General features: G+C 36.3%; 1 long non-coding RNA gene across 1 annotated transcript; it reads left to right on the top strand.

Annotated features, from left to right (window-relative positions):
• The first annotated feature begins 62,956 nt into the window (after window positions 1-62,956).
• LOC128198651 (uncharacterized) lies at window positions 62,957-135,476 on the top strand. The gene is made up of 3 exons (XR_008251376.1): window positions 62,957-63,047; window positions 132,344-132,468; window positions 135,133-135,476. It is a non-coding gene; the product is annotated as an uncharacterized LOC128198651 (long non-coding RNA).
• Window positions 135,477-144,179: the final 8,703 nt, after the last annotated feature.

Genomic DNA, 144,179 nt, shown 5'->3' with positions numbered 1-144,179 from the left:
TTCCTACTTTCCAAAAAACATTTTGTTCTAGCAGTCATTAACGGTTGCTTGAATGTGATGCCCCATGTATTACTAAAATAAACAATTTACACTAATTTCCTTAACACAACAATAACGCCAACAAACGTTCCCCAATATAGCCGGCGACTAATAAATAAGTCAATAGGATATTTGCATGGTTGGTAGCACAAAGAAGTCGATATCGGCAATTATGGAGGCCGAGTCACGACAATCAATTTATCTCAGATTATACGTTTATGAATCTAGGTCTGTTGGATATTAAGTATTCGATACCATTGCCGTAATTATTTACATAAATAGAATCTTTATTTTGATTTCTGAAGTGTTTATTGTTCCTAAATGTTTCAAAATCCTTCGGTGGTAATATATTTCATCAATAGCAATTACAGAGGCAGCAGGCTTTAGCTTGGCAAATTCGTTCGTAACACTGAAATGAATGAAAAACCCACGACTGATGATGCACGTCACTTCCCCGCACGCACGACTTCACATCCGCGCAGTCTTTCCCCCTGTCGCCCGCATATCATGGGAGTGTTAACAACGAACTTGCAAGACTATAATTCACTATTTTTGTCGTGTGATAGTTGAAATATACTAAATTGAATGTAAAAATGTCATCCGGTGCTTAATGGTGGATATCACATAGTAGGTAAAGGACATTTTGTTTGTTGATTGATAATGACGATCCCAATGGTGAATAGGCCACCAGGCTTCTGTCCTTATAGGATAGGGAATACGGAGCTTAGCCCCCACCACTTGCTTTATTACGTGCTAGTGCGATTTCGGTGATAATATTAAATTTTAGTGGCCACTCTTCTATTGAAGATTGTCAACCATTGTCTCCTGAGAAAGCTTTGGTTTCGTAGTGAAACACTGCGGAATTTGATTAAATGGATTCATATATTTTTAAATTGAAATCGATGTTATATTATACTCGTACATCTAATATTTGTATGTTTCCTCCTCCTTGCATCCTATTCCTCATTACTGAGGGTCGTGACCTAACACAAGATTGCTTCTTGACGATGTCGCGCCATGTAGCTCAGCTTTTCGCGACTTGCAGAGCCTCGTGTTCTTTGGTGTCGAGAGTATTTGTATGTTTAGTACGCCTGATTTTACGCCTCTGGGCATTAACCTGTTGTTTCATATTTTGTTTTGTTACTTTGTGTATCTATCTTTTTATCTCAAACTTTTACGTAATCTCTTATTGTTGTTGTCTTAAAAGGACAAATAACTAAACGGGTCGTTTTATAAGACAGTCCCGCACCATTATTACAACATCAAAACGTGTAATGCCATAATATCGCAGAGCAATGATCATACGCGCACGGCTGCATTACAAAACGCAATTTAGTTTACAACAGTGATTTATTCAGCCGAGATGCAATGAAAATAAAGCGAATAAGCCCTCACGCAGACCGCGGATTATCGTCAGTTTTCTTTGGTACGTTGATCGATTTATTATCATTGTCTTTAAAGTTCGTTCGTTCGTGTTTTGGAACGCTGTAACTTAAACAAAATTACTTCATTGTAAAATTTGTTATTAAATAAATATTAAGTCAATCACGTTTGCATTTTTCGACCTCCTAACTGCCCCAAAACGTCACTTGAAATTATATCTGGTTTAGTTTTTTTGTTATTCTCTTCCGCTTGTATGATGTCAGAGAGATATTTAATTACGAGATTCATTTAAGCGTAAACGTAAAGTAGTTCGTTTAATGTACACTGTATGAATTTAAGTTGGTTTTGCTATTAAAATAAAGATGTATGTATTTGATATGACTTAAAAAACTTCATATTCGTAATGCAAATTCTAAAACATTTTATACTACAAGCTCATCATCATATTAACATAATTTGAACATAGATTATAATTAATAGTAAAATCTATTCCAGTGTTTATTTATTTACGCAACTTTTTTTTTTTTTAATAAATTTAAAGGATGTCCCGAATTTCTAAAATGCACTTAACTGAAAAGTTGCATGCCCTGGACCGAATTCGAACCTATACGCCCTCCGATAGGCATAGGTCATAACTGGGCTACAATTAGCACGGTTGCCGTGTCTTGCACACATTGCACGGTGGTCTGTAAATAGGAATGTAGTCATCCGTTTGCGTTGGAGCTTAATATCAAAAATTATAGAGACGAACGCCTAAATAAAAGAAAATATGATTGCATTCGCGGTGGCGCAGGATAATTGAAAAAATGTCTCCAGGATTGTTGGCCGTAATAAGACGGGATTACCGGGCGGTTATTGCTTGCAACTGAGTCGCATAATTTTATCTGTATCCAATCCGCCATTTGCTTTTCAGTTTAGTGAAAATACCTTGTGCTTTGAATTGAGTAAATTTTATTTTAATATTTAACGGAAGACTGGAACGAGCAATATCGTTTGGTGCAGTGAATAATGATGGTACAAGAGCTGGCATAGATCATTCAAGCTTATAGAAAAGAAAATACCTAGTAGTATTTACATAGATAGATATTTTTCTCTTGAAAATGAATGAATGGCTGAAGTTGGAAACAAAGATAGCCTGGATTATACTACTAATATTATAAACGCGAAAGTGTGCATGGATGTTTGTTTGGATATTTTTTACTACAACGCAACTACTAAACCGATTTGGCTGCAATTTGAAACGAAGATAGAGAATACCTATACGAGTAGCCTATGTGTTAATCCAGGGGTATTAACACATAGGCTACTCGTCATTCCCAAAAAATCCATAGTTCCCGCGGGATTTGTAAAAAACTGAATTCCACGCGGATGAAGTCGAGGGCGTTCGCTAGTACGCTATACTTTATCCCCGTATTCTCACAGGAACGGGAACTACGCGGGACATCGCCTAGTTTAACATAAAGTAAGAAACTGACGACATGTTTTGGACTATCCAGAAGGTGGAGAAATATCCCTTAGAATCGTATTTTAAAAACTTGAATTTTTATTTACAATTAGCAGACGCCCGCAACTTCGTCCGCCCTTAGACCCCTTTAATCGAGCCCTTACAGTAGTATCGCTGTAAAAATGGAGTCACTTCTCCCGTTTCCCCAACATTTCCCTTCACTGCTCTGATCCTATTGATCGTAGCTTGTTTAATAAAATACTCTAACCTGCTCAGGAGTATGGAGAATAATTGTACCAAGTTTCGTTAAAATTCGACGAGTATTTTCTGTTTCTATAACGAACATACAGACAGACAGACAAAAAATTTATTGCATTGCATTTTTGGCATCAGTATCGATCACTCGCTCGATCGAAAACTCGCTGATAGTTTTTTTTGGAAATATTTCATTTACAGAATTGACCTCTCTACAGATTTATTATAAGTATAGAAAACCATCTTTTTAAAAGCTTACGTCACGCAGGATGCTTAAACCAAATTGATGGTTAAAGTATTTTTTCCCCCCAAAATTGGAAATTCTTGTTACAGTCGCGAACAAATAAAGCACAAGACGCCGATATGTTCATCAACGTAGTTCGAATTCCCTTTGGTCCATTAGCCAGAAATTTTAATTGTTTGTTGGCGTCCCTTCTGAAAGTTCGCAGCTGGGCGCGCCTACCGCCGCGCGCTATTTCGAGACAAATTACTTCGCAGTTGACGGCTGTTTCCAAAGCTTCCGAAGTTTCTTCTTCATAATGAAATATAGATGAATATTTAAACTATTGTGAGAGTTTTGCTACTATATTTGCTATAAAAACGGCTAAAAATCTATTAAATTTTGCGTTTCATGAACAAGCTTACGGTTTTTAAAGTGAAACTTCTTTAGACGCATGAGGGTAAAAACTTTAAAGATGTAACGTCACGCCGGTATGCAACGGAAGTGTCGAAAAAAAGAGATAGAGAGAGATCGAGACCGATTGAGAGAGAGTAAGACATGGCGAACGTTGCATGAAGCAAGTGAGAAAGATTGAGAAAAAAAGTGAGACAGAGCGAACGTGGGAGGAGGTGGGAGAGAGCTATAGTGAGAAAGATTGAACGAGAGAGAGAAATCGCGCAATGTAAAAATTTAAAGTAATAAATTGACAAAATTAAATTTTTAATTTACATTAATTTTCAACACTTTTTATATTTTAATGACAATTAAATTCCTAACCTATCTTCCTTTTTCCTTTCCTCTTAGTCTCGGAAATCTAAAGTTTTAGATTTGTATAGATATAAACAAGATTTATAAATTAGTTCGCCAAAGAAGTTTCACTTCTGACATGTGTACTTTGTACGCACGCATTATTTTTTTTATTCTGTACAAGTTAGCCCTTGACTACAATCTCACCTGATGGTAAGTGATGATGCAATCTAAGATGGAAGCGAGCTAACTTGTTAGGAGTAGGATAACAATCCACACCCCTTTCGGTTAATAACTATCGGTCTTCTTCGGTTAATAACTATGCCACAATAGCTCAGTAGTAAAGTGGCTGGACTCATCACAGAGAGGTTATGGTCCGATCCCCGCTCGCTGGACTATTAACGTACCTACACCTAATATAGTCTTTTCCGATTAATTTGAAGAGAATGGAAATATTGGTTACAAAAAAAAGATGTGGCAAATATTCTTTTTTTTAACTACGGGTTCAAACTATAGCCGTACTTAGTAACAGCTAGTTATAATATAAAACTTAACTAAATATTTAGAAGTGGAAGTTCACTCATCACAAAATTTATCGAAAAATATGACGTAAAAGTTTGTAACTTGGCATGATAGATTTAGTAATTAGTAGACTCCGCTAAGAAGGGATTTTGCGGCATGGCCGGATTAAAGAAGTGTAAGGACGGGCAAATTCGCGAGCGTCTGTTAATCTATTTTATTTGGGTAACTATAAAAGATTTCACTTATTAGCTTTATTTACTAACAAACATAAACGTGCAGAGCAAAATACTAGAACAATATCTTTTATTACTCATTTCACCTACACTGCACTTAAGTGTTATAACAGAAACTTACTTAAGAGCGCGCAGCGCGTCGGTACGATATGGATAAAATTCGAAGCGCAAACGAGATGCCGAATTATGACTTTCACGTGAGTGAAAAGCACGGAGCAATTGACGCGCGACGCAAATTTTATGACATGAGCGCCAAAACCATCTTTACCTAATTGCAAGGAAATTAAACATCTTAACGAAAAACAAAATGGCCATGTTCAAGATATTTACCTAATTTTCTATACAAATCAAAAATTTAAGAAAATAAGTTTGCTTTTCCTGAGATTGAAAGCAAAATGTGAGCAAAACATGTATTTTTCAAAAAAATAAACTATCGAGAAAAGTTTTACAAATTGTGTATTTTGAATAGTCATAACGAAGCTAACACTTTGAAATATCATTTACCTAAATATTAGGCTCCTAACTTTTCCATAATCTGAGATCCAGAACCATTTGTAACCACCAAATTACATATTGCACACTCTTAAGTACGCACTTTCTTTAGTCGTTTACGTTAAACATTCTTACTGGTGAATCAGATTAATGATGCCCCAGTTAAAAGCGTACCCTACAAAACCATTATCCAGAGTTCAAGTATCACAAGGAAGCCGAATATCAAATTTCGTGGTAATATTTTATGTATAATCAGACAAACCCTCAAAATTTCACAGCAATTGTCCGCGCCCCGGCTCTAGCTATCGCTTCGTATATCAAATTGGAATGTTAATTCAATAAGCACAACTTACGACCCTGTAGCGGGTCGAGATAAAAGAATATAATCCGAATGAGCATAAAATTATGACTGCACGACTCACTTGGGACAGCTTATTTGAGCTAGATAATTTATGCTTTCATAGATATGAGTATGAGTATCCGCAAACTTGCATTATGTCGCTCGACAAAATGTTGGTGAAGATTTGATTTTTCTGTTTTGTTTTCTATGTCAACTAGTAATTAATGAATCGGTAGAGTACTATCTAGCGAAGAATGTACAGGGAGTTATAATATGAAACACAACAAATGTTTTTACCTTATGTCTATTATAATGTGCCCCAAAAAGTTTTTATTAGAAAGGTAGGTAAAAATATGAAGGTTGTAAGAAAAAGAACAGAATCTTCCACGAACGGAGTTGTGGGGTGTGCTAATAGTTATGCAATAAAGATAAATTTTATAATAATATTAAAATTAATACATTTCATTTATCGTTTGTTTATTAAGATTTATTTAAAAATCTACTCGATATATTTAAAAAAAATCATCATTAGAAACAATGAAATTAAATCAACTAAATTTTATTCTCAAATTACCATGAGAAATGGGCACAGCGTGGTTGAAAAACGAGGTATCTGCTAGTGTAATAATGTATTTAATGGCAAACTAACCTTAATATTTAAACAGGTGTAGCAACTAAACAAAAGCATCGCAACAAAAAGTCGCCACAGTGTAACGACAAGACCAGAATGTCTTAACCAAGTGTCGGTACTGTGCAGAATTTCTGTAGCTTATATTTTATACTTTCCTAGATAACTTGCGTATGGAGATTAGCAAGCTGGGAAACTAAATAGATAAAATTTATGAGCGGACGCTTATCTTTGTTGCTACTGGTCGCGTGGCGGTTTATTCAATTGAAACTATTCAAATTTGATTAAGAAACATTAGAAACTTATTCAATTGACGCATTATCCCCCCCTACCAACATTAAAACAGCAGTTAAATATTATAATGAATAGTTAGATAAAATATTAATTTATCCTCGTGGGTGGAAAATGGTCTTTGTTATGGTTGCGCTTGAAGATTAATTAAATTATTCTTGCATGATTGAAAACACAGTACCAAAAAGTACTATTATCTTGAGCTGTACTGTAAATTGGCATATATATATAGAAAACGACCATACAATTTCACCTTTAAGTTAGTATGCGGTAAAAAAAAATACCTTTTTAAAGACAACAGCTAACTTACTGACGAGCTTAATTGATTGTTTACCCGACAATGGCGAAAATAAAAGGTATTGTGATTGACCGCCTCCTAGGCGCATGCGTGGTGGTTTTACAAAACGGAGGTCCTGGGTTCGATCCACGGCTAAGTCGATTGAGATTTTTTTAATTGGTCCAGGTCTGGCTGGTGGGAGGCTTTGAACGTAGCTAGTTACCCCTCTACCGGCAAAGATATACCGCCAAAGCGATTTAGTGTTCCGGTACGATGTCGTGTAGAAAACTAAAGGGGTGTGGATTATCAATTTCCTCCTAACAAGTTAGCCTGGTTACATCTTAGACTGCTTCATCTCTTACCATCAGGTGAGATTTTAGTCAAGGGCTAACTTGTAAAGATTAAAAAATAAAAAAAAAAAATCAAATCAAATCAAAAATCATTTATTTCAAGTAGGCTCAGTTTACAAGCACTTTTGACACATCAGTTGACTATTTGTAAAGATTCGACCACCGGTTCGGAAGGCTGATTCTGCTGAGAAGGTAACCGGCAAGAAACTCAACAGTTGGTCTTTTTTATAAAAAATCATACAATATTATAATTTACAATTGATGTAAATTACTAAAAATGATAAAAAACATTACAATTTCTTATAGTTTTACTTCCTGTGTGAAGGTGGAATCCAATGGCCTCCAAGCGCCTTTATCTTTAAGGGACTCATCGATGGTGTAGTAACCTCGGCTAAGTATGAAAAGACGTAAGAAAAGAAAAAACGGATCAACGTGGGAGTTAGAAAAAATAAAATTAAAACAGAACAACAAACAAAAAGATATCTGATTGCAAGGCTAATGATGCGTGCTAAAAGTATAAAATGAATATGACAGCAAATGCAGAATCTACCACAGTATTTGTAGAAGCTGCGCAAATAGTACGGTAGTCGGGACAAAGTATTGCAGAGCTTCTGGTCGCTATATTGGGTTACAAAGTCAACCGCCCACAAACCGCTTCGTGTTCTCGGGTGACGGTTAAGTGACTTGTCGACCACCGCGGTATATTCCATTAAATCGGCTTCTTATCTGACCGGGAACAGAACTGAGTCGTTAAGTTTTCCTTGTTTGTTTTCGACGTGAATACATCTTTAGAGGACATTGGCGAGATTTAGTTTCTTCCGTTTTTGTTTTTCATCATTATTTTCATTATCAACCCATATTCGGCTCCTAGTCTCTTCTAAGAATGTGAGGGGTTAGGCCAATTGTCCACCACGCTGGCCCAATGCGGATTGGCAGACTTCACACACGCAGAGAATTAAGAAAAGTCTCTGGTATGCAGGTTTACTCACGATGTTTTTCCTTCATCGTTTGAGACACGTCATATTTAATTCCTTAAAATGCACACAACTGAAATGTTGGAGTTGCGTGCATCGGACCGTATTCGAAACCATACCGTCCGGAGTCCGGAGGCAGAGGTCATATTCACTGGGCTATCACGGCTCTCAATAGGCCTCGCTTTTGTTTATTTTCTTTAAATTATGAATTTTTCTTTATATTATTGGTATTCAGGGTATATTTGAATTGTTATATTGGTAAGTTAAGTTATACCTACATATAAATAGTCTATATATTATAATACTTATTCATAAAAATGTATCCTCGTCGTTGATTACGCGACTGCAATAATAACTCGATGTTGTAATACGTATTGTGTATTTCTTGGATCCAATTTTCCTTCAAAGAATTTACTTATTTCCAAGAAATTCAATCTTTGGTTGGGATTTTAATATGGTGTTACACCCTCGTGGCTTGGAAAGTTGAGCAATCGGTTTTGGTCAAGAATACCAATTCGCATTGGACATCATAAAGAAACTAAACTTCAAATCTTTATCTCTTATAGAGACAGGCCTACCCTACAGCGCACTAACAAAATAATGATGATCAAGTAAGTATCAGTACGTACGTATAGATTCGTCTATAAAATAAATGAAATTTTTTAAAACCTTTTTTTTTAATAATGCAGTGACATTTTTTTCTTACATAGCGCTAGCTTTGGCGTTTTTGATGTTGTGTTATTGACAGACATATACTCTTGTTAAGCTTCATTACGATTGACACATACACAGATCCGCGGAAAACTTTAGTAAATTAACAGCCCTTCATTCGAAATAGGTCAGGCCTCTAGCGTATGAACCTTAGTGTACAAAAATTAGGTCAGCCGTAATAACCCTAAAATTGTTTGTTGGATCAAAAAACGCTACGTAAACCAATTTTCCAGGTTTGTTTGGTTTAAAATATTTCAATGAATATCCAGACTCATTTCTCAGTTTAATAATTTCAGTAATAAAATAAATAATTTACGGTTCACCACAGGTGCGTAAAGCGTGAAAATATATCATTTAAATACGGCTACTTATTATTGACACATTTATTTATTTATTTGTAATGTCTTATGTTAAGATTCAAAAAGTAGCTTCAAATCTCAAGTCACATATCTATTCACAATACCCGTAGTCATAAGAATTCAGAGAAAACTTTTAAGTTACTAATAAACTTGAACATTACAATGAAAATGTAAGTCTTGCGAGTTGTTGGACTTATTTGAAAACTATAGCGTGGCAAGAATTTATTTTTCAGTAATTTTCGTTTGGAAACGAAATCTTAAAACATGATGAAACTTTTTAAATTATTTAGTATTTCAAGATTTTAGGTACAATGTGAATAAATAATTATCATGAAAAAGATATGCCTGATAAAGAAGATAAATCTGTAAGATTACTTTTAACTATAATCATCTATAGTTAAAAGTAACGGCGCTCTTTACTAGGTATTACTGTTGTTTGGCATCAAGATAATCTAGGTAATATCAGTTTATAGCTAATTAGCAATTATGTGCATTTAATATATTAATCCTTTAATCCATATCATCAGTATTACAATAATTATTATCGTTAACGTAATAGTTATGTGCCATGGATATTGGTAATATTCTGCATTACTACCAATTATCTCCTATTAATAACTACTTAGTATTTAATGTATCTACCTCTATTGTTTTATGTCCGGTGAGATGGTTATGACATAAATTATATATCAATGATGATGAATACAATTTAGTATGTAAAGCAAAGTCAAAATAGACCAAAAGCTTCCGAATGCCTGATATGCCTGATTTTATGATGACTGAATTCTCAGAATATGCACCAACCAATAAGTAAGTGTTGGCTTTGGAAGTTAGCAGGTTTCTAGGGTCCGGACCCTCAACGTTTAAGTATAAAGCGTTTTTGGTGTAATTTCTACAGAATATCATGAGTAATTATGTCTGTTTCCAGTCGCACAAACTTTCGTGACAATATCTCGATACCTTTAAAAATTAATTTTTATCAGTGTTTTCTGAAGGGTTACCTTAGATATAGAAATAATTGTGCTGTTTTTTTCTTATGAATGTGCGCTTAATGAACTTTACAGTCCAAGTTTTTCCAAGAAATATTTGAAATTTGTAGTTTTCAGTAGTTTTCTACTCATCGTTAAGGGTTTTTAGGTAACTCTTTATTGAATTCAGAAGTAAGACAAATATAAAGTGATATTATTCCACAGTCTAGCAGATTATAATCCGTAAACAATTCTTCTATTAACTGAAATAGGTTAACGATCAATATCATTAAATTAATACCACGCTGAGAACGTAAGTCCAACCACTCTCGCACATTTACTGCGAGCTATAAATAGGGATGACAATGATGCTGCGACATAAACATTATAGATAATAAGAATTAGATTAACCAAATGTATCTTATTATTATATTCTACTAACGACGCGTTTTATATGGGAAGTAAAATGAGCGCCAAATGCAATGAATAATCTGAATTGTTTTTGTAAATTTAAAAATATGCGTATTAAAAATGCCTCAATTGAGGGTCTTTAATTTGTTAATACTCTTAGTAGTTTACCTACCTAATATATAATACATCTAATTTTAGAGCGTAAACGAAATAATAAAAACGAAAAACTACTGTAATTTAAGCAAGATATTATTTTTTTTAACTTATAAATTAGACCACTATCATTGTTCTTAATTTTTCTAATTGGCTGAAGATAATTAAAAAAACTTTACACTACAAGATAAGTACTTATAATACGTCATCATCATTATTATTATCTACCCATATTCACACTCGCAGAGAATTAAGAAAATTCTCTGGTATGCAAGTTTCTTCACAATGTTTTTCCTTCACCATTTGAGACACGTGCTATTATTTAATTTCCTAAAAATGCACACAACTGAAAAGTTGGAGGTGCATGCCCCGGACCGGATTTGAACCCACACCCTCCGGAATCGGAGGTAGAGGTCATATGGTTTGTGCAAATATATTTAATTTTTCCCATCACTGGTTACAAGTTGAGCCGATAATGTTGCCTTTATTGTTTCTTACTTGTTACAGATTCTAAAGAGACTCCGTCTTCAATATTAGTTCTTTTCTATAACAATGTTAATAAAACTGAAGAATTTCCAATAAAGTCTTTGTTGTTGTGTATCCTGCCGTAGTATCGGAACTAATTATTATTGACGGAATAAAATATACAATGGAGGAGATAACGCGACCCGATAGTCTGAAGATAAACAAGTCGCCCGTGGTGAAGGAACTAGGGAATATAATTGGTTCGTTAAACGTGCCAACTACGGTTAATTGTTGCAAATGACCGTCAGATAGCTATAAAAGGCGTCGTGATCATTCTGGATGTAAAAGTTTGTTCCCATTTCGGTGGTACAGCCGTTTTGACTCCCACTCCTTGTTTTTTGCTTTTTTCTCATCTTATTTATTTTGGTTTAGCTAAATTGGAATTGGAAATATTTAAAATACATTTTTTCATCTATCTTGAGCTGAGCCACCATATTTTAATTCAAATATTTTTACAGAACGCTTTAGGTTTACTGAATTGTTGGTAGTTTTAATAATTATTACTTTGTCCTTAAAATACAGCAGCTTTCTGTTTTAAATACACATTATCAGTTGGCCTATTTACTTTTTGTTCTTTAAAATAAACACGAAATCAATTGACAAAATATGATCTACATACTGTATATAACATTTTGATGGTAGATGATATCCACCAGTAAGCACCAGATAACATATTCGTTACATATAATCACAATTTCGTATATGTCAACTAGCTTATGTCAAATATAGTGAATAAGCCTGCAGGTTATCGTTACAATTAATATTGGCTTTATAAACTCTGAAAAAGCTCTGGCAAAAATCATTACTACTACAATTATCTCAGGAAATATTTAGATATTCAAAGTCTTATTTAATGTTAACCTAATTACATTTATTCACTGGTCAAAAAGCCTTTCGCATTCTAATAATGACATCATTTTTGACGTCAAGGAAACGTCTGATTATAACGCAAACGGTCTCCGAGTGCACTTCTATATCTGGGGCATCTACTATTCAAGATGCATCCGTTGATTATTTGATCGTCTCTAATTGCGACTGAAAGTAGGAAACATGGCATGCTCAATTGTTCATTCAATAGGAACGCTTAGTATTCATGTTTAAGTTTCTATATTGTTCGATCAACCGTCTAACCTGTTTCTAATGTCACAAAATTTATTTGTATGTGAATTATTTGTAAAGATAGATGTGTTAAAATAGTTAAGTACTATTAGTACCCAAGTTTTTACTTAGTTTATAGGATATTCCATAACTTTATTTATTGACTTTTGATTTTTTTTTGACATCATACATCATCTAAATCTGATGCATTTTCCAATTGAATCTTGTGATTACAAGTGCGCCAATTGAACCAAAACTCTGACGTCGATCGAGTCCACGTCAATATAAAATGTATGAGTACAAATTACTTCAAAATCTTTTTTCATAATCACGTTTTTTGCGATTTAGGTTTATGAGGTTAACTTAGAAAGAAATGATGGTAATATGATTAAAGGTTTAGGATTAGGGTAAAGAAAGCGTTTTATGTAATTTTATTAAAGGTATATGTATTGTAGGTAACGGATACTCGATTTTTATTTTAGCTATTTCTTATTGTTTCTTCTATATTAGTTTAAGAGACAAAGCTGACTGTAACAGAGTTTTGCCCAAATGTTTTGGAGTATTTATAGAAAACAATTCAAAAGATGATCAACAATGCTCGTTTTTTGTATATAAAATATTCCCCACAAAATATTACAAAGGTCTAAAGCCATTTTAATCCATGATCTAGGGTTATGTTTGAAATTTGTAAGGGCCCTAAAAATTTAATGGCCGCCATTTTTCATTTTTAGATTAAGGTTACCATAAGCAAGGGCAAGAGTGGCATGTCTTTTGTTTTTGATTGATTAACGAATTTGCGCAAGTAATTCTATCCATATTAAAATAATGTGCAAGATAAACTTCTTGTAAACTTAGGAAACTTTTAACGATCTTAGATCTCGGTGATATGATGACGTTGGTGTCGTGAAACTTCAAATGCAATTCACTTATATAAACTTCGTGTACAGTGTGCGTTTTTCTGTGACTCCCTTATGAAATACTGAATATAATCAGGTATTCATTTGCAGAATTTCATAAGGGATCGCAATGAATAACTTTTTTCATGATGTAAGCTACATCGAGTCGACAATGTCTGCAAGATATGCGAGATGATTTTTCTATTAAAACACAATTTCTAAGAAAACTTTAGAGTGAAACATTACAAACAGAGGAGTTGGTTTTGGCAATGACATACCTACGTGTCATTTCGCTAAAACAAACCTCTGTTTCAGTACTAGACGTATACCACCATGGTTATAAGGTTTGTAACTGAACTGTTTTAAATTTACGTAAATTTAAATCAGGGAAGCCTGGAATGCTTAACAGGGAAGTCTGGAATGATAGGTACTCAACAACGTTCCCTTATGTTCGTCAAGTAACTTCAAAAATCCCCTCTTCGTCTCCCATACTATGAGGCACGTATGTGAAACATCAAAATACATGTAAGATCAATACAAAGTAGATACCTATAAATAATACAAGCTCCTACTTATTTATTCTCTTTCCAGTACTCAGCCAATTATTCCATCATTGCCAATTTCAAAAAGATACAAGTAATTCGAAAAACAAGTGTTCAGGAGAGGTTTTGATGAATAAAACCAGATATTAATTGGTTCCGAACTTTCGGGTTCGGGTAGAACTGTTTCCATTTCATAGTTATAAAAGCTGCACATGAAAATTGACTTTAGGATCAGACAATTAAGGTTTAAATTTCTGTGAAAGTTCTTCGATGATTAAAAGTGGTCTTTTTTAACTTATTTACTTTGCAAATATTTTTATTTATCGACGTATAAAATTGAATTCACTTATTTATATTGCTGTATGCATGCAATCTTTATTTTGAAATTACTTAATTTGTTTACAAAAGAGAAATTACACACTGGAGGCTTTATGAAATTTCTAGCGATTCGACAATTTAAACTCTACCTACTTATAGTAGTGTATATATTTAGTATATACACTACTATAAGTACCTTAATTTTAGATAAGTCAAAATATTTTTGACAACAAGTCATTGAATGATTTTTATTTTTAAATATCTAGACTTGTGGACCATTGTTCCATCGTTGTCTTTTCCTTTGTTTGAATAATAATGGAGTGTGGAATACAAATTATAGTGCTAGAGGATAGTAAATATTTATGTTAATTTTATCTCTATTCTGACCAATATGTACTTGTACAGAGAAAACCAACTAATTATAAGGTTTTAACAAAACAATCCCTTAATAATATTTCAAATCAACCCATAAATATTTCATAAAATATTCAAACTTTGCATAATTTAATGCCGTATTAGAGCTTCATTCGACAACTCGTGTTGATTTTTGAAACATTAGGACCAAGTTGGGGCCGACACAATAATAGAAATATGCAAATGTACGTAACAAAGAGATGATGTCCAAACAAGATTATGAAGGGACACGGTCCGACACATTATTTCATAAACGAATCCCGTCGTATTATAAACTCTGTCCTAAAGACAACAAATTTTAGTCCCATTACGAAATAAATTATATTATTTGGTTGATAAAAATGTGTAGTAAAAAAACCCATGACCAGAAACTTCACACAACAGAAATGCGTATGTTGCTATGGTCAGGAGGAGTGACACTCAAGGAAAAGGTGCGCTATGAACTCATAAGAGGGAGCTTCAAGGTCCCAGAAATAGCTGAAAAAGCAAAAGAGTCCAGGCTGAGATGGTACGGTCATGTGATGCGAAGACCAGATGACCATGTCGTAAAAAAGTGTCTTTCCATGGATACTAAGAAGCGGGGGAAGGGGAAACCACCAACAACGTGGTTAACGAAGGTCCGTAAGGACCTGAAAAATAAGGGCATGACAGACGATGCCGCAAAGAGCGTACAAAATGGCGCCACATCATGATTGGGAAAGCCGACCCCGTATAAACGGGACAAGGCGAGGCCGAAGAAGAAGTAGATAAAAATGTATGGTAGCTTAGCAAACTTTCAAACAATTCTAGAAGCCAAAGCCAAAATGATACACTTTGATGTATGTGATAGCTCAGTTACACTCTCGCGCGTGCGGCGAGACGAGCCGCAAGGCGAAGTACGGGGCGAGTGTGTAAACAGTGCACTCGTAGTGCTTCTTGTTCCTCGTCTTGCCACTCGTGGCGCTCGCGGTTAGAGCGGTTACTATAGGCACGCGAGGCCAGGACACCTCGAGGTACGAGATGATGATGAGGCGCGAGTGTAATAGCTCAGTAAAACATTGAATGCAATTTCATTCAATGCTATAGATCCTTTATGTGAACACAGCCTAACCATGACAGGCTAATTCACTAACTTACTTGGGTTGTCATCCGTTGCCTACTGACAACCCTTCGTGGATATCATACAGTAGGTGTTTTGACGTGTGAGTTTTTGACAGCCTCCGTGGCGCAGTGGTATGAGCAGTGGAGTAGACTTATAAGACGGAGGTCCTGGGTTCGATCCCCGGCTGGACCGATTGAGGTTTTCTTAATGGGTCCAGGTCTGGCTGGTGGGAGGCTTTGGCCGTGGCTAGTTACCACCCTACCGACCAAGACGTACCGTCAAGCGATTTCCTCCTATCAAGTTAGCCCGATTCCATCTTACATCATCACTTGCCATCAAGTGAGATTATAGTCAAGGGCTAACTTGTAAAGAATAAAAAAGGTAGGTACATGACATTTCTCAGTTGATTTGATGTTTATTTTAATAGGTTTTTAATGAAGACTATATTAGGGAATAGGCTAGTAGTTATGTTACCGAGAACTCTACTACAACTATTTAAATATTTATCGAACGGTATTTTTAATTGGTCTAAAAATATCATTGAGGTGCGAGAATTTATAATTCCTAAGTAAAGTATCACCACTCTACCACCTCAATTATCGCAGTATTCACGTTATAATAGCTTCCTGCGTGTAATAAATTTAATCCCTTTATTGTTTCTGAGTGGCTTAAAATAAAATTAATTTAATTTAATTTGCCCTTTTTAAAACGTACGTTATATAGTGGAGTCACGCGAACTATTAGCAGGAGGAAATAATTTATCGCCAAGTTGTGAATGGCTTAAGGCTGTATGAGTTATCGCATTGCCGTAGTTGTTTGCAATGGAAATTGGAATATGTTTTTTTTTTTTTTGGAAATCTAATTTTAACCTTTATTATGATTCAACTTGGGATTTTAATTATTTCCAGTAAAGGTGTGCCATATCAATTGGTGTTATATTTGGTTGAGCAAGAAAGCAAATGATTTTTACCGCGTTGAATTCGTTGAATAATAATCGTAGCGAAGCCCGTTTAATTGCTCAAATTGAGTTCAATCTACTTGTGAAAATGGCTAGAAAATCCATTAAGTGGTTCTAAAGACTAGCGTGAACAATCAGAAAAATGTAAGGGAAACAGAATATATGCGATAATCTAGACAATATTGCTAATAAGCTTCGAAATTACTGGACCGATTTTATAGGTTATTGCACCAATGGAAAGCTACATTATTAACGAGTAACATAAGCTTTATTTTGTTCCCTGTAACTAAACTGTATGTCCATGGTGACAGGCTGACAGGACCTGTCAATACATGGCGCGTCTACTATTTATTATTTCGGAGGAGTATTCGCTAATAACTTTATAACATTACTTTAGATTATTGAATAAGCATCATCAACAATAACACCTTTAAAGCTAGTGAGTTACACCATAGTCATTACTATCAATAGTGATTTTAGTCAACAAATTATAAAGGCAAACCTGAACATAACCGTAAACGCATGGCTACAGCTTTCCTTTTTCTATGAAAATGAGCTTGAATCTACGCAAGAACTAATATAAATAAACTATTCAGGAGGGAATAATAAATCGTATAAAATACAGCTATAAATAAAGGAGTCCCACAACACGTCACTTAGAGAATTAATTGAATCCTACCGTCTGGACCGCAGACGATGAAAACTGATTTCAAGTTAATCAAGAATTTTTAATACCAGCGATGCAGGGGCCAAATATTGAAACGAAAATAATTAATTAAATAATTTTATTTATTTCACGTTTAAAGTTTTATTTTTATTAAAAAATCAATCCTATTTAAAGCCTATTAAATCTTTATACCTACGTTTGTCAATGATATCATCATCATCATCATATCAACCAGGACGTCCACTGCAGGACATAAGCTTTTTGTAGGGGACTTCTAAACATCACGATACTGAGCCACCTGCATCTGCACCCTGCGACTCGTTTGATGTCGTCAGTCCACCTGGTGGGGGGTCGACCAACACTGCGCTTATTATTGGGGGGTCGCCATTCCAGCACTTTGGGACCCCAACGTTCATCGGCTCTTGAAACTATGATTGGTGTGATTTATTATCATCGGTCTCATGTCATTGGTGGCTACATGACCATCTTTAAGCTGGAAATGTAGAGACTACAATGCTGTTTGTGTTTGTTTGTTTGAAATGAGACGTGATAGCCCAGTGGATATGACCTCTGCCTTCGATTCCGAAGGCGTAGGTTCAAATCCGGGCCATGCACCTCCAACATAACAGTTATGTGCACTTTAAGAAATTAAATATCGCGTGTTAAAAACATCGTGAGGAAACCTGCATACCTAACAATTTTCGTCATTCTCTAGGTGCCAGCTTGGTGGACTAAGGCCTAAACGCTTTCATTCTGAGAGGAGACTCGTGCTCAGCAGTGAGCCGAACATGGGTTGTTAATGATGAAACTGTTTTCTGCATTAATAATATTAACATTGAATTTTTTTTTATTAATTGAACCCACTTAGACCTACCCTATCACATAGGATACGGCCCTTTCAAGAGCCCCTATAAAGTTGTAATTTTTTTATTATTTTTTTTTATGCCTTTTTATAACTCTATGATGTTATTAAATTAGACAAAAATACTTATTTTACTTTGACTTATTTCAGGTCTAAATGGGTTATTAATGTGTGAGTTTTTATTAAATTCATTAGAAGTCTCGTCATTAACCGCTAACCTGTTAATCTATTTTAGTATTATCACAATTATAATCTTCTGCCAGGTATCGAACCTTTGACTTTCTGATCCTTTTCATCACGCGTCCCTAGTGGGCGGCTATCCTAAGCCCGGACAAATACTTGCCTCATACGGGTTTTAGCAAATGTATCCGTGAGCCCGAATCTCTTAATTTACGCCCCAAAGGGATTTGCTAAAGCCAAACATTGTTCGCTAATTATAACGGGACACATATGCCGCTTCCCACGAGGATTGCCAACTTAACGAAAGACGTGTTTGTTCGCGAAATGTCGCGAAATTTTTAATACGTGCTAAGGATTTGATTGAAAAGTTACATCTCTTTGAGATAATGTAGTCAGTCACTCAGTGGCTTAGAGAAAAGTTTGTACGGTTTAGTGTGGTGACGACTTCATCACACAGAACATTGATAAAGCGCTACAGTTAATTAAGATTATTTGACAAATACAAACCTTCATCTACACCGAGTATGAGGGACTAGCTGACGCCGCGCGGTTTCACACGCGTGGTTCCCGTTCCCGTAGGAATACGGGGATAATATATTACAGCCTTCCTCGATAAATGGGTTATCTAAATCTGAAAGAATTTTTCAAATCGGACCAGTAGTTCCTGAGATTAGCACAATCAAACAAACAAACAAACTCTTCAGCTTTATAATATTAGTATATAGTAGTAGTATAGTATATTTCCACGGGAATGGTCACATAAAATGCTTCAAGATACATTGTTTATTTATTACATTTTTAAGTGTTAATAATTGACTTAATTATGACGTGTAGTAGGTAATCTATTATCTATTCTATTTATGTTATTATATTCTAGTTATGTTATGATGTGTGCATATCCTCTTCGTACTAATGTGAAGTCTGCCAATCAGACCGGCGTGGTGGCCTATTAGCCTAACCCCTCTCATTCTAAGAGGAGACTCGTGGTGAACACTACGTTTGTATAATTGTAGGTATCTTAGATAGTTGCTATTGGATCAGATTTTATACAAAAAACATTTGCCTTACCTTGTATGTACATCTTTACAGTGTTCTTCCATTGTTTTACACACTTAAATTCATTTGCAGGTGAATGTGGAGGCTCCTCTGTTCAGTAACTCTGCTGAGAAAAGGTAGCAAACCCCTCACTGGAAAGTGCAGTGTCGGTCTACTCCCTACTAGGACATAAAGCGAGTAACGGGGAATTGTTGGTTGCAGATGGTTCAAGTTCACGGTGTACGGAAGTCCTTTCAAGAGGAATGTGTCCTACAGTACACTCAATCAGCTGAAAATTAATGATGATGATGTAGGTAAATAAAGGTTATATTCACGCACTTACTCGTAAATTGTTTCAATAGGACGTTGATGTCAGCAAAGCACTGCTGAAACTGTAAAGAAGATTTATTTAGGTTACTTATTTGGTGCAACTATTCATTAACGTAGTTAACATAAGTATTTAATATTACACAATTCTTTGAAAGACTATTCATTAACAACCCTAAAAAAATTAATGTAAAAATAGGTACACCTTTCACTTGCACTTTAGTTGCGTTGCAATGGAATAGCTTCATTATTTTCTAGTGTATTCTTTAACGTTTTTAAATTTCAATAAAAACTCTCTATATTCTTAGAAAATACATTAAGTCATTCCAGTTTCATCTTATTATACTTTGAGACACCACTAAAAGAAACATTTTATTATTTTCACCAGTTTGTCGATTTAAAATACGGCTTCAATATTTAATGCCCAACATCTCTCTTATTTCGATTGGTATCGTGAATTTAAAATTTAAAAATTTGTTAAAGAGCGAATCTGAAACGAGATTATTATCCGTTCAAATTAGTTTCATGTAAATCGTATCAAGTCTAGACATTTTTTTCTGTACAAAATCAGTGTAACTTTTCAATGAAATGTTCACCCCACATTAACAACGTCCCATCATACCCCTTTGTCTCGTCAAAAACACTACACACCTATACTTAGTCTATGGATAATTTAAACAAAAAGTTACTCTAACTCTTTGTAATAAGGTACAAAATGCAAATGCTAAAATGATAAAGGGCCAGCTAATCTGTCAGCTGATCCTCTGAAAATCGTTTAAAAGCTGTCGCTTTGTTATTGTTTATTTAGGATGATTCTGTTGGAAGGTGCTTTTTGAGGCGAACCCTAATGCGATTGTCCGTATGCCAAGCGCTGGTTGAGGGTAGTTGCAATCATTGCTGACATTAGCCAAATGTATCTGAGGATTATATCAATATAGTATCTAAAGTTACACCAACTTAAGTTAGCTTGTTAAAATAAATATTTAAATTAACTACCAATAACTTTAGTTTTGTGTCAAACAATTTTATATTGGACGTCTATTTTACAGTTTTATAACAAGAACAATATTTTTTTTCTACTAAATTAAATATTTAGTTTAGTAGATAGACCTATATCTTCATGTTTTTCTCTAAACTTACTTATATGAGTGTATTTCTGCAAATGTACTCTTCTGGTTCAGATGCTTCATTTGTTTGCTCCACTGTTATACATTTATTATCAACTTAAGGCAACAATAATTTAAGCCTCTTTCGTCATATTCATCATATTTGTGTGTAGGGTAGTAGTAAGGTAGGGGTAGATTGAGGGTAGGGTAGGGTAGGGAGTTTCACGCGGACAAAGTCGCGGGCATCCACTAGTAAATAATAAAATTCCTCCGACAAATTAATCTTATTCCAGTAAGCCCGTGAAAAATTTGTGGTATCGCCATAAATTCTGATTTTAACATAATGGACACTAACTCTTCATTACATGGAGCCTTTAAGCTTAACATTATTATAGGGAGCGATTAATTATAATATCAACGTTAGAATATATCGTTGTTCTAAAAACTATAGATATATATTCTATAAAAGACTAAACTGATTTATTAATTTTTTTTACTTATTTCAAATCAAAGTTAGTTTATAATGCAATGACCCCGTAAATATCGTACAACCTTCAAATTAATTTTTTTCTTTCTTTCGGTTTCTTTAATTGGGTTTTTCGCAAGATACATCGCATTATGTAACATTTAAATATTAGCTACCGTACTAAAATTTCGATGTTAAGGTCACAGTATATCATTTAGTTCTTTAAGTTAGTTTTTTAAAAGTTTAGACGTCCAACGTTAAAGAGCAATAGTTGACAATAATTTAAACTACTTTCTAATAATAGCTAGTGATATAAAATCTAGATACGATAAATACAATTATTTCAATTATTTCTGTTATGTTATAGCAAAGCTGGACCAATCGCACGGCGGACCGCAAGGGTGGACAAAAGCACAATTAAGTACAGAACGACCGTTAACAAAGGCGGGAGCTCAATTTGTTGCAGCCACCTTTATCTCACCCACTATTGACCCCTTTACCCTATTTAACTATCTAACCCTCCGAAAATACCGTAAGGGTCACGCAGACCCCGTGCAAAAAACTTTCTACTTTACCCTGATTTTATACATACACTTAGTTACTCAGTGTTAGAATTAGTTGGGGTAATAAAACTATTATTCGATGTGAACAAAACACGTGGTTGAATTATCTACGCTTTAGTGACATTTCAAGAGTGATTTGCAATTTTATATCGCCCCTCGTGTGATGATAGAGATGCTATTGATTACTTTAATGCACACGTGCATTTGAGGATTACTAACGCTGTGAACGTGAGGTACTCATATTATAATGACTAGAATTATTATGAGTATACAATAGGTTTTTTTTTTTATTCTTTACAAGTTAGCCCTTGACTACAATCTCACCTGATGGTAAGTGATGATGCAGTCTAAGATGGAAGCGGGCTAACTTGTTAGGAGGAGGATGAAAATCCACACCACTTTTGGTTTCTACACGGCATCGTACCGGAACGCTAAATCGCTTGTCGGTACGTCTTTGCCGGTAGGGTGGTAACTAGCCACGGCCGAAGCCTCATACCAGACAAAATGATGACATTTCACATGAATAAATTATTATTCATGTGAAATGACTTTCATAGCTTACCTAATAAAAAGCTATATTATTCTTGACTGATGTAATAATTTACCAAGGAAAGTCACGAATATCATGGAAATATTTTCTTGTACGTTATTGAACTTCGCAATACTATCCGTGTCCATTTATAAAAATATAGGTGGTTTTGTACAACAACATAATAGATACCTTTAACCATCACTACGTGTCGTGTAGTCTGTTTTTTTTGTCACAGCGCTTGATTACAATCACGTAATAAGATGGTAAGCGAAGGTGCAGCACGGTTACGGTACTGTACCGGTTGTTTACCGTACGGTTATCTATATTGATTTTATTTCAATCTTGAAAATATATTGAAATTGATTCATAATTCAATATTTTTCGCCACATACTGTTATAAAATAGAAAAAATTATTCTCTTAAAATAGTAAAATTTCTATTAGTCGACTTACATTTCTAACAGATGCAACACTGTTACACTTTTATATCATACAAGATTAGTCTATATAATTGTTTTACGGTTTACTGAAATTTTGAGTGACGTTCTGTCATGTACAAATATTTCCGCTCCGAAAAGTTCCGTGTACCAAAAACCGGCATGACGTTTCACTCGCCACCTTTGCATTCGTTCCTTCGTCGCCCATTCCGCGTCAACGCATGCACTAATTAGTTGAAACCAGACACCGACACATTCCTAGTTCCCGTAGCTAACCCAGGAAGGGGGCGAGCCAGGTGTGAAATTGTCAACATGCAATTTTACTCTAATTTTCATTCTAACGACTTTAGGATTTATGGACTAAAATTGTCTAAAATAAAGATAATAATATTTTCCAATTAATGTGTAAAAACATGTACAAAATAATATAAAACCAGCCCTTAAAAAGGTTATATGTAAATATGCTTTTTTCAAAATATGTAATTATTTCGAAATCATAATGTTATCCTTAGTCGGATTTCAAAACAGTAAAACTTGACCGCAAAATGACAACAATGCTTTGCCTACTTGTTTTTGTGTAGCTATTGCAAAACTTTCCTATTTTGTGGGAATCGGAGCTACCAAATGTTGCTAATTAGTATCCTTGTCCCGTCAGAGTGCAATAGAAAGTTTTTATTTATAAAAACTAATATGTTATGAATTTTAGTGCTTTATTTAATTAATAACAATGAACATGTATGTAATCAAATTTACAGTGCCTTGAAAAGTTGTTCATTTAACTGTTTACTTATCCAAAATTTTCAAAATTAATGAATGAATTCACCAACGCATTTATTTACTTGGAAAATTATTTGTGAATACCTTAATTTTTATTTTGGTCCAAACGTGTAATGTATTTTATTAAAAAAAATATGAAATTAGCATAATTATACAAATCTAAATTACAACTAAATCCCACTAATCAGACTTATTTTAATAAACCATTGTATCACTTAACAACATCGACAAACGCCAAATTGCGCTATCCGCAATTAAATAGCAAAAAAGCAACGGTTAGCAGTCATTGTTAAACTCACCGGGTTTGAAACTGAATGAAACCCAACCGCAGACGACGACAAAGCTTTACTCGCTATAGTGTCGCTATCGCAAACTTTGCTCTTTTGTGGCACTTGGGGCGAGCGAATGTACTAATTAGTGTCCGTGCCTCGACTTATTTGCAGGGTGCAGCATAAAGTTTCACGGTCGGTCTGTTAGACCCCGCGCGCTGTGACAGTATTAATTTGTTCCCTCACCTTGATTATTATTAAGACCGCGTCTTACTTTGTTCTTTTCTAATTTGATTTGAATCGAAGTCCAACTTTACAAATAAAACAACTTGTTTCTGCAAGATAATTGCAAAAAAATATGTTTTACTCATAGATAATGTTTTAATGATATTTATGTTTTAAAACTTCTTGATTTTTTTTGTTTCACGATGGCTTCGCATACACAGTTTAGCCAGTCATAAAGTAATAATTTTTGTCAAATAATTTGCCTTAACGGGGCGTGCGTCATATGTATCGTTGACAGTCAATCAGTCCTTGTCAAATCTGTGTATAAGCTGTAGACTGGCGAAAACAACCCCTCATCATCATAATATTAGCCGATGGACGTCCACTACTGGGCATAGGCCTTTTGTAAAGACTTCCAAACATCACAATCCTGAGCCGCAGGCATTTAGCGAATCCCTGCGACTCGGCTAATGTCGTCAGCCTACCTACCAAGGGGTCGACTGCGCTATATAAAGTCATTGCTTCAGTCCGTATACAGGACCAGTTGCAGTGAGTAGTGAATCAGGGAGATGTGAACTCTCCGAAGGCATTTACCACCACCACATTGGAAGACGTATGTACCTACTGGGACGGACTTGGCATCAACATCCATCGAGTACATCACTTAACTGCGGTTCGCCGATGTAATAATCATGGCAGAGACTCTGTGTGACCCCAGTACCATGCTCAATAACCTCAGCAAAGTTTCTGGGCCTGAAAATGAACATGGTCAAAACAAAAATATTGTCTAATGCTCATGTACCTATCGCTCCACCCAGTTATACAGGATGTTTGGGAGTATTTTCTATAACTTCAAGATGTTGACGAGTCCATTTAACCAAACTGCATAGCTAACTAATATTTTTAATCTTATTTTCAATCTTTTTTCGGTAAAGAATATAACCCCAGCGTTATGGAAAATACTCACCAACACCCTCGCATGTCTAGCAATAAAGTTTTGTCCGTCAAATAAAAACATACCACAGTTAGCTGCAAGTCGCAAACAGCAGCATTCAGCGGCAGCTGAATCTAGGTCGCCATTCCTACCTACTTCCTAATTAATGGATGTCATTTATGTCGCTTGTGTAGTTCTCAGCGACGGCGTTGTTAGTAAATGAGACTTTTTTTATGAAATAGTAAATTAGTTAATAGATTGGCTATCAAACGTATATATTATGTATTAGCCTCGGAGTTTCACCCGCGTAGTTTCTGTTCTCGTGACAATTTGGGGATAAATTGACATCTATGACACTTGTAAATAAAGTGGCTATCTAGTGGTAAAAGAATTTTCAAAATCCGTTCAAAGATCAAGAGATTACCCCTAAAACCAAACAAACTTTACCTATTTGTAATTTCACTATAGGTTAAGAGAATTAAATTGATTTAATAATTTATAATATTGTCCCCAACCATAGACGAAAAACTGTTATAAAATTACAAAAATCAATAATACGAATCTTCTGCCGCGTGGAAACCTGCTTTTCTCATGCGGTGTCTTTGCGATGAAGCATGATCATAACGGCTCGGTAAAAGGCCTGACCTTATTGGAGAGAAGATAATTATGAAACTTACACCCACCATGCTGCAAATTCAGGCTTTAAAATATTAACGATTTAAGGCTTGTGCTTTAACGTGCGTTTCATAGAACTTTAACCCACGATCTCATGAAACTAAGCTATATAAATTTTCCACTGGATTTACGAGTTTTTAAATGAATCTTAATTTGTTGAAATTCTACATTGCTACAGCTTATAATCTTTTTGCATGCTTATCTGATTTTACCTGTAAAAACATAACGAAAATCTATAAAGTACACATAAACACAAAAATAAATAGCAATATTTGGTAAATATGTATAAACACGCAATGTACATTCGAAGAGAAAGAACCGTAATAATCATACCCGAAAATGCGGATGTTGTGTTAAAAAACATAAAAAAGAAACAAAAGTGGTGACTGGTATGAAAAGATTGAGTAACACATGTGTGTAAATCTGTATAAAATTAATAAACCATTATTTAGTTGATTACATTTCAACGAAATTAGGTAACTCAAATTAATTGTTCTCAGTTTTTTTTCTCATGACTTATCTGAAATATAATAAATGAATCCCCGTGACTGCGATACAAGTCGTCGTACTGCAAATAAAATAAAAATAATTCCACAGCAAAACAATCCGTATTTCTATTTACATAAAGTTTGTTTCTCATAAATTTAATTTCTCTACAAAATGCATTTGTCTAGGCGTCATTTGTGTAATTGTTCTTAAGTACTTTTTAATTGGTGATTCAGCGACACGCAACAATTGAAGTAAATATAGGTCACTTCCTTGAGTTAATTGAATTAATGATCTTCTTCCTACCGTAAAATGCAAAATGTATTATTTAAGTAAATTGCATTGAAACTTTATCTTAAACTTACATTAAAACAGTTGAAAGCGAGTTACATTAAATTTTAATTAAAAAAGCGATTAACCATTGAAAGGAATTAATTACTTTTTCAATTCTTCGTACTGACTGTATGTTTATCTTTCTTCAAAGTGAACATATTTCCAATCGGATGTCGCAGGCAGAACAATTTGTCTGTCCGTGTGTGTCTTAAGCTGATTCTATTTTAGACGACGATTATTCAATTTAAATCATTTAGACCAACTTTTTGTTCCGTTAACGTATAATAAAAAAAATAATAACTCACTATTACTACCTTATCAGCCGATAGACGTCCACAGCTGGACATAGGCCTCTTGCATGGACCTCCAACTTTCCGGTGCGGGATCGCCATTCCAGCACCTTGTGACCCCAACGTCCATCGGCTCTTCGAACTATGTGGCCCGCCCATTGCCACTTCAGCTTCGCGACTCGCTGAGCTATGTCAGTGACTTTGGTTCGTCTGCGGATCTCCTTATTCCTGATTCGATCACGCAGAGAAACTCCAACTATTACTACTTTCGGATTAAAATATAATACGACATAAAAAATAACCAATGAAGTAGATTATTATCAACTTAGACAACAAAGTATACTAAAACAATGCAATATTAAAGCTTACAGTCCAAAAGGAAAAGCAATTCTAAAACAGCTGCAGGATAGGGCATAAAAATGATAAAACGCACATAGCTTTAGGCAACTGCAGCAATATTCTCTGACGAATGAAATATTGCATAAAAATACTATACTCACTGTACACAACACTAGCGTAGGGGCTGCGTGCATACGCTTTTGCGAGAATATTAATGTTACGCAGGCACTAATTTGTCTGGATGTTGTATGGTGAGTCTAGACGGCAAAGAAAATCATCCCTACTTGTAAGTACATATACCTATAGTAAAAAAATCTATAGTAATAGTTGAGACAGACAAAACAGACTAATTGGATGAGCATGAGTATCTCTGCGTGATCGAATTAGGTATAAAGATTTGCAGAAGAACTAAAGTCATCGACATAGCTTAATGAGTTGCGAAGCTGAAGTGGCAATGGATGGGACATAGTGTTCGAAGAGCGAGAGAAAGGATAATGTGATAGAATGTCGATCTTGGAGCGCAAAAGCGCAGTGTTGGTCCCTTTCACTAGGTGAATCGACGACTTTAAGCAAATTACAGGGATATGCTGGCGGTTCATATACCAAGGTGTTTGGAAGTAAGTAACTAAGTTCTGGAGTGGACTTTCAACGGCTAACAATGGTAAATGATTAACGAATAAACTGGGCCGTGATAACCCAGTGGATATGACCTCTGCCTCCGATTCCGGAGGGTGTAGGTTCGAATCTGGTCCGGAGCATGCATATCCAACTTTTTAGTTGCATTTTAAGAAATTTAATAGCACGTGTCCCAAATGGTGAAGGAAAAACGTCGGGAAGAAATCTTCGTACCTGTGAATTGAATTTTCTAAATTCTCTGCGTGTGTGAAGTCTGCCAATCCGTAATGGGCCAGCGTGGTGGACTATTTAGTCAAACCTCTCGCATTCTGAGAAGAGACTCGAGCTCTGCAGTGAGCCGAATTGGGGTGGACAATGGTAATGACAGGTAATGATGATGACCACCCAATAACTAATATCCAAATGGTAACCTCAATTCCTCCATCCCCTAGGTTACGCGAACACACTTTGGAAATCGTTAAGTTGGTTCATATAGCTAATACAAATACGTTTTAATTTCTCAAATTGGTGCCATGAATAGCAAATAAGCAAGTAAGCTTAATTTTGCGAAGCAATCAATTCAGACCGAAACAATACGATACGTATAGCAGTATTGAAACAAAATAAAATCAGCTTAGCAAGAAAGACCACACAATAAATTGACGCCGTAGACTATTTCAGCTGAATCTTGCGGGCAGCCAGACAATTGACGAGTCTAGACAATAGAGCTTTGCACGATCAGAGGAGAATAAAATATCTGATGACTGAGCACTATTTTGGTTCCATTGGAATCCATTGGACTTTTATTAACATTTTAACAGTGATTTTAAAGTCTGTACGTCCTCAAGTCCCTGTTCTGTAATTTTATTACGTAACTATCCTTTAAATTAGAATTGGTGAAAGGAGAACGCAATATCCTGACCCAGCAATTTTTTCAAAGGCAAATTGCAGAAAATGTAAATTGACTAAAAATACTCAATCTTTGGAATAAACCATATTTATTGTTAAAGTCTGATAAAAACTTTGACATTTGGGCCTTGTGATCTGAAGTTACAAAGGCTAACTGGAACTTTTTTTACTGGAACAAAGTCTGGAAACTGGAACTGGAACAAAGGCACTACAAAATATATGAAACCAGTTTTACGAGTATCCCGTTTATCTAATTTCAAACCTTTCATATATTAAACCCAGCATTTTGCAATTTTTACGACGCGCGCCCCTTTATTGGACGTAACGATATATGAAGCCCCTTTGTGATAAAAGCTATACTTCAATATTACAGGTTATAGTTCAAACAGGACCGACGTAAAGAATGGATAAGTATTGGATGATTTAAAGTGGTCATATAATCTGGATAATCGGCGGTTAGCACTTAAAGTCTCGCTATTAAACGCTGCTGGTTGCGGTGAGGTATGTTATAGGTAACTTTTTTTATTGACAATGGATTTTTTTTCTCATGACCTCATGACATGACCTCTGCCTCCAATTCCGGAGGGTGTGGGTTCGAATCTGGTCAGGGACATGCACTTCCAAATTTTTCAGTTATGTGCAAGAAATTAAATATCACGCGTCTCAAAACGGTGAAGGAAAAACATCGTGAGGAAACCTGCACACCAGAGAATTTTCATAATTCTCTGCGTGTGTGCCAATCCGCATTGGGCCAGCGTGGTGGACTATTGGCCTAATTATTGGCCTAACCCCTCTTATTCTGAGAGGAGACTCGAGCTCAGCAGTGAGCCGAATATCGGTTGATAATGATAGCTAATGGACGTTCATTGCTGGACCTAATAAGCCTTTTGTAACTTTCAAACATTACGGTCTTGTGCCGCTTGCATTCAGTGGACGCAGCAAACACTATATTCGGTCTACTTAATAAAGGGTCGACCTACCTAACGCTTTCGTGCGGAGTCCCCATTCCCCCTCACGTCCATCTGCTTTTCTTACTGTTAAAAGGTATACTTGTTGGTGTTTTATAATGCTTCTGTATACAAGCGAATGATGGTCATACTCATTAATTATCCGGACGAGTGGACTACTATAATTCGCCAAATAAACCGCCATTGAAATGTGATCGATTTTATATTACTTACCTCAACGCTACCGCGCTTTCATTGAATGTACGGAATATTTATGAGCAGAGCGAGTTGTCTCAAAGCATTCCATTTGCTATCCATTTTTTATATTATATTCAACTTAACCTAAATATATTAAATGAACTAGTAAAAGTCAAAGAGACACAATACACAAAAAACCCAAAAACTAAAATATGTTTAACTTTGACTTACATTTGACATATAAATAATAGATTGGTAAAATGACAATTTAAAATAAATATAATCTATACTAATATTATAAAGCTGAATAGTTTGTTTGTTTGATTGAACGCACTAATCTAAGGAATTACTGCTTCGATTTGAAAAATTCTTATTTATTTATTTAATATCAAGCAATACCATACATTACATTATACAATATAATAATAATAATTACAAGTTACATTTTATTACATAATGCAAGTTATGGATACCCAGTTTGGGCGTAGCCTTTTGTCGAGTGAGTGATAGGGAGACCGATTATATTTTTTGTTTTTATTTATCATTCAAATAGTAATTTACCGTGTAATAGCACTTTTCGACCAGAAAGTCCCTTAATTTCTTTTTGAAAGCAATATCTTTCGCCTCATTACGTATACGGTCTGGAAGGTTGTTGTAAATTTTTATTGACATTGCGTTGGGCCGGAGCTGTGGAGTATTAATTTTGAAAAAGGGTAAATTAGTTTATTTTCGTTTTTTTCGCGGAAGCGCCGTGGTTTATAAGAGTTTTCGACTTTTTCGTAAAAATGAAAATTTTTTCTCACAAATTTACATATTTCAAAAATATATATGCAGGGCAGGGTCAATATTTTTAGTTGTTTGAAATACGGTTGGCATGATTCAGTCTTACTTATATGTACGAGGATGCGTATACACTTTTTTTGAAGTATAAACAAATCTTGGGCGTTTGTGCTATTTCCCCAAAGGATTACCCCATACCTTAACCACGCGTACCCATATGCATAAAATGCAGCTAATGCAGTTTTCATGTCAGTGGTTCTTTTTAATTCTTTAAGTCCATTTATAAATTTCGATAATTTATTATTCATTTTTTGTATATGATTTTTCCAATTTAAATGAGTGTCAATTTCTATACCTAAAAAAGTTAAAATAGGAAAATTTGATATTTAATTCTGTTTTTTGATATGGTCTGAATTTAATTATTTTCGTCTTATTAAAATTTATTTCTAAATTATGATCATTCATCCATTTAATTATGTCATTGAGTAGATTATTTAATTTGTCATTTAAGTTAATGTCATTTGAAAAAGATATTCTTTCAGTGTTAGATAGCCCATTTATCGAGGAAGGTTATAGGTTATATATTATCCCTGTATTCCTACGGAAACGGACACCACGCGGGTGAAATCGCGCGGCGTCAGCTGTTCTTGCATAAATTATTTTCATGCTTTAAAGTATATTATCAAAGAAGCTTGTCCAAGGTATCTGACACAATATCTTAGTCACCGCTACAAGCGATCTCATTACCGTGCACCATCATTATAAAGCTGTTACGGACAAACAAAATAGAATATAATCATTTATATTAGCATTTAATTTTCCGGACCAACGGTCGTCTGTCGAACTTGATGTGTTTCACGTTCCCACAAAGTTAGTTTAAATTACCATCCATACAAACGATATTTAGGAACGATTATGTCTGGAGATAATATTGCGGTGGTTTTAAACCATTTGATTACACAAATTGACTTTTAATTTTTTTAAACGTGGTCATCTTAAAGTTTAACGGCTGATTATATGGTTCATGATAGTAAAACTGTGATAGGTTATTACGAAACGATTTCATTTATCGACCGGTAAGCGACTGCCAGGCATTTAGAAAAGTAATAAAAAAATATACCCTAGAGAGAATATTTTTCAGAGAGTTGCAAAAACAACTTAGCGTTATGCATCTTTTTTTTTATAATGTCCTTCAGAGGTCTGTGTTTTTACATTGTCTAGCGCTTCCATACACTTTAAACAAAAGTCCTATGACTGAGGTCAATTTTGTACATGAAATATATTTCCAAAATAACTAACAGAGGGTGATTAGTGATCGATACTGATGCTAAAAATGCAATCAGTAAAATTTCTGTATGTTCGTTATAGAAACAAAAACTACTCAATGGATTTTAACGAAACTTGGTACAATTATTCTTCATACTCCTGAGCAGGTTATAGTATACTTTTCATTACGCTACAATCAATAGAGGTAGAGCAGTGAAGGGAAATGTAGGGAAAACGGGAGAAGTTACTCCATTTTTAAAGCGATACTGTAAGGGCTGGATTAAAGGAGTCTAGGGGCGGCCGAAGTCGCGGGCGATAGTCAACAATAAACTTTTCCGTTTAAGAGACCTGATAGCCCAGTGTATATGACCTCTGCCTTCGATTCGGAGGGCGTAGGTTCGAGTCCGGTCCTGGGCATGCAACTTTACAGAAATTTAATATCACGTGTCTCAACGGTGGAGGAAAAACATCGTGAGGAAACCTGCATACCTGAGAATTGTCTTAATTCTCTATGTGTATGAAGTCTGCCACGCATTGGGCCTGCGTGGTGGACTAAGGTCGAACCCCTGTGCGAGTCCCACGTATCCGGCCGTAGATTGCGCAGTTCTGAGAGGAGACTCGTGCTCAACAGTGAGCCGAATATGGGTTGTTAATGATGAAATCTTTCCACTTTCCCTATAATATTCATGAGAATATTTGAATTATGACTCACTATGGAAACGAGTGTATATGACTCAGATAGTGCTGAAGTCACTCGGATGTTGACCATACATTAAATTTAATTAGGTATTTCAACAAGCATTTTATAGCTTTCAAGAAATGCAATTTATCCCTAATTAATCGGTTTATTTTTCCCTCGATTTCTCAATATAATATACTGATGATTAATCTCGAATAACTCATGGCTGAAACATCTAGATAGCTTCTGTAATATATTCTTGAGTTTAACAAATTTTGGGAAATAGTAATGTATATACATAAAATATATATAAAACAGTAAGTTAACAAGTTAAATTAAAAAAAATTAGAGCAACCCCAGAGTATCAAATTATGCATATGTGCACTCAGTGGAGTAGCTAAATTCGATTCACTTTTTGCGGTGGTTTTGTAGGCACGAAACATATCTATAGTATAAAATATCGTTGGGTTATATGTTCACCGACCAACTTCAAGAACGCTTTTTCACATTTGACACACTTGGAAGCTTCGGCCGTGACTTACCACCCTACTGGCAAAGACGTACTGCCAAGCGATTTAGCGTGGATTTTCAACCTCCTCATACCAAGTTAGCCCGCTTCCATCGTATACTGAATCATCACTTACCATCAGGTGAGATTGTAGTCAAGGGCTAACATGTAAAGAATAAAAAAAATTGGATATACGACACCGATAAAAACAGATTTCAAAGTCGAAGTTACGAATATCCGCGTGTAAAGTAATATGAAATCGTTAAACCGGCTAATCAAAAATCGTTTTAACGATTATTATAGTTAGTTACCAGCAAAACCTAACCATCCGTGATGTACCATTAAGAAGGATCTTATAAAAACATCGGACTCATAAAACTGTTGATGACATAATGGGTTGAATAATTTCAGGTTCGCGCGAGTACCTGATCGTTGACGATCTTTGGTAGAGCAACCAATGATATATTATAAAACTCGACTATTGCATTTGTTGGCTCTTCTCAGCAAAAATTTCTTTCCATACCGACGGTAGAGACTAGTCTCAAGTAGGTTCTTGTAAACCAAGCCTACTTAAATTAATCAACGAAATTGGAATTTCGAAATTTTATAATTACTGCTCAAAGTCTGTCAGGCGCTATATTTCAATAGCGTGTGGATCTTACCTGAAAATCGCCACATTATGCTAATAATCATCATAAATCAGCCAATAGACGTTCACTATAGGACAAAGGTACTTTTGTACGGACTTCCAAACATCACGATTCTGAGCCGCCTGCATCCAGCGAATCCCTGCGACTCGTTTGATGTCATCAGCCCACCTGGTCAACCAAATTTGCGCTTTCTAGTGCGGGGTCACTCCAACACGTTCGGGACCCAACGTCCAACGGCTCTTTGAACTACGTGCCCGCCCATTGCTACTTCATCTGCGCGATATTATATAGGCAAGCATAATTATGTAAGTATAAAAGTGTAGTGACTATTAAAAATTAATTATTAATTCTCCTTTATTTAGTATAAGCACTTTACCATAATCAGGCTTAGGCTTATATGACGTAACTGCTCTTATAATAATTTTTCCATGCTTTAGATAGATTTTGATCACAAAAAAAAAAATGGGATTACATTTCTATCGCTTCCAAACCGTTTATCTATGTGATATTATATCTATGACATTACCTCATGAATAAATAATAATATGGAGTCACAATTTGGGGTCGTCATTAAGCAATTATACCGCTGTTACCATTATAATGTTTTGAAAATGCTTTTAATTTTTTATTAGGGCAAATTACGCTGATCGCTGAGGTGTTTGATACAAGACGGCTATTATATATCAATCAGGCAATTTTGACCTCGTGTGGATATCTCGTAGTTTGCCGCTTCAGCGTCGAGCAACGTGGCTAAGATATATTGTAATAAATTTGAAATTATTCCACACAATATGTTATTTCTTTTGGTTACGAACATTGTTTCATGTTTTTTTAGGTTATTTCTTGAGGTTCGGGATTGGATTACCATTGCCATATTTAATGAGCAACACGTTAAATGAGGTTTTGAAATTATGAAATGTAATTAAATCTACTTTCTATTGTTTTTGAATTGATCTCAAAACCATAAACATTATCAATAACATACAAATATAAATTGTTTTTTTTTTGTGTCATCATTGTCAGTATAATTTAGCGGCCTACTACAGGCCAGGCCACTTCCCTTAAAGGAGAGGGGATGGTGGGTGGAGCTTAGACCCACCATGCTGCTCCAATACGGGTAGGCGGGTTTTTATTTTATTTATGTAGGTATTGGGCCTATATATATAGACCTGTAGAGAGTCATTACAGAAAGTTTGGGATATGTAGTTTGAGATAAAGGAAAGGAATTTGTATGACCACATGGTCCAGTATTTTGCTAAATAATGTTTTGTACAATCATAATACTACAGGTCATTCACATTTTGCCTTCTTAGTCTACTGAGTCAACTAAGTAACAAGGCGCATAATTTGCAGTCATTACAATAGAGTGGTTTGATCTAAATTTGCCTACAGGAAAGTACCAGCTCTGTGATCTCACTCAGTTCACTCATCATTTGCATTGTAGCATGAATAGGAAAAAATGTTTGATTTCCCAGTTTCTTTTTTTTTTATTCATATAAATACAGTAAGAGCCGTGATAGCCCAGTGGATATGACCCCTGCTTCCAAATCCGAAGGGGTGTGGGTTCGAATCCGGTCCGGGCATGCACCTCCAACTTTTTAGTTGTGTGCCTTTTAAGAAATCAGATATCACGTGTCTCAAACGGCGAAGGAAAACATCATGAGGAAACCGGTACACCAGAGAATTTTCTTAATTTTCTGCGTGTGTGAAGTCTGCTAATCCGCATTGGACCAGCGTGGTGGACTATTGGCCTAACCCCTCTCATTCTGAGAGGAGACTCGAGCTCAGAGATGACGAATGAATGATATGGGTTGATAACGAAATACAGTAAGACAATTTAAAAAAAAAAAAGAATATATGACTTATCTTTTTTTTATGTGACCAGTATTCACACTCCCGTCCAACTAGTCGGAAAAGATTTTGTTAAGTGTGAGTATAAGTTCGGCCAAAAACCAAATTCAATCAAAAAATCGATCGCCAAAGGACATTAAATTTAATAGCAGCACTATATGTTCACTTAATTGTTTTCTGTTTATATCATAAAGGAAATTGTTTCGTAACAACCACTTTCCGGCTACGTTTAATGGACAATTTACTTGAACACAGTTTTAAACATACGGTTCCTAAATTGCGTCCTTGGGACCGCATTATACCAGCCGTTTCTTAATACTAACTGATGAGTGCAACTCTGTTCAAATCCACGAATTAAGGCGAACTCCTTCTCAATTTAGTAATATTTTGCTTTAAGTACACCTTACGTAGACTCTGCGCCACAAAAGAAGTCCCGCTAAAACCTAAATTAAAATTGACAGCGTCTTACACAAATGACAAGTAGGCCGCTATTACCAAATGACAATAAATGTTCATTTGCACAAGCAGCAGCTGCTACCGACGACTGCAGTCGGCGACGTCTCGGCGGCAGGCGACGGCGTCGCCGACTGCAGTCAGCTCAGACCAACTATTGTATAAGACCTGCCTCGCTGTACGTTAATTTTCTGTCAAAGTATATGATCAACGATCTAATGCGATTATAAAACTGTCTCTATAGCGTCGATTTTTCATAGTTGTAATCGTGTTCGTCGGTTGAAGAGCTCCGTAAAAATACCATTATGTGTAGTTGAATAACGTAAAAAACTTATAGTTTAGTAAAAGATGTATACCAAATCTAAGCTCATTTTCCTTAGAAAATGACAGAAAATTTCGTTTGTGAATATGGGTGCGACACTGGTCCTTCTATAATTGGTCTGAGGCAGTCAGCGACGTCTCGGCGGCAGCCAACGTCAGTCCAGAGCCAAGCGGGATAACTTGTTAGGAGGATGAAAATCCACAACCCATCCACACACCTTTTCGGTTTGTACACGACACCGCATCGCTAAATCGATTAGCGGTAGGTACGTTTTTGCCGTTAGGGTGGTAACTAGTCACGGCCAAAGCCTCCCACCAGCAAGACCTGGACCAATTAAGAATCCGTTCGTTTTTTCTTTTTTTTTTTTGTTGTTGTTGGAAAAAGTTCCATTTAATAAAAAAAGTAATTGATAAAACTAGCAGGTTACACCTACCACAAAAATAAAATGAAATTCTGCCCACGTTTATTTAATACAATTTTGGGCTTATTCATTGAAGTAATCTAAACTATTGACTATTGGATTTGGTACGATAATGATGCCGAGAAAAAATACCCCAGCCTTCGCTCTATGGTATAAAGGTATGGCTTTAGTGGTAGCGTTTGTGATCTTTATTTACCTTAATGTTAACGCTACAAGAAAATTAAATGTTAATATTTTTTTTATATACAACAGTTTAGTTTAGTATATAATATTTGTAATTAGCGTTTCATTGCAATAGCGTGCAAAACGGTTTTTGGTGCCAACAACCAACAAATTGGTGCAATAGAATTGGTACTTTATTTATTTACTCAAGAAACTCAATTCTATCTCTAGTTTTATAAGTCCTAGCATATTTTTTTCAATTGACTATAATATTATTAATTTCATTAAACTATCTACCCTTCAATTTTTACCCGCATTGATAAAGTCCCCTTTGAAAAATTGGAGTAAAGAATACTATATGTATAAATGCTTATTCAGAATTTATCTCTGAGTTGAATTTCATCCAGATTCGTTGAGAGACGATGGAGTTATTAAACACTAGTGAACCTAGTCATGCTTCGCTTTGACAGCTACGCAAGCACGAGTCGCAAGAAAGCTATCGACGACAAACAGAGGGAAAGTTTTTGGTGTGTAACTTTGGTGAGGGTAAGTAATCTCTGGATCTACTCAACCGATTTTGAAAAAATTTCTACGAATAGAAGGACACGTTACTTGTGAGTATCATAGGCTTTATTTTTATCACGAGGACGGGAACTACGTGAGTGAAATCGTGGAGCGTCGGTAGTAATCCATATAATATTTGGCAGTAATTTGAACTCAGTTGATTTACTTCTGTATCAACGGTATTCATGCAGCTGTCACTATGGCCACAACTTTTTATTGACTCACGCAAGAACTTTAACGACCACCTTTTTTCCTAGATTGTGTGCGTATTTGAAGACGCGTGCCTCATTTTAAGTATTTTTTTGAAGAGAAGCTTCTTTACCTTTTGGTATTTCTGTTAAATTAATAAAAATACTGAAAGGTACAGAGAATGTAAGCCAAACTGAGTTTAAATGACAAGCTGCATACAGTCGAAATTAATATTGCTAGAAAAGGTAAGTCTCAACATTTTTTTTATATTTTTAAATCCGAATAATTTACGTCACTAAGTAGTGTACCTAAAAGACGAACTTTGTCCAAATGTAAGTAGCATTGGGTTAATTTCAAATTCACCTTAAATTTTCATTTTTACTATCAACGCATTGAACGCAATTTCTATCATCAACGCGTTGGTCCTAATGTCCCTCTAAACTGATCTCAAAGAAGACCCCTTGGTTTTTTTGCCCTAGAGCTCAATTCTAATAAAGCTTTTGCGCTCGCCCAAACCCCCCGGCGACGTTACTGTGGCCCTATAAAGAAGGCCATTTAAATTGCATCACTGCTGCATTTTAGTAGGTACAAATAGAACGGGTAGCTGTAATGAACTAACTCATCTTCACTGCTGAGCCAATAGTCCACCACGCTGGCCCAATGCGGATTGGCAGAAGAATTCTTCTCACACGCAGAAAATTAAGAAATTTCTCTGGTATGCAGGTCTCCTCACGATGGTTTTCTTTCACCGTTTAAGACACGTGATATTTAATTTCTAAAAATGCACACAACTAAAAAGTTGTAGGTGCAAGCCCCGGACCGGAGGCGGAGGTCATATCCACTTTTTAATATGAATAATTAAAAAAAATGCCATATTTACTTTAACGGCTAAAACATATAAGCTTATACCAAGATGATAAAAATAACTTCTTAGAAAAAAGCTAATCAAGGGATTCATCATAATCAATCACCGCGCGACTTCGCAACTATAACAGCTATACTAAGATTAAGCAAAAACTTACACAGATAGCCCCCACGTCAGTGGTGCTCAAATTGTAATCCTTTTAAGTAATGAGTAGATACAGGCTATAGAGTTAGCGATCATTAGAAGTGATTTTAATTTAACCAGACATTCATGTTACCAACATTTAAGTACTTAAATTATCTTCCCATTCTGAACTATTTTTTTTATTTTTTTTTTCAAAAAATATCAAAATCAAATCAAACCAAATACGTTTATTTCAATTAGGCTTAGTTTACAAGCACTTTTGAAAGGTCAGGTATATGTCAAAATTTAATTTAATCTAATGGTGGTAATAATAGACGAAAACTTAAAATTAAAGTTACGAGGGTTCCAAACGCGCCTTGGTCCGAGAATAGCCCACAACAAACTCAGCCAAGGTTTATTTTTTTTGGTTACCACCATTTTACAAACTTATTTAAAACTAAGCACACAGTCGTATAATAACAGTTAATATTTTGTATTAAGAAAGCGTTAGAAAGGAGAGTTATACAAAAACATAGAATCTATGTGAGAATGTCGTCCAATGTCGATCGAAAATACCCGTCGTGCCATATCACCATGTCACATAAATCCAACGTTCCTCTACGCCAAGTTTCACAGGAGACGACGTTAGAGAGACGTTCAACCGCCCTTCGTCCTTTAGCTTTTGGGCCTGAATTCGACAAAGCGCTCACCCAAAGTACTCAGTGACACTGCTGTCCCTACAACTACACAAATTATTGTCTTAAACAAGTAAAATAGTTTTTCTATATTCATATAACATATCTGAAAAAACTTATTAATAAGTCTCTAAAAATTATGATTTTTTTTTATTATTTACAAGTTAGCCCTTGACTACAATCTCACCTGATGGTAAGTGATGATGTAATCTAAGATGGAAGCGGGCTAACTTGTTAGGAGGAGGATGAAAATCCACACTTCTTTCGGTTTCTACACGACATCGTACCAGAGCGCTAAATCGCTTACGGCGGTACGTCTTTGTCGGTAGGGTGGTAACTAGCCACGGCCGAAGCTACCCACCAGCTAGACCTGGACGAATTAAGAAAACCTCAATCGGCCCAGCCGGGGATCGAACCCAGGACCTCCGTCATTAAATCCACCGCGCATACCACTGCGCCACGGAGGCCGTCAAATTTTATAATATGACCAATATCATATTATAAAATATATGGCAAATATTGGTTAAAAAAAAATATTGGTGTAATTCTAATTCAAATAGATAGTTTTTAGAGACTTTCCCATTCCCCTCCAACTAGTCGAAGCAGACTGCTAGGAGTGGGTACGACAATAGACCAACGAGGCTGGATCGAACCACCAACCCTCGGTGATGAGTCCAGCCGCTCTTACCGTTGAGCTATTGAGGCTTTAATTCACAATTAACGTTACACAGAACTAATGAATCCATAACAAAATTATGCGTGGTACATTTCACTGCAAATTTTTGCAACTTTCCCAATTTAATTACCCAACTTTCCAGACAAAAAACTTTTGACACGACCGTAATGAATGTTAATTTATATTTTCATTTTGATTTATTGGCTAAAGTATTTTTCGCCAACTTTTATATTAAGCTTGTTCCGTTAATTCAATAAACAATGAATCCACTTATGAAATTGGATCTTTATTTGTATCAAGTATTTGATTTAATATTTTCATTGTTTTTGTCTTTATTTTTTATGTGTAAAATACTTACCTGAAATAGTAAATATGTAGAAACAAGTAAAATAAGAGTACATAAATTATATGGTTAGTTCAGAAAAGTACTGTTCCTGAATGATGAAAATGAAAACTTCTTCAAATAAGTAAAACTGCCCCATCTCATTTTAGGTGACCCATCTTTTTATAGGAGAATTATATTCGAGGTTTGTACTAGATAGGATATTAAAGTGATAAAATACTAAATTCAAAGGCTTTCACTACGAGATTAATTTTGAGTTTTTGTTGAAATCAATAATCACAGTCCAGTCACGTCTTTCAGTCAAAGTCAGTAATTCACAAAATATTTTCAAGTTACATTCAAAATAAACGTAATAAACATATACCTATGTATTATAAAAAGGAAAGAATACAATATATGTTATAGAAACGAGCGTAGTGTTTTATAAATTTATTTACAATTAGCGGACGCCCGCGACATCATCCGCGTGAAATTCAGTTTTTCACAAATCCCGTGCTAACCATGTTAATCCAGAGTAAAATTACGTATTGACGATTCAGAATAAACACATTTTTGGATTTTTTAATTACATATTGAATCTAATTGAAAAAACAAAATTAAAATTTTAATTTCAAATATAACAATCAGTTCTTTGAGTTTCATTGCTCTATGAAAAAGCAAGGGCTAGCTTATCAATCAAGATCGTGATCCTTCATTATGAAGAGTGATGATCGGCCGCGGGTGCAGATTTGTCCGAGCTTCAGCTAACGATAGGGAGGATCGCGTTGCGAGGGATCCACTTCCCTCTAACTTACTTACAGGTTTGTACATCTTTGTTATGAAAATATTTATTGTTGTGGTCGAAATACGACAATAACTCATAAAACGAGCAATTCTTGTTTGTATAGAATTAATTTAAACTATCGTGAGTGTTATTCATATTAATTGATTATGAAACACGGCTAAAACTCACGTGATATTAGGTCGGAGTATGCCCGACTAATTTCGAACCTATTCGGGGCCCTTAGTCATGAGCTACTTCTTGAAACGCTTCTTGTTTCATAATCAATTAATATCTTAGAGTGCTTATTGCTTATAGACCTTTAACTATGGTATATAATACTTTAACTATGGTAGGAGCTAACAAAGCTAACAAAGTTTTAACCTTCTTAAATGAGGTATGTCGCAGGCCCTTAGTCCATAGACAAATTTGGGCAAAAATTCAACGATGATTGAAAAAAAAACCATTTTTGATCAATTTGTTTTATTCACATATCTTCACAAGTCTTCACCGTGAGATAAAATGAAAATTTTTGTTTGAATCTAGTTATCTTTATGACATATGTTGGTAGGCAATAGCAAGTCGAAGAACCAAAGTCACCGACATAGCTCGCGAAGCCGAAGTGACAATGGGCGGGGCCCATAGTTCGAAGAGCTGTTGGGGTCCCAAGGTGCTGGAATGGCGAGCCCGCACTAGAAAGCGTGGACTGACGACATCAAGCGAGTCGCAGGGATTCGCTGGATGCAGGCGGCTCAGGATCGTAATGAAATGAAAGATGATGATGATGAAAGGCCTATGTCCTGCAGAGGACGTCCATCGGCTAATATGATGATGATGAATCGCAAGTCGACCGCACAATCTGCTTTTGAATTTTCACATAACTTCCAGTACATTGCAATTATCCTAAAATTATTACATTGAAGTGCATTACACTAACCATTACAACATTATGTTAAATGTTTTTTTGAAAATAACAAATATTTATTTCCTCATTTTCGGCCCTCGAAAGTCCACCCTCTATTAACTACGTAGCAAAGCGAGCCATTACTTAAAAGTTAACGTAAATTTATATTAGGTGCATTAACTTACAAAATGATGTTTTTTCGCGCGCAGCAGTATAAAGTTTTATTTATTTCCAGCCAATTTTCGTCGTGCCAGCCCGTTGGTCGTACTTTGCTGGCTTTAGGTTTAATATATTGTGAAACATAGCCGCATAAATTGTCACTTAAAGACGCTAGCAGCAACTTAAATTGGTCGTAAACTTGTAACAAGAGAGAAAGGTTTTCTCCGGTGATGACCGAAGGTACTACGGCGTTTTTAGTTTACAAAGAGTATGTTTGAGAATGTTTAGACAACAATATACATCTAAACTAATATTACAAAGCTGAAGAGTTTGTTTGTTTGAATGAACGCGCTAATCTCAGGAACTACTGGTCCGATTTGAAAAAAACTTTCAGTGTTAGATAGCCCATTTATCGAGGAAGGCTATAGGCTATATATTTTACCCATATTCTTACGGGAACGGGAACCACGCGGGTGAAACCGCACGACGTCAGCTAGTTACCTATAAAATATGTGTGGTAACACCTCCATAGTACTGATAGGCTGATTATGATATCATCATCATTATCAACGGCAAACTACAAGGCCAGGTCTTGTTCCAAAAAGGAGAGGGGTATGGAGCTTAGACCCACCTACCTGCTCCACTACAGGTTGGCGGGCATAATGTGATAATTGTAAACTCATTAACTACTACCCGGGACTGACAACTTATCGTGCTCTCTGTGCATAACACCTCGTATTTCCTAACTCCAGGTTGAGCAACATTGAAGCATTAAACAAAAGGCAGCCTTATCGCTACAAAGCGATTTCTTTCAGGCAACCTTAGATTTCGAAAAACATATACATTGTGAGAATACAAGAATGCGTGGTGTGTATATTAAAATAACATATAAATCTAATAATTACACACTAATATATACCATGTTACACATATTATATAAACAAATGAATAAATTAGTAAAGAAATTTAGGGCTGGTGGGAGGCTTCAGCCTTGGCTAGTTACTGACAAAGACGTACCGCGAAGCGATTTAGCGTTCTAGTTCGATGTCGTGTAGAAACCGAAAAGGGTGTGGATTTCATCCTCCTCCTAACAAGTTAGCCCGCTTCCATCTTAGACTACATCATCACTTACCATCAGGTGAGATTGTTGTCAAGGGCTAACTTGTAAAGATAAAAAAAATGATTAATAAAATAACATTTCAAACCAGTATGACAACTAAATTCTTTATTCTGTGACGCAGTCTGTGACAAACAGTCGCGTTGTAAGTACGTTAGTTCACGGATGACTCTCGAGTCGTGAAGAACCCCTTTTGTGCCGTTGAAGCCCCTAAGGCCCCTCCGTAGTGGGGTCCCTAATGAGTCGCCGGAGCACTAGAGTTGTAGGTCGAATAAAACTTGCTAGGTTCCGCACAGGTTCGCAACTAGGGGTTGGACTCAGGGCCGCATTACATTAATTTTTTTATATTTTAATAGGAACGGTGATGAGATTTTTCTATTAGCCGTAACTAATATTATAAAAAAATTATTTGAGTATGTTAGGTACTCAATCGATCATCAATTATAACTACCCTGAAAACGTGATCAAGAATAAAGAAAAGGATATTATAATTATATTGCAGGCATCCGGAAAAAGTACTACGAGTATTTACGAGTAATCAATGACTGGTAGGAGTGGAAGGTAATATCGCTTTATGGTTTTATCATAGCATATTGTATTGTATACTTACAACCATAATAGCAATATTGACGACTTTTTGACGACCTCCGTGGCGCAGTGGTAGACGGAGGTCCTGGGTTTGATCCCCGGCTGGGCCGATTCGGGTTTTCTTAATTGGTCCAGGTCTGGCTGGTGGGAGGCTTAGGTCGTGGCTAGTTACCACCCTACCGACAAAGACGTACCGCCAAGCGATTTAGCGTTCCGGTACGATGCCATGTAGAAACCGAAAGGGAAACAAGTTAGCCCGCTTCCATCTTAGATTGCATCATCACTTACATCAGGTGAGATTGTAGTCAAGGGCAACTTGTAAAGACTGAAAAAAAAAATGATATACCCCGGCAGGTAATTAGACAAGCTTGTTTAGCAGATGGTCCTGATCATAATCATTACAGAATCAAACATTGTTATATTAAGCCCGTCAACCTTTATTGGAGTAACGTGTTGGGTCTAATTTGTATACCTATTCTCCTGAAAGGAGAAAGACCTAGTCCCGATGCCTATCCTATCCTATGATTTCCAAGGTTATAATGATGAATAAATGAATGACATTAAACGCAAGCTTTTGGGAAAGGCTTATTATAGTGTTAATGATTATATTAATGATAAAAAGGCTTGGTGTTAAACTGTTATATACGACTGTGTGCTTAGTTTTAAATAAGTTTTTAAAATGGTGGTAAACAAAAGAAAAACCTTGGCTGAGTTTGTTGTGGGCTCTTCTCGGATCAAGGCGCGTTTGGAAAACGTAACTTTAGTTTTAAGTTTTCGACTTTTATTACCACCATTAGATTAAATTAAATTATGACATTGACCTTTCAAAAGTGCTTGTAAACTAAGCCTAATTGAAATAAATGAATTTTGACTGAAAAAAGTAGCAATTACCTTAGTTGAAGTTAATAAGGTACTAAGGTCATTCCACTGGCTACGTCCCTGTTCCTTGCACTACACGGTTACTTCGTGCGGAAATGGCGGGCGGAGTTTTCTTTGCTTTGTTTTTGACAGAGAAAAAAGTAGGGCGGAAAAATTGGATGACGAATTGGATGACGGTGAACAAATTTTTGATTTCGATTTGTTTTAGTCCCGAAAGACATTTAATTTTTGATGATTAATTCCTTTTTTGTATTTTTCATGTTTGTCCTAAAAAATGTGTACTTTAATTTGGTGTATATATCTCTTAGTGTTGTGTTAAGAAAGTATGATTAATTTTGTAAAGTTTTATGGTAAAGGTATATGATAAAATTAGCAAAGTTTGACATTTTTTATTATAAGTAGATATTTGTTGGCGGTTTAAATACAACGGTAAGTTATTGTCTATATTCTCCCCTGCACGACGTGGTATTTTATTTTCAAATACGTGCGATAAATAAGTCATCGTAACGCTTTTAGTAGGTCGGCATCTGCAGCCAGAGTCAGTTTTTGGTCGGTTTTTGCGGGGTAGGTCGTATGATGGGGTATGTTTATTTTCCATGGGTGCTGTTCAGTGGTTATAATTTAATTTAATTAGTCTGTCAACACCAAGTGCTATTAAATAATATTCTTATATTTGAATATTAGCGAAATTATAAGCTACTAGCAAATGCCCCGCGGTTTCACCCGCGTAGTTTCCATTCCTGTGGGAATACTGTGATAAAATATAGCCTATGTCCATCAGCGATAATGTGGGATTCTAATTGTGAAAGGATTTTCAAGTCGGTGTAATAGTTTCAGAATATATTCAATGTAAACATAACAAACAAACAATAAAATCCTTCCTCTCTATAATATTAGTATAGACCAGTGAGTGATTGGGGACATAAGTATTTTTGTATTCATCTCAAAAAAAATACCTAAAAACAAAATAATCTTTGTACTTAAACATAAGCATTTTAAATTAATAAGCCATAAGCCACCAAGGACCAAAGATCATATTATCTATCGTACTTACATACTCGTATAGCGTTTAAAAATGACAAAAGTCTGGCTATTAGATACAGTCTCTTAGATCAAAATTCAAAATTGATTTATTTCAATTAGGCTAAGTTTACAAGCACTTTTGAAAGGTCAGGATTATGTCATAATTTAATTTAATCAAATGGTAGTAATAATAGCCGAAAACTTAAAATTAAAGTTACGAGGGTTCCAAACACGCCTTGGTCCGAGAAGAGACCACAACAAACGCAGCCAAGGTTTATTTTTTTTGATTACCACCATTTTACAAACTTATTTATAACTAAGCACACAGTCGTATAATACAGTTACACAGATCAATAATATTATCCTAATTACTATAGATACGGTTTACCCGCACTTTTCTGATATATCTACTCGCAAGCAAAGCCACGGACAATATCTAGTTACTGTATAAATAACGTCTTATTGAGAAACATACCCGTGTACTGTACAAGTACTTACAAATTATCTTTCCGTGAGGTCAAACATCGCCGTGTGTACACAAAAGCTTATAAATATTCGATTTAACACTATCTCGGGGTACGGATCAAAATGCTCGCGATCAATTTATGAATGAATAAAGTCCCTTTGTTTTGGCCGCCCACGACGGCAATATAAAGGGCTTAATGAGGGCTCACAGACTAAGTTCTTAACTTATTTAGTACTGGCATTGTCAAGGCAACGTCGGCTCGTTCATAAAGCGTCTACAGATGTGCCAACTTATAACGCCAACTTGATTGTAACAGCTTCATTGTGTTTTAAAATAACAATGGAATGTACAATAAGATATCAGCGCTTACAACTCAGAAAGGTATATGCAACTGTACCTTTGGCTGTTAGCAGTTGATGTGTAAATAAATAATGATTTATTCCTTTAGATTTAATCATTTAGCACTGCCTTGTTGTTTGTTACAGCTTTTTTGTCTAAGAAACTTAAAATTTCACAATCGACTAGGTCTAGTCTTTTAGGTTTTCCAAAAAACTTTAAATTTCATAAAAGTCACACTAAGATATCCTTCAAAACACCTGTAAATCATCAGTTCTGCAAAAAGAAATATTTTAACAAAAGTTAAATCACTAATTAATATACTAATTAACTGAAAATATTTAAATAAGCATAAATTATACAATTATACATACAAACTAACCTCACAACATAGGATTATTGAAGCGTCAATTTTCTATCTACCTATAGATATAAAAAAATATCAAAAGTATTGCAGATTTAAGTTGGCATGTCTGTATTAATAGCTAGCTGTTGAAATTTACAATATGGCTCAATTATTATTTGACAGGAGATGAAACATGGTTTCTATGAGTTACGAGAGGAGTTAATTTTTGTAGGCAGTGAGCTTACTTGAGTTTATGAAGTTTGGGGATAGTTTATAAAAATAAGATAAATTTCATTATACCTCCTGTAGTACGAAGAAGGAATTCATTTCCTTTTTTCTGTGTTTAATCTATTGTAATAAATAATTGTGTGTGATTTGTCTATGTCTGATGAAAATCTCAACAATCATATACTTATCAATAAAATTTTGTAAATGCTGATCCATTTATTTATTTATTACCAATATATTATTAGCTCTTTTGCTACTCTAGTAGAATGTAGATGTAGGAACTAGATTATTGTTTTCACACATTATATCTACTGAAAAAGTGATAGACAAGTTACGTCAGTGCAAAAGAATTTGCAAATTCACTCAAAAATATCCACTGATGGACATATCAACTGCTGGTCTACGGGCAGTTTGCATGGACTTCCAAATAAATCAGTAACGAGCCGCCAGCATCCAGCGGCTCCCTGCAACCCGGCTTGATGTCCTTAGTCCACCTAGTCGACCAATACTGCGGTTTCCGGTGCAGAGTCGCCATTCTTCCTTGGGACCCTAACGTCCATCGGCTCTTCGAACAATGTGCCTTGTCCATTGCTACTTCAGCTCTGTGACTCACTGAGCTATATCAGTGTCTTTGGTAATAAACTCCAAGCATAGCTCATCCATCTAGCATCATTAAATCGATTCTAGAATAGCCCCCATTTACCTGCAATGCCACTAATTTGTACGCACGAAGATTCCAAAGTCGCCCTCGCTTCTATCGATTACACCCACGTCGTATTGTGTAGTAATAGATGCATTAGTTGCTATACAAAATGTGATGATGGACAAATTTTATATCGATCTTAGTTAGCGATAAACTGAAGCACCGTTGTGTGGGGGTGATGAGACGTGGATTATGTTTATTGTAGTTAAGATTTGATATTGAATATTTCAGATGGAAATGTATTTATATTTAAACATACCAATGTTATCGAAGTGATATCGGAATAGGTAAGCTCTAGCAAGTAATAGTTTGTTTGATAATGTCGTTGAGCTACATACCTATTGACATTTTATATGCATATATGCCTTGTACTGCGTCGAATGAGCAATATCTGAACTTGGTGTAATTCAAGGAAAAAAAAATGAATAAATGATTTATTGAGCAAAAATCATTTTTATACAGAATAGGTTGAAACGACAGTTGTGCTAAAATCTATAAAAGATTTTGTGTTACAACCACCATCTATTCACGAACGAAGATTACAATATTTTTAGCTGCAGTACAAGTACAATTAAAAACTATTATAATTAATTAAATTAAATTAAATAAACTATTAAAATTAAAAATTAAATATAAAACAAAAAAGTATTAAATTGTGATTTAGTTTATAAGGTAACTTATATAATCAAATTTATACATAACTTATAAAGGAAGGACAATACAAGGATCTCAATTTGATTTGAAAATACTAAGATGAACACCGACAATATATAAACCAGTTTGGAAATAAATTTAGTTCGATTCAATTCGATTTAGCCGAGCTTTTTAACCGACTTCCAAAAAGGAGGAGGTTCTACGTTCGGCTGTATGTATGTTTTTTTTGTATCATGCTATCGTTATCAACCCATATTCGGCTCACTGCTGAGCTCAAGTCTCCTTTAGAAAGAAAGGGGTTAGGCCAGAAGTCCACCATGCTGGCCCAATGCGGATTGGCAGACTTCACACACGCAGAGAATCTGGAAAATTCTCTGGTATGCACAGGTTTCCTCACGATGTTTTCCGTTTGAGACACGTGATATTTAATTTCTTAAAATGCACGCAACTGAAACGTTGGAGGTGCATGCCCTCGACCGGATTCGAACCCACACCCTCCAGAATCAGAGGCAGAGGTCATATCCACTGGACTATCACAGCTCTATATATAATGTATATCATGTTAACTCATCATTATTAGCCGATGGACGTCCACTGCTGGACATAGGCGTATTGCATAGACTTTCAAACATCATAGCCTTGAGCCACCATCATCCAGCGGCTACCTGCAACCCGCTTGATGTCCTCGGTACAGCATGTTAACTCACTAAATCCTAACTAAAATTTATAAGAATAAAACTTTTATACAGGCACTAACTGCGCAATGTAATATTAGTAGAGACGTACATTCAATACGTACGTATGAGTTACGTATCCACTCTCAACGCTCCTACCTAACAAAACGAAACTAAGTAGCCGTCACTCCTTAATTTCACTATTTACTACCTAATGAACCGCTATTCAGCCAATTTCAATCCTAAATAGCATCATCTAGCGCCCAATGAATTGCTATTCAGCTGACTTTATCATTATTTCTGTTACGAAATAAAATTCTATTTCGCCGACCTGTATGGTGCAGATGCTCGCTTTTAGTTTTTCTTGTCAGGTTAGCCCTTGACCACAATCTCAACTGAGGGGAAGTGATGATGCAATCAAAGTCAAAGTCAAAATTCATTTATTTCAAATAGGCTTAGTTTACAAGCTCTTTCGAAACGTCAGGTAATAATATTAAACTTAAGATAATGATAATAATCATTCGAAAACTTACGAGGGTCCCAAACGCGCCTTGGTCCGAGAAGAGCCCACAACAAACAAAATCTTGGATGGAAGGACTAACTTGTTAGGAGTAGGATGACAATCCCCTTTCGGTTTCTACCCTAACGCTTAATAGCTTCGCCGGTACGTCTTTGCCGGTAGAGTGGTAAGCCAGACCAGCCCCCCTAGCCAAGTGGCACGTCGATTCTCTTTCTACGATCGCTAACGCTTTGAAAACTAGAAAAATGTATATGGATGGGATGATAGATCTTGATCACGTGACCTGTCGCAAATGTCATTCCTATACATCTTTCTAGTTTTCGAAGTGTTAGACGAGAGCGAGTTAGTTAGCTGGACCAATTAAGAAAACTTCAATCGGCCCAACCGGTGATCGAACCCAGGACCTCCGTCTTGTAAATCAACCGCGCAAACCACTGCGCCACGGAGGGCGTCGTTGTTTTAGTACTAGATTACTATCGTAACTTATAGGTGAGGTAGTGTATTACTTTTGCCTGGGTGGTCCTGGATTAATTTCCCAGCAATAGATTAAGAATATGATTTAAACTAAACTGATTTTTGTACGGAGATAAAACAACCAATGATTTTTAATGCAAATTACTCCTTAAAACATATTATTCATACCTGTGGTACAAAAATATTTAAAACCTGTCGGAATTGTTAAACGCACCACATTCTATTTTCTTATCATTTAGCTGCCTCTGTGCGACATAATAGTGATCGCACATTATACACTTTCCCAGTCCGCTTCACGCGATGCACTCCTGAAAGAAGACAAATATTAATTGCCACTGGTGATAAAACAGTGTAAACAAGCATAACAGCCAACATATATATGTTTTCAAGAGAAACTTAAATAATTCAAGCTTTGTAAATTGACTTGAATCATGTTTAACATGCAACATGAAGGATAACTTAGACAAAAACCCCTAATTTAGAGTATTTTTTAAATAAATTTATTTTATTTCCTTACCATTATAACTACTATGTTTAATATGCAGGAATAAGTATACACGCAGAATTTGATGGCACATTTCAAGTGCGAAACGAAAGTATACTTTGCAGTGTGTTAGAGGCGCCCGTACCTGTATGTCGTTCAAAAGGTCGTAATCGATAGATTTTTTTTAATGAAAGATAAGCTTTGTGCTTGAATACTAACAAGAAAACAGTAATGCGTTCAAAATTGAAGCGCGCTTGCCAAGATGTCTCACTCTTGCCTTGAAGGTGTTTAAATCGTAGGCGACAGTAAAGACATAAACCAGAATTATATTCCACACTTTGCTATTCGCCTCTGACATGTGATTGCACATTTCAAGTTATATTACATTATTATTTCAAGTAGTCTTAGTTAGCACTTGCTGACTAGCACTTTTGAAACGTTAATGCTGACTATTGATAGCGTCTTTACCACTAGTTTAGCAAGTTCTGCTGAGAAAATCCCGCAAGAAACTCAACATTTATTATTTTACCAACCATATGCAAATCGGCATGCACCGCCAACTTTTCAGTTGTGTGCATTTTAAGAAATTAAATATCACGTGTCTCAATCGGTGAAGGAAAACATCTTGAGGAAACCTGCATACCAGAGAATTATTTTCATTCTCTGCGTGTGTGAAGTCTGCCAATCCGCATTGGGCCAGCGTGGTGGACTATTGGCCTAACCCCTCTCATTCTGAGAGGAGACTCGAACTCAGCAGTGAGCCCAATATGGGTTGATGACGACGATGCGAATCGTCTACGTAGAAAAATAATAGACCATACAAACACACACAAATAGTGTAGGATAAATTAACTTAAAATAACTATGTAATTTATTGTTAAGAAGAAATAAAGGCTTATATTGATATTGATATTGATATGCGAATCGTACGGTGCGTGCGGTTTGTCTCACAACGCACTTTATAATGTGCGTTCAACTTAAAGACGAACTTGTATAGACGGAAAGTGAGCCACTGCAATTACAAACGCTTGAGACACCGTCTTAAGTTGCGAGGACTCCGGCGTGTTCCGAGGATGCCTCCTTGTGCTGTAATTATTTATAAGTGTTTGTTGTCACTTCTCACTCGAGAATTTTGCTTATTCCTAAACGCATTTCAACAATCTCTCCGACATTTTAACAGGAGATGTGTATGTATCTATGTATTTATTTTATGGTTACTATTGTTGATTGTTTCTGATATTGCCTATTAGTTTTGTAGTATTGGCTTCAGTTTAAGAAACTTTAGTAATAGAGAAAAAATAGTAGTAAAAATAAAAAATATTCATCATTATCATCATTAACCCATGTCAAGCCCATGGACGTCCACTGCTGGACAAAAGCCTCTTGTGTGTACTTCCAAACACCACGGTCACGAGCTGCCAGCATCCAACGGTTTCTTGCAACCCGCTTGATGTCCTCGGTCCATCTTATTTCTTCGCTTTCCGTAAAAAAATCTCGTAAGTAGTAAATCTATACTAATATTATAAAGCTGAAGAGTTTGTTTGTTTGTTTGATTGAACGCGCTAATCTCAGGAACTACTGGTCCGATTTGAAAAGTTCTTTCAGTGTTAGATAGCCCATTTATCAAGGAAGGCTATATATAGGCTATATATTATCCCCATATTCCTACGGGAACGGGAACCACGCGGGTAAAACCGCGCGGCGTCAGCTAGTATAAAATAAAATACGTAATAATAAAACAAGATCCATTTTTTTTAATTACGGTAATGTTTGGATCTATTTAATAATTAAATAAGAATAAATAAAGCAAAGAGTAAGAAATATATTGTAATAAAATTTTAATAAAAAAAAATATAACCGACTTCAAAACCTAAAAACATACCCACTAAACTAAAAAGTGAAAAATAACATCATAATTTTATTTTTTTCTACCTGCTTATCAGTATGAAGGCGGTGCTAAGCCGGTGATGTATTAATTCAAGCCATGTAGAATCATAGAGATTCAGATTTTGCAGACAGTGCTGTTTCATGTGGTCCTGTCAGAAACGGCTTAAATTAAGACAACACCGGCTTAGGGAGGCTGGACCCACTAAGAAAACTTCAATCGGCCCAGCCGGTGATCGAACCCAGGACCTCCGTCTTGTAAATCAACCGCGCAAACCACTGCGCCACGGAGGCCGTCGTCGTTTTAGTACTAGATTACTATCGTGACTTATAAATGACGTAGTGTATTATTTTTGCTTGGTGATCCTGGATTCATTTCTCTGCAATAGGTTGAGAATATGTTTTAAACTATATGATTTTTATTATTTAAACATATTAGCACCGCCTTCATACTGATCAGCAGGTAATCCGGTATAATTGAGAACCTCTTCCTTTTTGAAGTTGGTTAAAAACCACAGTAACTACCAATTATTGTACAACTACTGTACGACTGCACTACAAGGACGTATACAATAAAATATCGCCTAAACTTTGCATCGTTTACCAATAATAACATGACGTTCGCAAAACATCATAACAAAACGTGTTCAGGCATAAGCGGAACAGTGTCTATTTTAAAAGTTCCGTCCGGGTCTCCAAATGATACAGTTTTATGTTCGCTCGTAATCACATCCTTTCGTGTAAAACGTCTCAATTAGGTACAGGAGGATGTGCTGACGCGCTAGTTTTTAACGACTTTTGAATGTGACTTCGTTTGATGGTCGGGCTATTGGTGACGGGCGTTGACTGAAATATTGACTCGTTCCAAAGCTTGTTATCGTTTGTTGTTATATTGCCATGTTTGAAAGCTTGGTATGCTTTCATAAATACGTGCAAGCGAAGCAAAAGTATACTTTGCATAATTGTACGTAAATTAACTACAAGATACATCCATACCTGTAATGTCGTTCAAATCGGAAGAAATCATTTAAGATTTTTTAAGAAATATAAGATAAAAATAAATATAGGAAAACAGTTATGAGGTCTAAATTGAAGCACGCTTGCATAGAAGATGCCTCACTTTTCCCTTTGCTTTGACAGTAACGACAGACGCCAGAAGGGTATTCCACACTTGCTGTGTGAATTAGATATGTGAACGTAAATATTAGTACCATTTGCTTGGATGTCCACCATATAAGGATCGAATGTTTTTCGATACTTATATCGATTATCACTTCGTATGGGAGAGATCATCCTCAGTCAACATCATCATCTCAGCCGATGGACATCCACTGCAGCACAAAAAGATAAAGGCCTTTTGTAGGGACTTCCATACATCACGATCCTCAGGACGCCATTCCAGCACCTTGGGACCCCAACGTCCAACGTGCACGACAAGAAAAATATAAATAAAATATATTGTTGCAAAATCGTCACTCAATTAATTAATTCTTGTGCAGTTGCGAACGTATTGCTTAAAACGAGACTTCATGAACTCAATTTGGGTTTACTCGTATGTCTGTATATGATTTTATATTTACCTATTCGCTAACTGGTTTTCTTTAAGAATATGTAACCTACGAACTTGTTATTTATTTTAATAAAATGTATGAACTTTTAATGTGAACTGTACTCGTAGTTTAGACGGTAAACAGGGTGAATTGACTATGTCTTCTGAAGGACACCGAGCTAGCGATTAACCCAACTGCTCAGATGATGAACACAAAACTGACTGAACGTTTCTTTTTAATTAAATGCTCATTGGCAAAGCCTGAGCTCATTCGTTGATTTATGCCGGTGTAATTGCGGCTTCCATTAGTGGCCGTTTGCGACTCATATTCGCACGTTTTCGAGCGGAAAATTCGGAAAATTTTCATGCAACGTGCCCATAGTTGCGTTACGAGTTGGATGAGCATCGATGTGCGGTTTTAAGCCGATTTATTGCTATGATCCGTCATTTTGGATTTTAGCCTTATTAAATTTAATTAAAATCATTTAATTATTTTCAATTTTACTGACATGTTTTTTGGACACAGCTAACAGCTGAAGAATTGTAATATTTATTAGGTATCCTTTCCCTATTTATGTTTTTTCTTGTTATCCGAAAAAAGTAGCTTCGCTCTGATTTTGATATTTTTTAGATTAGGGTTATTATTACTTATTGATACAATACATATTTTTTTTATTTTTTACTTGTTAACCCTTGACTACAATCTCACCAAGTGATGATGCAATCTAAAGCAAGGAAGCAGGCTAACTTGTCAGTAGTAGGATGAAATCCACACTCCTTTCGGTTTCTACACGACGTCGTACCGAAATGCTAAATCACTTGGCGGTACGTCTTTGTCAGTAGAGTGGTAACTAGTCACGGCCGAAGCCTTCCACCAGCCAGACCTGGACAAATTAAAAAACCTCCATCCAGCCAGGGATCGAACCCAGGACCTCCGTCTTGTAAATCCAACGCGCACACCACTGCGCCACGGAGGCCGCCAAAATATAAATTATTATAATCCAATGAGAATGTTACTCAAAATGTATGCCAGTTTCAGTTCATCTTACGAAATAATACGAATACGAAAATTCCAGTTAGACTGATAGACAGATTGATAGATAGATAGATAAAAGACTTCTCTGGACGTGTATCCATACTACAATAATATGAATAGGCAAATTTTATAATATTGTAGGTAGTAATTTTTGGACCGATCTTAAAAAGTCCTTTACCACTAGAAAACCACGTTATTTGTGAGTGTCATGGGCTATATTTTATCCTCGTATTCTCACGGGAACGCGAACTACGCGGGGTGTCGGCTGGTTACTAATAAATATATACAACTAGCGGACCCGGTCAAGCTTCGCTTTGACTTTTGTGCACTTCTTCTATACCCTTACCTACCTTACTCCAACCCTACACCTACCCTACGTCTAGCCTACCCTACCCTATCCCCACCCTACCTCTACGCTACCCCTAACCTACCCCTACCCTATACATATTAAAATTCAAATTATTACGAATCTTTGTATAGGATATAAATTCTTTTATTAGTCTTTTTAAATTCTTCTCGCCGTAAAAACCATCCTAGAACTACAACGAATATTTTAAAAAAAGAATTGGCCAAGTTGGTCCAGGTGTTGTTGAGCTATGCGCTTACCAACGCATTTTGCGATACATTTTTATATTATAGGTTTGCTATATTGTCAAATGAAATATACTTCTAGCTAGATTGGAGTTCACTTAGTAAGTTAGTTAAGAGATTGCATGTACACCGCTCCGCTGAAAGGCTTGTTAAAACAACAAAAGAAAGAAACACCACACGAGCCGGAACAGAAGCGAACGTTACGGTCATCACATGAAAGAGAAATCAAAGGCCCACTCGAATTGCATCCGAGCTGGTTTCAGTTCAAAACAAAATTTCATTCGGGAAACGAGTGGCGTCATATCGTGCCCACTTTTGCGTCGAGAGCTTGTTGGACTCGGCTGCTATTATTAAAGTTTTCATACAAAACGTACGGAAAACATAATGATCATTCGGATTTATGTAGGCTTTCATTAACAAACAAAATGCTGCGATGTTGATGAATAACTGATGTAGTGTTTGTGTATACTAAATAAATACTTACAATACTACATACACTATCTCAAGTACATTGGTAGTGGGGGCATGGGACAGTCTATCACCGGCGCTTGACCGGGGTGGCCGTGTGTGGTCTGCTTGCCATACCAGTGTAGAAATGAGCTAGTGTATACACAAACACTACATCTGTGAATTTTATTTTGCAGAGTAGTCCAATATTGCAATAATGAGTAGTAGTCATCAACCCATATTCGGATCACTGCTGAGCACGAGGCTCCTCTCAGAAGAAGAGGGATTAGGCCAATAGTCTACCATGCGGGCCCAATGCAGATTGGCAGACTTCACATTCGTAGAGAATTAAGTGGGTTCACAGGGTTCCTCACGATGTTTTTCCTTCACCTATTGAGACACGTGATATTTAATTTCATAAAATGCACATAACTGAAAGCTGGAGGTGCATGCCCCTGACCGCATTCAAACCTATGATCTCCGCAATTGGAGGCAGAGGTCATATCCACTGGGCTATCACGGCTCAATAATGAGTAAGAAGTCCAATATTCAATATTGCATTTTATATTAGAAAAAAGCTTGTGCTAGACTACGGTTTTACCTGGTAGTATAAGTGGCCTCTACGGCGAAGGAGGCGGGATTTTGAACCCACCATGCTGCACTGCCGTGATAGCCCAGTGGATATGATGTCTGCCTCCGATTCCGGGGGGTGTGGGTTCGAATCCGGTTCAGGGCATGCCCCTCAAAGTTGTGTGTAATTTAAGAAATTAAATATCACGTGTTTTAAACAATGAAGGAAAAACATCGTGAGGAAACCTGCATACCAGAGAATTATCAGAGAATTATCTCAATTCTCTGGGTGTGTGAAGTCTGCCAATTTTTAAAATGGCTAAACTAATTTTAACGAAACTTTAACTAGTAGATAGAGCAGGTTATGGAGCAACATAAAGGCTATTTTTTATCCTTCAAGAATCCATAGTTTCCGCGGGTTTCCAGAAAAACTGCATATTACTATTGGACGCCACTGGTATTGAAAACTAGGGTATTCAATAACAATTCTGATAAAACTACAAGGAGGTTAAGCACAAATAAGTAGAAGACAAAACTATATCAGCACGCGTCGTGTTCGCAAGCCCCCTAAGTAGGAGCGTCGTCGACACATTAACTCTGTAATAGGGGGCTTGCTATATTTAGTTTTATTTTTCGAAGACGCCGTGTGTTTATCATACGACCTTCTATAACACAGTAGTGTAACTAAATGCCGTCAAGAATGGCTCCCCTGCATCGTTTACATCAGGAGACCTAAGCCCTCATTCGCACGAGAGTTTTTTAAACGGACGTTAAAAAACGAACGCTTTTTAACGTCATTAAAAAACTCTCCTCTGAATGAGGGCTCAGAGCTACTAAAGTGTGGAACGCACTGCTGGCGTCTGCCAGTCATCTACAATCTAAACACCTTCTCTGAACAGTTAATTTCTAGGCTAGCGCGTCCCATCACAAACCTAATCATTGCTTTTCCGCGGGCGTCGACTATGTAATCGTAAATAAAAAAAACATGCATGCAAAACTTAAAGGAAAACATTCCAAATTTAAATAACTGACAAACGCCTTGGTTTCAGCTGCGTACTTCGCATATATGAGAAATATGGATACAGCCATGAATAATGTATTCACTGATAATGTAACTTACCATAGTTGAAAGAATAACTAAAATCAGTTCAGTAGCATCTTTGCCTATTGTAATAAACAAATATACAATCAAACCTAACCTTTTTATAATATTAGATTGAGGTATTTTATTTCAAGGAGGCTTTTGTAACATTTCATCATCATCATTATCGACCCATATTCGGCTCACTGCTGAGCTCAAGTCTCCTCTCAGAATCAGACGGGTTAGGCCGATAGTCCACCACGCTGGCCCAATGCCGATTGGCAGACTTCACACACGCAGAGAATTAAAAAAATCTCTGGTATGCAAGTTTTCTCGCGATGTTTTTCCTTCGCCGTTTGAGACACGTGAAATTTAATTTCTTTAAATGCACACAACTGAAAAGTCGGAGGTGCATGCCCCGGACCGGATTCGAACCCACACCCTCCGGAATCAGAGGCAGAGGTTATATCCACTGAGCTATCACGGCTCTCACTTATAATATTAGTTTAAGTATAATATATGTTTAGATTATGGCACTTTCTCGTTGGCATGTTACACTACAGTGTGATACACAGCCACTTGATAAGGACAAACCGCTGTCCCCCGTCGCCATATTGCTACCGGCACGCGCCGGCCACGTGGCGGTGTGTGCGAGCCTTTATCTCGGCTCGAAATGCGCATTCACAACTCGCCACATTTAACGGGCACAAGATTGGATTACCATTGGATTTGGTACTCCCTACGTTTAGACTCCCTCTAATTTCTTATATTAAAAGCTTAGAATGTGTCTGAGGATGTGATGAGCACTTCAAAAGTATGGGGTGAAACGAAAATATTGTGAACTAACATAACCTCGTGGTTTCACCCACGTAATTTCCATTCCCATGGGAATACGAGGATAAAATATAGCTTATGTTACTCCCTGATAATAAAGCTTTTAAGAAATTAATATCACGTGTCTCAAACGGTGAAGGAAAACATCGTGAGGAAACCTGCATACCAGAGATGTTTCTTAATTCTCTGCGTGTGTAAAGTCTGCCAATCCGCATTAGGCCAGCGTTGTGGATTATTGGCCAAACCCCTCATTCTGAGAAGAGACTCGAGCTCAGCAGTGAGCCAAATATGGGTTGATAACGACGATAAGTGTGAAATGCAGATATATGATTGGTTGAAGAATTAACGCAACTTTATATATTCTTCAAAGCATCGGCGCGTGCGAGACTTTATTACAACGTCATTATGAAGGGTGAATAAACCGTTAACAAAGAACAAAAAAAAATAATAATAAAAGAACTGTAAATGCATCCAAAGAATTTGTCCATTCAAATGAGACGTCACCGATACAAAAAGTATTAAAACAAGGCCCACCTCGGGTCGTACATAAAATTGACATAAATTAACCGATTGTAGTCATTCAAAAGAAACAATCCAAAAGGAGTGGCCCCTAATTTGAATATATGCAAATAGGTGGCAGGCTCGCACGCCCACTGTAGGAACATTCGGGACACTTTACAAGGCATCGCAAGGATGGGGGATTGTATTCACAATACTTATTTCAACTCGACATGGCAAAGCAAGCGACAGGTCACCGAGGTTACTTGGGTGACTCTAATACTTCTAATGCTTAATGACATAAGAAGGTCTCTTTAGATATTCACAGTATTGTGTGTAAAGCTTAAAGTTTGTTCATGACCCTACAATAGGTAGCAGCTATAGAGTCTGAATCACGGTAACCTTCCGAATCTAATGCTAACCCTCGGTAGCAAAATTTCACCAGACGCCGGTAAGGTGCAAACTTTAAGGATGTCCTGAGTAAAGTATTATCTATACTAATATTTTATACCTGAAGAGTTTGTTTGTTTGTTTCATTGAACGCCCTAATCTCAGGAACTACTGGTCAAATTTGAAAAATTATTTCATTGTTAGATAGCCCATTCATCGAGGAAGGCTATAGGCCGTATATTATCCCCGTATTCCTACGGGAAAGAGACGAACGACGAGAAAGAGGTGAACCGTCGAATCCAACTCGGCTGGGCTGCATTCGGGAAACTTCGCGACATCTTTTCGTCCGAAATTCCTCAGTGCCTGAAGACAAAAGTCTTCGAACAGTGCGTGTTGCCAGTGATGACCTATGATTCCGAGACTTGGTCGCTAACTATGGGCCTCATAAGAAGGCTCAGAGTCACACAGCGGGCGATGGAACGAGCTATGTTAGGAGTATCTCTGCGTGATCGAATCAGAAATGAGGAGATCCGCAGAAGAACCAAAGTCACCGACATAGCTCAACGAGTTGCGAAGCTGAAGTGGCAATGGGCGGGGCACATAGTTCGAAGAGCCGATGGACGTTGCGGTCCCAAAGTGCTGGAATGGCGACCCCGCACTAGTAAGCGCAGTGTTGGCCGACCCCCCACCAGGTGGACTGACGACATCAAGCGAGTTGCAGGGATTCGCTGGATGCAGGTGGCTCAGTATCGTGATGTTTGGAAGTCCCTACAAAAGGCCTAAGGTCCTGCAGTGGACGTCCATCGGCTGATATGATGATGATGATGATGATTCCTATGGGAACGGGAACCACGCGAGTGTAACCGCGCGGCGTCAGCCAGTAAAATATATTATTACTAAAGTCTTAAGTGGCTATTAATCTAATTTACTAAAAAAAATTATAGTTTAATAAGAATACGAAACTTAGTCTATCTATCTTTGTTTCTCTTACCTTTTCACGTCCAAACGCTAAATCGCTGAAACGATTTAGATGAAATTTGGTATACCCAGAAATAATTGTACCTTGAAACAGAACATAGACTACGTTTTCCCCAGAAAGTCCATGGTTCCCGAGGGTTTGTAAAAACAGAATTTCACGCGGACGGAATTGCAGCTAGCGTCCACTAGCTAAATAAGGAAGCAGATGGAGACAAATGGTTTCAATATGTCACTTCTAGATTGCGTAATCTTTACACCTATATTAAATCCTTGTCTTACACCTCAAACAGCCTAGCCGATGTCACGATTTAACGGCGATAAATATTAAAATTACCTTCACATGCAATCTAGTTGACCTTTGGCCATCAGCTATCGTGGAGTTAAGTGAAAATCACGAGTTACCCATCACCGCATCAAAGCATGTGTTTAATACTATAGGTGTAACCAGTTGATAGACGCGCTTTTCTACAACACTTTACAATCTTGCTGTAAATTGAATGTAGGTTGGATCTTCTCAAAGAAATAGGTGCCTGCACCTTTTACAGTGCCGTCCAAATGGCCAGTGGGCGGAGGGGCATTGTATATTTATACTTAATATTATAAAGCTGAAGAGTTTGTTTGTGTTTGATTGAACGCGCTAATCTCAGGAACTACTGGTCCGATTTGAAAAATTCTTTCAGTGTTAGATAGCCCATTTATCGAGGAAGGCTATGCTTTATCCCTGTATTCCTACGAGGACGGGAACCACGTGGGTGAAACCGCACGGAATCTACTAATAGGTAATAATGTTCTTATTAACATAAAAATTTAACCGATTTCAAAGAAGTGTTTCAGCTATTTTGATTTTAACATAAAATTACTAAACCCATGAAATTTAAATAGGGCTAATCAGGAAGTATACTCTTTCAAAAAAAATTGGTTATAATATGACAAAGTTATGAGGTAACAAACTGGACGGTTTTAAAAACTTAAGAAGCTACCTGTCTCTTTCACCTTTCCGAAATCCTTATTAAGTAACTCTAAAAATGAAGGATTTTCCATACAAACTTTCAACCTCTATTTCACGCCCTTCTGAATCTATTTTCGCAATACAAAGTATCCTATAACCTTCTCCGTATTATGGTCTCAAATGCCAATGTGCAAAGTTTCATTTTAATTCATTCAGTAGCTTCAGCGTGATTCCCGGTCAACAAAAAACACGGACACACAGACAGACAGACTGAATAGAAAAAAATTTTATAAGTATCGATTTTTGATGTTTACCTCGTTCCCCTCAAAAAACGAGTAACTATTGGTGAATTTAAGTGCTATATAAGTCCAATAGATAATTGATCTAAGGTCATAACATCAAACTTACGTCCACTGCAGGACATGAACTTTTTGTATGGAATTCCAAACACCATAGCCCTACACACATCTATCTACATTAAGTGACTCTCTGCGACTAGCTTGATGTTACAATGAGACAATGGTTGATTATGCGTATTTAATAATAGATATTTAATTAAGCTGGTGCTACTAAATTAGGGCTAAAATAGACCATTAATTTGCGAGATCCGTACTATGAATTACAGATCTAATCACAAGGATGAAAACGTTCACGGAAGAGTTAGAGGTTACATACGTCGCATCACTCATCACAACCTTTTACCCTACCGTGGAACACTTTCGCAACATACAAAATTAAACTTTGTGTCATAACTACTTAGTGTCTATTTTTGTGTAGCGTGACATTCAAGTAAAATATTTTTCTGCTGTTGGATACTCAACTTTATGCAATTATTATGAAGTTAATTTTTGTCTGGCCATTATTTTGTAAAGGTACAAGAACTGAGAATTCTCCGGATCTATAACTGCTATAGATATTGGAAGGTTATGTAAATTATAGATAGGATAGATTAGACTAACAAATAAGTTATAATAATTATGAGAGAGGTGGAAATAATTATGTAGGTAATAAGAATTTTTCGGTGCTGCGATTAGCCTATGATTCTTTGGATTCTTCGGTTCAGGGTTCAACATGGGACAGTGCTCAGAATCCTTAATTACAGCTGCTGTAGGACATACAGAAGTTGAGCAGGGAGATCAACATAAAGATAAGAGAAAAGTACTTTAAATGTCTTTGTCATTTCTTATAGGAAATCCAGGGTCACAAGATCTGCTTGATTTCTGCCACATTACGATCGCGGCACCTGAACGACGTTCTCGTATCTATAGAATGCAAACATAATCATTTCAATAGAAATAAAAATTAATAGTTCAACATCATATAAATTGTACACTCTGTGTGTGAAATATCTGTGTCAAACATACAAAGGCAAATAAATACTCGCAATGTTTGCATGTAAATGATTCTAATATCCGCTCTATTTAGTAACTCTCTCAGCCCGGAGCCGACGTGTTGGTCTGTAATTGAATAAGGAGTGCCAAAATTGACTCAAATGTGGCCCGGAGTTTGCGGGCGGGTGGCTTGCTCGCAAACATATTATTGTTTGATGGACCGGATCTGACCCTTTAACGTTATTAGGTGAGTCCTAATTGTGAGATTTGTTGTTCTGAAACATAGAGCTATAACCCGTCACGCTGCTCTGAGTGAATTATTTTGAATGAAACTTGGCTGTTGATGAGTAACTTTATTTTAATTTTTGCCGGAGCAAGCCCGTCAACCCGCATCGAAGCAGCGTGGTGGGCCTCAGCTCCATACTTTCTTCTCCTATAAAGTGGTAGGGCCGTTAAAATAGGCTGACAATGAACATCGTTATGTCAACGAAATTGGACAACGTCAAGGGCCAATGTTTTTTTGTTTTTACGATCATCTCACGTGATTCATCATTATCAACCCATATTTAGCTCACTTCTGAGCACGGGTCTCCTCTCAGAATGAGAGGAGTTAGGCCTTAGTCCACCACGCTGGTCCAATGCGGTATGCAGGTTTCCTCTCGATATGTTTCTTTCACCGTTTGAGACACGTGATATTTAATTTCTTAAAATGCACACAATTGAAAAGGTGGAGGTGCGTGCCCCGGACCGAATTCGAACTTACGCCCTCCGGTATCTTAGGCAGAGGTCATATCTACTGGGCTATAGACTCAATTCACATGATTAAAACAAAATTGACGGTTTTTCGTTAAAATATCCCTACGATTTGTTAGTATTATTTTTATACTACTGCCACTTTACATAAAAAGGCGACAATATAATTTCGTTTTCAAACAAAATAAGAAAAAGCCTCTCCTCTAAGAAGAGAGAGGCCTTAGCCATGTGGCTCGACGATTCTCTTTCCATAAACGCTAACGTTTCGAAAACTAACAAAATGTATGGGAATGACTGATCCGATCGACAACATGATTGACCTGTCGATAGAGAATTTCATTCACTCACATTTTTAATTTTTCGAAGCGTTATTAGAAAGAGAATCGACGTGCCACATAGCTACAGGCTCTGGCTTTTTAGAGGTCAAGTTAAAAAGGCAGATAATGATGATGAAAAAATTTACTCCAACAGACATACCTATACAAAATTTATGCTAATGATCATTAATACTAACTCAGCCTAAATTATATTTCCCAGTTTTAAGCCCATAAAATCTGACGCGCATTCTTAGAAAGTAACATAAATCAATGTTTATTTTTTAGTTGTTTACGGCAACATATTACTTTGTGACGTAAAATAAATTAGAACGCGCTAATTAAGCGCTTCGAAAAATATGATTTATCGTTGTAAATAATACGTTTGACTGGCTAATTTATGTTTTCATTTCATTGTTTTTATTCCGCAGGCGTTCGTCGGTCGTATTGCTAATAAATGGAGATTTTACACCAAAGGCTTTAAATAATCCGCACTAAATGGTAAAACAGTAATTAGGAAGATTTTTTTTATTCTTTACAAGTTAGCCCTTGACTACAATCTCACCTGATGGTAACTTGTTAGGAGTAGGATGAAATCCACACCCCTTTCAGTTTCTACAGTACCTTTTTGTCAGTAGGCCTAGCCACGGCCAAAGCATCCCAAGCCAGGGCCAAAGAACTGGGCCAATTAAGAAAACCTCAATTGGTCCAGCCGGGGGTCGAACCCAGGACCTCCGTCTTGAAAGTCCACTGCGCATAACACTGCGCCACGGAGGCCGCCAAAAAACGCCACGCTGCATAAGACTTAGACCCAATGCGGATTGGCAGACTTAGACACTAAAGAATTAAGAAAATTCTTAGGTATGCAGGTTTCCTCACGATGTTTTTCCTTCACCGTACAACTGAAAAGTTTGAGGTGCATACCCACAAATGCAAATAATAATACATGTTATTGTTCTATAACACGTTCTACGGATTACACCTCAAGGCATTACGAAAGTTCAAGCCAAAGAAGAAAAGCAAAGTTATTAAGATACACAAAACCCGCGAACGTCACATAAAAATTAAATCCGTCCAGATTTACGATCGAAAACTTTGAAATATAATAACATCCGAGTTCAAGTTACATCGTATGCAATAAATTTATGTTTATAAGCCTTTTGAAATCCCGCGGCCAAAACGATAATTTGATATTTTACTGAGATGATTTATTAGCCATAATCCATGCAGTTGTAGGTATAAGCGTGTCTTGTCGTATTTAAGGAATTAAAGGGCAAGTTTACGGCACTAATAAAGAAATGATTTAAAAACGCAATTCTGAGAAAATACGGACTGTTTTTGACAAACATCATAGCTCAGTTGCTAAATGTTGAAACTGGTAATGATGGAAAATATTTTATGTTTATTTGTAAAGTAGGTAAATCGAAGACATAAAGTACACTACCCTTGGCTTAGCGATATCAACTGGCTTGTCAGCGGAAGTTTCTTATTTAGAAGCGTTTTTAACTACTCATTAACCTATATTCAGCTCACTGCTGAGCTCGAATCTCCTCCCAAAATGAGAGAGTTCAGGCCAATAATCCACCACGCTGGCCCAATGCGGATTTGGCAGACTTCACACACGCAGAGAATTAAGAAAATTCTCTGTTAAGCAGGTTTCCTCACGATGTTTTTCCTTCATCGTTTAAGAGACGTGATTTTAATTTCTTAGAATGCACACAACTGAAAAGTTGGAGATGCATACCCATTCGATTCGAAGTCACACGCTCCGGGATCGGAGGCAGAGGAAGCGTTTCACTGGGAGACAAAAACTATCTTTCCCTACACTTCATTGATCATCACAATATCGAATGTGGCGGAAATTGCTCTAACCTGGGGTTGACTACGACTACGAACCAATGAAATAGGTTAGATACAATACAGTGAGAGATTCTATATGCAACGGTTAAGAAATAACTTTGCAACAAATGAGATTTCGGAAATATGGGACACGTACAACCCATCGCCAACGCTCGTTTAGTGACGTTCACGTATTGCATCGATTTTGTCAAAAATGCACTTTATTAAGTCCCACTGCAGTGAAGTGCATTTTACTGAACACGGCATAGTGTCGCCAATACCATTGATATATGAGGAAGCATCTGTTTGTTTGTAGTGGACGAATGCTGCCAATGGGTCAAAATTTTCGTGGACCGAACTCAATTTCGCTACGAAACGAACGAAACGACAAAAAATGGCCCCCAACAAGCGAACCGGTGATTTGTGGGACGCATCCATTGTAGTGACAAGCTTGTTCGACGCCGGTCGGTGCACACTGGCTGATTTTGTATTCGTTCGCTCCTCCAATACGCATGCACGTAAACGTATATTATTATGTCATCATCATCATTACCAATTCATGTTTGGCTTACTGTTGAGCACGAGACTCCTCTCAAAACGAGAATGATTAGGCGAATAGTCTACATACACAATATGCAATGACAAACTTCACACAAGTTAGAAAAATAAGGAAATTCTCAGTTATGCAGGTTTCCTCAAGGTTAATTTCTTAAAATGCATATAACTGAAAATGTATGCATGAAAATGTAATGTGTTATGCACACAAATTTATTGGAGAATTTAAAAATATAAAAAATAGATATTCCCACACCATAAAAGTTGAGCAAAAGCAGCGTAAATAAATATGTATATCACATTTTATGATGCTATTTTGTGATTAATTTTGGGTAATAGTTTGATTAGTTCTGTAATTTTATTTTCAACAACTTTTTACGTTGTTTTTTTTTTCAAAATAACGCATGTGCGTGTCAATAGGCCAGTATAACGTTACAGTTTTATTTATTGCGACTAGTAGCGTGAACTAGTAGGTAGCACATGACTTGTTAAATTCCCGTCGACCGGATTCGATTGACGTTGATTGAGTTATCCATTTTGCCGTGATGCTGGTTTAAATTTTTAATTACTCAGTGTATTTTTGTTTACAGTTCAGGATTGATTTCGAACTTCAAAATGAGATGTCTCGTTTTCAATTTGCGCACGTTTCGGAAATGTATTGCTGCGGCAAATTAAACAAAACTCTTACATAACAAAAAAAAATAGTATATCTCGTATAAATAAATTCTTAATAATTCGTTGAATTATTATTTTAACTTTGCGTAACGTATTGATCTTTTATAATCAACAGAACATTGATATTCTGTTGAAAACATTATATGTAACGTCATACTAGAGATTATTTTAAATTTAGAAGTTTACGGTTAGCTTTAGAGGCCGGACTGAATACCTGGATGTTATGGGTTTGATCCCCGTCCATTGGATTCTAACATTATTTTTACGGCAAATTAAAGGGTATACTTAGCCACATTTTAAACATGACTAATGTTGTTTGAACAAAATAATTAATACTACTAAAAGCAAGTCAGTTTTGTTACAAAAGAGCTCATCTGCAAAGAACTAAATTCCGTGCCGCCGATTATTAGTAAACCGGTAGGTACAGAGTAATAACTTAAATAAACAAAGTAATAACAAAAGCGAAAAGCTTCGAACAACATTTCGTGAAGGTTTTGCTCGGCAGTTGAGGTCTTCTAGAGGGCGCGTATTTTGAGGAGGTTCATGACTGGAGCAACTGCTTGGATAGGTTTCGCAACATGAAGACCGGATTATCTAATGATAATCCGGTGTTCATGTTGCGGTCTTCATTAATAATTTTTTTATAACATTTTTTAGGCAGATATTATATTTGCCTAAAATGAAAAGACATTGAGAACAATAATTAAGTATTTAAATCAATTAAATAAATCACCTAATGTAGACCGAGCCCCTAATTTATTTTTGGTCCTTTGGCCGCCGCGAGGCTTAGTTAAAAGTATAATTGGTTTCAAGTGCTGCCTTAAGTAATACACGGACAGTGTTTTTGTAGCATCCACTGTTAAACAATAGCTGGGTGCAACAGGAAAAAATTGTTTACTAAATTGCTTAAGATAGTTAGGGGAAGTGGGAAGTGACAGCTAATTAGTTATCACTATATTGATGTTTTTTTGTATTTGATACATTTTAGTACTGCGACAAGTTCTACATTAGAACAGGTATCAGAAGCTGTTCTTGTAGAATCATACCAATTTGGGAGGGTAGGGAGAAAAACATGAGCAGAGAAGGGAAATGTTAACTTAACTTAATCCTACACCCGTGGTCACAAGTACCAGGCTCTGCTCGGAGTTTTTCTCTCTGCCGCACAATCACCCATATTCGGCACACTGCTGAGCTCGGTCTCCTCTTAGAATGAGAGGAGTTAGGCCAATCCGGATCCACCGCGCTGGCCCAATGCGGATTGGTACACTTCACACACGCAGAGAATAAAGAAAATTCTCTGGTATGCAGGTTTCCCCACGATGTTATTACTACCGTTTGAGAGTCTTGATATTTAATTTCTTAAAATCATCCTCAAAACAATTCAGGTACTAGGGTATCATAAAATTTCCAAGAATGTATTCATCTCGTCTCATCAGGTAAATGTTATCAGTAATTTAAGCATAATAATATAATTCACTATACCACTAACTTACGAACTCTGGCTGATAATTTCTTGTACGAAAGAAAACAAGTACGCACATTAGGTAGGTAGCTATATTTATATTACACTCTCATGTATTTAAACAAACATAGATAAGCATTTTTTATACTTCCTGCGTATTTACCAAAAACTTAATGTTTCCGATAATGACAAAAAACAGCCACTTATCGCTCATAATCGATAAAGTGTTTAAGTTTTTTAACGTCCTTTTAAAACAAGGTGCCGCTTCTGTCACCCACAAACATTAGTCGTCTGTGTTTAATTATCGCGCATCTTTTGATGCTTGTTTCAAGTAACTGTGTAAAACTTTACACCAAATTATCTGTGTCACTATTTTTGAACTGAGGGCCTAGATGCAGTTTGATAATTTAACGATTACGTTAACGTAAGCGCGAATTTCTAAGGAATTGAAACATCACCATCTAGTGGCACTACTGCTCAACTGTTTCAATTTCATATAAATTCGCGTTTAATTCGCGTTTACGTTAACGCAATAGTAACACTAGGTACACTGTTGTGTAAATGAGTGACTGTTTGAATTTTTTTTCCATGTCCACTGCAGCAGATAGGACTCCCGTAGGGACTTCAAAACACCACGATCTTGATCTGCCTGTAACCATGGAGCGACGAAGATGGTGACGAGATGGACGACGCTCTTACGTACAGGATTTGACATCGCATCAGCGCAGGATAGACAGCAATCCCAGCCAGCGCGGTACACCTGGACTGACACCCAAGACAATCCATAGATCGCTTGGGCTCAGTCCCGAAAAGGGCTGAAAGAATAAGAACAGGGCAGCAAGTTTCTCCGCGCCTTACCCTACCCAGGCAAGGAGACTAAGCCTCAATGCCCGGATACGGATTCTCATCTGGGAGGAGATAATCTGCGTGATGTAACTAACCATGGAAATAAGGCTTTGTTATTGGGATCTTTATAGGGAAAAGGCAAAGATTTTATACTATTAGGTATGTCATTAGCACGTCCAAACTGAGACAAACAAAGGTGGCTAATTGTCTTCATTTAGTCACATAGTAAACAACGAAACAAATAACACCTAAATGTTGAGTTGTGTGTTTAGGAAGTGTAAAAACCACACAGCACCGGCCCGAAGTAAATTTTAAAATGGAGCGACATCCAATTATGGCGCCTCTCCTGTTTGCTCCTAATAATTTGCAGATACCTATTTCAAATTACGAGTGTAAAGTAAGAATGGAACGCGAAGATCTCGACCATACTCTGGGGTGACCAATTGAAAATCAGGCGCAGTACCGTCTACGGTTGACTAGGATTATCATTTAGGCGCTCTCTAGGATTTGGCGCCTGGAGCGACTGCTCTGTTCGCCGTATAGACAGGCCGGCCCTGAAACAACATATATATTAAAAAAATATATAATAAAGTAAACACAAAATTGTGCATGTGTGCGCTTAGTGGAGTAGCTAAATTCGGATAACTTTTAGCGGTGATTTTGTAGGTACATATCGAATAGTATAAAATCTTTGGTTAAAGGCAATAGTTTTCGAGTTTACATCATCTGCTTCTCAGTCAACTGTTACTCTAAGAAAATTATGCTCCAAATAAGACAACAATAAATTCGAAGCACTAAATCCTACATACATCTCTTCTAATCCAAGCAAACATTTTGGAATAAATGTATCCGGCGGCAAAAGGGCACGTCCTGAATATCAAAGTTAACTCCAAAACAGGTGGTCCTGCTTAAGATAATCCCGCATCTGCTAATAAATCGCTTTTAAAATGCTACCCGCAGTTCGGAATGGGTTTTCTTGGCTGACACATGTTATAATCCGAGATAAAGATGTGACGACGTTTAGGGGCGTTTGTACTTTTTTTCTTCCAAAACTTCGAAATTTTACTATTAATATTTTATATATTTTTCTATTTCGTGGATAACTTTGGCGATGTTAGTCTGTCTGTGGAATTAAAATAGCTCTTTTTTACATGATTATACAATTGTTTTAAGTTAATGTATTCTTCTAAATGTACTTGCATGTATCAGAGTTTCTTTACTTTGTATTTTTTGTTGCTTGGAGCTATTAGAAATGAGGATATCCGAAGACCAAAGAAGAAACAAAGAGAGCTACAATTAAAGAGAGTAAAGCTTAATTGATTGGTTAGATGCGTTAGCTTTTAGCGTTGTCTGTTCTGTGTTGTGCTTTTGTGCTTTTGAGCTTCAGTTTGTAAGACCTTCTTCCGATATCGGCTAATAATGCAGATTAATTTAAAAAGCAAAGTACGAGTTATGTATGTGTGTGTAAGCTTAAATAAAAAATACTCGTAGACTTCAATTGACGTTAATGCAGTCATACTTTTTATATTTATTAAGCCGTAATTTACCTTAAGTGGTGTTGTTATATTCAATTTAAAATACCATTTTATTGACCTTTAACAGCGTAAAATGAGATTCCAAGTCATTTGCAATTAAAGCAGGCACAGATGCACTTGCTCTTAAATCGTTTAAAACGCCAATCAGACTTTAATAAGGACCACTTAAGCTCATAAGAATTAACTGGTTCGCGTAAGGGAATCTGACGTTCATTTCTTATAAGAACCTTCGCATGGTTGCGATTTTTGTTTTTAGCAGTTAATACAATCATAGGTATACCAATTCCAAATAGTATCAGATTAATATATTTGTTTTAAACATTAATCTATGAAGCTATAATACAAAAATGTTTTGTTTTTTTTTATAGAGCTTACGAGCTACATAGTCACTTTAGTGACTAATCACTAAAGTGACTATGTAGCTCTCGTAATGCTACATATCTATGCTAAAACATTCATTAACTAAAACTATCTTTAGTCTAAATACTAAAACTATCTTAAGAATAAATTAAAGGTAATTAAAATTAGTCTTTGCAAATGTTTTTGCAAAAAAACAGCAAACCTATATAAATATGGAGCATCCGTTTTTGGAGTAAAAGGAAAAACTGTAGACTTTTTTTACCAAAGACACAGTCCGCTCGTCTCAAACACACGATGACGTCATTGTTGTGAGTAACATAGAGCATATCCACGAAAGCTAAGTTACTTTTTGTGGCTAAGCTCTACGCTACTCATATGTATGTTGACGTACGATGACGTCATTCTGTGTTGCTAACCACTGGTCAACTTTTGTGTTACATATTTGTCACATTAAAATCAATATTAAGCTGTTTTCAAAACTAACTACAGGGCCCTCAGGCCTCCTATAGAAAGGGAACAAAGGGGTACATGGAACTTAGACCTACCTCACTGCTCCCTCTTTGACGGGCTTACAAAATAAATTTGACCCTACCGACAAAGACGTACCGCCAAGCGATTTAGCGTTCCTGTACAACGTTGTGTAGAAACCGAAAGGGGTGTGAACTTTCATCCTCCTCCTATATAGTTAGCCCGCTTCCATCTTAGATTGCATAGTAACTTACCATCAGGTGATATTGTAATCAAGGGCTATCTTGTAAAAAATGAAAAAAAAAAACAGTCCGCCCGTCTCAAACACACGATGACGTCATTACTCTATACTACTAGTATAATGACGTCATCCTGTGTCCTTGCGCCAAATTCGTCTTGCACTTTGTTGTCGCATGCATGCGGGAGCTTGTAGCAGAATTTATTTATTTCACGGTTGCCGCTCACAAGTCGCGAAACAGTGATATCCATCTTTTCTTAAGTCCGCTTTCTGGCAAAGGTTCACATACGTCTTTGTAGTTATACCTACCCGTGAAATATGTATCAGCGTAAGGCCGGTACTCAACAACGGTAACAAGAGCTATGTGTTTCTTTTTTAAATATGCCATATTTTTTATAATATGACCAATATTCCCATTCCCCTCCACCTAGTCGGGAAAGACTGACGGGAAGTGCTAGGAGTGGGTACGACAATAGACCAACGCGGGTGAGGATTAAACCACCGCTCCTCGGTGATGAGTCCAACCTCTCTTACCGTTGGGCTATTGAGGCTTTAATTTAATTAGAAATGCAAATAAGCCGAGAAAGCTGAATTTTGGAAAAAAAGTAAAAAAAGTAAAAGCTAGGAAAACTTAACTTTAATTTTAAATTTCCTAAAACTTAAATTTCTAAACTATGTGCATTTTTGTCATCTTGAAAAAGGGTTGAATTGAGTTTTTTTTTACAAAAACTCGATTATTCCTTGAGATATGAAAGTTTTATTGTAAAATTTTTTGTTGCTCTTTGTACGCTCTACAATTTAGTTCCTAAACTTTTTTTCTTATCGTTAATCGTAAATGTATTAATCGTAATCGTTCGAAAAAATCAAAATATAGGTAATGTTATTTATTTATTGCTATTTTCTCGCAAAAAATATAGAAAAATGTTTATTATAAAAATTTTAATAAAAAAAATACAACCGACTCCAAAACCAAAAAACGTACCCAGTAAACTAAAAAGCGAAAAATAACATCATAATATGTTCTACCTGCTAATCAGTATGAAGGCGGTGCTAAGCCGGTGATGTATTAATTCAAGCCATTTAGATTTTGCAGACAGTGTTGTTTCATGTGGTCCTGTCAGAAATGGCTTAAATCAAGACAACACCGGCTAAGCACCGCCTTCATACTGATCAGCAGGTAGAATATATTATGATGTTATTTTTCGCTTTTTAGTTTACTGGGTACGTTTTTTGGTTTTGAAGTCGGTTGTATTTTTTTTATTAAAATTTTTATTATTTTTCCATTTTTAGTGTAAAATTTCATCTCAAACGAACACATCAGACCCCTAATGACAGTCACAACCCATCTTGGTACAAAATTCTCAGCAATACAAATTAATCAAGCCCAAGCACAAGGTAGCTACCGTACACCGTTAAGGGGTTCCCTTAATTGACCTTGGTCTTCATCATCAGACCCCTAATGACAATCACAACCCATCTTGGTACAAAGTTCTCAGCAATACGAATTAATCAAGGCCAAACACAAGGTAGTTACTGAAAACTGTTAAGGAGTTCCCTTAATTGTCCTTGGTCTTCATCACCTAACCCCTAAATGACAGTCACAACCTATCTATGTGGAAAGTTCTCATTAATACAAATTAATCAAGCCCAACACACAAGGTAACTGCTGTAAATCGCCGAGGAGTTCCCTCGTCTGTTTTATGGCTCCATCATCAGATCGATTTTAAACCTTCATGAAATTGTAGTGCTTAAAAGTACTAAATGGAAAAGTTTACGAACACACTAGACACTCATATAATTTTCGAAAGTTCCCCTCAATTTCTCCAGGATTCCATCATTAGATCTTGACATGATGACAATGGGACCAAATGGGGACTATACCGTTTCAAACAAAAAAAGAATTTTTGAAATCGGTCCAGGCGTCTTTGAGTAATCGTGGACTATGAGAAAGCCTTCGATTCGGTGGAGACTTGGGCTGTGCTAAGGTCTTTGCAGAGATGCCGGATCGACTACAGGTACATCCAAGTGTTGAAGTGTTTGTATGAAAGCGCCACTATGTCAGTCCGTATACAGGATCAGACTACGAGACCAATCCAATTGCAGCGAGGAGTGCGACAGGGAGATGTGATCTCCCCGAAGCTATTTACCGCCGCTTTGGAAGACGTCTTTAAGCTTCTGGACTGGAACGGATTTGGCATCAACATCAATGGTGAGTACATCACTCAACTACGGTTTGCCGACGATGTGGTCATTATGGCAGAGACTCTGGATGACCTTAGTACCATGCTCAACGACCTCAGCAGAGTTTCTCAACGTGTGGGCCTAAAAATGAACATGAGCAAGACGAAGATCATGTCTAATGCTCATGTAACGCTCCACCCAGTTATTATTGAGGACTCTGCGCTCGAAATTGTAGACGAGTATATATACCTAGGACACACAGTCCAGTTAGGAAGGTCCAATTTCGAGAAAGAGGTAAATCGCCGAATCCAGCTCGGCTGGGCCGCGTTCGGGAAACTCCGCGACATCTTTTCGTCCGAAATTCCTCAGTGCCTGAAGACGAAAGTCTTCGAACAGTGCGTGTTGCCAGTGATGACATACGGATCCGAAACTTGGTCGCTAACTATGGGCCTCATTAGAAGGCTCAAAATCACTCAGCGGGCGATGGAGCGATCTATGCTTGGAGTTTCTCTGCGTGATCGAATCAGAAATGAGGAGATCCGCAGACGAACCAAAGTCACCGACATAGCTCAGCGAGTCGCGAAGCTGAAGTGGCAATGGGCAGGCCACATAGTTCGAAGAGCCGATGGACGTTGGGGTCCCAAGGTGTTGGAATGGCGACCCCGCACCGGAAAGCGCAGTGTTGGTCGACCCCCCACTAGGTGGACAGAGGACATCAAGCGGATTGCAGGAATCGGTGTACATACATAAAAAAACAAAAAAATACCGACCGAATTGAGAACCTCCTCCTTTTTGAAGTCGGTTAAAAACTTGTAGGTTAGTCTACAATTTAGTTTTTTTTTTTATTTTAATGTTTGACAAAAATTACTTGACATTTGGCGCGTCGCAAAATCGGAAGTCCTTGTCCCGTTTCGAATTAACCGCTCGTACAGTTGTATACACATGTCGTCAAAATCTAATAATAATAATACTACTAGAAGAGCAATCTTAAAATAAAATTAAAATTTAACTTTAAACCATTACGCCACTTTCGGTCCGAATTACTGGAAACTCACAAACTACTTAAGCAAAGTAACATTTTATTAAATGCTTACTGAAAACTGATTGCGTACATTGTTTACTGAAATCTTAAAAATTCTGAAAAGATCTTTTCAATAGCGAGTATTCGGATCGTTGCATCACAAGTTGGCAAAACATAAAAGAGGGTACATAAACAAAAACAATGAACCGTTGACGTCCGTCTGCCCTTTGTTTGGAATTTTTGGCAAGAATGGAATGAATAACACCAAAAGCCGCGCGAGCCTTTGTTGCCCACACCTGTTTTGTAAACTTTCGCACAAAGTGTTTGTGTTCTTTGGTCGCATTGCACGTTTTATTTTTGATTGCTACTTTTTTAATGGAATTTAAATAAATAATTCAGTAAATGTACTCATAGCCATAACTATCAGATTAAGGAAATAAATAAATTATTTAATTGAATGACCAAATGAAAAGAAGCTAGTTTTAGTTTGCGGACGTTAATTATGTTAAGTGAATTAATCCAATTTTGAAAAATTTACGAATCTATGGGACAACATGCGGAGTCTTTCTAATGTTTGTGTGGGAGCTAGAGTGTCATCGAGTGTGTACTACGCTTCTACATCCTGTAGTCACAAGTTCAGGACTCTGCTCGGAGATTTTCCTTCTACCACGCGATGGACCCGGCACCCGCACGGTGAATCCATGGAATGCTAAGATATTCGTCTCAACCTTGTGGGAGCTACAGTATCATCGAGTGTGTACTACGCCTAACGTCTCCGCCGACGCAGTCGTTATGCCGTGACATATGGTTGTCAGAATTAGTCGGATTAGTGATTTCACGGGACGCGGGGCTCCGAACGCCTCGTATCCAATTACGGCCGGAACTCAGGCATTAAGGCAAAAAACAAACACGTCAATTTTATTGCCCTCAAAAATATGGATTTTTAATTGAATTTTAATTTAGTTCACGTTTGCTCAACCTTTATTTCAAGTTAAAAAAAATTGTGGCTTAGATTAAAATTCATGATTAAGAACCAATATTCGAGACAATGTTGAACACGAGTCTCCTCTCAGAATGAGAGGGGTTACGCTAATAGTCCACCACGCTGGCCCAATGATTGGCAGACTTTACACACGTAGAAAATTAAAAAAAACTTACAGATATGCAGGTTACCTCACAATATTCCTTCACTATTTGAGACACGTGATAAAGAATATCTTAAAACGCACATGACTGAAAAGTTTGAGGTACATGCCCCGGACCGGATTCGAGCCTACGACCTCTGAATCGAAGGCTAGAAAAAGTCATCTCCACTGGACTTTCACAGGTGTCAGAATAAAGTTAATTCGCTTTAAATCAAATTTTGGTCAAATCGGCAATTTTTAATTTTAGGACTAGCATTTTACGCAGAAGATTCTGTAGTGCACAAATGTGTACCTGTAAACACAGGTGCACTCTCTGTTGCCATACTCTCTTAAAAATATAAGAGGGCACACCGACTCGAGTTCATAGATCAGCACGGCTATTGTCTAACGATGTTTTGTACAACTCGCAAGTGCGAGTTTCGAATTCACCGCTATCCTTCTCATTCTATAATATCGTGTTAAACAGAGAGAGATAGAGGTGAATTCAAAACTCGCACTTGCGAGTTATAAAAATATCGTTACAGAATAGCCTAGCTGGTGCAAGATCAATGGCTTTAAAATACATAGACGGTGAAGTCCTGCTAAACGTATATCCATCAAAGGCGACTTCGGCTTTATTAACCGCTGGATAGCTGTCCACTACTCTACTAATGATAGATATAAGGAGGCTAGGTGGAAGATATTTCCTATCTTAGATACAACGCAAACGCAACTGAGGCCAAGAAAAAAGTTAGATAACTCGTAAATCGTAATAAAACTAATTTTCAAATCATGTATTTGTATAAAGAGTTTATTAAATCAGAGATTGTTTGATTAATAATTCTATTGCAATACATATTACCGTTAATTACTGAACTGATAAAAAACAATTTGTTTCAAACTATGGCGAGTCCACTCCCGCGCATGTACTAGTAACGCCATCTGCCAGTGTATTATTAAAGTCATACTTCATCTATTCGTCACAAGGTGGCGCGCTAATAATTAATGAAATAATAATTTTGTGTGTGTGATTTTTTGTAATTTGTGTGTAAAAATGCTTATAAAAATTTACTATATTATTATTATTCATAAAAATATTTTTAAAGCGGCAAGGTAAATCGCTTCTTAATGTAACGCGTTACGGCGCCACTCTGTCTGGCTTCCCTTTCTCTCACGCATATTTTCCTCGTGCGTATATAAATAAATATTATGAAAAAGGTATAAAAGGTATAAATTATTGGTCATATTATATAAAAATACTAGCGGATGCCCGCGACATCTTCTGCCCTCAGACCTCCTTAATCCGGTCTTCTTACAGACTTAATTTCTTTTCTAAGTGGACGTCTAGTAACTGAAAACTACCTCCCTGCCTTTCATCTTGGTACAGCAAGCGTTTTTCGTATTTTGTCATTCGCTTTTTAAATACTTATATTCAGATTCAATACATAAAATAAAATAGTACAATTGAAAGCGAAAATAGGTAGGTAGATAAATAAATAATTTCCTTAGTTTGCTTACTTTCACTAATGCTTGATTATGCCAGACCATCTAATTTTATAACAAGTAATATTCCATTTCACGTGATCCCTTGTCAAGGCGAACATATTTCATAGCTTCAAACTTTAACTATAATAACTGAAGGTAAATTAGAGCGATTCAAAAACACAATTATTTCTAAAATTCCAAGTCTTGCATTTGAAAATAGTCATCCAGACTTGCTCTTTGGTACACTTTTCAAGACAATAGACAGAGAGTTTAGTAAATTTTTTAACTTCAAACGCATTAATGCTAGCCAAAAATTAAAGTTTAGCGAATGGGCTACTGTAGGTATCTATAAAAGTAGAGATAAATTGTACGAGTTGTACGAAGAAAAACAATATACTCAAACGCGAACTTATTTAGATTATGTAAAAAGATACTCAAAAATTTTCAAACGTGTTTGTATTCTTGCGAAATCGTTACACATCAAACAGAAAATAATTGAGTCTGAGAACAAGATACAAACCACCTGGAATATAATTAATAGAGAATCAGGAAAAATCAAACCGCGTGACACGAGTTTTGAATTAATTATCAATGACAAAAAGGTAAACACTGATAACGAGGTTGTTAATGCCTTTGAAGATTTTTTCCAGAATGTTCCTATCTTGTTAACAGATTCACTGGATTCGTCTGCTACGGAAGCTCAGAGACTATTAAGAGGCAATGTTAAAGAGTGCAACGATCTTTTTGAATTTCACCATATCACTGTATCTGACATTAAAAAATCTTTCAATTTGTTAAAATTAAAAAGAACTGGAGATCTGTGGGGCATGTCGGTGAAAGTAATATCTAATATAATTGATGTCATTGCTCCCCACTTAGCCATTATTTTTAATGAATGTGTGGACTTAGGTATTTTTCCGAACCTAATGAAGCATGGCAAATTGATACCACTTTTTAAATCAGGAGACAAATCAGATCTTAATAATTATAGACCGATTACAATATTGCCAACACTTAGCAAGGTCTTTGAAAAAATCATATTAAATCAACTTTTATGTCATTTTAATTTAAATAACTTGTTTCATCCTGAACAGTATGGTTTTACAAAAGGTCGCAATACTACTGATGCAGGGGCTAAACTTTTAAAACATATTTATGAAGCATGGGAAAGTTCTAAGAATGCTATTGGTGTGTTCTGTGATCTGTCCAAGGCGTTCGATTGTGTTGACCATAACACTCTTTTACTCAAGTTAAGCCACTATGGCATCAAAAGTGTTGCGCTTGATCTCATTGCCTCTTATCTCAGTGATAGAACACAAAAGGTATGCATAAATGATATAAAGTCGCACGGTTCCACTACCAAAATGGGCGTCCCACAGGGTTCAATTCTGGGTCCTTTTTTATTCCTAGTGTACATAAACGATTTACCATTCCATGTCAGCGGCATATGTGAGATTGTACTGTTTGCTGATGACACATCCTTAATTTTTAAGACGGACAGAAATAAAGATAACTCTGACGACGTAAACCGTGCCATGTCGCATTTGTCGCATTGGTTCACTGCAAATAATCTACTTTTAAATGCCAAGAAAACTAAATGTATTGAGTTTTCATTGCCAAATGTAATAAAATTAGAAAAGTCTATAATGATCGATGGTGAAACACTGGAAATGGAGAGTTCCACAGTTTTCCTGGGAGTGACCTTGGATTGTAAACTTCAGTGGGGTGCTCATATAGAAAAACTGTCTGGTAAACTCAGCTCAGCGGCATTTGCAGTGAGAAAAATAAGACAGTTCACTGATGTTGATACAGCTAGGCTAGTTTATTTTGCGTACTTTCACAGCGTAATGACTTACGGAATTTTATTGTGGGGCAAGGCTGCCGATATACAATCTATATTTGTACTTCAAAAAAGAGCAATTCGAGCAATATATCAATTAAAATCACGCGAGTCCCTTCGTCAAAAGTTTAAAGAAATAGGTATACTAACAGTAGCCTGTCAATATATATATAACAGTATAGTGTATGTAAGACAAAATATTAATTTGTACAAACGAAAAGGAGATTTAAACCCACGTCTTACTAGACACGGGCATAAGTTAGTTATTTCTGCATATCGTCTCCAAAGAGTAAAAAAATCTTTTGTAGGTTTGGGTGTACTCTTCTATAACAAGATCCCCAAGACTGTGATGGACCTGCCAATGCATAGCTTTAAGCAATGTGTTAAAAAACATTTACTTAGTCGAGGTTACTACAACATTGATGAGTTCCTTAAAGATAAAAGCGCTTGGAGGCCATTGGATCAGCTTCCACCTTCACACAGGAAATAAAACTATAAGAAATTGTAATTGTTATCAATTGTAAATTATAATACTGTATGACTTTTTCAAAAGAGCAACTGTTGAGTTTCTTGCCGGTATCTTCTCAGCAGAACCTGCCTTCCGAACCGGTGGTAGAATCTTTACAAATAGTCAACTGACGTGTCAAAAGTGCTTGTAAACTGAGCCTACTTGAAATAAATGATTTTTGATTTGATTTGATTTGATTTGATAATTAAAACAATTCACGATAATAATAACAACTCCACACTGGAAAATCATAAAATAATTTCCACCCCTAAGCCGGCTGTCAACTAAACAATTCCTAGCAGTCCATCAAAATTAATCTAATCTAATCCTTCTGAGGAGGAGGCCTTCTCAAGTTTAAACAAAGATATCGCAAACTGTGTATCAAGTGGGGATGGTGTGAATATACAGATCTATATTCTGTTAAAAAACGACGCGTTACTCATTCTAAATAGTTTACCAAATACAATACGACAGCCGAAAACTTGAGAAGTAAAAGGTATTGTTGATGTATTCAGATCCCATTTCAGTGGGATATGGGAAAGAAGATGATTATGACAATACGGCAGCTGAGCGATACAGTGGATAGAGATCCTGCTCTATACATCCAAAACCGTGGGTTCAATTGCTACAACTGGAAAATGATTGTTTGATGAACATGGATGCTTTCCAGTGGCATACAATGTATGTAAATTACATAAAGTAAATTCATCAGTTGTATAGCACAAACTACGCTTATTTTGGGGCTAGAGATACGAGAGATGGTGATGACATTTTCATCTTCAGTTTGCCTTCCGGTGTAACTCACAGAAAATAACAATCTTTTACTTCACAGATTACCTACGGAACAAGGAATCATCACCTATTATAGAGCAAAACTTTACGGGCACGCAAGTAACCCAGCTTAGGCAATAGGTGTTAAGCCATAAGTGCCAATTATTTTAGAAACAAGGCCTTACATAGCGACTACATTTATCTCTAAATATATAAATAATAATAATATTTAAATCTAATCTATTTTTAAGTTTCGAATAAAAACGATACTGCTAAGAACAAATTATGTAACAGTATGTTTCACGCAAAACAGGCAGAGTTGCACGGCCGGTTTGCTAATCGTCGCTTATTATTAAACGCACCCCAGAAAATTATAGTAACGATCGAGTTTCAACTTGTAAACAATTCAGCACCCCCTCCAAACAATTGATAATAATACCCTTTTCAACTTTGGCATTATTATTTTCGCCTTATATTTTAGCGCGTCATCAATGGAGAATTCTGTAAAATATTATCATGTTTTGTAGTGTTATTATTGATTAAATTAGAGGAAAAGATTTTAAGACATTTGCAGAATTATTGATATTTCTAAAATATGAAATCTAAGTAAAATTATTGATTATTGATTAACGATTAAAGAAGCATTTACGAGTATTTAGCAAGGTTTACAGCTTAACTGTCTCCATACATTGCAATTTACAAGTAACCCACGTCTATCCTTTTTAATATTTCATTATTAAAATTCATATTTCATCAATTTATTTTACGTTTTTTTTATTCTTTTACAAGTTAGCCCTTGACTACAATCTCACCTAATGGTAAGTGATGATGTAATCTATGATGGTAGCGGGCTAACTTGTTAGGAGAAGGATGTAAATCCACACTCCTTTCGGTTTCCACACGACATCATACCGGAACGCTAAATCGCTTGACGGTACGTCATTGTCGGTAGGGTAACTAGCCACGGCCGAAGCCTCCCACCATCTAGACCTGTACCAATTAAGAAAACCTCAATCGGCCCAGCCGGGACCGAACCCAGGACCTCCGTCATTAAATCCACCGCGCATACCACTGCGCCAAGGAGGCCGTCAAACGTTGAGAGTTAAAATACATAAACATGATAAAAATAGTCGTAACACAAACCAAAAGCATCTAATTGTAACGAAAAAATCGTACAATTTGGAGCAGCCACGGTTGGACGGAGCTCATTATTTTTAACGAGCCCGATAGTCGATACAATAGCACCGCGTGTCAAAAATCTGCCCAATATATCGGAAAAAAATAAAAACGACTAAGTGATTACCCAGCATTGTCCTGGGTGTTGCGGGAAATACACCCTTAAGTTGGCCGAGAGAGTGCGGGCTTTGTACTAGTGCGGATTATGCAATAAAAACACAATCACAATTTAAAAGTGCTAGGAGTTTTAAACATTTTTTAATTAAATGAAACTTTTTTGTTGTCTTTTAAAATTAACCAATGAAGGTCTTTTTATTTTGGTTACAATAATACCGGCTGAGATAAAAGGAAGAACCTCCTAAAATAGAGCAACGAGCATGGATTAAACAAGTTCAACAAAATTACCTAGATTCCTCAAAAATATTGAGTTACTGAAACTTTTTAAATTATTAATAATACATTGCAGGAAAGGAAAAAGTATCAAAATACTTAGACCTCGCTCACGAGATTACCGCCATGTGGAATGTTGAGTCCACTGTTATAGTTCTGAATTTCTAATTTCTTTGAATTTCTATGAAGCATTGGAACTAGTTTCCTGATTAAATTTCTATCAATCAGGAAACTAGTTCCAATGTTTTGTTTATCAAATGGCCAAGTTGTGCTTAGTTACCGTTTTTTTTTCTTTGTCATGTTAGCCCTTGATAACAATCGCACCTGATGGTAAGTGATGATGCAATCTAAGATAGAAGCGGACTAATTTATTAATTTATTAGGAGGAGGATGAAAATCCACACGACCATCGGTTTTTACACGATGTCATTCCGGAACGAAGCTTCCCACCAGCCAGACCTGGACCAATTAAGAAAACCTTAATCGGCCCAGCCGGGGATCGAACCAAGGACCTCCGTATTGTAAATCCACCGCGCATACCACTGCGCCATGGGAGCTGTCAGAAAGCCTCCTAGCTGCGGCATATGCACAATATCATAAATTAGCACCATTTCAAGCCCTCGCAATCTAAACTTTAATTAATTGAATGTTGCTAGTGACGTCACCAGCAATCACCACCTCTTCCCCTATAGCGTACTGCTATGTTTTATAGACCGGCCATTATTTCACAATAACCAATCAGTGCCATACATGTCACTTGCCTGACGTTCACCCAACGGGCGCCAGTTGTATGGGATTGCAGTTAATGTGATTGTATCGGATACTATTATAGTCGAAATGATGAAAATTAATTAAATTCAGTACATATACTTACAATTTTTTGTACTGTATAGTATACTGCTGAGTTGGGGCCTTTTTCTAGGATATGCTATTATCGCAGAACACTCTTTATTGTTCCCGTATTTTGAGTGGACAGTTCAGCCATAATTTATTTATTTTTTACAATATAATAATGTGATATGTGACATTCCTTATAAATTAGGTTCTTTTCTTTCCTGTTTCTTTTTGTAAGAGTAGCTTAATAAATTTAATGTATAAAGGAGTAAATACATAACATTCACGTTAAATTAAAGCATATCACGACTAATCAGCAATAGTTGATACTGTAAGTAAGTTAACTACAAAATTTATCATATTAATTTAATTGTAAAAGAGATCTAATGTTTGCAAAATAATTATGTAGTTTATTTTAATTGATTTCCAAAAACACTACTGTTTATTTGTTGTGACTCTTATTTCGACGTCTTTATTATTTTCTCGTGAATAATTCAGTTGTTTCCGTTAACTAAGAAGTCTGATTATTTCATAGTTTACACAGGAGGAGTTGCAGACCTAATTGATTTTGGTATTACTACGTTCTCGTTCCCAAGAAAATATCGTCACAGATAGACAAACGGTCAAACAAACAAACAGACAAATGGCACTCAGCGACAACGGGAAGTATGCATAATAAAAAAGGGTATTGATTTTCCTTCCTCAATATAATTATTTAACAAACATATTATTTCACATAAAGTCATATTTGTTCAAAATTGGTATCTAATGCGAACATCATCAACTCGAAAGGCATCAAACGCGACTGATGTTTATGAAAGAAAAAATGGAACTTTTTGAGTAATTTTTTTGGGGGTGAAAATAAATTTCTATCCGAATATAAAACCCGTTTTATTACATTCTCTAGCTTGGGACCGGCACATCTGTGGCAAAACTTTTTTCATATGAAATCGAAAATGTTAGATTTACTATGTAGTTGAGGATTTAATTTTTGTGAAAAAAATCATAGCTATTAAAAAGAAGTTCGAATAAAATATTGGTAACATTAAGGGCTTTTAAATCTCCTAAAAGAGATTAATGGAATACGGTTCAATAGCTACATTTGGATATACAAGTTGCTGGCGAGAATTTTCCATAACTCTGAGTTAGGTATATTCCTTACCGAAAATTAATTTAAAATGTTCAAAGAACATGACGTGTTCTAAAGTTAATATTTTCGGAGTAAATAATATTTCTTTTGTAAATAGTTCTTAAGATGTGTCCCTTATACATCATAATCAACCCATATTCGACCCACTGCTGAGCTCGAGTCTCCTCTCAGAATGAGAGGCCAGTAGTTGGCCAATAGTCCACAACGCTGGCCCAATGCGGATTAACAGACTTCATCATATCCACTGGGCGATCACGGCTCTTATAAGCATCCTTATAATTATGACGTAGTCAAATTTTAAAATTCAAGGATTGATAAAGGCGTGTGTTACATGGATAGTCGGAATTATTTATATTACTTTGTATCATCATCATCATCATCATATCAGCCGATGGACGTCCACTGCAGGACATAGGTCTTTTGTAAGGACTTCCAAACATCACGATACTGAGCCACCTGCATCCAGTGAATCCCTGCGACTCGCTTGATGTCGTCAGTCCACCTGGTGGGGGGTCGGCCAACACTGAGCTTACTAGTGCGGGGTCGCCATTCCAGGACTAGGAACAGGTTAGGAGTAGGAAGACAATCCACACTTTCGGTTTCTACAAGTCATCGTACTTAAACGCTAAATTGTTTGGCGGTACGTCTTTGCCGGTAGGGTAGTAATTACCCACGGCCGAAGCCTCCCACAAACCAGACCAAGACCAATTAAGTAAACCTCAGCCCAGCCGGGGATCGAACCCAGGACCTCCGTATTTTAAATCCACCGTGCATACCACTGCGCCACGGAGGCCGTCAAAGATTCATTCAAATCATAGTTCATGTTGTAGGTATGTAGTTTTTATGCAGTAAGTATTATTTCTTTAGGAATGCTTTTAGAAAGCCTTAGAAACCGTTTTCATACCTATTATTATTTTAAATATGATATGCCTCTGTCATCAAATCTCTATTACTACTTAAGTATAGTTAACATCTTTCACTGTAATCAGTTCAAAATTTCCGAGTAATTTAAAATCTTAATATTAGAATATAGATCAATCCCTAGTCGCCTGTTTAGCAAAATCACACGCAATACAAGAACCGAATTTCCAAATATAATAATTATTCGAATACAGGGAAAATTTAGACACAAGGTACTCGTAGTTAAGCTATCAAATTCCTGATGATTTATTAAATTCGGTGAGCAACTCAATCCCATATCGGAAAACTCACGGAAAATTGGAATTCGTCGCCCTCTACAAAACTGATTTCCACAAGATTTCCCACCATCTTTGATTGTAGTCGGGATATCCTGTGGTTATCATTTCCTTTCTTTTCCCCCTTTTTCATTACAAACGAATGCTCCTTTATGCGTTTTATTTATCGGTTTTGTGGGCAGCCATTGTTCTGCGAGGAAAAGTGTATGAAATATGAGATTTACCAGAATAGAATAAATGAAATATTATCAGACACTTTTTTGGCATTTATAAGTATTTTTCTAAGTCAAAATATTAAAATAAAACAATTATTTACTGCCCTAGTCAAAACCTACAACTTATAAGAGTAATACTTTGCATATAAAAACCAAATTAGGACGTAAAGCGTCCTAATTTGGTTTTTATATGCAAAGTATTAGTAGAGAGCCGTGATAGCCCAGTGGATATGACCTCTGCCTCCGATTCTGGAGGGTGTGGGTTCGAATCCGGTCCGGGCCATGCACCTCCAACTTTTCAGTTGTGTACATTTTAAGAAATTAAATAGCACGTGTCTCAATCGGTGAAGGAAAACATCGTGAGGAAACCTGCATACCAGAGAAGTATCTTAATTCTCTGCGTGTGTGAAGTCTGCCAATCCGCATTGGGCCAGCGTGGTGGACTATTGGCCTAACCCTTCTCATTCTGAGAGGAGACTCGGGCTCAGCAGTGAGCCGAATATGGGTTGATGACGACGATGCAAAGTATTACTTAAATAATTATACCTATATATTTGTAACGTATTTATATTGCTATAGAAATATGTCAACAAGCATATCTATAGGTCTCCTGAAATAAAGTGATTACCGCCATCTATAAACGAGTACTTTTATTTATATCAGATAAAAAAATATATTTGAACAAAGCCTTAACGAAAAGTTGGTTGTACAATTTACATGTGCAAGGAAGAAACCTTTTACTAATTCTAGTAAATACTCAACCAATCAACCAATCGATCCAGCCATCCAAATGTCATGGAGGAAATTAGTTTCTACAGCAAAAAGCATTAACTAAACTCGATAAAGAAATAACATGTGAAATTTTAACTAAGTAAGTAGGTCAGGTCCGTAATAAAGCACTAACACTAAACTAGTAAATTTACTTTAATTATTTTCTATTGCAGAAAAAGCACTAGAAGTCCCGGCAGTAAACTCGCATTACAGAAACAATAACGTTTAAGTAAAACAGTCCCCGAGCTTAACGTAATAAAGTACGTACGTGGTGTCGCCGCTACGTTCAGTCCATTTAACTGCAGCCTGGCGGGGATTTTATTGTCTACAGACTTTACTTTGCCCCTATCTTAGTGCTACGGGTACGTCAGAACGTAGCTGCAATACCAAAGTCTCTAGCGTCGGATTCATTGATGCGTTCACTTGCGTTTAAGCTTGCGTTCTACAAATCACTGCCTCTGACTGACAATGTCCACTGCCAGTGTTCTAAAATGTCTAGTATCAAAAGATCTAGTTTTCAAAGAGTCTTAAAACTCTTCTTACATCATCCAGTCAAACCAACTAATACGACATAAATCAAAGTTTGAAAGAATTATGATCTACTGAGACGCGCAAAAGAGTGTCAGCCAAATTAGAGAGAACGGCTGTCAATAAAGCGACAAGATGTTTTTACACGAATGTAGCTGCAATACCACAGTCTCTAGCGGATTCACTGATGCGTTCACTTGCGTTTAAGCTTGCGTTCTACAAATCATTGGCTCTAACTGACTGCATGAAAAAGTCCAGTTTCCAAAGAATCTTAAGTCTTAAAATGTCTAATCTTTCATCATGCAGTCAAACCAACTAATACGATATGAATCAAAGTTTGAGCGATTTATGATCGCGCGAGACGCGCGACAGAGCGTCAGCCAAATTAGAGAGAACGACTGTCAACAAAGCGACAAGATGTTTTTACACGACGCATTCGTGTTTTAGTATTCAATATTAATGGCTGGGAAAATCAGATGGCCCACACTCTACATGACTTAGGGTCACTAGTTCCTCGATTACAGGTGGTATTAACATTCATTATTTATGTTATTGTAGAGGGGACTGGCAGCGTAGACACCGTCACGCTGCCAGTCGCGTTAGTGATTTTGCGAGATAACATTTTGTGTTTTAATAATTGATAATGTTTTGTGTTGTAATTATTTGTTATCATTAATTGTTTAGTGTGGGCATGGAGAACATGTCGGACAGGGAAGGTGAGTGTCAATGCATTCTAAAGGTATCCCTTAAACCTACTCCCAAGGTGCAAGTCCAGGGACCTGCTCAAGGTGAGTCCTCTACCACAAAATGATGGTACAATCACATCAAGTCACATTAGACTAAAATGTAACCTACCCATACTAACACAGCACGTAAAATAAAAGTTTGTAAATGTAAAGCCATTCCGACCTTGTACAATATGTAAGCAGTAATGGATGTATTCCAAAATATGAATATGTTTTTAATATCAGTAAGTGGTGTTGATCGCGTATTATGAAGTGTGTGATGGATCTGCTTTCAGACAACGTAACTTTTGATGAATCTAGAACCATCGCAATCATTTTTATTGACTGTTCAGTCATCTTGATGAAACAAAATAAGAAAGAACTTTGTTTTTTATATACTTACCTATATTTGAACTAGTCGAAACGACTGTAATATAGGAGTGAGTAGGTACAATACCGAAATACTTGAAGCTCCAGAGGCTTTATTTATCGTTATTACTAGCGGACACTCGCGACTTCGTCTGAATGGAAATCAATGTAAACTTTCAAGCCCTATTTCACCACTTTAGAGTTTAAATTAAAAAAAAAATTGAATCCCATTATATTTCGTATTATGGGTAAGAAGGAAATTATAGTAAAACATTGAAAATTTAAAAAAAAGCTGTATTACAATTCCCTAATTTCACAAATCGGAAATAATATCAAAGTATTTACCCATACCCAGATTTTCGTTACAATTAAATTTAAATCGATTTGGCTAATTCTCAGAAACTATTGTCTGTGACTAATTCTAAAAAAATGGAACATCAAAATGAAATTTATGTGCAAGGCCAACCACAAAGAGATATTAGGTAACCGCAAACAAATTAGTCATTCACATAAAATATCTGACGAAGTTTTAATTAAAAAATACCTATATTAGTTTTATTGTGGTGTCAAAGTGGAATGTAAAATATATATGTAAAGTATGTACATTGTTCACCAAAATTTATGAAATTAAAAAAGGATATTTATCAGAATTAGAGAGATTAAGCTAATAGTCACACACGTAGAGAATTAAGAAAATTATTTGATAAGCAGGTTTCCTCACGATGTTTTTACTTCACTATTTGAGACACGTGACATTGAATTTCTATAACTGAAAAGTTGGAGGTACATGTCTCAGACCGGGTTCAAACCTACGCCCTACAGTAAGCACAGATGTGTACTAATTTAGCTCATTTCATCAAACACATTTTGTATACTACACATAAATACTTATATTATGTATCATCATCATCATCATCATATCAGCTTATGGACGTCCACTGCACGACATAGGCCTTTTGTAGAGACTTCCAAACATCACGATACTGAGCCGCCTGCATCCAGCGAATCCCTGCGACTCGCATGATGTCGTCAGTCCACCTGGTGGGGTCGATCGACACTTCGCTTACTAGTGTGGGGTCGAGTCGATTCCAGCACTTTGGGACACCAACGTCCATCGGCTCTTCGAACTATGTTCCCCGCCCATTGCCACTTCAGCTTCGCAACTCGTTGAGCTATGTCGTTGACTTTGGTTCTTCTGGTTTATATTATATGTAAACACACCCAAATACGTCATGCGCATTGCTCATTACACATATTTTTAGCTGTGAGAATCGAACCTACAGCCGTGAATGAGATAGTAGAGTCACTATCCACTGCGCCACGCGGCCATCAAATACAGTGGAAACTCCAAATAACGTCACTCGATTTAACGTCAAACTCGCTAAAGCGTCATTATCACATGGCTTTCATTGGTTTAGCTTGTTTTCCATACAATGATACATTCTTTAAAGCGTTACATCCACTCTCTATAATAACAATTAAGTAAGAATAAGTAAGAAAAAATACGCTGTCTACGTTCTTTTCTCGTTTTATTACCCTAGCCCGTAATAAACTCTACTGTCAGCACCATGCAAAAAAAATCTTTCTAAGAAATTCGTTTTTTTGTTTTCAAATTGGGATCGCACGTGTACACTGGTGTTGACCATGACTAATAAGTAGAAGTCATGGACTTAATACGTTATATATTCTTAGTTGCTCACAAACTTTCAAATAGTAAACGCCATGTTTACTATTTGCAAGTAGTAGAAGAAAATCACTGTGTATTGACGAAAAGTTTTACTCATACTTTTCTTTCCATATAACGACCACTCTGTATAACGCCATAAAATGTTCAAATTGGGATCGCACGTGTACACTGGTGTTGACCATGACTAATAAGTAGAAGTCATGGACTTAATACGTTATATATTCTTAGTTGCTCACAAACTTTCAAATAGTAAACGCCATGTTTACTATTTGCAAGTAGTAGAAGAAAATCACAGTGTATTGACGAAAAGTTTTACTCATACTTTTCTTTCCATATAACGACCACTCTGTATAACGCCATAAAATGTTCAAATTGGGATCGCACGTGTACACTGGTGTTGACCATGACTAATAAGTAGAAGTCGTGGACTTAATACGTTATATATTCTTAGTCGCTCACAAACTTTCAAATAGTAAACGCCATGTTGTACACTGTAGTACATTTTATCTTTATAAATTATTTTCAAAGCGAATATTGCAACAGTCGAAATAGAAACAATGCTAGCAAAGATTGCAGAGTTAGGTATTCACTATTCCGATACAAGTTGCAGCGATACAACCCGCGAGGGAGGCTGCACTATCTATGAGACTACTTCCAAAGATTGCTTGTCACTTTGGAATTGTGCTTGCTCGTGAAAAATTAACCGGCGATCGGGAATCAGAAGAACAACTGTTCTTTTTTTTTAATCCAATACAGTGGTTGTAAAACAATACCTAGAAAGTTTTCTACTCTAAACTAGTTCGTAGTTTTTAAGATTGTACACCACAGATAATAAAAAGTAAATTAAACGCTAGATTATGCGGTGTCTTGCTTGTCTGTAACTGTTGATACTAACCAAAGGAGATTGGTTTCATTTTTTAGAACGATACAGAAAGAAAAAATGTACTAAAAATCTATATCTATACTAATATATAAAGCTGAAGAGTTGGTTTGTTTGTTAGTTTGTTAAATTGAAGGCCCATTAGCCCATTTATCGAGGGAGGCTATATATTATTCCCGTATTTCTACGGGAACGAGAACCACACGGGTGAAATCGCGCGGCGTCAGCTAGTCTTGTATATTTTACTAGATTCATTAGAATCTTAGCCAAAATAATATTCGCTAACAGGGAAAATACGCTGATTTCAGTATTTTCACATCGATCGTAGTTATTTAGGATACCTACGAATTATTTCCCACCTGTAACAAGTAAGTAATTTAACTGATTAGGCAATTAAGATTTCTTTGAAAATTGGTCCTAATTTATAGTCAATTTTCAGCTCTTTATCATTCGAATAATTAGGGCCTGAGTTTCTCATTTTTAACTTCAACACACAAAATTTTAATTTAAGAAAGGCCAGAGAACAGAACCCGTAAGTCAAGCACTAAGTAAAAATTGCGTTATTAAGGTCATATTATAATCAAAAATAATTACACATAAGCTATAATATTATAATTAAATGTATTAATTGAATAGTTATCAATTAATGTATGAACACATTCACCCGTGAAACGATATCATTAATCGTCAATCCAATTAATACCTTAATCGTGTTAAAATGCCTAACGTGGCCATAACTAATGTAATTATGAACTCCGTTTATGACATTACCCAATGATAATAAATACCGTTAGATGTGTTATTAGCGCATGAAAAATGAGGCGCTCAAAAGAGGAAATTTATAGTCAACTCAATGTTATTTGAGGTCAACAACGAATGTTATTTAAACAAATAATACCTAACTATCCTCTACTAGCCGTAATAGCCCAGTGGATATGACCCCTGTTTCCGATTCCGGAGAGTGTGGGTTCGAATCCGGTCCGGGGCATGCTCCTCCAACTTTTCAGAAATTAGATATCACGTGTCTCAAACGGTGAAGGAAAACATCGTGAGGAAACCTGCATACCAGAGAATTTTCTTAATTCTCTGCGTGTGTAAAGTCTGCCAATCCATTGGGCCAGCGTGGTAAAATATTGGCCTAACCCCTCTCATTCTGAGAGGAGACTCGAGCTCAGCAGTGAGCCGATTATGGGTTGATAACTATCGTCTACAATATAACCTAAAAACGTCAAGTGGGTCGTTTATAGTTACGAGTATTTTACTTCTCTTCCTACATTATCCTTAAAGAGCCTTACATAGCGCAACGGCTCATTGCCCTCCAGTTTTATGCCCAGAAGCGATTCAAACGTCGGTAACAATACAACCATTTGCCAACAATATTTCCTAACTTTTTCATCTATCCTTTAACTGTGGCCCGGGGCCCCAGCGTATTAATTCTAAACTAGTTTCAATAGTACGTATCGTCGTCGGAAATGTAGGAAATTGGTTCCATTGACTGAGCAAACTTTTCGAATCCCCTCGCGAAGTACGTTAGATACAAAGTTCGCAGACGTTTCCCATCGATACACGTTTGGGACAGTCTATGTATGAAGTATGAGCTCTTGAGAATATGAAACATTGTGTTCAGTTATAGGGGTATTGTTTGAAACATCGAGTTCTGAACATTTCAATGTAATTAATTGCTTTTTGCTAACTGTAATAGTGTTCAGTATTGTATCATTTGAAATAACTGCGGTTTTAGAATATATGTCAATTTCTCGAAGTATTTTTACATGTTATCTTTCTTCTGCATGCCCTTGAAGGCAAAAACGTAGTCATCATCATCATATCAGCCGATGGACGTCCACTGCTGGACATAGGCCATAGGCCTGATGCCGCGCAGTTTCACTCGAGTAGTTCCCGTTCCCGCAGGAATACGGAGATAATATATAGCCTATAGCCTTCGTCAATAAATGGGCTAACTAACACTGAAATAATTTTTCAAATCGGATAAGTTGTTTCTGAGATTAGCGCGTTCAACCAAACAAACTCTTCAGCTTTATAATATTAGTATAGATTGTTTTTTATCTTTTACTACATGTTTTATGCAAATAAATGATGAATAAATTTAATTTTATTGGAATTTATTCCAGATTGGCACCGCCTTCAAACTGATCAAAAGGTGGAATTATCTAGGTGGAAAGTTCTTATCAATACAAATTTATTAAGCCCAAACAAAAGCTTACTGCTGTAAATCGTTGACGAGTTCCATAGTCTGTGTTTCGGCTCCATCATCATACCAACTTTAGAACTCCATAAATATTTTCAAAATCGGTCCATAAATGACGGCATTATTGCTGGACATACATAAAAAAATTCATACATACAGCCAAACGTAGAACCTCCTCCTTTTTGGAAGTCGGTTATATTTTAGTTGCAGAAAATATATATTTCAACTTAAGTAGCTAAAACTATCTCAGGCTCTCACAAAACTAATCTCTGTAGACCATAAAAACACCTGATAAAGCCCAAGACAATATTTCAAAGCTAGGAGCTATCTAGCTATCTTTGCTCGTATAATTTATGCTCTCAGTACACAAGTGAACTGTGCAAAAAGTTAATTAAAGGGTAGAAGAAGTGACGTTGAGAGACGAGGTACCACGCCTATGCGTACAGCAATATATCCCGCTCACTGCGTACCGTCCTTTTGCATGCTTCTGTATTTAAATCATTGGCAGAGTTAATCGGGAAGGTGGCGAGTATTGCTTTGTTTTAAACACATACTAGCAGACGCTCGCGACTTCGTTCGCGTGGAATTCAGTTTTTCACAAAGCACGCGGGAACCATGGATTTTTCCGGGATGGAAAGTAGCCTAAGTGTTAATCCAGAGTAAAGTCCATTTCCATTCCAAATTAAACATAAAAGCCGCAGCGTAAAGGCGAAACAAACATACCCACACAGACACACCCACAAACATTTGGCTTTACAATATTAGTGTGTTAGTGTGACTAGCAGACGACTGCTACTTCGCCTGCGTGACACCCATCTATTAAATCGGAATATTCCACCATGCAATATTTATGTGTAGATCTCATCGGGATTTCGCAGGGTTTTCTATGAACCTCCCACGCGGCTTTTTTCCTACACTTTAACAATTATTTTCGTCATATTTTAAACTATTTATACAAAATCTTGAAAAGTTTTATGGCTATAATGTTTTTCAGATAGCATGCGTTCGTTTCACTCTTGAAAGTTTGCCGCGATTCACGATAATAGTACATATTTTGAACGTCTTAAGGCAACTGTCACCGTACTCATGCTATCTAAAAAACACTATAAACCAATTTTTTTTCTCTTCTTATTTTTTTTATGCTGGTTGTTTTGTCAGGGGCATTACGATTGTGTCAAGGCCTGGGGTGGCATGGCGTGCCGATACACTTGAGCCTTTTAATACTAAAGCATGGGAAGATGTAGGCGGCGGCGTGGGCCTTCACGGACGCAGTCATAACAGATTCGTGCCGGAAATACCTGGCAAAAAATATTAAATAATATATTTTTGCGTCCTCGTGGCGGGCTATCCTTTAGGGCCTTATCATACTAGTGGATTGCGAGCGTTCTGAATGCGGAGCTGGCACGCAACGAATACGATAATGACGCACAAAAATATCGCCGCGAATAGCATTCATAGACGCCATTTCGTACTGTCGCGTACAAAATGATTTTAACAAAAAAAAAATTGTAGATGAGATTTCATTTTAGTAAATTCAATAAATTTCATAAAGTAGTTACGAGCCCTTCTTCAGGTGACACTGTTAATCTCGAATGTGTGTCTTAATGTCATAAGTCAGTTGTTATCAGATGCAACCACTCGTAAAAGGTCTTGACCTTCGCAGGTAGGAACTAAATTGTTTTGAATTCTTTTGCAAAACGACCCAAAGTATTCATCTGTTTTATTTCATTAATAGATAATGGATCTTTCAGAAACAGAATCAGAATACTTATTAACACAAAATTATGAAGAAGTTGAATCTCTACTGAAGCGTATTACATAATACATCGAAGTAACTAACCCAACAGCAGTGTCTCCTCGTCAGAATCTATTTTGTTACTGAGTGTATTGTGCGTCGTTAATTCACAAAATTGCGACGAAAACGTTGCGTATTTGCAACGTCTCCGCGACGTCGCGTCGCCGCGGCGTGTTCGCGACGCATTCGCAGCTCGCAAACCGCTAGTATGATAAGGCCCTTAAATCCGGAAATAACACATTTTTATACACGAAAATCAACAGCACTTCCTGGTTCATTAAATACCCACCAAAGAATCCATTTTATTTGTTCTTAAAAGATAAAATAATCACGGTTTTAAGTCGAGAGTTTTATTAGCAAGCATCGCGAAAATTATGACGTCATATGCTTCCTATTCTTGCTAAATCAAAGGACAATGGTCTGGTGTTTGTTGATAGAATTCATAAGCGTCTACTAATGTAAACTATTACAGTTTGTAGAAAATAATTTATTTAATTTTATAAAACAGAGCAAAAGGTCTAATTAAGCCCAAAAACTAAAATATATTCACATCAATTACATTTAAATAATTGAGTATGGCAACCATACTATTTATACGAATATTGCATATATCGGACAACTAGGGACGCGCACGATACCGAAAAGCCAGTATCGAATCGAATAAAATATCGTCATTGAACTACACGTATTCAATGACATCAGTTTAATTTCAGTAGAACAAACATATAAACTAATATTTATGACGAATTAATATAATTATTTTGAAATATATATAAAATATTTTGATTTTCAAACAAGAAATAGTAATTAATTTAAATGCAATAGGTACACCTATTTAATTTAAATTACTTATTTCTAATCATGACAAAATACTGCTAAAGTTCACTCTTACTTGGCGGCATTTTACATTTAAGTAATAAAATAACCAAAATGTAATAGTCAAACATGTTAATAACAATTATTAACAACAGTAAGCCATATGATATATTTTAATAATCAAAGGAAAGGAACAAGTGTTTACAAACGTATTTATTGTTTAAGTATGTTCGACATGATTTTAAATAAAAGTAAAAATAGTAAGTAATTTCCTGAAGATTACTTATTGATTACAAAAATAACAGTATCGAAAGGAGATCGATAATCATTAATAGATACTATAAAGTATCGATACTTTTACGTGTACCTATGACAAGTCATGCACTATCAATTCAACTGTGAACTGTAAGTCAGTTGTCACATCGCGTCGTAATTTCGTTGTTTGCGTACTTAAGCGTCTTGTAAATCTTGTTGCATTTTTCCGATACTTATCAAATGATTTTCTGTACCTACATTCTTTTTTAACGACCGCTTATGTTTATGGACACCGATTCTCCCGCTAAACTACTGACTTAAAACACTATTGTATTAAATTCCACGTTGATTTTTAGATTTAATTATATTAATTTTTATAAAGTATGTATATTATCCATGTCTAAGAGAAAAATGGGGATCAAACCTACTTTTTATGTTCTTCGATCGAACCCAAATACCCGGCTTCATAATCGTGGAATAATTAAGACTTCAATTTAAAAAGTAGGTCTCTATTCGTTGTTGACAAAACATAACCTCTAAAACTTCAAACATAAATATCTCGAATTCCAGACTTCACATAATATTAAACCATAAGAATAAATTGTTAAGAAAATAATTATCTATCATTTTATATTTTTTTCATTCATAGACGCTTAAAAAAAATGTCAGCAAAAATTTGTTTGGAAATAGACCATTGTCCTTTGACCATTAACCATTTGCTTTAGCGGTAAAAACGTAGGTCTCTTGCACTGTACACAAAATAAAGTAAAGCATTGTGATACTTAAAAATGAAAGAAGTTATTCGACGCGTGTTTTTTACGACTTTTTTGGGCCTTTTTGGCTGAATTAAAAATGGAGAAGGTTTTTTATTCGGTGCGCAGTTTTACAGCGTTTTTATGTATGACCGTTTTTTTATACGTGCACGAGGTTACGCAATTATAATATTTTAACCAATTCAAACATAACTCGTGCCGTGAAAGCCCAGTAGATAGGACCTCTGCCTTCGATTTCGGAGGGTGTGGGTTCGAATAGGGTCCAAGGCATGCACCTCCAACTTTTCAGTTGTGTGCATTTTAAGAAATTAAATATCACGTGTCTCAATCGGTGAAGAAAAACATCATGAGGAAACCTGCATACCAGAGAATTATCTTTATTCTCTGCGTGTGTGAAGTCTGCCAATCCGCATTGGGCCAGCGTGGTGAACTAATATTAACGATGATGATGATAACTATAATATTATGTAAAACTCAAAATCATTGTTTTTTTTTTTATGTTTTACAAGTTAGCCCTTGTCTACAATCTCACCTGATGGTAAGTGGTGATGCAGTCTAAGACGGCAGCGGGCTAACTTGTTAGGAGGAGGATGAAAAACCACACTCCTTTTCGGTTTCTACACGACATCGTATCGGAACGCTAAATCGCTTGGCGGTACGTCTTTGTCGGTAGGGTGGTAACTAACCACCGCCGAAGCCTCCCACCAGCCAAAAGTAGTAAATTGTAATTATTTATGTTGTTACTGTTAATTTTATTCGAAATTAATTAGCCCTTTACGACTAAAACAATAAGCCCTTATTGCAAACTAAATAATTCTGCCATAAATTCACCGTGATTAATGAGGAATTGTAAATAAATAATGTTTGTATTCCGACTGCCACAATACGGCGCATTGTTGCTGAAAACATATTAATATTATTGAGTTTCAGTTTATAATAGCAGAATCTGTTGAACTGATCAAAATCCGGATAACACACTCTCATCCGGATCTACATCCGGTCATATATAGGTTACAGTTTAACGTAAACCATATAAACCCGACGCAATTGTATTTGCGTTTGTGTTCTGTGGTAAAACTACAATAAGACGACCTATTTAGCTTAATTCATCAGTGAGAACCATTGGGCTCACGAGCACGAGTCTCCTCTTAGTATGAGAGAGATTAGGCTAATAGTCCACCATGCCAGCTCGATGTGGATTGGCAGACTTCACATAAGAAGAGAATTGACAATATTCTCAGGTATGCAGATTTCTCCCCACTAAGTCGATCGAAGACATCAAGCGGGTTGCAGGGAGCCGCTGGATGCTGGCGGCTCGAGACCGTTTTGTTTGGAAGTCCATGCAAGAGGCATATGTCCAGCAGTGGACATCCATCGGCTGATAATGATGACGATGAAGATTTCTTAATCGAATAAAAGAGCAGTATTTCCCAAGATAATGTATAAGAAAATTATTTGTTTATTTAGAATCTAAGTTAAATCGTCGCCTAGATTTAACAGAAATCCTCTTAGTTAGAGTATTTATCGCTACAAAAACAGAGACAATCATCAAGACATGATGACTGGAAAGATATTGAACATTTCATAATGAACTTTCGAAATATAAATACTGAAAATCTGTCAGAAATAGCCAATTTCTTACTTTTACCATGATAAGTTTTTATATCATCTCTCATGACGATATATGGCGTTGTCACCAATACCCTACGTAAAATTTTTCACCTACTAAAATGATTAAGCGCTCTGGATGGTGACAAAAACAGTTTTTACAATGCAGCCATTCACTATTGACTAAACATGCCGATTGGAAACTGGGTCGTCCTTTTCAATCATTGCACATCCCCAGATTAGCAATAGAACAGATGTGGCAGTAAATATTAAAAAAATATCAATCAAGTAAAAATATATATAAAATTTAAAAGAAGCGATATAAAACAGCGACGAAACAAAAAAAAAGAGATTCTGAACTCAGTTACTTAATAAATGAAATGTCTATATACGACTGTCATCTATACTAATATTATAAAGCTAAAGAGATTTTTGTTTGTTTGATTGGACGCGCTAATCTCCGGAACTACTGGTCCGATTTAAAAAAATCTTTTAGTGTTAGATAGCCTATTTATCGAGAAAGGCTATAGGCTATATATTATTATCTTATTCCTAAGGGCATGGGAACCATGGGGGTGAAACCGCGCGGCGTCAGCTAGTCAATAGATAAAGCTAAACCTCAAAAAATATAACAATATATGCATAGTATTGATGCCTTAAGATCAAACTTAGACAGACATATGCCAAAATAACAGTCTGTTATAAAACCACCACAACCTTCGGCTTCTCCGCAACCATGCAGCGATCGTTCTCAATTGCCTGAAAAGCTTCAGCAGCTGGCTGGCTGGAATAACATAGACTAAAATAATCGGTTGTCTGTAAAGTCGGTTTACTGACGATAGTTAAACGCAACAACGTCATTAGAAAATACTGACGGAATGGTTGCATTTTTCAAAAAAAATGTTAGTTTTTCTAAAATACTGTTTAATAATCTTCATATATACACACAGAATATACTTTATTCTTGTAAAATAAGTTGGCATCCCTAGAGCGAGGGAACGACGCATGACGTCATCTTTTTCAAATGTGCAGCCGGCTCCATCGAATTATAAGACGTTGTCACGTCAAAAAACTCTACAAACAAAACTCTACAATGTCAAATTGAAAAATAAATATTCGGCTTTTACAAAAATACGGAGGTCGCACAGGCGCATAAAACATATTATTTTATTGACCAAAACGAATGTGATTGCTAAACGGTGTCACAATGGGATGACGCTCTGAATTTTCGTTTCAATACAGATGCGTTTTGAATTCCGTAATGAAATCGCATTGGCCATTTTCGACGGCGCAAATAAAGTTAATTGAATTGGATGATAAATTATTATCATTTCACGATTGAAAAATTATTTATTGTGAGCTAATGATGCGATTCGGAGTTTTAATTTGACTGTTTAAATTATCTGCAATTACTTATTAATGTAACTAGTAGTTTCCACCAATCCACATTGAAAAATGATTGATCTAAGCACTATTAACCGGATTCTGGAGGGTTTGTTTGAATCCAGACTTAGGCATGCACCTCCAACTTTTCGGTTGTATGCATTTTAAGAAAATAAATATCACGTGTCTCAAACGGTGAAGGAAAAACATCGTGACCATTACCAGAAAATTTTCTTAATTCTCTGCGTGTGTGAAGTCTGCCAATCCACATTGGGCTAGCGTGGTGGACTATTGGCCTAACCCCTCTCATGAGAGGAGACTCGAGCTCAACAGTGAGCCGAATATTGTTTGATTATGATGATGATGATGAGCAAGATTAATAATTTTTATAAATGAAAGTCAAAGGAAACAAGTAAACATATCATATCATTTTGTATTTATTATACATCATGTAATTTTTATGTAAACTTTTGAACCGTGTGATACGTTTAAACAATTCACGTTGACAGTATGAATAATGTAAACATGATTTACAGTCAATTTACTGTTTCCATTAATATTGAGTAATAATTTAGTGCGCGGCCGACGTATGGACTCATTGTTTTAGTTTTAATCTGTTAATTGAATTTACAACATTTGCTGATGACAGTAAACTATCAATTCATAAAATTTATATTTGTTTTGGCTGGACTAGAACTGGTAAGTGATGTATGGATTCCCAAAGCTGTGTTCAGGGTTGCCAGGTCACCAAACCTAATATAATAACCGGACAGATCAGCCAGTTTGGCCGGACATTTGGGTAGAAAGGCTGGTCACCTTATTGAGGATTTTGTATAAGTATTATTAGGTACGACAACAAAGTTGTATGTAAAATTATACTTTTTTTATTATTATCATAAATGTTGTTAAATCCTAGTGAAATAATAAATAAAAAAGAATGCCAAGACAAAGGTCTTAGGTAGGTACCTTATTGATCAGTCAAATAGTAATCAGACAAAATTAAATTTTAAAAGTTTATAATTTTATTAAAATTAAATTCATAAACATTTATCAACATACTAGCGGACGCCCGCGACTTCGTCCGATCTTAGACCTCTTTAATCCAGTCCTTACAGTAGTATCGCTGTTATAATGGAGTAACTTCTCCCGTTTTACCAACGTCTCCCTTCACTGCTCTATGTTGCTCCTATTGATCGTAGCGTAATAAAAATTACACTATAACCTGCCCTGCTGTATGAAGAATAATAATTGTACCAAGTTTTGTTAAAAACCGTCGAGTAGTTGTTGTCTCTACAAACATACAAACAGACAGACAAAAATTTACTTATTGCATTTTTGATATCAGTATCGATCACTGATAACCCACTGATAGTTATTTTGGAAATATATTTCATGTACAGAATTGACCTCTTTACAGATTTATTGTAAGTATAGATTTAAATCCTTCTTAAATACTTATGAAAGGCAACGCTAGCTGCGCTAGTAGTCTACTACCAAAATATAACAACGAAAAGTGTATGGAGTAGCTCTGCCGAACACCAGTTTGCCGCATTGGACTTAGTCGATCACCAGGCAAATTTTGGGCCTTTTGTATTCTGCAAGATGTATTTTCAGACAGTGTGCTCTAAAATTGTTTGAATCTTCCTTCTTTTTCCACCGTTCTGCCAGATATTGCAATAATCTGCACTACCACGTTATAGATATCATGGAGTATGACGTACTAAGTGGCCTGGTTCTATACACCGCAAAGATACGAAATGAATTTCCATATTCTGCGCGAGAAAGAACAAGATTTTGCCAACTATACGTTAAAAAACTGCAAGGAAATCGCTAACTATACCCACCGGTTCGCTACAATTCCTCCAGGATATACAATATAATTGCTAACAAGGCGATTTGTTCACAAAGGTTCTTTTAATTCAGCACGTCTACACGATAGCTAAATATACAAAGGCCGGTTCTCAAAGAAATTCACTATTCTCCCCATTTTAGTTCGACGTTATTGGATGTGATTATACGGGTGCCCCCAGCAATAGTTGGATTAGTGTAGATCCTTTACACAATAACTACCTTGACAGTGTTGATAGACTGCTGAGAAATTGAACATGGTAATCGTGATTTTGAAAAAACGACACTTTTTTAAACTTTTTAGTACCAACACATATGTACGATAGTAAAAGTTACGAATGGGTATGGCAAGAAAAAAATTTAAGTAAATAAATGGAATAGAGATGAGAGCGTTAGTGAGTATGAATGGAGTGTGTCGCAAGAGAAAGTAAGAAATATACTACTACTATAAAAAGAAATAACACTAAAAATAACGTTCTGATATATAAGAATATGTAGTGACTAAAATCGAGAAAGGTATGATTAATATGATTTGGGCAAAAAAAAAGACTGACACAAAGTACAGGAACATATAGTGAATGGCAATGTTGGAAGGGGGAGAAAAAGGCGAAGAACGTTCTTGAACCAAACATAGGATCATCATCATCATCATATCAGCCGATGGACGTCCACTGCAGGACTTTTTGACAGGACCTTTTGTAGAGACTTCCAAACATCACGATACTGAGCCACCTGCATTCAGCGAATTTGCTGGAAACCTAGGATAGTCTCAATAAATACCAAGTCCATTTGTATGTAATGATAAGAATGGAAAAAGCAAGAAGAGTCATAGCAATTGGAAGGACGATTCCGAATCGACAATTTATTACAAGTTAAAAAGCATTATTCGCGATTTAATTCTGCTAAACCGCCTTGAGGTGCTGATAGACTTGAGCATTCACTTGTAACAGAACATCGAGCATACGCCGTTTTTATATTAGTCGAACTGAACAACGAGCCGAGCCAAGCATAGAGCCAAATATTGCTACGAACATCTTGAGAATTCTAGCGAATGCTATACTCGATGTTTCCATTCCAAGCAAATCTGCTCGCTAGAATGCTCGCAAGAACGCTCTATAGAATTCTCGCTAAAATATTTTTATATGATGTAACATTCGCACGAATGCTCATTACTCCTTTACATTAATTTATCAAAATATCTTGACTTGAGCTCTCTCAAAAAATTTCACAACTCAGCACAATCTGACATTATCTATTACGTTTAATGAAGACCTTTAATACAGTAACAAAATATCCTTATCGAAGGTATTACCGCTCCACTGACAGGGGTGTTCATAAAAGTTTAATGGCCCTAATCTCTTTAATCCCTCAGAAGGGGGTAACTGATTGTCAGTTGGCCAAAGTTCGGATGATAGTAGAAGTTGTGGTGGAAGTTTGTTATACGTCGCATACTCGATAATACGAGGGCCACAAACTCAAAGACAATGCCATTTACCATTTTCTACACTTACGTACGATGGTGAGTGGTGAGTGAGAAGAAGGGCATGTTTTTTTTTTATTCTTTACAAGTTAGCCCTTGACTGCAATCTCACCTGATGGTAAGTGACGATGCAATCCAAGATGGAAGCGGGTTAACTTGTTAAGAGGAGGATGAAAATCCACACCCCTTTCGGTTTCTACAAGACATCGTACCCGAACGCTAAATTGCTTGGCGGTACGTCTTTGTCGGTAGGGTGGTAACTAGCCACGGCCGAAGCCTCCCACCAAAAATTGAGAAACACGTTCTTGCTTGATTTGAGATTGCTACCCTGCTATTTATTAGTCTGATGCGTAGTTAAGTCTCATGAACTTTATCTCGAGACCATCGAACCAGAACACAGAAATGCTGCTTGGCATCATAAATAAGCATGACGGTAAAAGGTACTTCCCTGGATAACAACAAAGATTCTGACACAACAACAAACACTCTGTCAGAACAACAAAACTCCACCACTACTTTCTATACCCAGCAATTGTCAAACAACAGTTAGTTTTAATAGACAAAATACTCGTATTAGAAAAATCCAAATTGATTCAGCCGTTTAAGGGTACAAACAGCCGGAGAGACCGAAAAACTACGAATAATTGTTGCAAATGGAAATCTTCAAGCATAACGATAGTTTCATGGCCCAGTCATAAGATGCTGTAATGGATCGCTCGTAACTTGTTGGTTCTACGATGAGATATTGTGGTAAAACAATGCTTTCAAACTAGGTCGTATTGGGTCATACTTTGAAAGTGTTCAATTATTACTCTTAATGTACATTTCCAAACAGGATGTATTTACCCAATCCAATACAATAAGTAAGAATTTATATAAAAAACTTTAAAACTGTTGATAGTTTTGATTAAATCTGGTACAATAATAGATTTTGAGGAATTTAGTTTAATTTTTATATCACACTAATATTATAAAGGCGTAAGTTTGTGTGTGTAAGTGTGTATGTTTGTTCCTCCTTTACGCTGCTGAACGATTTGGCCGAAATTTTGAATGGAAATAGATTTTACTCTGGATTAACACATAGGCTACTTTTCATCCCGAAAAAATCCATGAAACCCGCGGGATTTGTGAATAACCGAGTTCCATAAATAAATAAAGCTTGGCGACTTCGTTCGTAACACTCTCGATGATGCGCGCGGGCCGGGGGGCTTGTAGCGATGAATGAAAAACCCACGACTGATGCACGTCACTTCCCCGCACGTACTATTTCACACCCTGTCAACGAGTGTTACTTGCCAGACTTATAGTTAATAATAATAATTGAAACAAGCATGTGGTCTACCTAATGTTAAGTGGAAACAATCGTCTATAACAGAGCAACGCAATAAACATGGTAATACCATAGGAATGTATACTAATATTATAAAGCTGAGGAGTTTGTTTGTTTGATTGAACGCGCTAATCTCAGGAACTACTGGTCCGATTTGAAAAATTCTTTCAGTGTATTTCATTTATTCATATATTATTTTCGTATTTCTACGGGAACGGGAACCATGCGGGTAAAACCGCGTGGCGTCAGCTAATAGAAGAGCGTCAGCTTCAAGAGTTTTACTTTAAGCTCCCAAAGTGCCATAATAAGGGTACCGAGTACCTCACAGCGAACCCGTGGTTTGATCCCCGTTCGCTGGACTGTATTTCCGACTGATTGGAGGGGAACTGGAACATTCGTCATATTTAAATGATATGGCAAATATTCTTTTAAAAAATTCCTTCTCGTGGCCAAGCACTACGTAATACATGTAAATTTCTATCACGAAATGGGTAGTTTAAATTACAAAACACATAAGCAGCTGTGTGTACAAGTAATAAAATCAGTGATACGATTAGCTCTAATAATCGACACATTCGCTAGCTCGTTCCAGCCCGCGATCAAAAGAGACCAAATTCTGAAACAGTCACTCCAATGCATTTTGAACCTTAACTTAGAGAAATAATACCGAAATTCCTTTAAAGTGCATAAAGTTCATGTAATGCACAAATAGATGAGTTTTAGGATTTATGGTGACGGTTGTAGAGTTTAAATTTGTGTAGCAATAGGCGTATTGATGTAACTCGCGTGTTCACGAAGCATAAAGCATCGCTTAGTAATGAAAGCTTATTGTTTTATATCGCCGCCCGCCCTGTAATGTGACAGTGGGCGGAATATGGAACACTCAGCGCACAGACTAAAAAGAACCAAAGATAATAAATCTCACCGATGCGCATGACGACTTTGGCTTTATGGTATAGTCAACTCGGCTATTTCATCAAATTTTCGTTTTCGCTGTCATCTAACATAGTTATTTCATAATATTTCAACGAAATGGCCTTGACCACATTGTTTAACATCAAGTGGCAGTGATTTTTTTGTTTTTATGATCATTTACCATGATTATATCGAGTATATAATATTAATTTACGTTAAAACGTTAACTTTATTATGGTAATGAACAAAAAAACGATTTAAAGACTACTTGGTTATTTTTATTATCCAGCTACTTGGCTACTTGCTTTCAAAAAATGAAAGCCTAATAAAAGAAAATTAAATATTTTTAGTACCTATAAAAATCGCTTCTATAATAATAATTAATCTAAAAGTGATTTTTAATATATTTTTCAAATAAGTTGCAAATACTTAAATAAGCTTTGTCTATATTTTCAATAGTCTGTGGTACTTTAAGTCGCTCTTAAGCAAAGTTGAACATTTTCCAAGCGCATTTTTTCCTGACATCCATTGTTGGCGTTTCTTCCATCTCCGCGCGCTTTTATAAGGCCTTGTTACAGAAATAGGAATGTACTGTTTGCATGGTGACGTAGATACCGTGTTTAAGGAACTCAGAGCAATTACTGTAAATAATAAGTAATAATTATGATAAACTAGGTCAATTCACGTGCATTTTTTTTCCACACCACACAACACACAACTCAAATATATTTTCATCATTCATTATCAACCCATATTCGGCTCACTGCTGAGCTCGAGTCCATCCACCCCACTCTGCACTCTGCAATCTGATATATTCACACACCATAAATTATAGTTTTTTTTTCGGATTGTTTATGTACCGTAGGCTCCTTAGTGGTACCTCAGTGGCGTCACCGGGAGGGTTTGTGTGAGCACAGAAACATCGCTTGATGGGCAGGCAGAAGCAGAAGAGATGGGCGGAACTACTCTCTAAGGGCATCTCCTCTGAGACTCGGACCTCTACTTACTGTTCTGGCAGGATGTTTTGGTTTGACTTATATTATAGTTCTTAACACCTAATACTAACATCCACTGTATCAAAAAGTTCAGAATACCAAAAATGCCGTGCTTAAACGCCGGTAAATGCTAGGGTAGACAATTAAAAACAAAGAAAATATTTATGAACTTCACAATGACCCTGCGTTTCATCGGGCATTTTACGATTGGAGGGCGTACCCGGATATTTACGTCCATAAAGTACATAAAAGCGTATCACACTGACATCCTGTACCGTGTTTTAAACGCTACATGTAAGTATACACTTGAGATATAAAGAACCAAAGTTTGCATCAAAATTTCAATTAATCAGATAAAGTTAGGAGTGATTTTTTTTTTAATTTTTACGTAGGAAATAAACTATTTCCCACGTAAAAATTAAACACCTTTAAATAAAGACTTTGAATTAGAAGTTAGCGTTGCTAGGCTATATCTTTATAGTTTTTTATTATTAGTTTCTTCTTTAGGTTGCCTGTAAGAGACAACTTGTTAGCGACAAGGTCACCTATTGTGCATTTTTTGTTAATATTTTTTTTTGTATTTATTGTATTGTATGTCTTTTGTGGTATACAATAAAGTGTATTTTCATTTAATTTGACTAACCATCAAAGTTTGGATCATTGAGACTTGTTCCCTCCCAAAGTCACAATGATCCAAACTCTATATTTGCTTTTCTAGTTTTTATAAGGTCTGGCCATCACTGCTTCCAAGAGCATCATGAGATTTATCATAGTTGGGTAGCAAGTTAAATTAACGTAAAACGCGTACCACCTGCGGCTAGTCTAACAGTTCTCTTATTTTTACGTGCGAATGTATCGTTTTACCCCAATTTAAATTACTAAGGGCAGACCTAACACAAAATAGCTTTAATCGTATGACAGGAAACCATTAGGCAGTGAATTGATATAATAGTTTGTTTATTTTAGCCTTTTGTAAAATATTTAGGTGTGGCCATTAAAAAAACGATTTCAAATCTTTTTTTTTTCGTACAATATTTATTCAAATGTGCCATTTTGTATTTCAAATGTTTCATACTAACGTTTTATTAGTCATAAAAGTTGTTTGGCTGTAAACACTTTTTGTTTCGTTTTATATGTTTTCAACAGAAACGTAATAGTAATTTATCATAGGTTTATTCGCCTATATTTTATTGCCGATACATTTATATAGCGACGCAGTTTATCGACGGCGGTGGCGGATTTATAATGCCCCAAAGTACCAACCACCACTTTCTCATCACCTATCATACTCGTAATTATGATGCACTAGCAGATGCCCGCGACTTCGTCCGCCTTTAGACCTCTTTAATCCAGCCCTCTTGAAAAAACCGTTCTTAGCGGATACCTACTATATATAGACTACCTCCCTGACAAATTTCATTTTTGTACGTTCAGTGGTTTCCGAGATATCGTGATGAATGACCTTTCGCATTTATACTAAGGTATATTGTAAATGTATATTAAGGTTTACATTTAATGCGATGACTATTTAAAGATTTAATTTTATCTACATTTAACAAAATTAATAAATTTTCTAATTTCTCAAAACTTTTGCGGATAAATTGCACATTTAAGTATATTAACAGTTTTAAGTTTTAAAAAAGAAAGTGATGAATTCAATATTATTGTACTTGGTTTTTTTCAATGCTTATTCCTACGTTTTTGTGACGAATTGCCGCCCTAGGCCCGGGTCTAGTGGGCCTTAACGCTAGCCACAAACGGTCAATTATTCTCACGTTTCTTTAGCATCCACGACTATAATTGAACGCGTGTTGGTCACTGCGTACATGACTTGTATAGTATGCCGCGCGGGTACTGCCGTTTACTTTTCAGAAACGTGAGAATAATTGACCGTCAATGGCGACCTTAACGTAAATCCGCCACTGATCGAAGCTGAAATCACGCGACGGAAAACAAAACAGTTTTATAGGAATTATAACTCCCCCCACTTAACTCATTAGCACTTCGTAAAACACGTCACCATCGCCCCATTATGTGTTAAGGAACAGTAACATTTGCATACCGTGCTGATATGAACCGCGGGGAATGTCGCGTGACACACACTGTCTAGGGTGAGTTATTATTCCAGTTTTATTAGATAAGAAGGCGCTTTAAAAATAAACAGAGCTATTGACATGTCGCGTTGAGTCGTCTACTAAAACCTCGCTACCAAGATACGCAAAATAACGTTGACAATAAAATGTTTGATATCCATTGCTCGTTCTGTATACACCATTCGTCATATCAAAAGTATGTAGAGTTCAATGGATAGCTTGCACCTATTTAACTGCGTGGTTAGTGTGTGTTTGTTTTTGTTCATAGTTGGGGATGCTTGTCGGTAGTCGCGTGTTCCTTTCGCGTGATTTCTGCAGTTTGCTATCGCGCGTGACGTCGCTCGGGAACTCCTGTAAAAGGGGGTTCAAACATTGATATATGAACGCCAAGATAGTGTTTACTTCGAAGAATAACAAAATACTTAATTAATATGAGCACATTTTTGTGTTACCACTGGACCAACGAGTTGTGAAAAAAAAGTTAAATATCTTTGATATAGTATATCAGTGGTTATACGGGTATAAAATCCCCGCATACCAGCGAGCATGGTATTGGTGTCCGACCCCGTTTCTTTGTAAAACGTTGTAGTTAGTCGACCCCCCACTAAATAGACCGATGACATCAAACGGGTTGTACGGCGCCTCTGGATGTTAGCAGCTGTGTTTGGATGTACATACAGGAGACCTATATACAGTGGACGTCCATCAAAATTCAAAAATTCAAATTCAAAATTCATTTATTTCAAGTAGGCTCAGTTTACAAGCACATTTGACACGTCAGTTGAGTATTTGTAGAGATTACCGGTTCGGAAGGCTGGTTCTGCTAAGAAGAAACGGGAAAAAACTCAACAGTTGCTCTTTTTTTAAAAAAATCATACATTATTATAATTTACAATTGATAACATTACAAATTCTTATAGTTTTACTTCCTGTGTGAAGCTGATCCAATGGCCTCCAAGTGCCTTTATCTTTGAGGAACTCATCAATGGTGTAGTAACCTCGACTAAGTAAATGTTTTTTAACACATTGGCAGGTCCATCACAGTCTTGGGGATCTTGTTATAGAAGAGTACATCCAAACCTACAAAAGATGTTTTTACTCTTTGAAGACGATATGCAGATATAACTAAATTATGTCCGTGTCTAGTAAGACGTGGGTTTAATCGGCTGATAATGAAGATGATGATGACTACCGTACCTACTAATGCGGTAAAGTCTAACAGTAGTCAGATCTTCTCATTGGTAAGGGCATGGAGGAAGCACGGCCGAGGCGTACGCCTTCTGCGCCTGGTTTTCTCACACGTGCCTTGAATATGGCACGGTCGTCAGATTTGCACCCGATGAGGGCGGTAGAGATTCTCCTTTTCTTCTTTATTATCTTTGTGTTAGACGTTAGACGGCAACCTCTCCTCAGCCTTATATTAGTCTCATTTTCATGAGTTTATCTCTGGTGTACGCCTTTCGGTACGGTTTAAGAAATTAAATATCACGTGTCTCAAACGGTGAAGGAAAAACAACGTGAGGAAACCTGCATACCTAAGAATTTTCTTAATTCTCTACCTGTGTAAAATCTGCCGATTCGTATTGGCCCAGCGTACGTGGACTATTGAACTATCTATTGACCTCTCATTCTGAGAAGAGACTCGTGCTCAGCAGTGAGACAAATATGGGTTGATGGTCTGGTCTTTCGGTCTGGTGCAAGCGTGGTGCGGCGCTATATCGCGTATGAGTTGCGACGCGTCTGTCTTGACTTGGAATGGTGTTATTTGATCAAAAAGTCTAACAGTGGAACTCATAGACGTTGCAGGGGACGTACAGAGTTTCAATTCGACACTCGGCGGGTGAACGATCCCCTGGGGGTGCCCCCACAATGTCTATGAATTCCACTGTAAGTCCCCGTTACACAAGGCCATTGTAAGGTTCCTGACGCATCGAAGGGAATCGCTGAATCTTCGACACCGTATATCAATGGATATATAAAGCCCCCGCATACCAGCGGGCGCGGTACTCGTGTCCGTCCCCGTTTCACTGTGAAACGACGGTTTTATTTGCCTTTCAATGGACAACAGTTGAAAGTCAAATGCTTTGTTCTTGTTTATAGAGACCGCACATTCAAATTTCTTGTCATAGATGAATGGGCCTATGTAATGTGAATTGTACTGCCGTTGCACTATTTCGATGCATTTTAAGTGAATTGGGTTCTTTTTTCCCTATAGCTTTACCTTTTTTACGGGAGTACATGCAATATATTTTTTCTACTTTGTACATAAATAAGTAGTCCACCTAACTTTAATAAATAATGTCTACACTTTAATATTTATTATCAACCCATATTCGGCTCACTGCTGAGCTTGAGTCTCCTCTCAAAATGAGAGGGATTAGGCCAATAGTCCACCACGCTGGCTCAATGCAGATTGGCAGACTTCACACACGCAGAGAATTTAGAAAATTCTCTGGTATGCAGGTTTCTATGAGAACTACGTGAGTGAAACCGCGGTGCGTCGGCTAGTAGTACATAAAGGTAATAGACTCTAACGACAAAACATTCCGAATTTCGTAACTCTTATTAAACGACGAATCGAAAATTTCACAAACTTTAAAGTTAACTAACACTTTGATTTTCCTTACATCCTTCTGTCGACAGACCTACATATACATGTCGGAGAGTTAGATAATAATAGCGCCCTCTTACATTAATTAGAGTAACTATTTTGATAGCGATGTATGTTAGAAACGTATCTGTCAGTTGTTTGTCTGTGGACATCTGTCATTTGACGATCCTTGCCATACTATACTTAATCCTGGTTTACATCTGATAGTATCTGCGCTATACTTGATCAATATTGTAGTTAGAGGGTAGACTTGTAATAGTTAATCAAGCGATCATTCCGCTAACAATTTGCCATCCCTGGCATAAAGCGTTACTACGATATCCCGATATTCAGTGTTATTAGCCTTCCTCCTTAGATAGTCAGAAGCGGAATTTAGTCTTTTCCACGTTATATATACAAAAAAACAACGGAAGATACAAACATTAAAAAAACAAGTTACTAATTCTTTAAGCGTGTGGATATACGTCTATTTTAGAATTTAAACTATCGTCTGATATTACGTCGGAGTATGCCCGACTAGTTTCGAACCCATACGGGGCCCTTAGTCATGAGCTGGTTCTTGCATCGCGGCACGATCCACACTCATTTTGGTGCGTGCCGCGATGCCCGACCAAAATGAGTTTGGATCGTGCCGCGATGCAAGAACCAGCTCATGACTAAGGGCCCCGTATGGGTTCGAAACTAGTCGGGCATACTCCGACGTAATATCACGTGAGTTTTAACCGTGTTTCATAATCAATTAATATGGATATACGTCGTAAAATAAACATAATAAAAACGCAAGATTATAAGATTTAAGATTATTATCACTTAAACAATTCTATTATGTCTTTTGTCAGAGCCGTGGCGCATTTACGGGACTACAGTAATTCTTCAGAGCCAACTGCGTGACGTCGCGATTCTTGAAAACGGTTGATTATCGTAAAATGAGTTTCACAAATGAAAAATGTTTGCGCCGTAGACTTAGCAGAGTTTTTCAGGAAGAGATTTTGGTAAAATCTGATTGATCTAAATCCGTCCGTCTGTCTAAGAAAGTAGAATATATATAATTAAATTACAAAGAAAACCTTAACAGCTAAGTAGCAATTGCTATTTAAAGAGTAATAGTTAACCAACTTAAAAACGTAATTGAAAATCGAAAATTGCGTGATAATTCCGTTGTTAATTAAAATGATACAGTTGTCAGTAAGATAACTCAGAGTCTGTTTAAACTACAAAGATGAAAGGTATGAGTATGCATATTAATTACTTCTACAAAATCGTAAAGTCGTCTATCCCATGGTGTGGGTTATGTATCGTTATCGATGTTTTCATGCTAACTTAATCTACGGAACCCTACACTGCGCAAGGCCCGACACGCAATTGGCCGGTATTTATTATTACCATTGGCAAACGGACAATCAACCACATTCAGATATCAATTCCAGTTGCGTGTAACTCAATGACACCAAACGCCCGCAGTGGCAAAAGCAAAAAAGGAATGAATATTACAAATGATTCAATTTGAAGCGACATTATTTTTTGTTGCTTCCCTCGAGGGAAACGGAGAAAGGGAAAGCTTCGAAGCTTTCCCTTTCTCCGTTGGAAATCAGTCCGGCCCTCATTGTATAACAACAGCAGTTGGAACTCGGACGGTAATGAGAAGTGTTGAGGACTTGGTAATGTTACTTTTGCCAGAACTTTGCAAATAATCTCGCGATTAATTAAATTTTCTATAGGCAATTGTAATATAGAAATTTGTTAACTTTTTGGTAATTCTATAAGCGTTAAGTGAACGTATTGAGAGTGAATTTCGACAGAAGAGAGATCTGAATAGAGAAAGAGACATTTTGGTCTCATTGTCACTCCACTCCACGAAAGTAAATTAAATTTTACACTATTTACGCGTTTAAGATTAACGCCTTATTGTTATTTTAATAAAGCTAGAGAACTTGTTATTTAATAATAACAAATTTTCTAGCTTTAATAACATAAAATTGAAAATTTTGAATCCCCCGAAGGTCATGAAATTATTAATTACACTCTTGATCAAGTCATCAACATTCCCTTTCAGTGTGCTTTCATTTGAGACTCTACTCGAGTATATTTGCATACATTTGTTTATTTTTCTCCACTTTCACATCCCACAACTTGTAAACTCAACCGTTTTTCATCAAACTTATCTAAGAACAATCGCACATAAGTCACCTTTAATACAAAACAAAAACTAAATGGAAATCGCTTCATCCATTCGGGAGCTATGGTGCCACAGACAGCCAGAACAAACAAAATTATAACACCCCTCTTTTTACGTCGGTAGTTAAAAATAACCCATATGAATGACGTCACTTAGATAACCGAGCATTGTCAACCCTAAAAGTGTCCATATGAATTACGTCACTTAAATAACCGAGCATTGTCAACCCTAAAAGTTTCACCTAACCCACGAAAAGCTGTTTAAAATTCTTAAAAAAAAGTTCACCTTTTATGTATTTTATACACCTACTGTCTCCTTAATATATTATTAGCAAACTACAACAGTAAAGTTCTGATCTCCTAAATTATCTCCAAATCCAAAGAACGTAACACAAAGTAATCTTGGCATTTGGCAAGTGGGTCAGTGTGCCGGGATCCCTTGTCAAATTAACGCGCACCTCTGTCTCCATGACTAACGGCGGACATAATAAAAACTTGCCCATGGACGTGTTTCCCGTAACGTTATAAAACCTGACAGTAACGTGTGACGGACAATGAAGTTATCCTGTAAAAACCAGATGAAATTACTGCAGTGTTATATAAACATTGAGTCGTGAAACTTTTTGCCTAGTTATTACAATTCGCGTTGTTCAGGATAAAAACAAATTAACTAGCAAACGCTCTGTTACTTACACGCGTAGTTTCAGTAAAAATTTCAAAATCGGTTCAGTAGATCCAGAGATTATCCCCTTACAATACCACAAACACTACCTCTTTAAAAACATAGTTTAGAATACAGAAGTATTAGTAAGTAGCTTACGGTATACTTTTACGTTACCTTACCTTATCCTTCTTGCATAGATTTCCAAGCACAACGGTCTCGAGCCGCCAGCATCCAGCGGCTCCCTGCAACCCGCTTTGATTTAGTGGGGGGTCAACCAACACTGCGCTTTCCGGTGTGGGGTCGCCATTCCAGCACCTTGGGACTCCCACGTCCATCGGCTCTTCGAACTATGTGACCTGCCCATTGTCACTTTAGTTTCATGACTTTGGTTCGTCTGTTGATCTCCTCGTTCCTGATTCGATCACACAGAGAAACTCCAAGCATAGCACGTTCTATCGCCCGCTGAGTGACTTTGAGTCTTCTAATAAGGCCCATAGTCAGCGACTAAGTCTCGGATCCGTAGTCATCACTGGCAACACGCACTGGTCGAAGACTTTTGTCTTCAAGCACTGAGGAATTTCGGACAAAAAGATGTCGTGGAGTTTCCCGAATGCTGCCCAGTCGAGCTGATTTCGGCGATTCACCTCTTTCTCGAAATTGAACCTACCTAACTGGACTTTGTCTTAGGTATACCTTTACGTTATCCTGACCTATATGACTTGCAATTATTAGTAGATGGTGAGGAAGTAGGGTTGTATTTTTAACGGATTTACAACAGGCCTTTATATACCATTAGACGTCAGTCGGCTGATAATGTTGGTAATTGACGAAACAAGCAAATGGCTCACTTGGACCTGTAGCCATGTGGTACGTCGATTCTCTTTCTACAAACGCTGACGCTTCGAAATCTAACAAAATGTATGACAGATACGATCGATAAGTCGATCCCGTGACTGTCGATAGCAAATGATGTCATTCCCATACATATTTTTTAATTTCGAATCGTTTGCGATTGTAGAAAGAGAATCGACATGCCATATGGCTACATGCCTTGGTGTTAAGTTAAATACCATTGCCTTAAACAGAGCTACGCTTCTCTACACGGCATACAAGAAACACATCCGAATTTAGCGATTTATTCTTGTAAACAAATCTCAAGAAATATTTAACCAAAGCCAACCGATAATGATCCATACAAAATAAAATTAACAAGATATTGTAAGGAATTCGCGTTAATTTGAGATATTCATGACATTTTCAAAATAAACATTTTCCTTAAAGTAAATTAAACCATGCCATTATAAATCCAAGCACAACACAAAGTAATCATGAGCCAGCAACTCGGCACTCCGGAGATCTCTTGTCAAATTAACGCGCCTGACAAACGATGGACATAATAAAAACTTCCTTGCAAGTATGTTAGCCGGGTTTTTGACGTGAATAAGTCTTTAAATTTGCTTCCATAACTTGGGAATTCAAAGAACTTATGACAACTAAATTGGAGGAATACAGTTTTATACTTTTTACTTCAACAGACCCTTGTTATAAGTCAGCAAGTAAGTACTGAAATGGCTTAGATACTTCAATATTAATACCTATTCGAAAAAGTATTTATGAAAACTGTAAAATTGCTAGTAAGTAGGTACTTTAGCAAAAAAGTGTGTGTAAGCTCCGACGCACGAATGGAGTTTACTCTTTCAGATCGACTGTCTAAATAGGTGTATGTTGCCCCGCAGCATACACTATGTACGTCTCAATATCTACGCCTGAAAAGTGAAAGGTGCGCAAAATAGGTTGCGCATAAAAAACGTAACGCTGTCAAACGTTCATCGAAATTTACTGCCCATATTTTTCAAAAATCGATTCCTATGGAGTAAACTCCAAAAATAATGTTTATTTGTTTTGTTATCGCCGTTTAGTGTTGGAAATAGTAGTCTGTGACAGATATGACGTCGCTCGATCTCGTGTTGGCTTCAGTGTGCTCGTGGCGTTCGAGCCGTCCACATCTCTTGTTGTGTATTTCTTTATGGGTTACTTGGGATAGTCGGGGAGAGTGACTTGAGTGGAAAAGGGGAGTGTTTGATATCAGTCAAAGGATCCTTTAACCCTACATACATCGTTCACAAGTGCGTTACTCCACTCAAGGACATTCTCTGCCATTCTAGGGTCTTATTTTGTTTACAGTTTGATTTGTTAATTACGTTGTCCTGACAAGTGTCGTGAATCATAACCTTTGTTCGACATTCGTTTTCTAATATTTGTAATCACCTTTTGAGTTATATAATAGTTTCTTAATACGTTTTCTGCAGACGTTACCTTTAGTTAGTAAAAAAACGGATCCTAAACTGAAAACAAAATTTTAATCTAAAACTTTCGATCTATTTCTGAGAACATGAAATAAAGGTATCTATTATATAAATAAATGATTTACAACAAGAATCGCTCGTTCTAAATATAGGATGACCATGTTTGTTATAAAATAGCATCGTATAATAAAATATTAAACATTATTTTTACATTTCCTGAAGGTTGGATGTTCCTCAGACCTCCCTCGAGGCAATTTCAGTTAAACCTCTTAGTAAAATAAACAGTATTAATCTATACAACGCCGTGAGACTTCAGGAAAGAGCATTAAATAAAAAAGTAAACTTGGCCATTTGCCAGTGAAGTGAACATGCCTCATGATTTTCTAGAGTTAGGATTTAAATTAAAATTTTCTAGAAGTTTCTAGAGAAGTGCAAAGAAATACGATTTCGTTGGGAAAAGATTAATGGGTTTACTTGAAAATTGACAAGTTTATACTCGTACTTAGTACTTACGAGCAAATATGTACTTTCGTGAACACTTCATTGAATATGTGGAACTCTATAGCCGATTCCTTTAAATTTCTCGCATTTAAATTCGCAAATCACTTCTTCTACCGGTAAAAAACTGTTAAATCTATGCAATACCAAGTCGATATCTTTATTCAGTCTATAAGGGGCTTTCTGTTTCAATTGTTATTTCCTAATTAACTAACCTAACAACGGCTTATAGTGACCACAATATCAATATATTTTTGTATTATATGTAACATAGACTTATAAATGTAAATGTAACTTGACCATATCATGAAAACAAACTGTTAGAATCTCACAAGTAATACTTACATGTTGCATTCAGTAATAACTTATTAGAGCGATCGCCAAGTCAATCTATTTTATTTTGAATACTAAGGATTTTTAATATAAATAAATTATGGTCACTTCAAGATTTTGTTAGATTAACTAAGATGTTGTTAGATTAACTAACCTCGTCATAACTTGAGACAGAAGGTCCCTTAAGTACGGACTGAATAAAGTAATCGACTTGGTATTACATGGATAACACAACTTTTTACGGTTATCAACCTAACAGAAAGCTGTGAGTATAACGAATAACACAATACAATATTTCCTTATATAAATCTTACTCAATCCTCTAGCAAAAAGTGATTGAAAGGCTCTAATGCAGACAAGTGTATAATTTATATTGAATTTTCGCGTTATAAATAAAACGAAAAAGGAGTAAGCACTCGGGAGTCAAAAAATGGCATCGCCTAACCAGAACCGACGTCGAGGGCTTTCAAATAACAAAACCAAATTAGTGAGACACTCGTTGCCTCTTTGGTATTCTAACCTAATAGGAGAGCGGTGGAAGAGTATGGACCGAGCGGGGGTCCAGTTATATTAGTTGGTGTGTTGAGGGAGCGAATACGATTTTATGATCCGTGAATATCGCACAGGCATTTCTAGATGTTAGGATCGCGTTTTTATTGTTATGTAAATGTGAGTTTCCTGTTAGTTGGGATTTCAAAAGGGACGATTAGAACGTCTGGTTTGGAAGGTTATGCACAATGTAGGATTCCCCCCGTTATTTGTAAGATGCCTTCGATGCGGGGGGTTCAGAATTTCTGGGGTCCCCCCTCGTGAAAGTGACTTATAAAGTTTGCGGGTATTGAATTATGATTTGTTCGGACGATTGGTTTTCACCGCCGTGTGAAAACGTAGGGGTGAAGGTACTTTATAGAAATTTCTGGGCCTGAAAATGGAGAGCGATACAGATTTTTTGTTAGTTTGACAAATAAAGCCCACAGGGAGTGCGCCATTTTGAAGTTAGTTTTTCATTGTAACTGGACCTATTTGACTTTTACTTGCATAGTATCCAAACTGTTTTAAAATAGTTTATAACGAGATTCTTTGGATGCTATTCAGGTTATTGAAATTATTACTTTAAATTGAGAGGTTAACAAAAGATTAAATTAACCGTCGGTTAACGTCGAAAAATAAAAATCTATCTCGATAACACAAACAACCTATTCTGGCAAAATCGAGCTCCTTGATTTCTTACATCACCCGGACGTCAGTCCCGCGACCACAGATGTTATGACGTAGGCATCCACAAAGAAAGGAATGTGATCAATTCTACCCCCAAAGGGACAAAATAGGGGATGAAAGTTTGTATAAAACTTTGTCAATTTTGCAGCGATTTGACTTAAATTTGGAATGAAAATAGATTTTACTCAGGACTAACACATAGGCTATTTTTCATTCCGGAAAAATCTATGGTTCAAGCGGGATTTGTGAAAAACTGATTTGTGAAATCCACGCGGACGAAGTCGCAGGCGCCTGCTAGTTAACCTATAACCAACGAGGCAACATAATTATTAATAGGTATTGACCTATTACTATCGAAATTAACGGATGTAAACACAATTCCTCTCCGTCCACTGTAACAAATGGAACCGTCAAGGCATCCGTGATAACTATGAAATCGACTGATAAAATTTTATTGAATTTTCCCTCGAATATGACGGGCTGAGGCGTTATTGATGATACGCCCGTGACGCGGCGCCAGTGAAATACGGCTTTTGCATTTTTATGACTTTAAAATTATAGCGGATAATAAAAAGAAAATTATCCAACGGCTATATTGAGCACGAAATACAATTAATTGTAAGTGATATATTAAGCCGCGTGGCGCAGTGGGTATTGACCCTGCTTTCTGCATCCACGGCCGTGGGTTCGATTCCCACAACTGGAAAATATTTGTGTGATGAGCATGGGGGTTTTCGTGTGTCTGTGTGTATTTATACATTATATAAGTATTTATATGTAGTATATAACTGTATATTAATATTATAATTATAATATCAACTATCTTAGGACCCATAACACAAGCTACTTCTGTATGCTTACTTTGGGGCTAGATAGTGATGTGTATTGTTTAAGTATATTTATATTTTTTTATATATTTTTTATATTAAGCCGCGATAGCCCAGTGGACGACATTTGCCTTCCATGCGGAGGGCGTTGTTTCGAATTCTGTGTGTAGGAGGTTCATACTCCAACATTATAAATAATTAACTGACGCCGCGCGGTTTCACCCGCGTGGTTCCCGTTCCTGTAGATATATGGGGATAATATTTATAGCCTATAATAGCCTTCCTCGATAAATGGGCTGTCTAACACTGAAAGAATTTTTCAAATCGGACCAGTAGTTCCTGAGATTAGCGCGTTCAATCAATGAAACAAACAAACAAACTCTTCAGCTTTATAATATTAGTATAGATAAAAAACATTTGTGTTAAACTATATTATACGACTGTAGTGGTGGTAACCAAAAAAAAAATAGACCTTGGCTGAGTTTGTGGGATCTTCTCGGACCAAGGCGCTTTTGGAACCCTCGTAACTATAATTTCAAGTTTTCGGCTATTATTACCACTATTAGATAAAATTAAATTATGAAATAATCCTGACATTTCAAAAATGCTTGTAAAGTAAGACTAATTAAAATAAACGAATTTTGATTTTTTTATTCTTTTCCAGGAGCGTTTTAAGAAATGAAATATCACGTGTCTCAAACGGTGAAGGATGCATACATGAGAATTTTCTTAATTCTCTACGTATGTGAAGTCTGCCAATCCGTATTGGGCCAGCGTGGTGGACTATTAGCCTAATTCTACACATTCTAAGAGGAACATTGAGCAAAATATGTTGTTGGTAGTGACCATGATAAGAGCAGCTCTTTACCGTTACGGTTTTAATAAGGTATTCGTTTCTATATTTAAATGAACTGTTTATCGGTGAAAATTATGAGACAGTGTGAACAGACGCGCTTTATGGTTTATTAATGAGTGTTGCAGTTAAGTTGTTGTTCTATCACAGAAGCAAGGCTGTCTGTTTTAGCTGGTGGGAGGCTTCGGCCGTGGCTAGTTACCACCCTACCGACAAAGACGTACCGCCAAGCGATTTAGCGTTCCGGTACGATGTCGTGTAGAAACCGAAAGGAGTGTGGATTTTCATCCACCTCCTAACAAGTTAGCCCGCTTCCATCTTAGATTACATCAGGTGAGATTGTAGTCAAGGGCTAACTTGTAAAGAATAAAAAAAAAAAAGCAAAACTAAGCTTTACCATGTGCAACATTTACCGACTTTAATTAGATGCTTCCTAACACCTCTGTTATTTCACATGCGGTTCTCTAGTGTGTTGTGTTTGCTTCTGCAAATGTTTTATGTAACACTAGCTGACGCCCGCGACTTCAGTTTTTCACAAATCCCGCGGGAATCATAGATTTTTCCGGGAAGAAAAGTAGCCTATGTGTTAATCCAGAAAAAAATCCATTCCCTTTTTCCATTCCAAATTTCAGCCAAATCGCTTCAGTAATCGTTCAGCGTAAAGAACGAACAAAAACACATACTTATACACACACACACACACGCACTTACATACAAACTTTTGAATTTATAATATTAGTGTATCTTTTCAATTCGGGAGGTAAAACTATCAAAAGAGCCAGCTGAAATAGATTTACAACCAAAAGTTACAATAACATACTAACACATAACGACACATAAAGGGTGGATTTCATCCTACTCCTAACAAGTTAGCTCGTTTCCATCTTAGATTGAATCAACCATTTACCATCAGGAGACATTGTAGTCAAGATCTAACTTGTAGAGAATAAAAAATAAAGATTTTCCTGACAATCCGAAGTACTCTAGAACGTTTCAGGCAGATGGTATAACAATGAGAATAAGAATTGGTTATTTAGAAGGTAGAGAGCCTTGCTTTAACCTTGAGCTTTACCACTTTTTAAATCAGGTGACAAAACTGATGTTAATAATTATAGACCAATTACAATACTGCCAACACTTAGTAAGGTTTTTGAAAAAATCATTTTAAATCAACTTTTAAGTCATTTTAATTTAAATAATTTATTTCACCCTGAACAGTATGGTTTTACTAAAGGTCGCAGTACAACTGATGCAGGTGCTAAACTTTTAAAACATATATATGATGCATGGGAAAATGCTAAGAATGCTATTGGTGTATTTTGTGATTTGTCCAAAGCATTCGATTGTGTTGACCATAACATTCTTTTACTTAAGTTAAGCCACTATGGCATAAAAAGTGTTGCACTTGATCTCATCGCCTCTTATCTTAGTGATAGAACACAAAAGGTATGCATAAATGATTCAAAGTCTCGCGGTTTTTCTAACACAATGGGCGTCCCACAGGGTTCAATTCTGGGTCCTTTTCTATTCCTAGTGTACATAAACGATTTACCACACCATGTTAGCGGCATCTGTGAGATAGTACTGTTTGCTGACGACACATCCCTAATTTTTAAGAGTGACAGAAGTAAAGATAATTCCGACGATGTAAACCGTGCCATATCGCATGTGTCGCATTGGTTCACTGTTAACAACTTACTTTTAAATGCAAAGAAAACTAAATGTATTGAGTTTTCATTACCAAACGTTATAAAATTAGATAAGTCTATAATGATCAATGGTGAAACACTAGAAATAGAGAATTCCACAGTTTTCCTGGGAGTGACCTTGGATTCTAAACTTCAGTGGGGTGCTCATATAGAAAAACTGTCAGGTAAACTCAGCTCAGCTGCTTTTGCAGTGAGAAAAATAAGACAGTTTACTGATGTTGATACAGCTAGACTTGTTTATTTTGCGTACTTTCACAGCGTAATGTCTTACGGTATTTTGTTGTGGGGCAAGGCTGCTGATATACATTCTATATTTGTACTTCAAAAAAGAGCAATTCGAGCAATATATCAACTAAAATCACGCGAGTCCCTTCGTCAAAAGTTTAAAGAAATAGGCATTTTAACAGTAGCCTGTCAGTATATATATAACAGTATAGTTTATGTAAGACAAAATATTAATTTGTACAAACGAAAAGGAGATCTAAACCCACGTCTTACTAGACACGGGCATAAGTTAGTTATTTCTGCATATCGTCTCCAAAGAGTTAAAAAATCTTTTGTGGGTTTGGGTGTACTCTTCTATAACAAGATCCCCAAGACTGTGATGGACTTGCCAATGCACAACTTTAAGCAATGTGTTAAAAAACATTTACTTAGTCGAGGTTACTACACTATTGATGAGTTCCTTAACGACAAAGGTGCTTGGAGGCCATTGGATCAGCTTCCACCTTCACACAGGAAATAAAACTATAAGAAATTGTAATTTAATTGTTATCAAATGTAAATTGTAATACTGTATGACTTTTTTCAAAAGAGCAACTGTTGAGTTTCTTGCCGGTATCTTCTCAGCAGAACCTGCCTTCCGAACCGGTGGTAGAATCTTTACAAATAGTCAACTGACGTGTCAAAAGTGCTTGTAAACTGAGCCTACTTGAAATAAATGAATTTTGAGCTTGGCAAGTGTAGATATGTTGGTCCATGGGATCCGGAGCATTGTCCTCCAACACCATATTTCAAAAGCGTCTATTCTTATGCGGTATGCAGATTTTAGGGTCCACACCCTATCGAAGTTATAAAAACGTAATGCTCATACGTTTTCAATTAAGAGACAATTTTAGTGGGACTGTTAATTAAACGGGAATTCCATCACTTCGCAACGTTTCAAAGTTCACGGTAAAAGCGGCGCTTCCTAAGCTTCTACTTACTCCCGAGCTCACTGATAGACTGGAAACTTAGCTACTCGGTCCTTAATTACATGTAGAGGAGACAGCTTGTTTCCATTGTGTGTTTCAGTTCGAAATAACTAAATAGTGGCTACGTTAAAACTGCCTTTGGAAGCGGAATTAGTTATCCTTCTATTCCGTTTACGGGTACGTACTACGTTTAATGTAAAAAATCTTTGATTCTTCAGCTGTCCAATGGTGTAATTAAATTTTGGACAGTTTGAGTAACGTAACTGCAACAGAGGGCCTAGTGGCAGTTTGATACTGATACTATCGCGTTTACGTAAACGCGAATTTCTAAGGAATCGAAACAGCGCCATCTAGTGGCACTACTGCACAACTGTTTCAATTCCATATAAATTCGCGTTTACGTCAACGCGATAGTAACAGTATGAAAATATTGAAAACTCAGACTAGGCACTCAAAAAACTGTACTCCTCGATTTCGTTACAGTCATTTCGTAGGAATGACACCCTAGCAGCATATTTAAAAGCGTATTTACGTCAAAAAATATATCCCACCAAAAAAATTTTCATATAAAATAATACCAAGGCTTGCACTGTACAAAAGTTTATATATCTATAGAAGCCAATGTTTCAACTCTACACACCTCAATCTAACACACACTCTCTAGTCTAATTACATCATACCGCAAAATTTGGACTTTCTAGCAGTCATCATCATCATCATCATATCAGCCGATGGACGTCCACTGCAGGACATAGGCCTTTTGTAGGGACTTCCAAACATCACGATACTGAGCCGCCTGCATCCAGCGAATCCCTGCGACTCGCTTGATGTCGTCAGTCCACCTGGTGGGGGGTCGGCCAACACTGCGCTTACTAGTGCGGGGTCGCCATTCCAGCACTTTGGGACCCCAACGTCCATCGGCTCTTCGAACTATGTGCCCCGCCCATTGCCACTTCAGCTTCGCAACTCGTTGAGCTATGTCGGTGACTTTGGTTCTTCTGCGGATCTCCTCATTTCTGATTCGATCACGCAGAGATACTCCTAACATAGCTCGTTCCATCGCCCGCTGTGTGACTCTAAGCCTTCTTATGAGGCCCATAGTTAGCGACCAAGTCTCGGAACCATAGGTCATCACTGGCAACACGCACTGTTCGAAGACTTTTGTCTTCAGGCACTGAGGAATTTCGGACGAAAAGATGTCGCGAAGCTTCCCGAATGCAGCCCAGCCGAGCTTTCTAGCAGTGTCAAGACTGAATTTCATAAGCGTACAAAATACGATGGCACGTTTCGATTTCGAGAAAATGTAAGTAGTGTATTGCACTACTATTTTTGACTTGGAAGGAGCATTTTCGTGACCCCAGATTAGCCATGTTTAAAAACGTTATTAGCTTTAATTGGAAATACTCAGTGAAATACCTTTACCTTAAGTGGACATTATAATATTTCTGCTTAGGAGAATAGGAAATTGCAAAAAAATTTATCAAGATGGATGGATGGATGCTTTTGGTTATTTATAAATGATAAAGTGATTTTGTAAAAGAGTAACTGCTGCATTTTTCTTTAGAATCTTACCTTTGAAACTGACCGTAGAGTTGGAAAGATAAGATGACTAACTTTCAGCTTTCATAAAATGGCGAAGATCTAGTCATCACAGGATATATATCATGAGATTACAAAGTTCGTGTTACATTCCTGACAGTAACGGGGCTCCTCACCAATTGTCGAGAAGTTTATCACAATACAGAGGCTTATATCATTTGTATCCCGTATACAGTATTAGAACAACAGCAATTACGCGGGGTTAACCCCTTAATAACCCATTTGTATGCAGATTTAACTATATTAAGATAATTTAATAGATCATATTTCTTCTGACGTAATCTCCGTGGCGTATTACATTAAATGCCTTTGGACGATCAACTTTATTAAGTTTTTCCACTAGTGCATTGCTCAGTAAGTATTTTAACTCCGTAGAAAACACTTTTTATTAATTTTGAACTTTACTTACAGTGTTTACTAAAATTATATAAACTTTGTGTCTTGATTTTATTTGGATGACTAATGGTGATATTAAAAAGAAATTGTTTTTTTGTTATACTCCATAACGCATGAATGTAATCCCATTTGATAAATAAAATATATGATATGAACATTGAATTATTATGTACTACGTAGTAAATAGTAATTCAATGAATATGAATAATAACAATAATCTTTTAATCATAAAAAATGAAACCGACTTCGAAGATGTATTTCAGATATTTTGATTTTAACACAAAATTCATCATCATTCATCATTCTCAACCCATATTCGGTTCACTGCTGAGCTCGAGTCTCCTCTCAGAATGAGAGGAGTTAGGCCAATAGTCCACCGAGCTGGCCCAATGCTGATTGGTAGACTTCACACACGCAGAGAATTAAGAAAATTCTCTGGTATGCAGGTTTCCTCATGATGTTTTCCTTCACCGTTTAAGACACGTGATATTTAATTTCTTAAAATGCACACAACTGAAAAGTTGGAAGTGCATGCCCCGGATCGGATTTGAATCCACGCCCTCCGGAATCGGAGGCAGAGGTCATATCCACTGGGCTATCACGGCTTCCACTGCGCTATCACGGCTTGTTTTGAACCTAGTAGAAAATAAATAGCCTTTTCATTCAATTATTGTTCATTCAAGTCTCAGATATTTTAAGCAAATATCGCTATTTTTATTTCATGCAACAAATAAAGCTCATTTTAATAATATAAAATGCGTTACTTCTTGATCCGAACCTTTTCAAGTTTAATTAGGCTCTCGAGTAAATAAAAAGAAATCTCACTAAAAGCCCTATTTACGCCTCGGTATCTTCAGAATAAATTAAACGAACGACAATTTAATATGACAGGATCACCTCGACGAACTCGTTAAAGTGTTCCATTACTTTAGGTTAATGAAATTCCATGTCCATAGTACGTCTACAGAGATCGTAATTATTATGAACTCTGTAGGATATGTAACATTTAGTATTTACGATACGACATAAAAATCCTACGACTATTCGCAGACGTCGACGACGTTTGGACAAACATTTGCCTATTTTAAGTTTTATAACATAGCGATATTCGGAAACCCACATAATAATAGTCAGTCTAGTAGTTCCGAAAATACTTTGAATACCTGTTAAATTAACACACTAAACTAAATTCGTTTGGTCTGTTATTCGTTTTTATAGGTATCAGTATTTGTAAACGTAAACGTTATTGTTAGGTTTTAATATTTTGTAGCCAAGAGCCGTGATAGCCCAGTGGATATGACCTCTGCCTCCGATTTCGGAGGGTGTGGGTTCGAATCCGGTCCGGGGCATACACCTCCAACTTTTCAGTTGTGTGCATTTTAAGAAAGGTGAAGGAAAACATCGTGAGGAAACCTGCATACCAGAGAATTATCTTCATTCTCTGCGTGTGCGAAGTCTGCCAATCCGCATTGGGCCAGCGTGGTGGACTATTGGCCTAACCCCTCTCATTCTGAGAGGAGACTCGAGCTCAGCAGTGAGCCGAATATGGGTTGATGACGATGAATATTTTGTAACAAGGTTTAAGAGAACAATGTACCTTCTACCTATTGCCATCCATTCTTTATAGTAGAATAAAGAATTGAAGAAGTTTAAAAAAAAACACTGGATTACTATAATAAGGTAACACTACTAGAAATGTAATATCTTAGCTGTAATGACACACCTGCTTAAATTTACTGTCCCTACTTGTATATTAAACTTTGAAAAATGTAATGCTTCATGAATAAAAAAAATGGGACCACCCTGGAATCAAACCCTCCAAAATAAAAAAAATTTCAAAACCCTCCAAAATAAAAGCGATCAAAATCGGTCCATAAATGACAGAATTATCGCTGGACATACATAAAAAAAACATACATACAGCCGAACGTAGAATCTCCTCTTTTTTGGAAGTCGGTTAAAAAATATCAACAACCTACCTTACCTACTTATAAATAGCATTAAAGATTTTATCGTAGCGAAGCTGACGAATGCATATCGCGTCGTATTCTATAATTGTACCAACAAAAAAAAGAAACAATCTCAGCCGATCTCCGTCCAGCCGTAGAAGTAATTACCGTGGCAAATGCATGAGATGCGGGCGTAAAAATTCATTAATGTCAAACTCGCACCATTCATCAATCACCAAATGATTGATCACATGTTAAAACTTGTTTAGCTTAGCTCATTGTTTGTTAAACAACCAATTTTTATCGGAGTATAATCGCTTCTTCCACTTTGGCGACTGATGTTTATCGGTGGTAAATTGTTTGTGTTGTGGAGAATGATGGAGCTTTTATTAAAATTAACTGAAGTTAAAATTATTAACGCTTGTTAATATTGAAGCTTGGTAAATTATAAATAAATTCTTTTTTTTATGTATGTTATACCTACTCCTCTTAACGCTTGACCGTAATCACCATTGACATTGACAAGTAAAATATGTGATACAAATAGAGGTGGAAATTAGTGATCTTAAAGTGAAAAATTGCGGCAGAGCGTAAGTAGGTATTTAATGCATTTTTGTAATTTGTATCTTATTTGCCATTTTCCTGTTTTAGCGTTATGTGTATTAATTACTATACTCTGAGTAGATAGTGAAAATTTTAAGAAATTAAATATCACGTGTCTCACACGGTGAAGGAAAACATCGCGAGGAAACCTGAATACCAGAAAATTTTCTAAATTCTATGCGTGTGTGAAGTCTGCCAATCCGCATTGGGCCAGCGTGGTGGACTAATGGCCTTACCCCTCTCATTCTGCGAGGAGACTCGAGCTCAGCAGTGAACCAAATATGGGTTGATAATGATGAGTAGATAGTGTTCTTGGTAAAATATCATTGCGTGGCATACAAGCCTTGATCCAGCTTTTCAAATACACCCTCACTTTGTGGGAAAAACAGAAGCTTCAAGACAAATCTTTGCAGAGCGTATCAAAAAAAAGAACTGATTGATTTGGGGCGTAAAGCAGTAGTTAAAATGGATGCTTGATAAGCCAATGTAAACTGACATCCCAAGACAAAATGGTAATGTTTCACTGAAAGTGCATACTAATTTGTTTCTTTTAATATTACAGAGTTCACATAAGGATATACATCGTTAAATATGAAAATGTCTACTAAAAAACTTGTATAGAAATCACTGAACAAGTAACATTCAAAGTAATTTTAATCTCCAACGCAAAAAAAAATCCTTTGGGGTTTTTCAAAATTTTCATTTTAAGGTAGAATACCTTAGCGTACGCCCGTGACTTCGTCCGCGTGGAATTAAGTTTTTCACAAATCCTGCGGGAACCATGGATTTCTCCGGGATGAAAAGTAGCCTATGTGTTAATCCAGAACAAAATCTATTTCCATTCCAAATTTCAGCCAAATCGCTTAAGTAGCTGCAGCGTAAAAGAGGCACAAACATACTTACACACATTCACACTTACACACAAACATTCGCCTTTATATTATTAGTATGATATTAGTGTAACTAGACTAGATTAGTAAAACAAGTCTACTACAAAAATCTAATTTAGTTTCAAAAAGCATCGCTCATTCATTTATAAATTAAATTATATTAAAACCATATTCGCTAAACAATACAACAGTCGTACCTTTATCAAACGGTTATTCAAAAAAATTTCGCGAATTAGCGGACATTATTAAAAAAGAAAACCTTAATCCTTTTAAATGACACACAAAATGAATAAACACTCAACTGAGTCATCCCTCGTAAGCCTCTGTCCACGAAAGTAATCCTCAAAACGTCAAACGTAATCCAACTTTGAAATTCCAGGTTTGATTTGCACCTCTGAGGTGATACCTTGCGGTCTTTACAAAAATAGGATAGGTGTTTACAATAAGATCAGAGCAACGATTTGTCGTACGACAAAAAGTTAACCTAAATAAAACGTTTAACAAAAATAACGTAGCTTATTACACTATTGATATATTAGTGCTCGCTGCTATTGTCATCTATATTCTTTAGGGAGGTTTGATATGATTATTTATTTGCTCTATATATATAAAATAGACTCTAAAACTGCTGGACAGGTTTGATAAATTCTTTCATCAATGGATCGTGATAAATTGCTTATAATTTTAAAAATTATAGCTATTCTATGTTTTTAAACGGGATGTTATTAGGCAGCAATATATTACTACATTATGATATATATGCGGTAAGTAGTTTATAGCCGAGGCGATATTGCTAGCCCGAGCCATAGGCGAGGATTACGAGTAAGCAGAGGGTGTATTTGACAAAGCGAACGTATGTCATACGATGTTTTAAATAACATATTTGCGAGGAAGGAGGACAATATTGACTATATGCAAGCCTCCTGGAGCGCCTGTATAGGCCATCAGAATTATAGGCGCGGCGACAATAAAACATTGAAACTTCTCCAAAAACCAAATATACATAGATAGCTAGAATTAATCTAAGCCGCGGTGAATGGACACAAATATAACAAGACAAAATAACTTACAACAAAATGTCTACAGTGAGCTTTTACTATGAATTCAAACTTATTTGGGCATCGTAAGCGACACCTCAGTTTCTTTAAAAATACCTTCGTTTATAGGACAGACTTGCCGCGATAAAAACGCAGACTCAACCGAGCGTCCTCAGATGAGCTCCTTTTGAATAATTTACACCTAAAGACATCGAAAAGAGGACTTACTCTTAAATACAGTCCACAATTGAGTTATTACTTCATTATCTCTATTTCATTCCAATAAGGTTCTTTTTGGCGTAACATTTAGTTTCGTAGGTGTAAGATTGAGTTGGTTTTTTGGTATCTCGACATCACAGCCTGTCACGGCGAGTTTTCTTTATTCGTACCCAAGTCTCTGTCAGATTTTTTGTGGCGGTTGTGATATGCGTTACAAATTAAATGCTTTTAATATGTCTTATTAGAATACCTTCTTTGTCATAAGTATCGTGTACATCAAACGCTGAGGCTGTAATTAAAGTATTAAGTGTTATTAATAGCTCTCATCTATTATACTCCTACATACGTTCAAGTAATATGTCTGCCTTTAATTATTGTAAGAGAAAACCTTTCTCATAAAAAAACAAAGGTTCAGTGGCTCCAAGGTTAGTTCTAGAGTAAGTCTGAAAGGTTTTGGGTTTGACTCTCATCCTATTATCTCAGTATATTAAGCTAACTTGAAATAAACGATTATTATTTTGGCTAAAAAAAGCAACACTAAAATCATTTTATAACTGATTATACTGACCCAGGAGAAATACCACAGTCGTGGATATTTTCCAAAATCAAAAATCAAAAAAATCATTTATTTCAATTGGGCTTAGTTTTCAAGCACTTTTGAAAGGTCAAGATTATGTCATAAATTAATTTAATTTAATGGTGGTAATAATAGTCGAAAACTTAAAACTAAAGTTACGAGGGTTCCAAACGCGCCTCCAAAAATCATGTTAATCTTAAAACTTCGTTTGTATAGTAGGATACGCCAATTCTGTTGCTTTTTCTATGGTGCATAAGAGTAGGTTTCCTGTATACTGGTATTGCCGGAACAATACTCAAGGGCAGATCGAACGCTGTCCGATCCGACAGTGTCAAGACCTCATAACACCGTACATGGTGAGGGAGTGTGAACAGAGGCACGGACGCCGCGAGCGCATCGTAAACTAACGCGCGACGAATAGTTTCGTGAGGACACAGATCAAGTGATATGAGTAAGACCAACATAGTGATGAAACAGTTGTAATAACTAACTAATTAAAACATAAAACGTTTCATAATGAGTGTTTTCTTGACGCACTAATCGCTCGCATCCAAATATTTGTCGCCTAAACTTCATTTATATAAATGGAATAAAACACGTGAACTATAATGCTTTGTTAAAGATTTTTATGGTGCTAGATACATTGGCATTGATTTCATCATGATGTTTTTATATATGGTGTAGTGATATAATTATCTGTATAACACAATATGTGTAATAGGACTAGACGAAATAGCATAATGGTAGTAATACTACACAACTAATCAACTTACCATGTTGATTAGTTGTGTAGTTCACCGTAGCAGCTGTATCTGAGAACAGATATAAGAAGTAACAAAAGCGTTAGCTTTTAGCGATCTCTGTTCTGTGTCTGAGACTATATATAGATACTCAGGATACAGGTATCAGTAGTATGAGGTCAATTTGTATTTTGTATAACTGTAACTGCTTACTGTTAATGGGCCAAACTGTTAAACTTTGGTAGTTATGGCGAATTTGTAGCCAATATCTCCTCTGTTGTTTAAGTACATTAAAGTAACTCATAGTTGTCTACTTCTGAAATACACTTGGAATAGTACATACGCTTAGAAAATCGTTGTAAAATAGCAAAACCTAACAAAAAATTTAACTAACTATAACTTGTCAAAACCTCATTTTGTAATTAGTAGGTAAAATAAAACTTGGATAGTACAAAGAAGTCAATATACTGTTCATACTTACTCTACGACATCACGACTGGCACCAAGGGCTCACCTTAAATGGCTGTTTTTGATACGCTTAACATTATAACCCCTGATATCACGTACAGGATTATTATAATGTCTTAGTAACTCAGAAGACAAGCGGTTAGCGTAATCCATATCTTGTGTTTATAATTACTCATTGAGGGTAGAACTCAAAATGTCAACGTTCATTACGGTTTCTATATAGTTTACTATTTATATTAATAATATGTATTTACATTTTTAAATTAATAAACAAAACGTATTACTGCCTATATTAGATTGTTTTTTGTGTCATATTTTATTTTATTAGAATATTTATCATTTTGTTTTGTGTGTCATATTTTATTTTATTAGAATATTTATCATACGACATAATGATATATTTATATATTAGTTTATTTTATGATATTTATAATTATTATATAATTTGTGTATTATGGTTTATGTATTAGTGTGTAGTTATTTGTATGTATGTATATGTACAATATTATTACGTACACACCACCTACAGTTGTCCTAATAAGTTCCTAAGCCTAAGGTTGCCTGGAAGAGATCGCTACTAAGCGATAAGGCCGCCTTTTGTATTCTACTTTTTCTTGTGTTTCTGTTTTGCTTGTTTTCTTTTATTTTTGTGGTGTACAAATAAAGTGTATTAAATAAATAAATAAATAAAATTGTTAATGTTATCGCCGTTTAGTGTTGGAAATAGTAGTCTGTGACGGATATGACGTCGCTCGATCTCGTGTTGGCTTCGTTGTGCTCGTGGCGTTCGAGCCGTCCACATCTCTTGTTGTGTAATTCTTTATGGGTTACTTGTGATAGGCGGGGAGAGTGACTTGAGTTTAAAAGGGGAGTGTTTGATATCAGTCAAAGGATCCTTTAACCCTACACACATCGTTCACAAGTACGTGACTCCACTCAAGGTCATTCTCTGCCATTCTAGGATCTTGTTTGGGTTACAGTTTGATTTGTTTATTAAGTTGTCCTGACAAATGTTGTGAATCATAACCTTTGTTCAACATTAGTTTTCTTATATTAGTAATCACCTTTGAGTCCTATAATATTAATTAGATCGCCTAAGTGAGTAGTACTTAGTTGTTGTTTAATATTAGAAACTGCTCTATGCACTGGCTACTGAGGGTTGTCTTACTGTTTTAATCTATGTAGGCTTTCATTGGTAATTCATATTACACAAAATAAAGTCAATTGTTCTAAATATTTTCTAACCCTTAAAACGGAGAAAACTGACTTTTACCATTTGCAGGGGTTGGATACCAGGCGTGCAGCGCACAGCAGGGAGCAGGATGAATGCACGGCGCTGAAGTTAACTACGTGATACAGTTCCTTTCCTTTATGATCGCCTGGTACATGCTGAGATCTTCAAACGGAGTAAATATGTATTTTTTGCAAAATTGTTTGAAATTCACGTAAATTTACTGACAATAGTTTCCTTTGTACCGACTTCAAAAGTTAAGATGAAGAATCTGTGGATAAAGTTCTTCTAGACTAATAATATTTTAAAGAGGTAGGAATTCATTTTTTATGTGATTGTTTGATATGAATAGGCTCCGAAGCTATAGAATTTTTATAAAAATTCTTTCGCCGATAATCTATACACTGTATCAGCGAGTAAATTAGATAATAGGCTTTATTTTATTCTCGTGTTACCACGGGAATCTTTGCTACGCGGGTGAAACTGCGAGGTGTCTACTTGTAACAGATATTTTAAAGACAGATTTAAACGGATTTAAACGTCTAGCATAATGTAACTTGTAAGATCGTCTTCATGAGCTTTCAGTAGTAATAAAGTTTAACGACCAATATCCAATTTCCAAAAAAATACATATATCGCTCATTTGCAACAACATTGACATTTCTCAAAAACTACTGTTTTACAGGAGAGCATTTTCAAGGTTTATAATTCGGTTTACGGGAGAAAATCTTTATTTTTGTTGTTTTTATAGATTAAACATGACAATGTGATTATCATTATATATAATAAAAAGTATAAAACTTTAAGTTTCATATTTATTCAAAGAGATACGAAGGTTTTTGTGACACCAGGTATCACTAGTGTCATTATTGCAGATAAACAAGATATTTTTTTTTAATTATGTAGGCTTATGACGCTATACACGATAAAATTTTCTTCTTTTGGAGTCGATAGTTAGTAATTATCACAAAAAATGCCGATATAGAAAGAAATATTTATTGACGTTTGGAATAAAGAAAATGAAGAACATAGTAGTTTAAAGTATTAAATCTGTAAAATCAACAATTGGCTTACGTCTAACTATCGTTATTATTACAGGAATGGCACAAAGTAAAGAGACACAAGTTCCTAAGTCATAAACTCCTCTGTTGGCATTCGACAAACATAGCATTCTACCTTGTTAGTTTTTAAATCACAAATGGTAAAATTTAAAACATTTAACTTGCTTAAGCTTTTTATTCTCAACATAATTGTTTTTCTTTTAAATGGTTCTCGTGGTCATCTTTTCTATTTTCTTTAAAATCCGTATAAATGGTACATTAGACTCCTAGGTAAATATTTTATAAAATTTAACATAATTCCCATAAGGTTGGTTATTTTGCTTTTGAGCTCAACATAATTACTGTGAATATCACTTATTTTCTTACTTCCGTCTATGAAAACCCTTGTTGTATTGACTCTCGTTTAATGGGACTCTATTTTTGGTATAATTTCGTATGCTGTCTCCCTTTATGACGTCGTCCAGTTTTGGGTGCTTGTTATGTGTACCTCAGTTATCATCAGCTAATATATAATTGGCCAATAGCCTGAAGACAAACGTCTTCGAACAGTTTAGCTTTTTAATCACATTTCTCCGCCAACTAGCTTCATTTTTTGCTTATGTTTTCTTTCTATTTTAGCTTGGACTTGGAATATTTCGTGATGAAGTTGATGGAATTGCAATTAAATTCTGTAATAATAGGTTAAAAAACTACTTCTTTAAATCACTTCAAGTATATAAAACACTAACCCTCTCAATAAGTATCATCATGAGAGTCTATCTGATAATGAGCTGAACGACAAATCATCGTTATTCTCTTTGTTATCTGAAAATTACTAAAAATTATGTTAATTTCAAGTTTTAGTTAAAGATCCTACAGTCCCATTACTACAGGCTACAATACCGTTCCAGTAAAGAAATTGTAAATTACTGTGATGAATTACTATTACTATTGTGTAGTAAGTACTTATAACATAAATAAATACAGTGAAGAAGGTACTCACTGATTTCTGTACAACTTCTTCATTGGTTGTGTTTCTTTTATCGTGCAACGCTAGGATTTTTTTACCTCTCGAGTTTCTTGGAAACGACATTGTCTGTCTGAAAATTACATTTTTATTATTGACTAAAACGACGCATAACAATTTATAATTAAAATTTAATTAAAAACTCACTGTTAATTTTATACAATAACGGCTTAATAACAAACATATTTATGATTGCAATGAATGAAATGTTTTGCTTATTATCAAAAACGACATAATAACTGTTATTATTAGTTGTAATAATAATGTTTTCTGCAGTAACGTCATAACACAAAATATGTCTGTACAGATATTATAAATATTTATCTGCATGAAAGGCATATTAGATATTGTGACGAAATGCTTAAAAACATTTATCAATGAAGTGTGTTGAACTTACCTGTAAGAACATTCTAATTCAAAAGATGTCCTCCTTCATGAGTACCGTATAGCCGGCCGCTATTTTGCCTCATTCACAACTGAACATATGTCACTGTTGTCGCGAGCCGCGAGAGTTAAAGAGACAGCGCTACAACGACACTATAAAAAGAATTTGCGCTCCTTTTCTAATAAAAGACCTTAGATAAATGATGTTTTTGCAGCAAATAGAAAATCGAATTTTCTACATAGCTGTATCAATAACTCAATTATCATAAATTTTGAGTTGTGTCTATCTTGTTGCGAATGAGCGATATCGAAAAAACCATTGTAAAACTATATGAAGCAAGTGTATACAAACAAGTACTTATTTTGCAAAATGCCTTTGTGCCTTTCAGGTATGACAAGCCCAAAGGAATGTCTCGCTTTCACAGCTCAAGAACTTATAAGGACGTGAAAGAATTCGCTTCACACCCTTGAGAGACCCATCTACGTGTATATTGTCCTTAAACGTGATATTTCTATCAAAAGATCCAATTTCGCATACGTCTGTAACACGTGACGCGAAAAAAGCCAGGGCTGACAAAGACTTCAAAGTTTGCAAGTATGTATGTTATTCATTATTTCTTGACTTCGTTGCTTTTTAAAAAAAAATCCGCTTGACTTCTCACTTGATGTTAAGTGATGATGGAGTCACTCGTCGTTAACGTAGTATCGCGTTAACTTGAAAAGAATACCTTTAATAAATATTGGCCCTTATTTTTTTTTTTTAATTCTATGACCGACAAATTGATCAATGCGTCAGGAGACCCAAGAGCTGGCGCTTATTTAGCGCAAAGGATAAGTCTTGCCATCCAGAGGAGTACTTTACTACTTCGTGGATATCATAGAGTAGGGAGATGATATAGTGGTATAGTGAATTTTTAATTAGCTATTATATACCTGAATATGAACTTATACCCTTAGCAAATTTTCGAGTAGTATTATATCAAATAGTAGATTGTTATACAAGGGGCTAAAAAGACCCATTATATACGAGGTATTTTTAGGGCCCGAGACGAAGGCGAGGGCCGCCTAAATAGAAACCGAGTCTATAATGTGTTTAGCCCCACGTGTTACACTCTGCTTTTCACTACGATTGCGAGAAAATAAAATAGTTTAGTACAATATTCAATGATTTATTTTAGTTGAAAATTAAATATACAAAGTCTACAATTTTGGATATTAAGCTGATAGATGCTTTTACCCAGTAACATAATTTCCGACTACTGTGAAGATAAATAATAAGTATGTAAGATATACGTGGGAGATAATAGTTTAAAAAACTCCTTTCGTAAGTGAATCCATTCGTTGTTGTTTTCTCCACTTATAAAATTTTTCGTAGGTAAGTACCTATTTAAGTAAATGCGTCTCGACTTTGATGGTAACAGATTGAAAATTTCATCCATCTCCAAATTAGGATCACCATTCTCACTAGATAAAGACAATAATAACAATTATTGTTGAAAAATATGTAAGTTACGGTCACAAATTGACAATGAATTTCTGAAAAAAATCAAGTGTTTATTATTCACGCCAATTGTTTTTTAAATTCTCGCTTTTTAATTTTATTTTTTTCACATGAGAAAGAGGCAAAGGTATTACACCGTAAAGGATGTCCCATGTCTTCAAATCTCGCTCTATTCGCAACTCAATAAAAATTAAATAAAAAAATAAACGCATTCCACAGACAAGAACGCTGCATTTCATTCCAATTTAAAGTTTTTTATTTATTTTTCAAAACAATCAGTGCCTTACCTATAATGATTCTATTATCGAATAAAACCTCCTCCGTTTTATAAGTAGGCTAGTACTTGGCTAGTACTCGTAACTGACAAGAATTAAAAAAACAAAATTACTTTAGCCCCTAGAGGCTAATATGCTTGTTTAGCCCCGCTGTGGAGTGGTAATATGACAGTGTTTTTGAGCAAGAGTAGTGAAAACTTCTTTGCCGAGCGTATGCTTCGATAGGATCGAACGAATTTATATTATGTATTTTTACTACTCACTAAAAAAAAATATATAAAGATAACACCCACGATCAAGACTGAATCGTAACTCACACTGTTATAAAAACTTTGTTACATTGCGTCAATGAATGTATATTTGAAGTTTGCACAACCATGCTTAAAAATAACAAATTGGCATAAAAGTATTTATATTCTAAATTTTTAATTATCGTTTTAGTTTTAATTGCTATATGACTCAAATTACTCTTAACTTTATTATATTTTGTTAACGATTAAAAAAACGCCGAAGGTTCATAATCGTGTATTTATCCAAGAAAGCATTTTGTGCACTCGCAGTTTTCCATATCGCGATGTTTTATCGAGCGATCTGCGCCCCCCGCCGTCTCGATGATCCATCTTCTAGGGAGCAAGGTCTCCGCAGACGGGCGTTTCTAGAGAACGTTTTACTTATTACTATAATACGTTATTTGTTATTATTTAAATATGAGTGACGTCAACTTTTGTGTACACAACAACAACAAGTAATTTTCTACACTTCGTGACGATATTCCTTTCCATTCGCTGAGAGAAATTGTACATAATCACACTAATATTATAGAGGCGAATGTTTGTGTTGTTAAGTGTGTGTTTGTTCCTCCTCAACGCTGCGGCTACTGAAGTGATTTCGCTGAAATGTGTAATTGTGAATTAAGAGTGTAATTTGGTGCAATATGTAATTTGGTGGTTACTAATGGTTCTGGATCTCAGATTCTGGAAAAGTTAGGAGCCTGATATTTGGGTAAATGATATTTCAAAGTGTTAGTTAGCTTCGTTATGACAATACAAAATACACAATTTGTAAAACTTTTCTCGATAGTTTATTTTTTTGAAAAATACATGTTTTGCTCACATTTTGCTTTCAATCTCAGGAAAAGCAAACTTATTTTCTTAAATTTTTGTTTTATATAGAATATTAGGTATATATCTTGAACATAGCCATTTTGTTTTTCGTTATGTTGTTTAATTTGCTTGCAATTAGGTGAAAATGGTTTTGGCGCGTCATAAAATTTGCGTCGCACGTCAATCGCTCCGTGCTTTTCACTCACGTGAAAGTCATAATTCGGCGTCTCGTTCGCGCTTCGAATTTTATCCATATCGTACCGACGCGCTGCGCGCTCTTAAAAAATAGGCTGTATAATAACACGCGCAAATAATATTAGCGTTAGACGAGCGTTAAAAACGCGCGTCTGTATCAAATTGTCGCGCACTCCGATGATCCGTCTTCGTGCAAACACGCGCGAACGCGTGATTCCACCGGCTGGGGCGAGGTGTTATTTATTTTGCCCTGGCTAGTGTGACGTCAACTTGGTGTGAAACTTACAACAAAGGGCAGTTAGTTTGATATGAAATGTGTTTGTTGGTACACGGCGCTTCGTGTAGCTGTTGGTGGAGAAATATGTTATCGCGATGATGGTAATTAAAAATTGAACCATTTTTTTATAGTTCACCGCGCAAGACATGTTTTATATTCGTATCAATAGTACTTTTTAATGAATTAACTTGTGAAATTGAAAATGCGTTTACTCTTAGGAAAATGTACTTACTATTCCAGCTACTGCATCATCATTATTATTAGATAGATGACCACTGCTGGACTTATGCATCTTGTATAGACTTCCATACATTACGATCTTGGGCCGCCAGCATCCAACGGCACCCTGCAACCAGCTTGATATCCACGGTCTATCTATAGGCGGTCGACCAACAAACACTACAAATTTCCGGTGTGGGTTCGCCATTCCCGAACCTAGGGACCACAACGTCCATCGGGTCTTCGTACTATATGCCCCGCCCATTGCCACTTTAACTTTCCGATACTTAAGCTATATTTTTAAATTGGTTCTTCTGCGGATTTCCTCATTTGTGATTCGATCACGCAGATTTAATGACAGCATCGCATCATCGTACTATGATTGACTCTGGGCCTTCTAATGAGGCCTATAGTTAGCGACAAACCACTTACCTACATTCGTTGACATTGTTCTCTAAGATGGTAACGGCTACGACACTTTAATAAATACTAGTTTGTTAAATTCATTGGCTTGTACGCGTCATCATACGGGAAAGATGCATTGCTTAAAAGTACCTACTGCACAAATCATACTAGAGTAATGTAATCTAACCCTAAACTAGGTTACATTCTGACATGGTACAAAGTTGCTGTAAATAATGTATGTAAAGCCTCCAATTTGCAGGGAAGCAAAAGGCCGGTAATTGTTAAAGTTCGCTATCGGAGTAACTCGACGTTACCGCAATAAACACTATCGCATTACGGAATCAAGTGCCTCCAACCCTTTGAAGTTGAAAGCGATAAACGTTCGACAATTAAAACTTTGCGAGTCCATATTTTCGGGTTATTAAGCAAACGGCTCAACCCTTCAATGCAAAGTGAATAAATTTACCCACAACTTTAGAACGTTACACATTCGAGACATGTCTCTCGATAAAATGTGCTTGCATATTTAGCATTAAAATATAAACAATGAAGTCCCGTAACGTATATGATTATTCTTACGGTACGGTAGGAGAAAATACCACACAAGAATAATGTTATATATGATATTTTCTACGATGTCCAAGTAAATCCGGGTGGCACTGCTGACTAAATTAGCTAATTTCGCTTAAAAGATAAATAATTATTCGATCTTGCCTGATCCAAGCCTAGCTTACTCATTTAAAATGCTTCAGAGTACTTTTGATTGTTTTAGATATTTGATAATTTTATATAAGTACCTACCTATAAGTAAAATTAAGAATCAAACGAACTTACTTTGTGATGTTTGATTCCAAGTATTATAATTTAAAGTTTTTTTTTTTTTAAATTTAATTTGTCATATTTTTTATAATATGAACAATATTCCCATTCCCCTCCAACTAGTCGGGAAAGACTGTGCTAGGAGTGGGTACGACAATAGACCAACGGGACTGGGATCGAACCACCACCCCTTGGTGTCCGGTGTGAGTTCAACCGCTCTTACCGTTGAGCTATTGAGGTTAAAGCTAAAGTTCTAATTGATAGACAATTATGATAACTATGCAGATCATGTCTGCTGCATATAATTGTCGTTGGCTGCAACACGAAATATTGAAATTTTCTTTGCCTCTAGATTACTTGTGTACATTTAGAATTTTATATTTTCTTTTTTAAGATTTATTTAAAATCAATTGTTGCCATCTGCATGAACCCCAAAGTCTGTTGTTTAAGCATTTCCAGTCCATATTTGCGGGTTATTAAGCAATCGCGTTAACCCTCCAATGCAAAGTGAATAAATCCAACCCCCGGCGATTTAATCGTTAAACCATGACTCACGCATATTAAGCAACCCCATAGAACATATTTAAATGCACGTTACGTGATTTCCTCGTAAGAGATCTTTCACGGTGAACTTCCTTTGGATTGGGTTCCGTGAATTAAAAAAATTACAGTAACTATATTGCTTGTTAGTAATTTTGATCAGAATAGCAATACAATAGTGAATATGAATTCACGTGACTTAAGAAGTACTTACCATAGCTAGTTTATCCACTAAAGTTACATAAATTTAGTGAACAGGCCAGCTGGTGTCATGGTGACTGAGGTAGATGTACCTAAACATACTCGTATAAAACCAAACGTCAGCTTTATCGTTCTATGTTCTGTGTCCAAAACAGATAAGTATGGTATTTAAAAAAAAACTGCATTATATAGGTGCTTGAGCATTTTAGATCGCAATCACTTACCTAATCATATATACATTAGTCGAAATCATAAGTCCTAAAATAGTCGTGTTATTTTGTCATTAATGAAGTATTTTTCGATCCTAGCCTATTCACTATAAACATCAAATCGATTGACAAAATTTCATTTAACTAGTGTGTAATATCTAGTAAGCACCGGATGACAATTTTACATAGAATGTGAATTTCGTATATGTCAACTAGCATACGTCAAAGATAGTGAATTAGCCCGCTGGTAATATTGTACCTAAACAAAATACGGTTACCTATAGTTACCAAGTAAATAACGCTTTCGAATTTTAATAAAAGCGTCGGATCGTATCAAAGACGATACTAAATGACATTTAAATCCTTTTGAGCGCCAAAAGACGACATCAAAGTGAGGAATTGTGTGGAACCCTCCCGTTTTCCGTAACCCGTTTGACAGTTGTGTTATTTTGACGTGTGTAACGAAGGTGAAAAACAGCCTACGTAGGGGCGAGCGAGACGGCGAGGGAATTGATTTACAACCATCACTCATGTGTTGCTTAGGCTTTGCTTTTTAACCATTGACGCAAAAAGAGGGGTGTTATAAGTTTGACATGTCTGTCTGTCAGTCTGTGGCTCTGGAGTTCGAACTTTGACAACTTAAGTCTAGCAGTCCTGGGATACATGCATGGGATGAAATGAATGCACGCCATTGACGATCAATTATTCTCTCTGCAGCACCCACGACTATAACTGATCGTGTATTGGTCGCTGCGTGCATGACGGCTCGACTTATGAAACATCTTCGCTGCCGTTTACGCTGCAGAAACGTGAGAATAATTGACCTTCAATGGCTGACTGAAGGTAGAACGATGTAGTTCCCGAGCAGACTCTCTAATATATAAACTCGTTTGTTGTAGAATACTGATACACAGGCAACTTAGACTTAAATCCGAATGGTCTAAGGTTCGATCTTCATCATTTAAATCCACTCATCTTGCTATGACTTCGCTTAGCTGTAAGAGAAAAAGGAACATTAACCATGTTAATGTTAATATTGCAAAATATAGTCATTCAAAAGTTTATTAACATTTAGCACAAACATCACCCACCATTCCCGGGTGGCACTGGGTGGTGGGCGGCGGGTATTGCTTATGGAAGCATCGCTAATGGCTATCCAATTGATTTATGATCCCGACGCATGCAGTGTAAACCCGCTGTTTCCGCCACATTTGATTTCCACATGCGCACCGTATAAGTGATTTTATGCTTCAGCTAAGTGATGGAACTTTTGTGTTATATTTATTGAGCGAGAGGAACGATGCTACGCTGTTTTCATCGAATTATTATGCACTTACTCTAGCAGCTTGCTTCCTCATAGGAGAGGGGATATGGAACTTACCTACCAAGCTGCTGCAGGTTGGCGAGCTATAGGTATTAAAAAGTTATGTGTTAGTCCAGCCAATATCACGCACTACTTTAGCGCTTTCTCAGCGCTTTCAACTTCAATCCGAAAACCGTTAAATTTACAGAAAAACTGTACTTTTTGTAGACAATTTTATAAGAAACATTTTTTATAATATTTGCAAAAAACTGATTTTCGTAACCTATTTACCTTTGTAACTTTGATAGCCGGCACGATATCGATGCCGATTTTTCACATCTTTATAATAACATCTTAATAAAGGTGTATACAAAAATTCAGCTCACTAGGAATTTTTCCCCAGATAAAACCTAAAACTGGACTAACAACCTTAAAGTAAAAAAATAATAAAAATAAAAATTGATTGATTGATTAAACTTTGTCAAAATAGATAAATTATTAAAGTAAGCTGTATGAATAAAATGGTAGGCTATTAATTTTGTTCAAACTGAATTGCTCCGTATTGTGTCGTAGCGAGAATCGCTATTTATTTAGATGACGTTGCGGAATGCATCTTCTGTACATAATTTATGTATTCTGTGACCCGACCCAGGATTTAAACCCACGACCTCGTATTCCAAAGTCACATAGGGTTAACACTGGAACAAACGGGGCAATTCTTGATGTACCTTTTATGTTATATTTATTGATTGAAGTGAGCTTTGCAGTTTTCTTCACCGAAATATTATTATTAGTATAGCTTCAACAGCTGGGTAAACAGCCGAAATCGACACAGAAGTCAATGGGTGATCCAATGATGCTACTCCAAAATGTTGAAAATTTTAATTATGTATTATAGTATGATTTTGTCATGATATCGTTTCATAATAATCGCTTTAAGGCGAAAACATTGTACATAATTTTGTTTGTCATCTTTTGTCACCACATGTTTTGAGTAAATATATAATCGATGATTTGACTATATAATAGACTATTGTCGTACCTACTCTTAACAGTGTTTTTTTGACTGTAACTATTCGTCATCTTATCATATTTTAAATACATTGGCAAATACCGTGCCGTGATAGCCCAGTGGATATGACCTCTGCCTCCGATTTCGGAGGGTGTGGGTTCGAATCCGGTCCGAGGCATGCACCTCCAACTTTTCAGTTGTGTGCATTTTAAGAAATTAAATATCACGTGTCTCAAACGATGAAGGAAAACATCGTGAGGAAACCTCCATACCAGAGAATTTTCTTAATTCTCTGAGTGTGTGAAGTCTGCCAAATCCGCATTGGGCCAGCGTGGTGGACTATTGGCCTAACCCCTCTCATTCTGAGAGGAGACTCGAGCTCAGCAGTGAGCCGAATATGGGTTGATGACGACGATTTAAAAACATGCCAAATAATAAGCCCATACAAACAAAGTAGCAAGTGAATGCTAGTAGGTACTTTAAAAAGTTCGTAGCTTTTGAAATACGTGTAAAAATATTTTCAAGAAATATCACGTGTAAAGCACAGACGTCCCTTGGCGTACGTACATCTTCAAATAATATCAGACTTAAAAAAATATTGACATTTACTTACATTCCCCCTTGCTAGCACTCGTAACAAAGTTCTCAAAACGACGGTACCAGGAGTGCATACACTTAAAAGAGCATTATCTTCTTATTTTTATATTAAACTTGAACTGGGAAGCGAATCTTGTAATCTCCTAAGCTTTCATCAGTCACCAACAGCTGTCGCAGATCGTTGGACCCCGAATAAGTTTTTAGGGTGGTGCAAAAATGTCCAATGAAAACAGAATAAAAAGTAAATATACTCTATTACTTTATTATTTTTTATATTGATCTAAGTACAAACATCTACTGAAATGAAATTTTTACTAACAAACAATTTTTGTTACTAAATAAAAGCGATATTTGTTTGTTTGTATATTACGATTTTAATTTACTACACCGTTCGACTTCTAATAAAGGTTAGTGAGATTAGGCTGATAATACTCGCTCTGTAACGATGAGGACTGACAGTGTAACGTGTTTGCTAAGGTTCCTGGATGTAACACCTTCCCGACTCTTCCCAAATAATGTTTTTAACATAAAAATGGAACCGACTTCAAAGAATACGTCTTTGAAGTCGGTTCCATTTTTGTGTTCAGTTCAGTTCAGTTTTTAATTATGATTCATTTTTATTTTAACACAAGATTAATAAACTGATTTTCATGACAATGAAAAGGGACCAATCTGGAATTATACTTTTTCAAACAATAAAAAAATTTTCAAAATTGGTAACTGACGTAGTTATAAAGTAACAAACATTAAAAAGAGAAAAAAAAAAATACGCGTCCAATT

This window comes from Bicyclus anynana, chromosome 13, assembly GCF_947172395.1.
Source record: "Bicyclus anynana chromosome 13, ilBicAnyn1.1, whole genome shotgun sequence".
Lineage (NCBI taxonomy): Eukaryota > Metazoa > Arthropoda > Insecta > Lepidoptera > Nymphalidae > Bicyclus > Bicyclus anynana.
This window is presented reverse-complemented; position numbering and strand designations above follow the sequence as displayed.